Source organism: Hesperophylax consimilis, chromosome 23, assembly GCF_061612785.1.
Source record: "Hesperophylax consimilis isolate HC1 chromosome 23, BYU_Hcon_1.0, whole genome shotgun sequence".
NCBI classification, from domain to species: Eukaryota; Metazoa; Arthropoda; class Insecta; order Trichoptera; family Limnephilidae; genus Hesperophylax; species Hesperophylax consimilis.
The window spans coordinates 14,333,332-14,458,751 of record NC_142858.1 but is presented as its reverse complement, the minus strand read 5'-3'; the positions used below and the strand labels follow the sequence as shown (position 1 = coordinate 14,458,751).

The 125,420-nt window shown below is 33.7% G+C and overlaps 3 protein-coding genes across 3 annotated transcripts; 1 reads left to right on the top strand and 2 right to left on the bottom strand.

Annotated features, from left to right (window-relative positions):
- Positions 1 to 20,805: 20,805 nt before the first annotated feature.
- rno (PHD finger protein rhinoceros) lies at positions 20,806 to 40,615 on the bottom strand. Its single transcript, XM_089646104.1, has 6 exons — positions 40,024 to 40,615; positions 39,467 to 39,704; positions 34,728 to 34,925; positions 32,861 to 33,077; positions 32,085 to 32,274; positions 20,806 to 31,990 (listed from the first exon to the last, which is right to left on the bottom strand). Exons 2-6 carry the CDS (start codon positions 39,637 to 39,639, stop codon positions 24,741 to 24,743), a joined length of 8,028 nt encoding a protein of 2,675 aa, XP_089502230.1. The 5' UTR covers positions 39,640 to 39,704; positions 40,024 to 40,615; the 3' UTR covers positions 20,806 to 24,740.
- Positions 40,616 to 43,655: 3,040 nt separating this feature from the next.
- On the top strand, positions 43,656 to 71,664 carry RhoGAP68F (Rho GTPase activating protein at 68F). The gene is made up of 9 exons (XM_089646177.1): positions 43,656 to 43,955; positions 44,060 to 44,176; positions 51,240 to 51,349; positions 51,926 to 52,134; positions 52,705 to 53,022; positions 53,134 to 53,342; positions 61,851 to 62,051; positions 62,933 to 63,039; positions 63,726 to 71,664. Exons 1-9 carry the CDS (start codon positions 43,934 to 43,936, stop codon positions 63,894 to 63,896), a joined length of 1,464 nt encoding a protein of 487 aa, XP_089502303.1. The 5' UTR covers positions 43,656 to 43,933; the 3' UTR covers positions 63,897 to 71,664.
- A 2,923-nt stretch (positions 71,665 to 74,587) lies between these two features.
- On the bottom strand, positions 74,588 to 114,546 carry TrpA1 (Transient receptor potential cation channel A1). The gene is made up of 19 exons (XM_089645871.1): positions 114,401 to 114,546; positions 110,479 to 110,635; positions 109,459 to 109,549; positions 95,363 to 95,558; positions 94,172 to 94,468; positions 91,931 to 92,170; positions 91,605 to 91,712; positions 91,322 to 91,500; positions 89,711 to 89,990; positions 87,559 to 87,728; positions 86,759 to 86,903; positions 85,415 to 85,501; positions 83,698 to 83,926; positions 82,855 to 83,063; positions 80,135 to 80,323; positions 79,106 to 79,378; positions 76,738 to 76,897; positions 75,791 to 75,918; positions 74,588 to 74,731 (listed from the first exon to the last, which is right to left on the bottom strand). Exons 1-19 carry the CDS (start codon positions 114,542 to 114,544, stop codon positions 74,588 to 74,590), a joined length of 3,426 nt encoding a protein of 1,141 aa, XP_089501997.1. The 5' UTR covers positions 114,545 to 114,546.
- Positions 114,547 to 125,420: the final 10,874 nt, after the last annotated feature.

The window sequence follows — 125,420 nt, the reverse complement described above, 5'->3', positions numbered from 1 at the left end:
AAAAAGTGGGTGTGTCAAGCCTACGCAAGACAGAAGTGAAACTTCTAGTTTCAGCTGATGCTTGGCGTGGCGCAGTTCGCTGGTGTCTGAGAGAGAGGAAAGAAGAGAAGAGAGAGAACGTTCGTGAGCGGCTCCCCCACCTCAACAAGGTTTCACTTCAAAAATGCCACAGCCGAGAATCGAACCTCGCTTAACTGATTGAAAGCCAACCACGCTGAGCACCAACTGTAAGCAAAGCCGCATAAATTGATTATATTATGTAGGTTCTGAAAATATGAGAGCTTGTTATGTTTTATAATGTTACCTACATCACACCCAAAATATAATATATTTTTAAAAATAATGTACAATGTACAGAAATAGAATCCCACACAAGATCGCGTAGTGCGCTCTAGCGAACGGATATTTTATCAGAGGGAGATAGTTTTAATTTTTTTTTCTGTAAATTATTACATATTATCAAAATAAATAAATTAATTAAATAAATGTAATACAATTATCATAATATACGGATTAGATAATAATTTTAATCCAACACAATAACGCAAAGCGCGCTCTAGCGGAGTAATGTTTTATCACAGTGAGATAAGTGTTTTTATTATTTTGCAATATTATTTTCTTTTAAAAAATGTTCTGACCTACTAAAAAATAAGATATTGAATGAAAAAGGCGTTAAAAACAAAAAAATAATGTGCGATGGCCGAGAATCGAACTCGGATCAACTGCTTGGAAGTCAACTATGCTGACCATTACACCACCAACGCCAGTTGTCGAGATGAGCTAAGAAGCATTTATATGTTACTTCAAAACTTTGACTAGATCAAATGAACTTTAATCGGTGGTGGGGGTACCCGCATTTTCGTTTCGGTCATGAGTCGGTTTTACTCCGGTCCTAGAAATTGCATGACGCGCGTAAAGAAGTTTCACTTCAAAAGTTCTTTGTTCTAAACCACTTTATTTGATTTACGCCCGTCGACCTTCTGTTGATCTCACAACTTTCATCAGGACAATAAACATATGTCAAGCCACAAAATGTTTGCTTTCTTCGATAATATAAATAACTGTTTTCCAGTTTGTCGAATTACACAAAATGGTTCTTTTATGCAAAGAGAAACAAGAATTATAATTTATGTACACACTTCTTTGCTGTCAATTACCGCAAAAGATCAGGCTTTCCATAAATACATTGCTTTTCATGTAGGTAATAATAAAACTTAATGGAAAATTTAAAATAAAGAAAATTATTTATATAAACTTATCCGTAAAAAGTTCAAAATCTCAAATACATCATTTCCTTTCTACACACCTTTCGACGGTTTTTTTTAAATTATTGAAACTTAGGACGGGTTGTTTCGAAGAATTTGAACAATTCATCAAATTTCAACGTTAATTTTCAAGTTCTGTGAAAGATTTTTTCAAGTTCTGTTTTTATTTCAGTTTTGTTAAGCAACTAGCCTACAATGATATAATAACAGAACTTGAATAAGTCTTTCACAGAACCCGATGATGAACGTTGAAATTTGATGAATTGTTCAAATTCTCCGAAACAACCCGTCCTTAATCATAATACTAAATCTTAATTTAATTTTTTGTACGATATTTCCTATTTATAATAAAACTTTCAAATAAAATATCAAATTTATCAAGAGTATTCCTATCTTGAAGAAAATAATTGTTTTTGTTCGATATTGTTTATTTGATTTCACCGACGGAGATTAATTATATATCACTTTAATCAGTCAATAAATCAGTAAACGTGATTGCGTATTTATCAGAACATTTAACACAGAGCCGGTTTCGAACTACGCGGCCGCAGAAGTCGCCAACACTGAAGGGGGAACCAAACAGGGAGAAAGGATAGCAAATTTTAAGGTACAATACATTAATAAAGCCCACCATACACAGTTTCAATCACCATGACCAGTAATTATATCTATCCCCCTCATTTTAACTTGTGGACTTTGCCAAAAGTTTTTGTAAGCGAATACTTATCATTCTTCTAGTGTCAGTGGCCATCGGTTATCATAGTTTTTCGAAATTAAAATTAATAGACGTATTTGAGATCAACCATATCTCAAGTAAGTACCTACGATTGAATGGAATAGCTTTGACTTTTAATTTTTATTTATTATCTATTTATTTATAATGTATTACAAAAAACATGGTAAGTAACACATTATTCCCAATGAGTTGAGATAAAACTCATTACGGGAAGTACAGACACATAAAATACATTTTACAAGGATATTACACTTTTAAAAAAATACAACATATTGAAAAGGAAAAGAAAAATAAATAAAAAAGGAAAAATACATTGTTAAGAATAGAGATTTTAGAAATACTGAGAGACATCTATACACATGAAACATAGTAAACCAACATATGAAAGCGAGCGAAAATTCACTGGTTTAAAAACATTTTCAGGAAATAATCTTTAAGCGTTTTAACTAATATTTTTTTGTTAGTTACTGATTGCTTTATTTCATTAGGTAATGCATTGTATTGTCTATATGCAATATATTGTAATGAGTTAATACCAAATTTTGTTGTGTGGGTAGACGATGCTAGGTGTATTAGATTTTGGGACTGTGTTTTGTGCTGGTGTATGTCTGAATTAAATGCTGGTTTGATGTTAGTGTGTGAGGATCTATGTATGATTTGTAATATTGTACAAGTGATATTGTATTTAGGTAGAACCGTAAAAGGAAGTATGTTTGTCTTTAAATATATATCTTTGATATGTGTATCCCACGGTAGACGGTAGATATTCCTTATTGCTCGATTTTGAATCACTTGTATTTCTGATATTTGTTTTTTAGTAATAGTGCCCCAGATACTAACTAAATAACTCAGATGGGAGTGAATCATCGCATAGTATGTGGCCCGTAGTAGAGATGCAGAGAGAAGACCTTGGAGTCGGTACAGTACGCCGGTTATTGGGGATATTTTAGATTTCACATGCTCAACATGGGAATTCCACGAAAGTTTAGAGTTTATTAATAGCCCTAAATATTTCGTGACTTCTATATTTTGGAGCTTCTCAGTTCCAAGTGTGATATTCATGGGCACATAATCCTTATTACCGAAAGTTAGGTAGTGCGTTTTTTTTATATTGAGGCTCAATTTATTAATACGCAGCCAATTAGCTAGAATTGAGACATCTACATTCATTTGAGACTCCAGGTCACTCAGGCTTGTACTGTGATAATAGATTACAGTGTCATCCGCATAAAGTTGGAGGTTTCCAGAGATACCACATTTAGTTATGTCATTGACATATAGCAAGAAAAGCAGAGGCCCAAGAATTGATCCCTGTGGCACTCCACATGTGATTTTACCTAAGCCACTCGAGACACCTTTGACTTCAACAAGACAAAATCTATCATCTAAGTAGCTTCGGAGGAGATTTAGGGGCTTCCCAACAATTCCCAAATATTCCAATTTCTTTAAGAGTATTTCATGATCGACCGTATCAAAGGCTTTTTTGAGATCTATAAATATGGCTGCCACATATTCACCCTGGTCTATATACTGTTGAAGGTTGGAGATAAAATCAAAGGCGGCACATTTAGTACTAGAATTTTTCCGAAAGCCATATTGTTGTGGTGTAAGGATATTATTCGCAGATATGTATTTTAGGAGTCTATTTTTGATTATGGTCTCAAATACTTTTGAAAAAACCGACAGAAGTGATATAGGACGGTAGTTAGAGATACATGTTTTACAGTCTCCTTTGTGTATAGGTATTATCTTCGCTAACTTTAATTCATTTGGAAACTTTCCCGAGGACAGTGACCAATTAAAAAGTTCTGTAAGGTGACCCGCTAATTCTTCTTTACAAGTCTTAAGAACTGATGGTGTTACTCCATCGAGTCCCGGTGCTGCTTTCAGCTTAGTTTTAGAGATGATCCTCAGTACCTCATCTTTGTTTGTCCTAGCCATGTACAAGGATTGGCAAGCCTTCGGTTCCACAAATACGGTATTACAGTCATCCGGGAATGACGGAATGGTAGCTGCTAGCTTTTTTCCTATTGAGAGAAAAAACTCATTAAATGCGGATGCTATTTGGCTCGGATCCTTAATTAAGCAGTCATTTACCACGAGGGATTCTATTTCGTTAGTTGGTTTATGTGTTCGGTTTGATAGAATAGAGTTTATGATTTTCCAGGTTTTAGTGGGGTTATTTTGGTTTTGTTGAAAGCTGTTCGCATAATATTTGTGTTTTAGATTTCGCCTATACATAATTAGTAATGGTATTTCTCAATCTCTTTTTAAGTGTTACAAGAGTAAGATTACCAGGGTCTTGTTTCCACTGCTTGTGAATCTGGTTTCGTTCTTTGATTAATGTATTTAATTTGGAATCAAACCACGGAGTATTCAGTTGTACCCGACTTCTTAATCCTGTTTTTGGTGTAGTTGTACCTGATTCTATTGCCTTTTTAATGTGATAATTGAAACTTTTAAAAGGGTCTTCTGAGTTGCTTAAGTTGATCGTGAAATTGTTATCAAGAAGATAGGATTTTACTGACATACTGTTGATGATAGGTCTCGTAATCCGGGATTTGGTTCTATTATTAAAACATTTTTTTAAGTTGTTCTTATAATCAACAATAAGTATATTATGGTCACTAAGTGGATCATCAATATTCGATATAGTAGTCTGAATGTTTTGCCTATTTGATAAGATGTGATCTATTAAGGTGCAGCTTGTATCAGTGACTCTCGTGGGAAATGTTTTGTTATGTATTGAAAAATTGTAAGATTGTAAGATGTTGCAAAAATTTAATGAAGAGTGTGTGGATATGGATATGTCAATGTTAAAGTATCCGAATATTAATGTATCTTGTCTACTTTCGTTCAGTATTTTTTCTAGATGTATTAGAAAATCCTGCATATTTGTGTTGGGTTTTCGATAGATAGCATAGATGTTAACTGGTTTCCTATCACTGCTACTAAGCGTTATACCTAAAAAGGAATTTTCATTTGAGAAATTTTCAATAATTGCACACTTCATAGTATCAATCACATATATTGCTACGCCGCCTCCTCCTTCGTTGGGGCGAGAAGCAAAAACACTTTTGTAACCATTCAGGGAGTAAAACTTTTCCTCTCCAATCTTAAGCCACGTTTCCGTAATGACGAGCACGTGTACAATGTACCGCGAACTTCTTACTTTTTCTTCGATCTCATCAAACTTATTACGGATGCTTCTCGCGTTCATATACATTATTCGTAGACAGTTCGTCACGGGATTATAATTCTCGATGGTGAGGCACTTATGCTCATGTATGTTACACTCCATAATCTATAGTTGCAAGGTCGTTCTTGAGTGCAGCGATGTAGGCCGGGCAGTTGTCCCTATCTCCAGTTGAGTCATCAGCAGGCTTACCAAATCTGGTGCATGTCGCGCAAACTGGTTTGATGGTGGAATTTGGGCAGGACTCACCAGTATGATTCTGTTGAGCACAATGTCCACATGTGGGTTTGGTATCTCTGCAATACTTGTATGAGTGACCAATCATGTGGCATTTGGTGCAGACAGTAAGGCCAATAAAATCTCGGACGCGGCAAATAGTCCAGCTTATAAATACTTTCTCTTGCTCGACTAGAAATTTACGTACGGTAGCGGGTACTGCGTAGATACGGTGACAAGCGTTACCTGTGCGAGCACCAGCCAGGTGACTTGGTTTACAGCCTGCAATAGTTTCTTCAATGTCTTCAACGTTGGGAATACCAGTGAGAGCCATCCTTAAAAAATCTTCGTCGGTCAGGTCCCGGGGAACATTAAAGAATATCAGTCTCGGTAGACGCTTTGACGGTAGTCGGGCCTTCAGTTTGCTCGAGTTGTCGAAGCAAGGTGCATTTAATAGCTTTTGTTGTTCGCCCGTGGTTGCCGTATTGATCAAGATACCTTATTTCTTATTTTTTTTATTCCCGTGACCCGAACGCCTAGTTCAGATGGCCGAATTGTATCTTCAATCATTTTTTTCGTACCGTCACTGTCCTTTGTGGCGTCCGCATCCGTTGGAAAGATGCAAACGACAGGTCTTGGTGGTCCGACGCGATGTCCTTGTTGAGTGATTGGTGGGGGTTGGTGAGCATCATATGGTTGTTTTCGGGCGATGTCAGCAAAAGAGAGGGTAGCCTCCGTTGCCACTGCCACTCTCCGCATTACAGGCCCGAGATCAGACTCTAATTGTATGATTTTTTGCTCAAGGTGCCTTTTTTCCCTCTTCTCGTGGCGTATTTTTATTTCTGCCATTCTAAGTTGTGCTGTAACTGTAGCTAAATCCGCACGCATCGTCTCGCGCTCCAACAACAGCTGAGATACGGATCTGAAAACTTCCGATACGTTTCTAGCGATCCTCAGCTGCTGGTCTTTTGAGACCTTAGATTGCTTCTCTGCTAACACAAGTTGAAGAGCTGTCAAATGTGCTTGGGTTTCATCGAGCACATCTACTCCTGAAGCGCAAGGATATTCCGCCTCGGTGACGTCCGAGCCTTTGGATGACGTAACCGAGCTGTTTTCATCCGCATCCTCAATCGTGACGCACTTTCCTCCTATATCCTCTGGACTAGGAGACATCATGGTGCTTATGTGTCGTTTTTTAGGACGATTCATTATTAAACACTACTTTATAAGGACACATAAAAAAAAATAAAAAAAAATAAATAAAAAAAAAACAATGTTTGAAACAAAGTATTAGTTCTGTTCAGCTTTGCGCCTGAAAATTCGTAGATGGGCAATCGGTCTAGCTCTATGTAAATCAAAACAAAAGTCGCCGTATCGAGTTTTTATATCACGATTTTTTTTTATATTTGCACTAATTGAGCACAAATAACTTTAAACAGTTTATCACTATGAATGTATCTACGAAATCCACTATCGGTTTTACCGAAAAGTTTCTGTTTTATTCACGAAATTATCGGATATGTTTTTTTGTAGGTTTTGGATAATTTTATTTAAAAGAAAAAATACACAAATGTATACTAAAAAGTATTTTGCGAGATGAGAGTAATCTCTTTCGACGCACAATTTTAATTTTAAATACATAAACGGCTATACTGCCTTTTATAAATAAACTTATAATAGAGTACAAAAGTAATAAAAATAATATCATTACATAATCGTAGTTTTAAACTTAAAAATAACATGCAATTATGTTGTGTATCACAACCAAAAATAACAAAAAAAGAACAATGAGAAATATCATCATTTCATTTCAACATGTCCATATTGCGTATATAAAGTTACATCATGGAAAAATAATTTTTGAGTGCATGTTTATATTGCGCTAATTTTAAGAAATAAATGTCGCCGTTCATTTCCCAAAATGTGTAATCGACTGATTGGTGAGTAATAATGTGATAATGTATGTGTGTTATTATAGTAGAACGGTAGAGTCAGTCATTGTTAGCGCGACCAGGGCAATGAAATCGTATTAGTTCTATTGAATCAGGGGTATCCAGGACCGAGTGAATTATTTTATATAATATTAATAGATCACAGATTTTTCTGCGATCTTTAGTCCAGTTTAATAATAAATTACAATCCACGGATTCTCTTGGAATACCTAATTTAAAATTAATATACATAAGGAATCTATGCTGGACTTTTTCAATCGCTTGAATATGGATATTGTAATGTGGAGCCCAAATCGTAGAGTTATATTCCAAAATGCTTCTCACTAGCTTTATGTATAAAATGCGAATGGTATAAATGTTACAAAATTGTTTGGTTATTCTAATAATAAATCCTAACATCTTCATTGCTCTATTAATAATATTAGTTATATGGCTAATAACTGTAAGTTTTGAGTTAAAAATAATACCTAGATCATTTATTGTTTCTACTGAGTTTAATATAATTTTGTCAAGATTGTATTCATAAATTGTAGGTTTTTTTATTTTATTAAATCTTATTATTTGACATTTACTAATGTTAAGTGCCAGTTTATTGCATATACACCAATTAAACAAGTTGTTTAATTTTTTTTGTAAAATTATGAAATCAGAAATATTTTTAATTTTTTTATATAATTTTAAATCATCAGCAAATAACAGAATATCAACATCGGAAAAAACTTCTACAATGTCATTAATAAATAAAATAAACAGTATTGGTCCTAAATGGGAGCCCTGTGGCACACCACTAGTGGCAGAAAAGGCATCCGATATTACGTCATTTAAATTTACAAACAGTTGCCTATTTGTTAAATAACTCTCTACCCAAGAAAGTTCCCGGTTATACCCATACTCCTTAATTTATTTATCAATATTTTATGACAAACTTTATCGAACGCCTTGCTGAAGTCAGTATATATCGAATCTACTTGACATTTATCTGCAAAGGCATTCGCTATAAAGTTTTCATATATTAGTAGATTTGTCAGACTTGATCTATTCTTCATGAAACCGTGTTGAAACCTTGTTATAATCTTGTTTAATTTAAAAATAATTTTTGACGGCCATTAAAAACAACATTCTCAATTAAATGGTTACGGATGCAATAAAAAGGTATTTTAGCCAACCAAATCCAGAAAATTATCTTCTTTATGATAATAAATATCGTGTAATATGTAATAAGTGGGGAGGTATAATAAAAATTCGATTCATTTCATTATTAAATACATTATAATAGAAAATATGAAAGGAGGTTCGTCTCCCGGTTTTGATTCTATTACGACACGCATGTTAAAAACTATGAAACCTCACTTAATAAAACCTATCACTCATTTAATAAACTTAAGTTTAACAAATGGAATTTTTCCATTGAACTACAAAACCACAATAATCTCACCTATTTACAAATCTGGAGATCCACACCAAGCAACGAATTATCGCCCAATATGTCTAATTTCTAATATAGGAAAGATCTTTGAAAAAATAGAAAAAAACAATTGGTAAATTTTCTAGATAATAATAAAATATTACACAAAAACCAGTTTGTCTTTATAAAATCACTTAGCACACAAGATGCTATTGCTAACGTAACTTCATACATTTACGAATCATTAGATAAAGGTAAAAAATGTGCGGGTATATTTATTGACTTTAGAAAGGCATTCGATAGCATATCCCATGAGATGCTATTAAAAAAATTGAATAATATCGGCATAAAAGGCAACGCGATTAAATGGATCACCGACTACTTAAAAAACCGTCCTCAAGTAGTAAAAATCAATCGTGTTAATAGTGATCAAGAGATGACAAGCTTTGGAATCCCCCAAGGTACAGTGCTTGGACTAATTCTATTTACTATATATGTAAACGATATTTTCTTTCAACCTTAACATGGTCAAATTACGTCATACGCCGATGATACAGTATTAATAATAAGTGATAAGACTTAAGAAAAAGTAGAATTAAAGGCCACAGAAGACATCAACACGCTCAAGAATTTTTTCGACACTAATTTACTGTCACTTAATAATGAAAAGACATTTGTAATTCCATTTGCAATCCATACAAATGATACTCCTAAAAATTTTAACATTGTCATACATAATAATACCAAAATTCACAGCCAAAACTATTGCAAATCAAACTGTACAGTACTAAAAACAACAAATAAAATTAAATATTTAGGAGTAATTATTGATAAAAATCTGAAATGGAAGGAACAAATATGTCAAGTAGTAAACAAAATTAGAAAATTAATATATATATTTTTAAGAATTAGAAACTTTCTGTCGATAAAAAATCTATATTTAATTTACTATGCGTTAGTTCAATCCACTTTACAATACGCTATTATTAGTTGGGGATCCGCATATAAATGTAACCTTCTTCAAATTGAAATTATACAAAGAACAATTATTAAAATTATATTAAAAAAATCCTTTGACTACCCAACAGAACGCCTGTTTGAAGAATTTCAAGTACCTACATTTAAAGACCTATATATTAAAAACTCATTAATCCAAATTATAAAAGAAAAAGATAAATATCAATTTTTAAATGAAAACAGAACGCGACTTAGACATGTTTTTCTATGCCCAAAACTAAATACGTCTTTTGCACAACATCATTATACTTACCAGGGAAGAACTTTTTTCAATCGTCTACCAGAAGAAATCAGAAGCATTAATGATAAAACCCGAATACTGCTCTCTGTCAAGAGACACTTTAAAAATATTCTGAAAAAAAAACTACTGTCACTTAATTAATCTCACAAATATCCTTAGTTTTCCATAACTTCCTTTCTTTTTTAAATTTATTATATTAATATATTATCCTTCACTACTATCAAAAAAATACTACAGCAAACATACATTTATGTACAATGAATTATTTAAGTACTAACTAACAACAACATTTATGTATTTGTTTTTGTGTTTAATTCGTAGAACTCCATTTAATTTTTTTATAAATTTAATTTAGATTAAATTTGATAATATTATTATTAAGTTCTGCAAGTGTTTTAGTTTTTTATTATTGTGATAGCTGTTTCGGCTTACAAGGCCATTTTCAAACTGTTTGAAAATGACAGTTTGAAAATGGCCTTGTAAGCCGAAACAGCTGTCACAATAATAAAAAACTAAAACACTTGCAGAACTTAATAATAATATTATCAAATTTAATCTAAATTAAATTTATAAAAAAAAAAAAAAAAAAAAAAAAAAAAAAAAAAAAAAAAAAAAAAAAAAAAAAAAAAAAAAAAAAAAAAAAAAAAAAACATTTATGTACACTCCCCTTCCATACACAAGCAAATGCTTTCAATGGAAGAGTAGTAAAAAGACCCAAGATGTAAATCATGTACCATGTAAACATATTATTAAAAATAAAAAATAATTACAAAAAAAAAAAATTAATCTGAATTTCGATATTTTTTCTTGAATTAATGAATAAATAAATGAATGAATTAAATGGCATCTTGGAAGTAGAAATTAACCCACTTCCCGACATCTTATCGAGCTGAAACTCGGCAGATTGGCTCGTTATCGATAACTATGCGTTCTATCATCTTGGTGGCACTCACGCACACACCCCCGCACACATGCATTTATCTGAAATTTGAAATATTATAAAAAAATGAAAAATAAATGTCGGCACCATCCAATTACGACTTGGCGTAAGTGATTCATTATTTTAGTCAGTCCGGAGAGGAAGGTTAAACAAACGCTCAAGTAAAATGTTACAAAACAAGAGAAGTCATCACAATAAGACTGTACTTTACATTTATATACGAAGTAAATATGATTAGTATTATAGTAGAGGAAATCAGCCAAGTATCCCAAAGCTAAACATCGATGCTCTTAAAACACCAGAAGGATTGGATAGATACCACGACTCACTGTCAACAAACCTACCAAACCAACTGAGTGATCAGCTCTCCTCAAACGATTTAGAAGAGGATTGGACCAGTCTGAGAGATGCACTGCTGACAGCGGCAGAATCAGGCATTGGAAATAGACCTAGGCAGGTTAGAAATCCCTGGTTCGATGAGGAGTGCATACAGAGCGTCTGCAAAAAAATGAGCTAAGAAAATTATGTATAGAAAGAGGAACAAGATCAAAAAGACAAGCCTACGAACAAGCACGAAGAGATGCTAACCATTTGATTAAAAGAAAGAAGAGACTATATTTTAACAACATATTGTTGAAAATGGAAAATGATTTTGTTAATAACAATCCACGTGAGGTATATAAAGGCGTCAATGTATTTAAAAAGGGCTTCAAACCCAACACATCCCTGTGCAGAGATAGTAATGGAGACATAATAGGAGATAAGGAAAAGATTAAGACTAGGTGGAAAGAATACTTCCAACAGCTCTTGAATCCCAATAACAACCTCACAGTCGAACCAACTCACATTCCGGATGAGCTAAATAATGATGAAACGACTAGAGCACCATCGGTGGCAGAAGTAAGGGCTGCCCTAAATAAATTGAAAAACAATAAAACACCGGGAGGAGACAATATCCCGGCAGAGCTCTATAAATATGGAAACGAACATCTGAAAAACCTGCTACACAATCTTATTGTAAAAATATGGACCGCCGAAAGAGTACCAGAAGAGTGGCAAACTAGTATAATATGCCCCATACATAAAAAGGGAGACAAATTGAAATGTGAAAATCACAGAGGAATATCGCTACTTTGTACAGCGTATAAAATCTTCACAACAATTTTGAAAGAAAGACTAGAACGTCATTCAGAGAACTTGCTGGGAGAGTATCAGGCAGGTTTTAGGAGGGGGAGATCCACCACTGATCAACTCTTTACTACTCGACAAATACTGAAAAAATGCTGGGAATTCGATATAGACATAAATCAACTATTTGTTGACTTCAAACAGGCATATGACAGTATAGATAGGGAGAAAATATATGAAATACTCCTAAATTTTGGTATACCGCCCAAAATAGTCAAGCTTGTAAAAGCAACGATGGTTGGATCACGATGTCGAGTAAGGATAGGAGGTGAAACAACGGAGGATTTTAACGTCTCCCAGGGGCTGAAACAAGGTGATGGCTTAGCTCCCACTCTTTTCAATATTGTTCTGGAGCACGTCGTGAGGAAGACAATGATTGCTACCGACTCAAACATTTGCTACAAAAGTAATCAAATAGTTGGATATGCAGACGACCTTAACATTGTCGGAAGATCCTTACAGGCTGTAAGAGAGGTGTTTTACCCTTTGGAGACTGCAGCAAGAGAGGTGGGCTTGCAAATCAATGAGAACAAAACTAAAATCATGATGCAAACCAGAACCCCACACCGCAGAATAAAAGATAAAGTGAATTTTAAAAACTCCTATAACTTTGAAGTGGTCGAAGAGTTTGCCTACCTGGGCTCCATCATAACGCAGGACAACGAAGACCCAGTAGAAGTAAGAAAGCGCATCACAGCCGCTAACAACACTTACTTCGCGTTGCTGCCAGTGTTCAAATCCCGAAACGTCCATAGGAAAACCAAAATAACCCTGTATAAAACAATTATTAGAACGGTCTTGGCCTGTGGATGTGAGGCGGGAACACTGACAGCAAAGTCTGCGGAACGGCTGGACATCTTCGAAAGAAAGGTACTTCGAAGAATCTTAGGAGCGGTGCGAGAGGGAGAGGCATGGAGAATCCGCCACAATAAGGAGCTATATGACATCTACCAAGCTCCCAGACTCTCTACTCATTTACGGCTCCAAAGACTAAGATGGGCCGGACATGTGCACCGAATGCCAAGCACACGTGTACCAAAGAAGGTTCTAACAGGACACCCGGGAGGCAAACGAAAGGCGGGCAGACCTAGGCTGAGATGGGAGGACGATGTCAGGAAAAATGCCAGAGGACTACTCCATGTTGCAGATTGGAAGACGACGGCCGAGGACAGAGGGCGGTGGAGGCTCATGTTAAAGGAGGCCAAGGCTCGAAATGGGCTGTAGCGCCATTGAAGAAGAAGAAGTATTATAGTGCCAGATACGCACGTACGTAAAGCGTAATCCCGGTCTGTTAAAAAAGGTACTAATTGACATATTTCACATTTTTTCGTTAGCGAAAAATGTTGCTTGTTTAATGATGGAGGACTTAGAATCTGATGCATTTGTCCACTCGGCTACTAGCCTATTAAGCTGATATGTTATAAAATTTTCCTTTATAAACCACACTAAAAGATTTCTATGTACTAAAACTTTGTTGGGATAGGTAGGTACGGTAGGTACCTACTGACATCCGAAAAATAAAAATCATTTATCAAGCATAGGTTTGCCCTCCGACCAAGAAAAATGTTCTTCGTTAGTGTATTAATTAATATTTTTTGTCCCTTCACCCACATCATATGTAAAAAAAATATCGCCTGCGGCGCTTTTCCGTGAATTTGTGAACGTTATACCAAATTTTCTACTCCCTTCGCTATGGTCACTTATCGCAGTTGGGGATACCATAGTCCCGCAGGCTCCGAGATTATTAAGGAACTAGCTGAACCCCGCCACGCGTTGCTGTAGCTCAGTCTGTCTATGCTAATAGAAAAACAATAGCGCGTGTTGCTTTTACGTCCAATAGATGGCGCTATTTAATTTTTTTTAATAATAATAAAAAAATAAAAATAAAATAACATAAATAAATTATTGAATGGCTTACTTTATAATTAATTTGAGTGCAATAGGAAAAAAATATTAATAAAAATGAAAACTTTAGTAAAAATATTAATATTAATTTATTTTAAATGAAATAAAAAGAATTTGGAATTCTCAGACTATAAAAATATTACCATTCGTTATTTCGGCTACTGGCATTATACCTAGCTCTCTCATTAAAAATTTAGGCGTATTAGATCTATCAAAAAATGTATATATGAAAATGCAAAAGTCGGTCATTTTGAATACATGTAGGATAACGAAAGATGTTTTTAAATATTAATGTTGAGGGATTAGTAGGATTTATAGGCCCTGTTAGGAGTTCTACCGAGCCGAACCCTCTGATATGAAAATATCTGGAGTCGGTGAATTATTTTCCCATTTGATCTCTGGTGAGTTGACGTGTTGTTCTTGTATTGTTTTGAATTTATTTTGCTTATATAATGCACTTGCATAATGTTGATTGACTAGATGATCATTTGTGGAAAAGTGTGTGGAAGGGTTTAGTTTTTCCTATGGGGAAGATTTAACCCGGACATAAAATCGGAAGTATAAAAAAAATATATTATTTTATAAACATTAAATTTAAATAATGACATTGACATTACTTGAATTGAACAATTCATTACATTACATTGAACAATTTTATCTCCGTGAAGCGGATTTAAAAATAAATAAAAACATTGATTTAACCCCCCATCTGTTGCCGCATAGTTAAACCCTAGTGATCGATCTTTTTTTCAAATTTGACCTAAAAAATTCCAACTTCGGACTCGATTTATTCAAAAACGAAAACTCAAAATATTATACGTACCACAAATCATCAGTTTATTAAACAGTTTCTTTTGTTACAAATTTTTGATATAATAGTAAACATTTTTTAAACTTTATCTCCGCCGTGAGGAAAATAATTTCCCTCGGGGCCTACGTCTTCTTTGAGGGTGATGTGTGGGGGTCTTTTTGAGGAGAGGAATAAGTGAACATAGATCTTGAAGAGACAAATGTTGTAAGAGGGAGGAAACACAGAGGCCGGCAAAACCTTCCAGCGTTACGAATCTGCATTCCCTTTTTTGTAGAGCTCTTAATAAATTAGCAATACCCATTTTTTTACGTGTGAGCTGGTCATCAGAGTTACAGAGTTACAGTTAGTTAGGTAATATCAAATAATTACTTTCTATGTCTATTTAACGCCTAAATGTTGATGCTGACTTGATGAAACTTGGAAATCACTCCACGTAGACCTCTGTTATAATTTCGCGAACCCCATTTTTTTCTCGCTGTGATGGACCCCAACAAGTCGTAATCGATCCCTGGAGGTCCACACATTCAGGAATCTATATTTATATTTACTAAAATAATCAAGTGTTTATTTTACTTATAGAATTGAAAGTACACAATACGTAATGAACAAAACAAAAAATGTATTGAACCTGAGATTCTGTAAGTACTGATTTTATATTTATCTTATATCAAAATGCCTTTCTACCGACTCGGTACACCATGGAAAATAGCCCTGGACGGAGCAATTTAGCAGCCAGGTGAGGGGGAAGATTATGAAAAATGCATTAAATACCCCAAAAAATCATAAGAATGTATAAATGCGTTAGCAACACCAAAAATAATAGTATATTATGCACCGCTTTGCACACAAATCAGTTCAAAAGTTAGTCATACAAGATGGCTGCCAGATAATTTCCCATCGCTCTAGGCTTCCCCTTTCCCATCAGCTTCAATGCCATTCATACAAAATCATACTAATGCTCCGTCCGAAACTTTTTAGGTCCATGCGGTAACTTTCAAAACCAATCGATTATCTCCTTTACACCAAAATGTTAGTTGGTTCACATTTTTCCCATGCAACACTCCCAAATAAAATTCATTTTGACGAAAATATGTTATTTGTCTTTCTAGTTAAGTATGCTCAATGGTCAAAACGTCATATTTGGCATAAAAAAGTAGGCAACCGGCGTCTTCTAGACAATAACAACCACTAAAAAGTCGCCTCTGAAGTCGATGCAATATTTTCGAGGATTTCATTAACTATTAAAAAAAACTACGCGTTTTAAGGTTTTTTTCTATAGACATACATAGGTAATGTTATGGAAAATGTGCATGTTCTTTGCTGTTCTTTGCCTTTCTACTAAAAATTGCGTATAAAAATATTTTTATATTTTATTTACTGGCAGCACTATTATAAGGCGTTTGATTGGCTGGAAATTGACCTTGATGGTGACGTCTACACAATGTCAAAAAATGAAAATAATTATTATTCAACTTTCCAAGCAAGTATACGACAATGACAAATATTTCGGTTTTTTAATGATAATTTCTAATATTATTTCTTTCACCGCGTTAGCCAAAATCCTTCATCTTACCCACTTACATCTTATAATTCAACATACCTTCCTTTACTTACCAATAATAATTTCAACATTCAACTAATAAATATGTAGTTCTCATTCTTCAATTTTCTTGTTTTTACGAGAAGAAGAAATCGTCACTTGCTCCTCGTTTTGGTAAATATTTACCTCACAGCTACACTTCTAGGAACAGATTATGGAAAAATTTCGTTTCAACTTAATTACTACAAGAATCAACTAATTATGTTTGGAGAGATGGGAAAATCTATATAAAAACCTCATTTTGTATTTATTTAGTATGGATTGACGTTAGCAAAAGTTTCGTTTCAATTTAAATACATATAAATTACTTAATTAACCCAAACTAAGAACTATGAACTTATTTTGTACATGTAATGTAGTTGTTTCTTATAGTAATGGTTTAAACTAAAAGGAGTAATAAAGACTATTATAAAAGTTCCGGTTATAACCCAGACAGAAGAAATATTTTAAAATTTCCAAGTCCACAATGTACAAAATCTTAATTCTAAAAATATTTTATTTAAAATAAAAATTTTAAAAAATATATATATCTGAATACTCCACTGCCCAACATAAGTACTCAACTCTGGGTTATTCCCAGTTTGAATACATCTTTTGGGCATAGAAATATTAAATTCTATGCTACGAAATTATTCAATGCTCTACCAAATCAAAAAAAAAGGAAAAGAATATATTTAAAGCAAAAGTAAAATCATGGCTGAGATAACAAAGATAACAAACTTACAAACATTATGAAAACGATGTAAAGACAACTTGAAACTAAATACAAAAGTTTAAAAACTACAGGCCGCCTCAGAACAGGTGAGGAGGAGTGATGTGAATAAAATTGAATTTATACTTATAGTCTACTTTATACCGACATCATGTACAAACTTTGCAATTGAAACTATTTTTTTAAAAAAGAGTACCTAAATAGGTAAATAATTACCCTTGTTTCCTTCTTGGCTCTCACTCTTTTTTTTTTCCACATTTTCGCAAGATAAAATGTAATAATATTTAATTTATCATACAGACTACAGTAAAATAAGTACCTAAACAGGAAATTATACAAATACACTACTTTTTTTTGTGCCACTGTGCAGCAATCTGTTTCATAAATACAGATTACTTTGTAACAAATTACATAATATAGCAGATCAGTAATAATTCTATAATATTACTATGCTTCAATCTCCGTCCTATTTTAAACCATTTGTAAGTAATGCTTGCTACACGTGACTCCTATTCTATCCAATTTAGTAAGGCAGTAAGCATCAGCATTCAACTCCGTCAAAGTGCTTCGATTTAAATATTGGTAATCCCTCTCCTTCAAGAACCTTCATTACTGCTGGAAAACAATATCTGAATAACTTTGTATCGAACACGGTATCTGGTTTATACATCTACTTTATGTTACCTAAGTAAGAAGACAGATTTAACAGCCATTAACCAATAATAATATGATATATCAATGTTTGCAACCCATGTTTCAAATGGACGGCGGAGATTTCCTTTTTTTCTCCCATTGAATCGATGATAAATTAATATATTAATATCTAATGAAGTCAGATACTGCATGTGGTAAGCCCAGTTTTTTAGGAAGCAATGGACGAAATATCTGGAGAGCTTATGTAATCCTAGTTCATAATTTTTTTGCTCTTTACGCATTCACCTAATCATCACAATGGTGACCCTTTCCTTGTTCCTATGACCGGTTACTGCACAGAAATTTAAAATATCATTGGATTTTATGATTATTGAAATTTGTACAGGATAACTTTATCCTACTGGAATAATCATTTTCCAGATGACAAACATTTTGATGAAAAGATTGCATTGAATTTTTGGATCATTTTTTTATTGCCCGTACTAGTGATTGTGTTTATCCCCTAATGGGGAATTGAATGCCAGTATCTCGATCATAGATAATAGAAATTATCTGAGATCTTGATCAATGGATGAGGACGAAAAGCAAGACTATCAAGTTTTACACCGATCTCCAGACATACATCTTGATCCTTGATCTGCACACAAGAGATATTGTTCCCTTAAAGGTTCTTGTTCGCGTTGATTGAACATGTACACGACTACTTATTATTTACTTACAATTGTTGTCACACCAAATGGAATTTCAATTTGGGAGACGGGTATGGGTAACCAACACCACTGCCACAGGTCACCCCAAGCGGTTCGCTGTTTGGTGACTAAGATTCCTTCCCAGGACTTCCAGAATCTCCTTCCTTTCCATAAAGGGATTCTCCACACAGCATCCCAAAAGACGAAAATGCAGCTACATCCCAACTCAACGACAGCCTTCAAGATTTTCTTGTTTTAATAGAAGTTTGCAGAATAAAACACAAGGAGTTATGGTTCTAAAAAAGTTTATTAGAATGACGGTGACTATGTGCACATTGATGGAGTCATGTTTATACAATACAATACCAACTTTGCCGTCAGTACACTAAGTATAAGTACACCAAACACATTCTATGTAATTTCAGCATAAAAACAATTTATTTAACATTATAATTTATTTATCTATATCTGTACATATTTTTAAGTAGTTTGTACAACCTCTCCAGAAATATGGAGAGTTAAAATATAAATATTTTAGCGTGTTTTATGTGCAATAATAATATTACATGCATCTTCACTATTCATAAGTCATAATTATTACTCTTATGTATGCTATACTTACCGATAGTGAGTATCAATCATGTTTATATGTGTATAAGTCGACAGTGATGGTTTTGGATTAGGTATACAGCTATACAGAAATATTATAGAAACTCGTATTTTTCGAGTTTCCATGTGATATTGTTACATAGTTACAAATTAAGGTTGTATAGCTATTAATGAAATAAATAAGTGTCAGAATATCTGTATGCATAATAAATAATCAGATGTAACAATAAAGAGTGAACTGTAAAATAACATTTATAAAATATTTTTAGGTATTCACTAAGTTATAATGAAAAATGTGATGCGAATTCCTATCGAATAAAATGATGTTGTGTTCCAATTCAAAAATGACTATTTTAATATCTAGATTGTATAATATAATAATTTACAAAAAGGAAGATGAATTGATTCTGTCATTGGTAATTAAAAATATATTACATACTTGACTCTTCACAGATACTGTCACTCTCCCATACCTTGACAATTGCATGAAGTTGATGCTGATATTGTTCATTATAAATAAGGATAGTTCAAAAAATGGTTATTTCCTGGATAGTGATGATTGTGTAAGAAAAGTGATTTCTGATTCTGTGATTAATTAAATGTGATCCTAATATTATAGTATTAAATTAAATATCACAACATAATTAAAATATGCAATGAGGATATATATTATTTTTTGTTCATTGTTTATCCTTTTCATGTTATGCTTTGGAGTAATTCAATTTAAGCACAAAGTTTTTAGACAGTATGGCTGCACTGAATCATTTTGGGAACAAAAATATGATATTTACAAAACATAAATTAGATACTATCATACCAAAAATAAAAATAAAATAGCTCACAACCAACAAAGACATGAACTATGGCTGCAACTTACACACATTAGTAATTTCTTTCTTTCTCTAAAATAAATATATTTTCACCTCTTCTATAATTGCAAAATTACTTTGTGGTATAATTTTAAATTAAATGAAAATAACCAACTATATTACACCACTATTTCTAATAAAAATTATCAACACGTTTCAAAAACATAGATTTCTTCATCAGGACACAAAGTATGTATACTTTGGTACTTTTGCAAAGTGTGTAAAGTTGGTTGTTTTTATTTAATTTAAATATATTTTGCTGGAAGAACAAAACAATTTGAATTAACAAATAGTTATTAAGTTTTTTTATAAAAGTTTGTGAAATTAAAATTAATATTTTTTTATACATACAGTTTCACCAAATCTTAAATGTTAATTTAATTAAAGGTACCTAATGTAAATTACCTACATTATTTCATCTAAAACTACTTATTAACTTAATTATAATTTAGATTTTTAAAATAATGTAACTTTTTGATTATCACACATAGAAAGTAACAATTCGTTACATGTACGAACATCATTAACTATACCTATTATAATAATATTAAATTATTTACAAAAAATATTTTAATTCTATAGAATAATTGACCCATGGATACTTTTCCATTAAAACCTCAATTCAAAAAAGAATGAATAAATAGCGGGGAAATTTTCATTTTTGTTTTTTTAAACAATGATTTTATAAAAAAATTAATGAAATGAAAATATGATCTTCTAATTAATAACATTTTTTTTACCAGTTTAAATAGAATTATTTAAATGTAAATATGTACAAATAAATTTAGTAGACATGTTGATGTATCATTTATATGTGGTAAAAGGTTATTTTTTATATAATTAAAAAATTAAACAAACAATAAAAAATAATCTCTCAGCAATGTGGGTAGAGAAAAATATTATATTTAATAAAATATTTTTTTTAATAACTTAGGAATTTACATATTTTGCTAAAGGAATTGTAATGCTCAGATTGTCCAGTTATTTAATGTGAACAATCTCACAACCAAAAAAAAATGACAGTATTATAAACCGTATTCATTGTATGTTTAACATTTATTTAATACTGTACATGAATGTTACGAAAATTAAATTAAAAAATATATAGGTACACATTATAATATTATATAAATATTTGATTTAAATATACTTTCATAAAAGCACTGGTGGCAACCCACCGTACATGCCATAATAATATTCTCCTCATCCGTTAACAAAGCTCCACACAATATTACGTCATCAACAGTGTAATGAGGGATTGATTGCACATTATTGTAAAAATAACTAACAAATAATGTTTATAATATGTAGGTACAGTCTGACATTTAACCCCTAGAGCAGTTTCGGGAGATATTTCTCCAAGACGTCTTAAGAGTAGTCTTTTTAGGAGATATATCTCCCAGTCTGACACGGACTCATAAAAGTCATTCTATCTCGATTTGTCAAGAATTTATAAATATTTTTTATTTACTAAGCGAGTAAAGTGACTACCTTTATCTTATTAAATGTTTGTTATTTTTGTGTAAAGTTGTAATTACAGTTTACAAGATATAACCATCGATAAGCGAATTAATAAAACTTTATCTATGTTTGTAAATCTTTCATCTGCTTTCAAAGGCAGTATTTTATTTTGAAATACATTAAAATACAGATAATTTTTCTAGAATAAAATATACTGCGAAAATATTTACCGCACAATCTGCATTTTGACAGTTCGCTTAACTTACTGCCGGGCGCGCGGTAGCACTGCATAAGGCAAGCCTGGTTTTTTGCAGTTTGCTGTGAGAAGGATTAGTAATCCTAGTTAATCTAATAATCACCTGTAAGCCGCAATGGAATTATGAAAGTGAGTGTACGAATGCTGCACAGAGAGAGGCGCGTATGTTTATGTTAAAGTTTCATTGGATTTTATGATGGTTGAAAGAAATGTGTACGTAGAATAACTTAATCCTTCTGAAATAATAACTTACCACGTTTAAATTTTATGGTTTTTAATATTTTGATCAAAATATTGGATTTTTGACATGTCACACTCAGTAAGTTGAGAGAAATACGTTGCAGAATATAGAAGCTCTAGGGGTTATTAGAAGATAGAAATTGTTGGGTCTGCGATCGTTTAAAAGGTTATAGATGGCAACACCAAGATGACTCACATGAAAATGAATGTAATTTTAAAAACTTTTTTATTATTTAACAACTTGCAAGGAAGATAATTACATTGAAAGGCGATTTTTTGTATTTCTGAAATATATGTATCGTAAAAGCCATTGATAAACTTGTTGAATTCCACTGCACGCTTAATACGCAAAAAATATATAAATAGCACATGGTTTCAACTTAATTACAACAAGAAATACTAATGTAGTGTGAGATGGTATAAGATGCATTAAAGTTCCATTTTTTCTAATTCAATTTAAGATTGAAGGTTAGAAAATACAAATAAATTATTAAAATAACCAAACTAACACCCTAACAACCTATTTTGTGCATGTTTACTTAAACCCCCGACTTAAATAGTTGTCTCCATTAGATATTTAAGTTAAAATAAAGTGTTTTTTTAAAGAGCCCTTGCACGCAGCGAAATTCGACAAGTTTAGCAAGCTATTTATTAGATGTTAAATCAAAATCTAATTCACAAAACATTTTTTAAAAATATTTTTTTATATAAAAAAAACAAATGTTTAAAACAAAAATGTCATACTCGAATGTGATGAAATTTTAATGCTAAGAACAAATTTCAAAGGTGAGTAGCTTGGTGTTGAAATAGTAATTTAATTTTTTTTCCAATTGAATAAATTCCTAGAATATTACGCCATGTAGTCTACATTCAGTGATTTGTTAAGGTTGGGGGTAATATGTAGTACTTAACCTCCCCGCGAGTGTGGACTAAATGGTTGGTCCGAAAGGAGTATGTACGCTCCGGGACGTGGCCAGCTATCGCGATATGGGAATTATTTTTCTCCAAAAATATACTGATTTGCGTTGGAAAACTGATGGTCAATGATCACTAATATCCATCCACCTTCAAGTTTTTTTACCTCGGAATACGTCTATACAGCCTAGTGAGGTGGTTTAGACAAAAAAAAATGAAGTTGAACCTATGTAACCATGTATTGATGGTTAGTAAAATAAAAAAAATTATTAGGTTTATCAGCGTGGATTGATGTTTTCATTTACCATGTAAGATTATTATTATTGGTTAATCTAGGATATTATATTAAAAAATTGAATGAAAATACTCACTCCCCACTTACAATTTCAAAAGCTCACCCGCAGAAAGGTTAATTCCACATAATCAATTATGATGAGGGTCTAGCCTTTTATTACAAACAAACAAATGTATATATATTTGGTATAACATATATAATATATTATACCAAAAGTTTAATAGTTTATATAGGGTGGGTGGACAAAAATAATATTATACAGGGTGAACCTTACATAAACCAGTGATTCCTGGCATTATTTGGAGTAAAAAATGTTGTAACGAAATTTTGATCTCCGGTGATAATTTTTTTTTTTTCAAAAACCGATTAGTTTTTTATTTAATTTGTCGTCACTAATCACTCAGCCCAGTAGCCGTCTAACCCCCAACCCCAATTTTAACTGTCCAATACCAATATATATATATGATACAATATGTTCTAATTTTTTTATTAATAAGCTCAGGAATCACTGGTAAAAGAAAGTCAGGTACATCTCTTAACACCCAGTATAAAAGTTAAAGTTATGATACAGAATTTTATTACTGTTACGAGTCTCTTGCAAAAATTGGTAATTGCAAATAAATGAAATGGAAATTAGAGTAAAATTCCGTGAATGGTTCAAGTTATGAAATACATGTTATTTAATAAACAAAATTAGTTATCAGTGTCTTGAATATTTTAGAACAAAGCTGATCATCTATTTAATAAGAATTTATTCTGACAAAAGGTATAAATAAAGGGCGAACTTAAATATAAAGGTACTACAAATTCCTTGAATGGTAATAATAAAATAAGCAAAATTTAATTGTAATAGGGTCCTTGCATATTATTAAAAACCTGAAATTATATACAAAGAAAGGTACCATATAGGTGGACCTAAATTAATATACATAAGTACTATAATTTGCTTCAAGTGTGAATACAGATATTTAAAAAAAAATCACATTATTTAATGAACGAATTTCAATTGTGAAGAGGGATTTGCATATTAGAAATTTATAATAGATGGTAATCGAAAAATATAAAAAAAGACCAAAATTTACATTTCATGTAATGTTTGTTGTACTAAGTACAATTACTATACATATATTTAACAATGTGAAATAAAACAAAGTGAAATAAAAATATAATATGGTTTAACTTAATTCTAAATAGATAAAAAGACAATGCTTATCGACTGCACGCCGTAGAAAACATGACATGTAATAATTATTACAGTATTTCGTAAACCTAACATTGGCAAATGTGATTCAGAGAGATTTTTTTACACTGACTCACTAAAGCCACCATCCTAATTTAAGTGTGATGTTACAAGGATCCATCATATAATATTATGAATAATTGGCTTTTAAATTCTAAAATCATCAGTAATGAAGTATCTAAATGTACATTTTTGGCATTTAAATGCACTGTTTTCTAAAGAAACTATGTATAGTGAAGGAAGGATTGTTACCTAATTGGGATTTAAAGTAAAGTAAGAGAGCCAGCCACAAGGCGACACCTATTCTGAGGGGGAGGGGTTGTCGTAATCATCTCACCTCGCAGTGCTTGTTGTTATTGGACAGGGAAGCACTGAGGGGCTCGATCTTGGGACTGTCCACCGGGGTCTGCTGAGAAGGGGAATCCTTCATGACGTAACCCGAGCCCCCCGCGCCACGCGCCAGCTTCAGGCGGATGGGGGACACCTTTGAGGATCCGGCGGGCGAATCTAGTGCCAGGGGGTCGGGGGCCGTGGGGTCGTAGTCAAAGGGATCGGCCGACACTGCTGGTGCTGCCAAACTGTCCCCCCCCGACTGGGAAGAGATGTCTTCCTCTTTTATCTCGGTCCTAATGCCCGTCAGTCCCCCTGATTCCTTCTTCCGCGCAATTCGTATGATTAGCTTTGTATTACTTTCCTCTGACTCTTTTTTGACTTTGACAATGTGCATTTCAGATCTTTTGTCTCGCTTTTTCTTTCTTTTTTCACTTTTTTCACTTTTCAAACGTTTCTTTTTATCTTTTTTACCCTCCTCAAATTCGTTGAACATCTTTCTTCTATATTTCATGCTTTCTCTGCGGAGATCTTCAACACTGGGTTTTGAAATGATTGCTAATCTTTTCTTAGGAGGTTTAATTTGGCTGACATAATGTGGGTCATTCAGATGTATAGATGGATCAACGTTAACATTGCTAAGGAAAGTACCAATTTTAATTTTAAGTTTGGGCGCCGGTGAAATATTATTTGGACTAGTAATAATTGTGGGGGATGGTTTGGATATTCTACCACGACGTTTATAAGATAGAGCCAATTGCGTTGGTATTGACAAACCACCAGCATTACGAATATCCTGGACATCAACTTCATTATCCGAAGAGCGAATATCGCGAATGAGACTTCCAGACACTTTCCGCCGTTTCTTTTCCATATTTGCATCCACCACTGCTTTGTAATCTTCTCTTGTGGGGATGCTCGTCATCGATGCAACGGCTTTCGGTATTGTTATAACAGTTCGGTTAAACATAGAGATGGGAGTAGGAGGTGTTATTTGATTAATTACTGTTCCAATCATTGGATCATCCATATTCATGTCTTGTGTGCAGTACTGTCTCAATAACTCCTTCTTGCGCATTCTTCTCAAATTAGATGTTCCAGAGATCATGGCTGACGTTACTGAGCCAACAGCGCTTGGTGCTCCCAATATCGGAATGCCAGAAGGTGGTTCCAGTATAGGAATAGTAGGCTGTTGAATCACAGGAGCAACCGAACTGGTTGGATAGTTAGCATCTAAGAACGGCCCTTTGATCTTTACTTTCAGTTGATTTCTTGAATCTGATAGTAAAACTTTAGGTGTTGTTAAGTCCTGGCCTTGTTGGGAACTGCTTTCAGAAGACAGTCCTCTTGGATCGTTGTATAATTTTGGAGTTAAAATCAGTGGCTCTTGAGACTTATTACTGCTAGCTATCAGAGCAGAATGGAGTTCTTTCTCCATTTCTTCATCAATATCTGGAAGTTGCTGGTCAGCAGTTCCACTAGCAAAAGCTCCCAAAAGGTTGTTAAATGCATCTGTAATGTTAGCATCAAAGGTAGTACTGTAGGTGCGCATATCCACAGGTCCTGGTAATACAGGTTGCACTATTTTACCAAAGCCTTGCTGTGGCGCACCTGCCGGAGCACTGTTGGTGTTTGTGATGGGCGACTTGGAAGATTCCACAGGGTCAGGTAATTCTGAAATAGGTGCAGGTGGCCTCAGATCTCTGATATCTGCTGAATACGAAGGTCTCTTCAATGCTTGCTGTTGTGATGGACTGGCAAATTTAGGTGATTGTGATGAATCTCTGTATGCATTGTCAGGTTTTCTTTCATGAATATCTGTTGATCGTCGTCTTTCCCTCATCGATTTCAAGTCATTTATACTATCATTTGTGATGTCTTCATCAAAATTATTTAAATCATAAACCGTACCGGCTAATTTGTTATGAATTGTGTGGTAATCAATGTCATAATTATGCATATGTTGACTACCCTTGCCTCTTGGCCTTCCTCGAGTTCTAGAGCCACGAGAACCTTTAGAAGCTCCTCTTCTGTTCCCGCTAACTTTGATTACCACATCAAGTTGGCGTGGAGATTTAGTAGGACTCTTCCCAGGTGACTTGATTTGACTTATAAACCGTGACGACATTCTTGTGGGTTTGATAGGAGATTTCTTTCCTTGCACAGGGGAGTCATTGTCTGTCAAATTTTTATCATTGAGCAATTGACCATGAAGAAGAGTACTATTGGAAAGATCTTCATTAGATCGCAGTGGAGATTCTTGCATAGAAAATGAATTAGGTGGAGTTAATTCAGATTCGCCATCGTGGGTAGAGGAATGTTCGCTAACGGGTTTGGGTGTTGGTGGGGCTATCATGGCCGTTGTTAAAGCCATGTTATGGGACGAAGAGGTAAATGCTGCGGTACAAGGAGTGCTGAATGGTATTGATTCTTCGCTTGATTTTGGAAGAGACAATAGCGATGAGGAATTGGAATATGGTAAACTTGGTGGAAATAGTGCTGCACCAGGGGATGAGAGAGGTAATTGAGACCCAATGGTTGTAGGAGGAAATAATGATACAGGTCCTACAAACTGGGAAGCTTCTGAAGAAAACGGATTGTAGGGATGGGATTCCATGGCGCAAGAATGGTACGAATATCCCATGTTTTGAAGGATTTCTGAATGCTTGTGAATATCTCGCTCCTCCATATTGTCATTGATATTGGAATGTTCATTGCCATGTTTGTTGAGGCTGACTGAGGAATCAGAATTGGAGCTTGACGTAGAGGACCTCCTAACCGGGATTAGTTCGCTCTCCGCCCACTTGGACTGCCGTCGCATGCTGTTGTAGGGTGATGGGATTGGTGTGCATTCTGGTTGCATCATCATACTGCCTATGTCTCGCTCGTAATGAGGGCGCTGAGATTCTTGCTGTAAACTACTAATGTTAGTTTCGCTTGACTGTGATGTGGAAATATGAAGAGGATCCAATGCAACGTTTGAATCAGTTTCCATGTTACTTTCATAACCTTTCTCTTCTTGAATTTGTAAAAATGGCTTCACTTCTTGGGAGCTATCAAGTGATTCAACTTGAGTTACAGAGTTTTCATGTATTGGTGGTGTGTTGTGCGAGGAATCACGATGTTGAACAACGTCAACATGATATTGCATTTGCTTATCAATGTCAATATTGGTATTGCTGGAATCAGTGAAGTGATTGTCATTAGAAGACCATGCCTTTTCACTTTCAGGTAGATCTTTGCTTTTATCCAGATTTTCAACAGAAGTGAGATCAGCTTGTGTGCTGCTTTCATCGTAGTTGGTTTCAGTACTATCAATAGCAGCAATGGGTTGCATTACACTGTCAAGGTCTGGGTCGTGTTTTGACATAGAATTTGTTATGGTGGTTTCAATTGAAGTTTTTGATTCATCCAACGGGTGACTCTTTGGGTATGCTTCATTTTCTATAAAGGACAAAGGTAGTGGAATATCAGCTTCTTTTATATCACTCATATCTTGATCAGAATTTTCATTTTGAACACAAGAATTAGATTTTTTAGAACTCATTTGCAGTCGTAGTTTCTCTACTAGATTAAAGGTTTCGCGTACACCCCTATCTTCTTTTGAATCTTCTTTGAACAAGAAATCTGATCCAAAGAATGTCAAAGGAGTAGCTTTCAATATTTCATTTCCTTGAGAAATGTTGAACCCATCATCATTCAATGTTTCATCAACTGCTAGGATATCATTACTAAAATCGAAAAATTCTGAACACCCGGTGTCTTTACCTGTAGGTTGAGGTGAAAATATTGATCTATTTTGATATGGTGGAGGAAGAATGGGTGTTTTAATATACAATTTGTTTTGTTCTGCTTCCTGTAATTCATTGAATTCTGGTGGAACCATTTCAAATGTTGAGGGTTTCTCAGTTGACTCGAATGGTGAGATTTTCAAATTATTACTTCTCGATTCCGTGGGGGTTTTTCTTTCATACGGTTCAGCAATGTTATGCTCAACATGCAAAGGCGATTTTGGTGACTTTATTATGTGAGTACTACTGACACTTCTCGGTGCCTTGGTGTAAGCTTGAGCCTCAATTACAATCGATGGCTCTTTTTCATCTATCTGTTCACTAATTATTTCTTCTGGGGTCAAATGCTTGACAGCTTCTAGGATTTCATCCTTTACCTTAGTATGTTCAATAACTGAATTGGATTTCTTGTGGGAATTTTCAGGACTGCGCAAAGTCTGTTCGACAGATTCTGGTGTTTTATGCACAGATGGAGATGCCTGATAGGGGCTCTGCGATTTGCGAGATTTCCTACTGTCTTTATCCTTTACTTTGGGAGTTGTTGAGATAGTGTCGTCAGAATATTTAGGTGATTTGGATTTTTTCGTGGTATCTTTGTCTCTTTTGGATTGCGAATCTTTAGTGGGTGAATCTTCAGTGGATTTCAACTTCTTGTCCTTTTCCCACTGCGTAAATGAAAGTTCACGGGACTCGCTATCCTCTTTGGGCTCCTGTGGCTTACTATCCTTGCGGGATTTCCCCACGGCAGGCAGATTTCGCGACCCTGCAGTAACACTTCTTGTCCGAGCACGTACTGAAGGCCTCGGCAGTGGAAGACTGGATCGAGCAGATTTCTCTCTCTCAGCAGTCGGTGAATGTAGCCCGTGTTCAGGCTGCCCGTCGGAAGTTTTGAGCTTCTTGTCTGGGGCCTTACGGGGTACACCACTACTGGCCTTGGGGATATTCTCAACTTGTTTTGGTGATTTTTTGTCAGGGGATTTATCACTTGCACTATTGGGGATTTGGGATGAATCTTTATGTGTTTCGGAATCACTGGATGGACTAGAAGAAGAGATGACTGATTGTCCCTTGTCAAGAAAGGGCAACTCATTCATTCTTCTATGGGGAGAAAACGATTTCACAACACTACTCTTATCTGCAGTTCCTTTGGGTTCTAATTTAACTACTTCATCTTCGTCTTCTGAACTACTGCTTGAGGAGCTACTACTACTACTTGTATTATTAGTGGAACCTGAACTAGACTTGTTTGGAGATCTATGGCGCTTCTCTTCTTCTTTCTTAGGGGATGGTTTCTTAGCTGCTACTTCTGTTTCTTTCTTCTTTCCAACTTCCTCCGGGGGATTTTCAGTTCCTGGTGGTTTAGCCATTCCGCTCTTGATATGTTCAGCTGCTTTCTTGGCAGCTTGCCTTTGCGGTACATACGCTATAATATCAAGTGTATCTCTTTCTTCTTTTTCAAATTCAAAGATGTCATTACCAGACATTGATGATTTGCGGTCTTTTTTGACTTTAACTGATTCTTTGTCTTTTTTGTCCTTCAATTTGGCTTTGGGTTTAGGTTGTTTGACCTCTTCCACTGGTGGTTGGATAGGTTTAGCTTCAGAACTAGTTTCATTTAGATCCCTAGTTTTCACATTGACAGTGTTAGAGCGCATGTTCTCGGAAGCTTTTTTGGCAGCTTGACGTTGTGGAACTATCAAATCTGAGGGGTAATCTTTGTTCTTGGAGGACTTAATATTTTCTTTATCTTTCAAGTCTTCATCGGATTCGGGACCTTTGTCTTTGGCAACAGACTTCTTGCCACTTTTGGAACTCTTACCATCACCTTTCTGCGAAGGGATGAACTCTTTAACTGCTGCCTTGGTTCTGAATGGATGCTGTTGTGAATCACTTGTAGCATTTGAAGATTTATCTTCTTTGTCATCTTCGTGTTTATTGTCACTATTTTCACTGTCAGAATAAATATCTGCAGGAGTCAATTTCAACTTTTTTGTTGAGCGCATTGGCATTAATTCATCACTCTCCGTTCCAGATAAAGGCCGATCACCCATTTCTCGTTCCATTTGACGTAAGGTGCGACTCTTAGGCCATTCCCTCTTTTTGGTCTTAACTTCATCTTCGCTTGAACTTTCAATTTTACTATTTGAGGATGCAGGTTTTGTCTTTTTCTTTTCCAACAATTTTGGGTGTTCATTGTTTTCTTTATCTTTAGAGAACATCTTTTTCTTTGGAGCTTGTAAAGCATTAGTATCTTCATCATCTGTGGTTGAATAAATGGGTCTACTACGATATTTACCGTCTCTGTCTGGAATACTCTCGGCTCCACTAGACAAGCCACTGTAGAGACTGGCACTTCTGCGTGCAGATCCATTTAAATATAGACGCTTGTAAGGGTTCTCTGCTGACTTGGTACTCTTGGTTAACCCATTCAGATCTTTCTTCTTTTCATCTCCAGAGTCAACCCCGGCTATTTGCGCCAGCAAGTTGTCAAAGTCTCCCGAGTGGTCAACGGCATCGGGATGGGAATAAAGCCGATCATAAATAGAAGGCCCATGGTTAGCTTCTATCACAGCAGTCATGGCGGCTGGAGTCATGGCATTATCTTCAGACAAAACTCCTACCTGCTTGTGGAATGTCTGCTCCCTCATGCGGAAGAAGGATCTTGATAATTTCTCCCTCCTACTGACCATATAACACAGATTACGAACCCTTTCTAAATCCTGTCTCAATTGAACAAACATTTTCATCTTGTCCAAATCTGCCTGTTCTTGACGGTGTGTCAACATATCTGATTCATCAGCTTTTGGAGGTAGAAGAGGTCTATTGTGACCGGACCTACGCTTTAGTTTCCAATAGTTGTAAATGTATTGAATCCCATCTTGGTCAACATCTAGAAGGTGGGTGCTTATATCTTTAACACTCACATGTTTATCAAATTCCTCTTCAATTTCACTTAGGCGTTGTGCCCTCGCTTGTGACTTTTCTTCAGAAGTCATATCTTTACGCCGCTTACGTTTAGAGTCATCTTCTTCAGAACCAGAACCTGCTTTCTCTTTCTTACAATTAACACTATGTTTCTGGCAATAAGAACGTAGTTTCACTCCATCGTCTGCGTTTTCATCTTCTATTATGGCACGCATTTCAAGGCCATGTTTGAAAGCACATGTAACATGATATGCAGTTTTACATGTCCTGACTGAGCATTGAATACAAGCGCCGGTGCGTTCACGGCACAACACACAAATCAAAGACCAACGTGAGCTGGGAATAGCCGATATCTTGGTGATGGGCTCCATCTTCTCTGCGCAGCCGATGGAGACCTCGGGGATCCAGAGAACGCAACTTACGTGCGCCCATTTGTGTCCAGAGGGCGTGCACTTCATGGCGCCACCGAGGTTTGGGCACAGCACACAGATAGGCTTCTCTCCATCGCCGCACGGTCGGCACAGCCATTGTCCTGCAAGGGAGCAAACACACATTAGCACTGACTTTATGTTTATATGGCCATTCTGCCGTTAATTAAACCAATAGACTCCAGGAAATATGCTTACCTGAAGGTATTGCTGTTATTCCATAGCAAGCTTGATGAACACATATGTTGCAGGAATCACAGAAAACCATTTCATTTCCCTCCTCTGAATCTGGTGATCTGCAAACATCGCAGATTACATTCTCATCATACTCGATGCCCAGTCCTTCTTCTGATTTCATTATGGCTTGGATCTTGTCCCAACAGCGAACCTACATAGAAATACAACAGTAATTAATAAATATCATGATTTCTTATGGTAGCATAGCAAATCAAATATTGTTTGTAAGGAAACCTTGAGAGAGGTGGTCTGCTAAGGAACTCAAAAGGCTGTTACAATGTGGCAAATGTAAAAAGCCCTGAAATAATATATGCATTCTGATTAATTTGACTGTTTCAAGAAAACCCACAATTTTTCTGAAAATTCAATGTGCTAATCTGAACCTTCCGTGTTGTTTACAAGTGTTAAATCTATAATTTTTGTCAAAAATGGATTTGCTAACGGATAATTAGTTAGGAAAATTAAATGAAATTCAAATCATTTTATGTGTGAAATTGTGTTGCTTCAAAATCAATAGTCATTTCTGTTTTGAGTCTTTTTTATTGTGCTGGGTATTTTATGCTCTGTTAAATTAAATTAAGTGTATGGGTAATTTGGACAGTCAGGTCTAGATGTCATTATTTATTCTTTAATTAAACTGTTACGATTTTTATGAAAATAATTTAATGCACATCTGATTCCTGTAAGTCTTAATAAGCTCACCAGGTTTATTGCCAATAAATGAAAGCAGATTTTACCTCCAATTCTTCAATGACCCTCTCGAACTGGTCCTCCTTGATGGTCTGCGAGCCCGCCCGGGCCCTCTCACCATTGAGTGCGCGCAGCCACGTGGCATCGCACCCGTCCAGGTCGTATGCACACGCGGCCTCCGCACGGGCACTGGCGCTACTGAGGTAGTGCTCCGTGGACGAGAAGTGAGCATCGCGGGACAGGCGCACATACTTCTGCTTGGGCCTGACAAAATTCAAATTACACCCTTTATTAATAAGATATCCAGATAATGATTGTCCTTTGTAATCATTAAACTAAAAAGGACAAGTAAAGAGGATAAAACACTTTAAGGCATCCACATCTATTAATCTGACTCTTGAAATGATCCCTTTTCAAGTATTTTAATTACTGATTCATGCCGTATATTTTTGGGTCATTTTGACTATTATAACTATCTTCACTATAGGTATTTTAAAAGAAAGTCACATTTGAATCCATCTTCGTTGATTTACATTCAAAATGTTGCTTGTGTAATGATCGAGATGAACCTGACACTTTGGGTTACTTGGCAAACTAATTTGGTTTTTTTACCGGCACAGCAACCATTTTCCAGTATATAAAGCAAATGCGTGCATTCCAATGCCTTGCTCGAAATCGTGCAGATTCAACTCCAAATGTGAAAACAAAATATTATATTATTGAAACTAACCTTTCCCTACCGGAAATAGTTTAAAGAAGACTCATTAAATTAATTCTAAAAAAACTGTCATTATTGAACTATTAATTATTCCATGAATTTAAAGTTCTACAATTAAATAGAATCTGTCAAAAAAATGCATTGCTTCAAATCCACAAAAATAAGATAATAATAGTCATTGTGCATCAGACCAAGAACCAAGGGACAAATAATAATCCCTAAACTCAATACAACAATGACACAATGCCATTACACATACTCAGCCATTAAATGTTTTAACAAACTCCCTAAAGATATACAATCCGAAAAAATTATTATTTTTTCAAGAATAAATTTAAAATACACTTTACCTCAAACTAATTTGGCTGTGTCGTATTATATTGTAAGCATTTGAATAAAAATTAGTATACAGAATATATGTACACAGGAATTGTAGGTTTGTTTAAATTTTCCGTGAATTTTTCTGTAAATGTTTTGTTTTGTTTAATTTTGCAATAACTCATGTTATTCATGCATCTGTTATTGTGTATATCTATATTAATTAATTTGAATGCCTGTGTATGGAAGTATTTATTGGTAAATATTTTATAAAAAAATAGACAAATTATTTTAATTATTGTTTTCAAATGGGGCAAAAGCAAATTCACAATGCAATGTGAAAGGACTGCAGTATTAATAGGTTGAATGATGGAGAATGTAATCCTCTCCCGGCTAAGGGTCTTAATACTGCTCGATTGTTACATGAATACAAAATAAGGATAATACATTTATTGCATCAACTAAACTTCACAATGTGTATTGTGTTCACTTGTGTAATCGTAACCAGAGTGCATTCAATAAGTTTGTTGATGCAACTTTGCCAAATTTATTATAAAAATAGCATTATTTTTACTACTATCACCAACTACTTTCAATTGTATGATAATTGTCATCTGTGTTAAATCTTTTTAAAAACTTAATAATACTGCTTTTGTACCGTTGTCATTTTTTTCGAATCTACCTGATATGGGCAGTTAAATAATCAACAAGTTGAACAGTTTGAGTTCATCTAAAAAAATTGTTAAAATAAATATAGCAAAAGTGGAAGGGATAGTTCCGAGACTAACAGTGGTGGGGTGTGAAAAGTATGATTTACCACAACTATCAATAAGATAATAATATTTAGATGAGTGTTAGTTAGTTATACTTATACTTACAATTTGAATTCTGAATTCCTGTTGATGGATGCATTTTGTTTGATTTCGGTGACGGTTGGCTCTGGTAAGGAATCAGGATTAACTGGAACTTGCACTCCCCTTTCCCACTCTTGTTTCCATGGATCCGTAATTACCCAATAATTATCCGGTGCTAGTGGTTCCGAGTCGGGTAATTTCATAGCACTTATCAAGTCTTTCCTGGATAAAACACAACCATTATTCATTTACAGATCTCAATTTTCTATTTTTTTTAATTCTGTGACAAAAGTTATTCATAGATATGAACCAAAACACAATTATGTATTTTACTGTTTTCTATTGATTTTTACGTTACTTTTATTTTATTTAGGTTTTAAAATATTAAGATAAGTCAAAAACTTGGTTTCATTTAAACGTAAGTAAACACGACATACCTGACACTTTATTGTCTGGACATTGAAACAACATATTTTTTAAATTAAAATGAAAATAACCTGTTGATTTACATTAAAACAAAATATTATAAATTCATAACTTATGGTAGCTTTATCAATATTATAATATTAAATATGTTAATTATGGGACAAAATTAATATTTGCTAAATTAGTACTATCATTTAGTACATATATAAAGAAAAATGTTGATGGAAGTGAGGACATACAATTAAATCTGCTATTATTTTGGTATAGAAGTAAAAAAAACAATTGAAGAAATGAACATTGAACAAAAAAGTATTGAACTGAGCAGTTTTTCTATGTCTCGTGAGTTCTCGTCTCTTTCTTTTAATGTTACATTTACCGTAAACAAAAAAATTACAGTTCATCGCAAATCACATTCACAAGAGCAAAAGATTATTCCATGCTGTATTGAAAACTGAACTGCCTAAATCACCATCTACTTTAAACACATACCTACAATATTCACGTTGTTGTCATTATCAATATAGTTTACTGTACGAGATTGAGCTTTTTGACGGGGCAAAGTTTTAATATGTAGAATAGGTAATTAAACTTGAAAATTTTTCACTGTATTCAAATTAGTTAAGAATTTGACCATTTGTTTTGATTTATACAATATTTTACACTAACTATTCCGCTGTCCCAAACACAAACATTGTACACACCATTGGGTAAAATTGCCATTCAATAATCTAGTTTTCGTAGTGTGTTTTAATTGAGAATAATTAAATGTAAGATAAAAATACATTGGCTCTCCCAAATAAAAACGCTGTATATGCCATTGGGTAAAATATTGAGAAACAACAAAATTCGATTTTCATTGCCATTCAATAACTAATCTACATATCACAACTGTTTTAAAATAACTATTTTGTCTTGTATTTTTAAAACTTACACATAATCCATAATTTTAAAATATACACGCTTGAAGTTTAAGCGTGAGTTGTGTACATAATTGAGAATAATAGTGAAAATTACCATTCTAAACCTGGGAAGGTTTAGGTAAGGAAAGTTTTGATCTGGGAAATGTGTTTTTACTTGGTAAAATCTGTCCATCAATAGAAATACAGTGTTTGGTTGCACATTGGTTTATAGCAGAATAGGAGGTCCTTATTTATTTTTAAAGGTGTGTAGATACACTATTTGTCCAAAAATGCAATATAAATATTTTGTTTGTATTTGGGTCAGCTGTATTGTTGTCTTATAATTTTGGGGGTCAGACTATTTGACCCAAGGGGGGTGGGCAGCACCTGATTAGAGACACAACTAATAAGCACTCTCAATTATCAATGAAGATTGCATTCAAAATCAGCATTTCTCTTACAAACTACCTCCTATTGAATAGTATTTGTACACTCAAGGACAAACTTACTACTAAAACAATAACAATGCGCAGCGATAAGGCAACGGCTGACTAGGCAGATTATCTACAACAATGCACTTTTCGGCTTTTTTTGCTAATTTCTTTTATCTTCTCCAGTGGTTCCCAATTAATGCAAACTTTCAAATTGCCGAAATACATTTTGAGTAAATCAATCTGCATACGACAAGCGACAGCATTGAATGACACCAAAGGGGTTGCGCGCTACTGTAGAGAAGAATATTGTAATACTGTGTTTATTATTGTAATACATTTTGGCTAGAAGGGGTAAGCGAGTTTGGGCTCTTTCTCAAAGGGATACTCAGGAAAAACTAATTGAGGACCACTGCCTACTCCATTGAAATGGTTTTACAAATATTACTAGAAGTAGTGCATTTGCTGAGTAATGAAAAAATACTACAACACATGGCGAGGCAAATGAACTGCAATGCCTGAACTTGACCCAATTTGGAATTGGACTACTTGTAAATATAAACAGCGTCAGCATAAATACCAAGTGATATTATGTCAAGGTCGGTTTTTGCTTACTGCATCATCTGAATTAATTGAAAGGTTATCTCATAGATAAATAAATATAGTGGTCAATGACTTATAAAGTATTACTAAATAATGGTCACCTAAGGTTTCGTTGAATTTTAATTAAGGGGTTACACCACCTTGAGATTAAATTATTTTTTGCTATTAATAATTTAAATTAAAATCAAAATTTAAAATTATTAATATTTTAAACATTTAACCATTTCAAAATTCTAATTACTTCCGAAGTTATAGCATTTAAAAGTGAGCGCGGCAGAGTCAGTCTGAAACTCAGGTAGATATCGGAGGAATATCTATAGCCAACATGAGATCCCAACAAGACAAGACAGTTGAAAAAAACTCAAAAAAATGTTGTTAAAATTTAGAACACATATTCTTAATAATATTTTCTAAGATGCTGCGCAATTTTTTGTTTTGTTTTGATTTTAGATTTTTTTGCCACATTCATATGTTATAAATTTTTTTTAAATCAAAATTTTCATTAAATCAGATATTCTAGTCTATCTAATCATTTATACAACAAAAAATTTCCCTCCACAGCATTTTAGCTATTACCTTTTTATTTGTTTTTAATTATTCATAAACCTACTGTGTATAGTAAAAACTATTTGATATAATATATTTAATAGCTGTGTCAAAATTTATTTTTATACGTATTTTTCTAAGCGCCAAGGTGGTGTAACCCCTAAAGCTGTTCTAAGAATGGAGTAATTTCAGATACTGTTAAAAATGTTTTGAATATTAACCCCCTTACTTATAAACACGGTGTCAATATTACGTGATACATAAGTTCAGAACAGTGAAAAAATTGACGTATTACCAAGGCGTTTAATTGGTTAAAACGGTCTTAAACCAGGCGCAAGGCCGGCTTTACCATACCAACGTTGAACCGGCGTGTAAGAATCTAATTAGCAGCCATTATTCTTGTTAGTTTACAATCTGCTTAACTTTGTTGAACATGTATTTAATATGAACGGGGGTTATCAGGAACAAGAATCATACTGGCTTAACAATTATTGCACATTGCACTCTGCTATTACAATGCAATAGATTCTGGTATCTTAACATTATTCCAGTATTAAAACTGACCAAAAGTGTGAAAAGAAACTGAATATTAATAAATAGATAAAATAATATTCTTACGAAATGTAAACAATTTAGTGGCTAAAAGTTGACCCCAAACAACAGCGAACTGTTAAAAAAACAGTGAGAACACATTTGTTAACAATGTGAATGATTATATTTACATTTATTATTTTAGCAACAAAAAGTTGAAAAACAGAAGTACAATATTTGCAAATTAAAATAAGGAATAGATTTGAAATGGTGAAATGCTACGCTTGCATGGAAGGAAATACATCTTAGAATATGGGAGAAGAGATCACAGGATTCAAAGAAGTCAGCTTTATTATGAATTTGGAGGAATCTAATATGGAAACCAAACTTAAATGAAACTCCATCTATCTTGACCAACCCTGTATAAGAACTAAGTCAAATCGGAAGATAATACAAATCTGACTGTCAAATCAAAGACAATTAGGTCAACCTTAACTTATTGATTGTAAGACTTTCATAAAGATAATCACTATTGGTTGGTTTCAATAAAAATAAAAAATAAAATGACTTTTTATGTATATATAAAATATAAATATTGAGCTACAAAAGTTATGAATTTTTAATAAAAATATGTCGCATTTACTTACATTTGATAAAATAAAACCCCTGAAAAATGTAATTATTACATTTTATATTTTAAGAAAATATATCAAGAAAAACCCCACAGTACAGTGCCTTAGTGCTTACATTTTATATTTTAAGAAAATATATCAAGAAAAACCCCACAGTACAGTGCCTTAGTGCTTACATTTTATTGGATAACAATTATTTTAATGAAGAACATATAGTTATATAATATAATTGCAACAATGCTATCTGAATTCAAACAGACATTTGGGTGGGCCAATTAGGAACTATAAGTGAGGTTCTCTTTTGAAGGAAGGTGAATTGTTAAAAAAAAACTTTAAGAATTCAGCTTTCTATGTCATTAATGCAATTTATACGAAAAGTAAAAAACAAAATCATCATTTAGAAGCAATCGCAAATATACTAATATACCAACATAGCATAGAATGTGTATCGCTATTATTCTAATTCTAATAATACAATGTTTATCAAATAGAAGGTTCAAATGACAACCACTATATTATTATCTTACCAATCTGGAAATCGTAAACAAAAATGTTAATAGACGCAACATGTGTAGCTTTAAGCAAAATATTAGCTACAACAACGCAAGCCGGGGCCGGCAATCAGCAAATGACGCTGTGTATATACAAGGTAAATCGCTTTGAAAGACTATGAACAAGTAGCGTATGAAACTAACCTGAAGAGCTCAGCTGGAGCTTCGGGGGCGCTACGGTTGTAGATGGTGGAGATCTTGAGATCGGACAGCGGCCGCGGCTGCCACTCTTCAGGGTCCTGGCGCCGCCGCTTGCAGCCGTCGCGCCCGCCATCCTCGCCGCGACTCAGCGCGCGCTTGCTGCCTCGCATAGACATGCTGCTGCTCTCCTTCCGGCCCTCCTGCCCGCTCTCACTGCCACTGCCACTGTCTACATGTCCCCCTGGAACAATACACATCTTCACTCACCCAACATCAAGACAGCTGAAAAATACCTTTGTCAGCCATTGTACCTATAAATCACTAACACGATTTTAGACAGTCTTATTAAAACAATTGGTCGCAGTTAGTAATCGCCAAATCAGTCAAAACGGCGAAAGATCAAATTGCAAACGTGAATTTGACGTTTACGCGACAGTAACGGAATATGTATGGCTGGCCTCCACCGATGATCACTGTATACATGCCCTGTAAACACCGCCCGCCCCGGATAGTTAACACTTAAATCTATATTTCCACAAATAAATACGGATAATACTTACAGTGGCATCATTCACACAATTGTAATACAATTGTTAACACAGCTCATTTCCAGAAACAATTCTTTCAGGTAAATATTTATGCGAGTCGCAGTGTCCACAGACTCCATTTGGTAAGCTAAGCTAAATTGACAACACAAGAGAGCAGCGCCAAGTTGCAAAGAGACTGACGTGGTTCTAGCCGATCGGATAATTATCTTTTGAGAAGCCCCGGAACGAATTATTTTTTATTCTTAAATTACAAGCACATTGGAATTGCTAAGTTAATACACGTTCCAACCAAATAGTCCCTTGCCCGTAAAATAGAGACACTTTCACTAAAGAGCCCTTTGGCGCCATTGTTGTAAATACATTTAGTATCACGTGACCCGCTACGACTAACTTGCGCATGCGATGGCAGAAAACTGAACAGAAATGCTTTAATCTTATTTTACTTCGTTATTCCGATCTGAGATTAAATAACAATACATCGGTATTCTACAGTTATCCAAACTGCTCTTTATATTTCTAAGATGCTCGAATGTTAGTTGGAAATATCATAACAACAATAACTACTGTGGAGTACTTATTGACACTATTTTTAGGAATGCAATCCTCCGGGACTGTAGAATATAAGATATCAATACGGACCTTAGAGTTTTTTCCGCCAGGGTTCGTCATTTTCATAGTTAAAGCAACGGCCATCAAAATATAATATTAATTATTATTATCATTTCAATATTAATACAATAATGATAAATGAGTAAATGAGCATGCATCTATTTATTAATTTATCATATAATTATGTTGAGAAGCACTTGACTCAAATAACGATTCTTTTAGTCAGCATTTTTATTTATATTTATTAAAATACAAATTCTGCGCCAATGGACTGATTACGTGCGCATTTTTTAAAAGTTTTATTATTTTTTACATTGGTTTATCAAATTATCTAATTACTAAGCCCCATTCTAATTTAGGTTTATGTTTGCAATAAAATAAAATACAAAATCGTCGCCAATAGACTGAATACGTACGCACTATTTTAAAATAGTATTAGTTTTTACGGAAAATCGCTACGCGTCTACTTTATTTTTTTTCAATCTATTAATTTGTTGTTCTTTTTTCTTTGAGTTAATTGAAAACAATAAAATAAGTAATTTCATAAAACTTCCAATACCAATAAAAGAGATATTCATGTTGTCCACTGTACATTAAAAAAATTGATAATGGTACTTAAATGGTTTATTTTATATTAAAATTAAACAACATGTAAAATTGTACGTTTCCTATATGAACTCTCAAACGCCAAATAAAAGATGTCCACGAAAAAAGCACTACGTGGCAAACATTTTACAAACTTATAAATAATTAATATAGTAAATCATTGTAATAAATACTTTTTGAAATTCATAATAAGTTCGATAGTCGCCAATCGATATTGTTGGTCATCCCCATTATAAAACCGTCCATTGATCTCGTAACAAAAACGGCTATTTTAAAAAAAAACAACAACACCGCAATTTATGAATACTGTCGCGTCATAATAATATAATATTTTACTCGTCGGAACTGTTGCCGAGGGTATTAAATAGAATTAACTGACATATTTTATTTTACTTTTTCAACTCCAATGACGGCATATAAAATATGTAAACAAACGTCATTGTTATTACTGGCAAGGTGGAATTTAATACTTTAAAAAAGGTAAATAACGTATGAATAGTAGTGAAGTTTGTAGGTAGGTACCTAAACCATTGATTTTGTATGTAAAAAATGCAAAAACCAAAACGAAAATCCTGATTTATCAAAATTATTTCCATTACTGAACATTTTGACATTTTACGAAAATCATTGCATTTAATTTATTTTAAAACTTTATTTGAAGCTTGTAAACTTACATATTTGTTTGTTTGTTACACAGTGGCGTGTCATGATGAAACTAAATAAAACACTTCGTTTTTTATTTTATTTTACACCACTTTATTTATTTTCACTGTAGATCACTTTCTGAAGAATCTTCCTTAACCAAGATTTAAGTAAAGTAAAACACTTTGTTTTTTATTTTATTTTACACCACTTTATTTATTTTCACTGTAGATCACTTTCTGAAGAACCTTCCTTAACCAAGATTAAAGTTGTACTGAACCTACTGAACTACATAACTGGACCGGGTAGTTTTACGGCACGATAATGGCGCTTAATTAGCTTTCGGTCGGGTGAGGAGAGGGTTTTTCCAAAAGATTTAAAATGGCCGACAACGCACTCATTACGTTGGTTGGGTAATTTATTACTCATTTTATTCTAAATAAACTTTGTTTTAAATTATTTAGGTTTGTTAGATCTTTTATTTATGATATTGTTTTAATGGATTTAAAAAAAAACCTTTGAGAAAATATTAACATAGGATTTATCGACCTCAACAACTATATTGATATTCTTATCAAAAACACCATTTTGTATCCTCAAATGGATGTATAGATCATATAATTTTGAGATAAAACCATGAAAATAACCCCCACGTCACGTTCTGCTTTCAACCGGATTTTTTTTCTGCGGTACACAATTTAAAATTTAAAGCCAAGTAAAGGATCATGCGGTGAAAATTTAATTTCATTACAATAAGAACAGCAAAAAAACCAATTCAACCAACCACAAAAGTTACAATATTTTTTAACATTAGTAAAGTTTACTAAGCACAAATAGATATTTCTTTTCGCATAATAATATTTAGTGGAAATGTAATTATTACTATTTATTTATTATTTTTTTTTAACAAAGACAAACATTCCCGAGATACGGATAACCTGACAGTATTTGAAAATCTCCTACTACCAGCACATTAAGCCGAACATGTTGCTTGTGTTGTCATGGAGGACTTAGCCAGCCAAGGATTTTAACACACTACGCCAGGGTAGGACCCAAACGCGATGCAAACTCAGCCACCGACCGGTCTTATGCCTATTTTTAATAATGACATAGTTTGTACACGATATAGGAGTAAAGTATAATAAAAGCATAAATTCTTTTTTGTTTCACAGTCCTCCTCACTAGGGTATCCTGATCTGAGGCGGCCAGTAGTTTTTAAACTTTTGTACTAAGTTTCAAGTTGTCTTTACGTCGTCTTTATAATGTTCGTAAGTTGATAATCACTTTGTTCCTTCAGCCATGTTTTAACTTTTGTTTTAAATATATAATTTTTTGTCTGATTTGGTAAAGTGTTGTACAATTTCGTAGCATAGAATTTTATATTTCTCTGTCCAAAATATGTTTTCATACTGGTAGTAACCATTATATATAGCCCGTCATCATTCATCATCAATAAACCGATTTCAGGCGCAATTGGAGCGTCTGCTCCTAGCGCTGACTTACCAAGAGGCCAAGTAGCCATGAAGCCTAGGCGCTGATAATTCCTTACACCTTACACAGCGCCAAGCGCCATTTCGCTCAGGGTCGGCCCTGTTCGATTTGATTCCATCAATCGACATTACTGAAGTGTACCTACTTGTGTGTCTCACAATACGGAATTCTAGGAACATCTGCACCGCACTGCTGTGTGCAGTTTTCTTTGTATATTTGTCTACAATGTCTATGCCTTGGCCATGTATACTCTATGTGGCTCAGACTTTTATGCTAATATGAGCGGCAGTGAGTGGTATATCTATGGGCTTAATGTTGTCTATGACTTCTGCAGTGTGTCACTTGGGTGTTGTGTCTTTTTTTCGATTGCAAATACGCCTTGAAAAATACGTCGAAATCAACTTTCGACAGATTCCTCAGTTATTAGATTATCTATCAACCATTAAAGTATTATTTCGCTTTATAGTCATATTTACAATATTTTCAGGTGCTGGACGTAAGTATGTAGTTTGCGCTGTGACATTTGGCAAATCGTGATTTAATAACCGATTGAACAACAAATAACTAGTCTACCATGGACACGGGTCCCAAAGAAGGTTAGTTGTAGCTATAATTGTTTTGGCTTTCCTTTTGAAATAATATCTAGTATTATAATACGGAAATCTGTGTATTGTATTGATATTATGTTTTAAAATTAAAGTTCGAGGGTGGAATCCCGAAGGAGAGGATCCATTTCCAAGTCTTTCCGACAATCACGATCATGAACCGTTTCTGGAGTTTGATGATTCCGAGTTGATGAACCCATCGGGGAACATGGGTAAGTTCTCGTTTATCAACATCTCCTGTGCCAAATCAAATTATCAAATTTAGGTTATATATTATTATTTTAATGTAATATTAAAATGCTATCCCAGGGTATTTGTATTGAACGTCATTATTAATTTGCACTAATAACAAAATAATTGGCTACAAATCAAATAATCGTATTTCGCTATCAGATTGACAAGATCTGTCGTTTTTTAGATTGATAGAGTTTGCAATCAGATTTACAAGATCTGTCATTTTTTAGATTGATAGATTTTGCAATCAGATTTACAAGATCTGTAATTTTTTTATGTTTATTTATTTATTAGTATTTATTATTATTTAAAAGTATTTATTTTGGGTTTCACCCATTAAGGGTGATCTTGGCCATACACAATTTACACATTTTTCTTATAAACAAGTACAGAAAATGGCAGAATATAATACGGATGATTATACAACATAAACATAACACAAATAAGCCTAACATAAACATATTTTTAGATTGAGAGAGTTTGCATACCTACTGTTGAAGTAAGTATGTAGTCAAAATACGAACATGTTTAAAATTATTAAAACACTTATTATTATTATTTCTTTCTATATGGTTGCGGCTGGAAGAACATAAATGCAGATTCGCCGTCTGACATCTTTAACATTTGTGTTGTTTTAATTACTGTCCATAACTGCTAAATAATTTCGTAAACATAAATGTGAACCAGCCAAGAATATTGAAGATGTGAGTGTTGCTAGGTGTGTTTATGGAAAGATTTCGGCTATTTTCAGATTTATAGAATTAATAATTTATTGATTTTGACTTTTTGTGCAAAAATTATAAATGAAATACTTATTTCAAGGTAACTTGAAAGTCCAATTGAATTGCTGATATTTAATAGAATGTTAAGCAAACTTCCAATTAAAGCTCTTGTTGTATTATGGTATCCTTCTGGGAATTTCCACAAATGAGGGGGGTAATCGTCTATCATAATTATTCTCATAACATACTGCAACACACTTCAACATACTGCAACATAGTTGCATCCTGGGTCAAATAACTAGCTGTTAAATTAAATTACGGACATCACAATACTGTTAGTATATTCTACTAAATATATTTTTCAAGTCCTCCATGACAGCTGTTAATTGTTTTCATCAAACATTAACCTGGTCTATAACAGACCAATGCACCACTTTGCTACTGGCACTTTGGCTTTTGAAATTACGACTTTTCTTCTATCTTTAATAAATATTTCTATGTATTGAATTTAGAAATTTCTCCAAAAAAGTTCAGATACTAGCATAAGTGTTGCCATAAACATGTATAGGTCTGTGATTGTTTTAAATGGCAACACCAAGAAGGCTCATAAGAAAATGTAAGTTTAAAAAAGCCCAATGGTCCTAGTCAAAAATTTTTGACTTTGAACAAACGGTTTGCAGAAATTAGTGGTACTTTCTGAAACGAGATGATTCTACATCATGCTCTAAGACAATTTTATATTGATATTTTTGGTAAACTTGTCGGTTCCGCTGCATACAGAGGCTATACATTTTAAAAAAATACCTTTCAACTTTATTTTGATTGAGAAAAAATGGAACTTTAATGCATCTTTTACCATCTCCCACTACATAAATAGTTATTTCTTTTAGCAATTAAGTTGAAACCAAGCGCTATATATAATTTTTTTACGTATTAGGCGCGTAGTGGAATTCAAAAAATTGATCATTTTTTTTTACTGTTTAACATTTTACGCGATAAGGATATTAATTTTTTTTTCTTGTAATAAAGTAGCAATTTATTAGAAGTTATTTCAAAATAAAACAAAACTAATTCACAGATCAGAATAATAAATATCAAATTGAGTTTTGTCGTATATCCTTTAAGAGGGTGACAGATTACACAATAAGTTCAAAGTGTTTTATATAACTCCATATTGCTTGCTATACAATCCTATACAGACACACCTAAAAAGATAATGTGTTATAAGTGTGAGCGTGGTGACGGTATGCGCTGTGATCTGCTGGCTTTTAAAATTATATGACCCCCTGACAGAAATTTTTACAGAGCGCCGTAATTATGCAGCCAAAGTGACAGATCCCATACAGAAAAGTGATATTCTGCAGCAGTCCCCCAATTGATCTGACCCCCTCTCATGAGGAAGATTATAGCGTAATGTGTCTAAGGCCTTAAACGATGACATTTGTTTACAACGAATGGTCAAACTGGAATGTGAACCATAACCTCAAATTTGGATGTATACGTTTACTGGCATAAATCTTCAAAAATATTGTTTATATACATAGAAACAAAATGAATTATGTTTTAATTAACAGACCCAGACCTCAAAGGTGCTAAATAATAAACCATCACACCGTTTCTCAGAAAGGGTAGGCAGAGAGGATGGACCGCCACACAAGTGGAAGATACTACCAGTATCGCCCTGGTGTAAGACCACCATTCAGAATTGAAACGTTGCTCCAAATGGCTTTAGCCGTGTTTAGTGACTAGATCTGAATAGCCAGGTACTTCCCCACCTTCCTCTTTTCCTTCCCCACTTACCTTCAGCCTCACAACATCCACCAATTGGGGATGCCATAGTCTCACTGGCTCCAGACGGGAGCAGTTGGGACTCTTGTGAGGTATTCACTATAAAAAAAAAAAAAAAAAAAAACAACTTTGTCTAGAGTATGTTCTCCGGTTAGATTAACTAACTAACCATCGCCAGTGGCAAACTCAGGAGGGGCCCGGCCCCCCGCCCTTCAATTATAATAATAAAATAATAAATGTTAAAGAAGTGTTTCCAAGTAGAAGAAGTGTAGAATTGTATGCGTGTGTAATGCGTGCAGTGGATTTTGATCACTTCAACTAGGTAGGCAGAACTGTGCGTGATGCGAATTATTGTGTAATGAGTAATCTTTTTCTCATAATTATTACAGACTGCACCTCGCCGCAAGTCAATTACATCAATGGACTGCGCTTTACAAGGATCAACCAGTCTTGTTAGAAGACTGAATTGGTTCACTATTATGAATTAAATTGTCCGAGTCTATTTGGAGTATTATTAGATATGTGCACATAAAGTGGGTTTGGAATCAATTACAAAGTAGTAGTTTATGAGCAGTATAAATATACAACATTACACGGATTTTATCTTTAAATACGCTGGGATTGGAATGTCAAAATTTCGTCTTGTTTTTGTATTATGAACAATGTTTTATATTAGAAATCTTGAAAATGTTATAATTTAATGTTTTTGGCAACCTCAATTCGTTCAACCATCAAATAAATGGAATTATCAATGTTTACAATATTATTAAGATAATAAAATATATTATTCATCAAAAGATTAATTTTCTATTACATATTTGCAGTGGCGGTTCGTGACTTAAGAGGAAAAACTGCGCGGCTTTTTCATACAAAATGTTTAGTGAACATCTTTTACGGGTGTGATACATTTAATTTATTTTTGTTTTAAATTATAAAATATAGGCCATTAACTCTTAGAATTAAAAATACGACGTTATTGATAATGTTGAAGTAGAATTTTTTTTTTTTTCTAAATTTCAACCTTTTTCTTCAGAGAAGAAATCTTGAAAAATCTTCAAACACAAAATTAATATTCTGTTAAAAATAAATAAAACAGTTTCTGCCGCACTTATCGAACCACCACTGCATATTTGGCAATATCATTTCAACATGTTGAAATTCACTTACTCGTGCAGTCTAAAAATGACTTTTCAATGAAACTTGAAGCTAAATCCACTTCTATCTGTATAATTGTTTCATAATACTACCACTAGATATTGTGCACAGCTGCAAATAAACAATACCAGACAACCGACATTGGTTATATTTTCGATAGGCAGTTGAAATACCGCCTATCTCCAATACTCCCATCACAACATAGTTTTGAAGTGCCACGGAAAGTTCATACTCTCCAAGTGTTTTTGCCTCTCCTGCCCAATTACATTTTTAGCATTTTGGCGATGTTGTTTATTATCAACGATATTGTAAGTCGATAGTGACCATTTTATTAACTAACAAATATTTATGTCAGACAGTTTTATAGACAAGTGCTGCAAATTTCGGTTCCTTTTTTTAAACAGTTTTATCTCATAGTTTATTCCCTTGAAGAATTAAATGTAACGTTTTTACTGTATTTTTGTTATCTACTATAATAAATACAATATTATCTATTATGTACATCATTATTAGTTCTAAATGGTAAAAATGTGACACTAAAATCAAAGATTTGGTAAGCACACCGATTGAAAAAGGACATCTGCATAGAGTAAAGAAGAAAACTATAAGTGCCTTACATACATGTGTGAATGGAAACAAATGTCCCATTAGGCCCATTTATCACGCGCTCTGTCTCACTTACACTATTATTATAATTTTTTTTCACGTCCCATTTGGATGTTTACATTTTATAACATTAGACCCGTGATAACATAAAAAACATTGAATTTCTTTGCTCTATAGATTTTTCATGAATATTGTAAAAAGGATTCCAAATGGTTGAGTTAAGCGGTTGTTATATACCAGCGGATTTTCTGAAACTGTCAAAATGTCTTAATTTTTTTGTCGCTAGAGGGCGGTAATTGTACATTAATGAACTTGTAAAAATGCAATGTCAAATGTGCGTTCATCATGTTGCACAGCAATGAACATACGCAATCGGAAATCATAAATATTAAGTAAAACAAACAACTTATAAAAGGTATGACTTCCTACTATTTTGGTAAAGTATTTAAATTGAAATTTTTTATAAATGTTTCATCATACACTTGCTGTTGTCAAATCTAATTAGATTTGAACGGCTTTTGGCTTTACAAACGCATTTGAGGAACATTTCCGATACAAAGAAAGTTTGTTTTACATGGTGTTCGGAATACGTGGTGTAAACGGTATAACTTGTGAATGAATCTACCTTTCATTTAAAGTCAATTTTGAGTTACAACATTTTTATTTGAGCTTTCTGAAAGTCAGGTCAGTTTCTCTATAACATTATCAAAGCAGTTATTCCCCTGTAACGCAAATAAATAAAAGTACATTTTTCCTTACCAACCTGTCGTTTTGTAATGAAAACAATAATTTTATATAATTTTTTTTAAATGGACACCGGTCAGAAAAAAACCCGCTGGAAAATCGAAAATTTCAAAAAAGCTAAGCAAAAAAAAGTTTTTTTCTGTTCATCAAAATGAATATAGAATACATAAATAAAACCATTAAGGGCGTATCGTTTAAAAAAAAGTTGTCCTATAAAGGGATAACTTGTGAATAACCTTTCATTTATTGTCAATTTTGGGTTATGACTTTTTTTATTTGAGCTTTCGTTTTCGAGAAAATCGAAGGTGGATTTATTTGGTGAATTTCTTAATTTTATATTTGATAGAATATCTATACATATTAATAACATCATTAATAAATTGACCTCGAGAAATAAAAGAAATTTTATTTTTTTATTTATATATTTGTTAAATTATTCTGTGTTATTTAGTACAACTAAACAATAATCTTTTTTTCATTCATTTGTTACTTGAAGCATACCTTGTTTAGAGTATTTTTTCCGGCTGCCATGGATAAATCATGTATTGATCTACAAAGAGAAAAATAATATTATTATTTGGAACTTTGCAACACAACACATAGATAGAATATCTTTGATTTGACAATGTGTGAATGATTACGTGTTTATACACAGAAAGGCGATATTATTGTTAATTTCCTTAAAAAAAATTTTTTTCTGTTTAATCTGAAGATAAAAATAAAAAACGGTAATGAATTTGTTTACTCCTTATATTAATACCCCTAACCGTGTAAGGTCGGAACAGTGAAAAACTTGACTTGTTATCACTTGAAACGGCCGATTTTACCAAACCAACCGTCCGGCATGAGACGGTAATTTTTGGTTTTATTACCAAACACGCCATATTAAAAAACGTTCACTCTCACAACTTAGCAGACCGCGTAAAGACAATGAATTCTCACACACACTTGCAAAAAGAGCGCGCCAGTCAACAATCATGACGTTCGTGCCATCTGTTCAGAACAGGAACCCACATTGAATGTTGTATTTTATGCATGATGTTGAAAATATACAATGAGACAAATTTACATGAAAAAAGAGAATTTGAACATTACTGTTTTTGTCGCTTCCTTAAATTATTGCAATGCTTCAAGTGAGTCGGTATTCTACTTTTAGACCCAACATTTTGATGGCATTTTCGTAATATATACGCCGTCAAACACGGAGCGTGTAGTATCACCATTGTCAACGGGGGCTCTTCTCCCGGAATAAGTAAAAAACTGTGAAATGTGTTGAAAATTTGGTGCAAGATGAAGTATTTATTTAATTGTTTATATCCACAGATATCATAACGATAATAAGACTTGCCGTACTTCTACAGATGTGTGTATTAATTAATGCGATAATCATAGATCGAAGTTTTAAAAGTAGGTTGTATGGTGTATCAATGTTTTTATTTTTTATGGTCGAATGCCTACGTCAACTACAAAAAAATAGGCAGACTGAAAAATAATAGTCCATTATTTGGTAACAAAAAATATGAAGTCTGAGAATGACATACGAAAAGTAGTATTAAGCCGTTTTAGAGAGCCGTTCTCCAGCAAATCACCATTCTGCCTTATAACCCACTCTTAAATTATAAATATCTTCTGACAAGGGATGTATAATATAATATTTTTAAAGATTTTAAATTTGTGAGAGTTTTTTTAAGTTCTTTATAAAAACCAACATTTGCATTGTATGTTATGTAAATCATTGGTTAAATTAATAAATAAAATATTAAATTATAAATTAAATAAATTATTGGTTATGTAAATCCAGGTGCTCGCAAGCACTTTTGGTCGCAGGCAACAGTTGTGTCGCCGCATCAAAATCTATCACGGTATACGGAGGTACGCACAAGAGGCTATGCGGCACTAGGGCAACAAATAGTCGCAAACTGTTGTTACAACTAAAGTTGCTCATATGCGCCCGGAATTATTCATGTGAGAAGTTGGCATTTTCATATACTAGGTTCTTTTTATAAATTATTAATATTTTTGTCAGGTGCATTGCTGGAACCACTTGCTGATTACATTGAGAGTCCGGTGAGTGACGGGACAATTGAGGAAAACTTTGAAGAGGAATTAGCTCGGGCTCCTCAAGTGTACCCTCAGGTGAGCTAAACTAAAGTGTTATTAGCAGCTTTGAGAATGTGACGTTTTGTTATAAACCTTTTATAGCAGGGAGAGTTTGTGTTTAATATAAGTAATATGGAAGTGATGTTCTTGAAACCGTTATGGATGCAATGGTAACCGGAAATAACAGAAAATTTTTTGAAAGTGTAATAACATCAATTATTTATGTAGTTATTTTGAATTAACAGTGTGAGTGCTATTTACAAACATGAAAATTGTTGAAAGTTATGGTACACTATATAAAGAAGAAAGAAAAGAAAATTTTTTGAAAGTGTAATAACATCAATTATTTATGTAGTTATTTTGAATTAACAGTGTGAGTGCTATTTACAAACATGAAAATTATTGAAAGTTATGGTACACTATATAAAGAAGAAAGAAAAGAAAATTTTTAAGATTATAAGTAAACAAGACGAAAGAAAAAATAATGTGCGTTAGTATTCTTCCCTTTCCCCCTCCTTTCAGCCTCACAACATACTTCAATCTGGGCAGTTGGGACTCATGTGCTGTATAAATTAAATTGAATGGTGTTGAAGTGATGTTTTGCACATGCAGGTTTGGGATCAAGGAGAATCCAACCTCGAGACTGGGATCTTTGGACTGAATGATGGGGTGGGCATAGCAGATGGGGACACTTTTGCTGATCTGCACGGGAAGGGGCTGATCGAGGTAGTGGGAGACGACGCGGTCGGGCGGCGGATTATCGTTGTATCGGCCTGCCGCCTGCCGAGCAGCCAAGAGGTTCCTCAAGACAAACTGCTCAAGTACGTAACTAGCTCTCTTGGTAACAAACCTGGTGTTACTGCGCTTTACACCATTGAGTGATGGGAAGCATCTTATACTTTCACCTCTTGTGGTTGACCTCATGCTTCATACTCATCTATAAATAAACAACGGCTTAATGTTATCTCCTTATTTTTATATTTTCATTGAATAACAAAAGTATCTTCATAGTCAGATGCTCTCCTAAAATTTAAATAATTAACATAATATATGCACATGGTATTCGGAAACTCATGGTACAAGCAGGAAACTGGTAAATCAATTTGGAGTCAATTTTGCAGCACAACATTTTTGTTTTGAGAAGAGAATAATAATTTTAATCGTTCTCGTATAGAAAATAATAATTGTTCATAGTTGGAATTTTTTGTGCTCAAATTCATAATATTTCGTTGCTACAGTTTGTATTTTAAAATGCGTTGACGAGTAAACCCAGCTCCAATAGTTTTCTTGGTTTTCCGCTTGTACCACTAGTTCCAGACACCTTGTCATACAGTAGTCAAATGTCATAAAATGAGCTACATGAGTTAACATTGTTTGTGTAACAATTTCAGGTATTTTATGTTCACCCTGGATAAATATGTGGAACTTGACTACAGCGTTGTCTACTTCCACCATGGCCTGACTAGCAAGAACAAGCCAACAGTGTCCTGGCTGTGGAAGGCCTACAAAGCATTTGATAGGAAATACAAGAAAAACCTGAAGGCCCTATACCTAGTCCACCCCACAAACTTCATCCGGATAGTGTGGCAAATGCTAAGACCCGCCATAAGTGCTAAGTTTGGGAAGAAAATGATGTATGTTAATTACCTGCATGAGCTCCGCGAACACTTGGACTTGGATAAAATCGGCATTCCCCAACCAGTACTAGAGTAAGGAGTGTTGCAATTGACAATCTAGTGAATATCAATACCAAATCGTGAATTCCATCTGTGCACGATGTTGAGACGCGCATCTAACTTATTATGCTTTTGTTGTGATAGGCATGATGCAGATTTGCTGTCCAAAAATAAAAAGTCAGGACCTTCCACGGGTAAAGGGGTCCGAGAAGAGGCCCCAGCAGACATGTTAAAGCCCCCCACTCAGCAATTCGGAGTATCATTACAGTTCATCCGGGAGAACAATCCTCGCATGGTCGATTCTATTCCACCCATCGTGAGACTTTGCGTGGAGTTTTTATCCAAGCCAGACGGTATGACTTTAAATTAAATCACTCATCTCTTGCATTATTTAAAGACCAAAATGTGTGTGCTATATTTCTTGTGAGTGAAATTGCATTGTGCGACTTTCGTAATTATGTATAGATTTCCTGCTACATTTTTCTCAAACATCTCACTATTAATATCTTTTGCCAGTCAGTTCAGTTTTGTCACAGACTTCTTTGAATACCATAATGCACTCACTCTATCAAAAACGCACTAAGGCAACAAATTAAACAAATAAATATCACAGAAATACATGAAATTATTATATTATAGACAAAAAAGAGTGAATGTCAATCAAATTGATAGACCAGCCAATCGGAGAAAGGGGAACAAAATAAGTTGTGCAGAGCGCGGGAGGCGGCGTGACCATCTCCCTTTCTGTGTTTCTCGTCTCGTCTCCTTTTCTTATTTGTCAATAAATGAATCTGACAGTATACAGATGACTCGCATTGTGATATCACTATTCATTTCTTGAAAATAAAATCTGCTTACGAATTACTACATAGTTCTTTTTACAATGGGGCACAAATTGCTGGCTGTGTAAAACAACTACAAATCCCAAATCGGGTAAACAAAAGTTTGGACTTGTTTCCAAAATTAAATATTTTGTTACACTATTTAGTTAGACACTTTTACAAATGTGTTATAATTTACACACCTCACTCATTTTTAGCGTCGTGAAGCCAGGCGGTTAATTTAAAAACAAAGGTTTAGATCCTACACAGAAAAGTCTTTTTTTCTTTATTTAAGCGAACTTTACTTTTCTGCACAGGGTCTGGTTATTTCAATGAGCGCTGTCGTAGTTTATTCACAGCATTTTTGAACTCTTCTATTGCCAAAAATTTGGTCATGTGGTTTTCCTTCAGCTTGTCGAAATGAAACCCAGATTTCATGTTAAGGCAATTCTATCAATATGGTGAAAGTATTATGTCTGTATAATATGTTTGTCTTTCATAATGTGTTGTGAAATCATGTGCGTCCTGCGATTTTGACTTGTAACCTGTTTTGTATTTTTTATTTTTGGACCAAAAGTAAATATTATTTCACTAACCACACACTTAGGACGGGTTGTTTCGGAGAATTTGAACAATTCTTCAAATTTCAAAGTAATTTTCAAGTTCCTGTGAAAGATTTTTTCAAATTCTGTTATTATTTAAGTTCTGTCAAGCAACTAGCCTATAATGATATAATAACAGAACTTGAATATGACATTTACGGAACCTGAAAATGAATGTTAAAATTTGATGAATAGTTCAAATTCTATGAAACAACCCATCCTTAGTGGTCAGAGAAATATTTTTGTTTTGATTTGAAAACATTTAATGCATTGGTTACATATTTATATTGACTCTTGCGATAAACATAACTGAGCGCTTCTTCCTATGCTATGTTGGACATACTCTTAAATACATGCCGTACTATTGCTATCAATTTATCTATTTTCACTAGCAAACAAATGATATTGGGCCCCATTTCTCTGTTTTTGAAGTTATTTATAGATATAAAAGTACATTGTCTTTCTCCATTCTTATAGTGACATTCTTATTAGTTAGATTGTTATAATATTGCCTAATATATAAACATCCAGTCTATTCTTTATTGGGTCAACAAATGACCTAGGTTTTAAAATTTCTAATATTCGTTCGGATACTCATTGGCGGCTCGAGCACTTCGCCAATGGTGGGGACCATCATTATTGATATGTACTGTACTGAAATCTCGCTACCCGGAGAATATAATTAAATCCTGCACCTAATCAGATGTCTAAACACAAAATAAATTAAAATCTCTGTAGGCACATAGAAATTTCTCGTCCTGAAAGACATTCGTCTGTGACAGACCACGCTATAAGCGCGCTATTTTTTTATTGCTGGGAAAAAAAAAATGATCTCAAATTGCTCGGAAAATGGATCTCAAATTTGTTAATAAAACACTTGTCTTTTTGATATTATGTGAAGTTTGGAAATTTTCTATGTTGGGAAAATTTAATTTTGATGAAAAAAATAATCTCAGAAAATTGGCAAAAAATTTTTTGGAAAAATGTGTAAAAGTTTTTGAAACTGAAAATACTGGGACGAAATCGGAGATGCTGTGTGACATTTCAATGGTTCTTTTAGAAAATAACAGAGGGCGCCACTTCCGTCTACAACAGTCAAAAACTGTACAGGCTTTGAGATACTGATACTATCAGACTAGGGGATTTTTTGTCATTATTATTATAAAGCAGACACGATTTACATATAGTTACCGCGAGCACTTAAGCCTTTATTCATTCCTATAACAGTAAACCTTTGATAAAGTTCACTCAGGTTGTGTTTAGGCTGTATCAATATGGTTCCACAATGCATCTTGGTCTGTCCCCAAGCTATTTGAAATTCACATACATGTGCGAATGCTTAGATTGTCTAACATTCCGAAAGAAACCAAAAATGTACCCAAATTCATAAAGGGACAAGGGATTTTACGCGCTGGTCGGCTGTTCGCTAGTAAGCCTCAAGAGATGGCTCGAAGCGGACGCCTGTCACTTGAAAATATCTGGAATAAATTATATTTCTGCAAATATTACGGTTAATTGCTTTCACTGCGGATAGGTTTTTAGGGATATGTGGAGAGGGTTTTTTAATGTTCTTTAGCCCTGTGATTCGCTGTAACTAATACTTTAAAGACTGAAATCAGGAAGCGACTGGGATCAGTATTGGCCCGGGCCTTATCTGTGTACATCGGTTTATCTTCATAAATATGTTTATGCGTCTTTCAAGTATTTTTAATGCATTTATTTATATTAGTTAGTTGCCAGACTATCAAAAAGACCATGACCAACCCCCTAGTTTACCTCCAATATATTTAAAAATAAAAATTAAACTTGAAAAGAGTTTTAAAGCACTCGGGCAAAAATCACAAAAGGGTATTTTTGCAAACACTCTTTCCTTGAAACCCCAAATGTTTTTTATAGCGTCACCAAAGACAGCACACATTTAAAAATATTTTAATTTGATTTATTTCCTTATACAAATGAAAAAAATAGGGTCAACATCATTGGCCTTTATTTTCTACAACTTACATAATTATAATATTATGTTTTCAGCAGAAATGCCAATTGATGACATTATGTCACTTATCAACAAAAAATCACCCCTTAAATATATTGTCAAAAAAAAAATAGTAATAGTAATAGTATTCTAATAAAAAAAAGGATTTATTTGATTGCGTATCTGGAGCAATAATAATAAGATTTTTAGGATACAAGTTACAACTACATTCACTCATAACAACAAAAATAGCTAACAATGAGACATAAAAGTGCATTATTTGCCGACAAAGGGTGTTTACTTTTTTACCGCTTAATGGCTGCCGTAATGATGTAGAGGGAGGTTAACCGGTGGGTCGATGAATCAAACTGATGATATTTATAGCAAAACAAAGGTGAGCCCACGCAGCGATCCCGGGTAACCGTTTAGTCTTCGTTTAGTTACCGTGTACTTCATTGTTTGATTTTTTTAGTTTACACAATACTGCATAATTGCCTGTCTTAGTTAGTTTAGTTCAATGCCTAGTGTATAAATAAGTTATTGAATTAAGTGACATTAGTGCTTGATTTAAATACTAAACTTGATGAACACAAATTGTATAATCCCATACATAGTATATCAAGATTTCATAGTCACAAATATTATAGAAATCATAAGTTGAATTTTGTTTATTTTGTCTTGAAATGATTATTATTTATTATCTGTCAATATTATATTATACTATAGTCTCTACAATCCGAACAATCAAAAACTGAGCATGTCCGGTTTAACGAATTTTCAGATTACCTAAATAAAAGTCTCTATATTACATGATTTGTTTATGATTTTAGTAAAGGAATGTGTTTCTTTTGTCTTTGTAAAACTAAACAATGTACTCTTATCTCCATGTTTCAAAATATCAACTACCGCAGTTTATTTTTATGCGGGTTTAATTTACTTTAAGTATTTCATTTAAGTAGATTTTTTATAAAGTTCCTCACTTCAATCAGCATGGTGCTATATGCGATGATACTAATTGTACGAGGCGTATCCAGAAAGTAAGTGTACTGAATTTTTGTAGGTTACAAATTTTTTTATTGAATCATAAAAATTACATGGCTACCGTAGTACATATGTAAGCTATTTTTCGACATAGTCGCCATTCCTCTCAATGCAGGTGGTGAAGCGGGGTATCAACTTTTTGATGCCTTCCTCGAAGTAGTTTCCCGCCAACCCCTTCGTCCACTTCTCCACCTCCCCCTTTACCTCCTCATCGGTTGAAAACCCTTTTCCACCCATCTACAGCTTCAGGGAGGTAAAGAGATAAAAATCTGAAGGTGCTAGGTCAAGGGAATGCGCGGGGTAGTTTAGGACATCCCATTTAAACGAAGCAAGCAGTTCCTTCGTTGCGTTGGCCGTGTGTGGTATAACATTTTCGTGCAGCAGGCTGACTCCCTTTGTCAGCATGCCTCTCCTCTTGTTTTGAATCGCCTTCCGCAATTTTTTTAGGGTCTCACAGTATCTTGCAGAGTTGATGGTCTCCCTTTGAGGCAGATATTCAATCAAAATTATGCCTTGACAGTCCCAAAACACGGATGCCATAATTTTCTTGGCTGAAATTGTGGTTTTGAACTTTTTGGCGGAGGGTTAAGAGGTGAGAACCATTTTTAAAACTCGCGATACCACTTGTACATACTCGTACGATTCATAGCTTTATCACCATATGCAGTTTTCCCCAAATTATAAACCTCAAACGGAGGTTTTCCCTTCCAAACGAGATAACGGATTACGCCGCGTATTTCGCACTTGGCGGGAGATTGGATTGACATTTTTCACAAAACGTGTTGTCGCGTCGACACTTCTCAACGTACTGACCTTGAACCGGTCTCGTTGCGGAGGGGAAGGGTCAGGCTACACGTAAGTGTAGCCAACATGTCGAAAATAAAATTCATTCGGTCGTGAGAGCCTCAGTACACTTGCTTTCTGGATACGCCTCGTATATAGTATTTTTTTGCTGGAGTCAGTACACTGGTCTTGAAATGATGACAAACTTACAGCTGAAAACAAACTGTTCTCCCATTGAAACTTTTACAATTACTCTTGAACATTTCCAGACTGTTTCAGATTGAGTATCATCCTTATATTTTACACTTTTTTCTTATATGGTTAATGACTTGTGTGTTTTATGCTTACCAACTCCGCCCCCGTCACCTTGTGGCTCAGATTACTGGAGGTTCCGATTATAGGGGCTCGAATTTCAGAGAGTAATCCTGTAGTTCAATTAGTAGCGTATTTACTACGTATTTTGCCTAGTTACTTCTATCATGCCCAGTGATGTAGTGGAAAAGTTTTGAATATATGTTCTTTGTATATTTGACATGTGGTGCTTTGTATTATTAAACTATTTTACTATACGGTAATTAATTTATGAACTCAAAAATTATTTATGCGGCACTGCGGGCAATGATTATTTACACATAACATGCATTTTTTGCCAATTTGGTTTGTAATGCAGGCAAAAACAAGAAAGAAAAAAAAATAATAATAACTTCCCCATTTCCCGTGCGATAAGTGGAAGGATGTATTATGGGTGTCTACAGGTTTAAATATAGTTTCCTTTTAATAAAATAATCTTCCATGCAAAAGACAAGGATTCGAAGATGGGCAATACTCGGTTCACATTTTAAAATATATATGCATCAAACCCTTAGAAAGAGATTGGTATAAAATATTTATGTAAAATTAATGGACAGCAATACCTTTTCCGTCATTCAAGCAGGACCGGCGTAAAAGGTAGAACTAACCTTTCCACACAAAGTGTGCTAAGCATTCAATGCATTTGACTTCATTCATGGTCTTAATAAACAAAATTAATAAATATTGTACATTTCATTTCTTTGATTGATCTCTATTCCACTTGGCATGCAACCGACATGAATTGATTTTTAAACAATACCTATTTTACACTAAATTATGTGGTTATTATGAAGTAGTGATGTATTGTTATTTTTTTGCAACAACTCACCAGAACATTCTAAACATTTAACATGAAAGGAAATTGCTTTTGTTGTTGGAGATTACTCCTTTAGCCTCCAGACAGATTTTTTTCGTTTCTTTCATCTGCATTCTGATGTCTATATTCGAAGCACCACATTGGCCTTCGTCAAAAATGTCTTGAATTTGCCGATTTTTGGTGGCTATCACCTGCCAGAGCTGACAGTTTTCTTGAAGTGGTCAACCAACTGTGGCGACCTATGTTTTTTTTCATCCAAGGCCTGCGTTAGATGATATTGGAAATTTTGCATTAAAAAAAATAGCCTGTATTTTATTATTTGGCCATAAAGCCTGTGACAGACCACGCTATATTTTCGTGACTTGGCCTATTTCCGCATCTCGAGCATTGGTAGTGTATGGCGAGCGATATACTAAAATAGGCCAAGCCACGATGCGTATAGCGCAATGTGTCGCGTACCTAAGGGTTAAGGTATTTCAAGAAATGGAATTTTTTTAAAGGAGTATGGCCAAATCAACCAATATTTAAATGTCTGTTTTTAACCCTTTAACTGCTCTGTGCTTCATTTATGAAGGTATGACTTTATTTCAATTTGATAAAATAAAATAATTTTAATATGACCAGATATTTTTTAAGTGAAACTGTAAAAAAATAAAAATCCCCTTTTTATATTTAAAAATCTATTTAATGATCTTAATACCTATCAAAAAGGGTTTCAGTGTAATTTTGTTTTTAATTTATTTTTAAGTCTATGTTTATTAAAGTGCTGTTAAGCTTGTTAAATGGTTAATTTTTATTTAGGAACTGATCTCTGGTATTTATTAAGGTGAATACCTATAATATAATAAACCATTAACCTTTTAAGGTCGTTGACACTTCCTTGTAAGACAACACTACTGTGCGGCGTTATTTATATGGTATACAAAAATTAAAAATTAAAAAATCACTGTGGGATCATAATATAGTGCAGCTATGATTTTTTTTTTAATTTACAAAAAAAGTCTTTATTGTAAATTTCATCAATTTAAGAATGGTACCTCTTTTTTCTGATTTATAAATTCTATTTTATAATACATACCTGCATATTATTTACACAAACAAAAAATAACATTATGTTAAATTTGTAATCCAGTGGTTCAGCCACTAAAAAAGCTCATACTCTAAATAAAGGTATAGAGAATATGGGTACAAAAATGTTTAGACGGTTACGCTAACTCTGTAATTAAATAGAATCATTTAACAATACAAATATACATTCCATGTTACAGAGTGCATAAATGACAGATTTTCACTAGTGCAGATTATTATGTATTGATCAACTTTAACAATAAATTTATATTGTGTTAGGAAGATAAAACTGTTATCATGCTGTAAACATTTCTAATAATGGTAATATAGTTGAAACCCATCGGCGAGAAAATCAATAAAAGAAACGCAACAGTGCTAACTTTGACAGTACAAATGAGGGATAGTAAAATGTAGAACGTTTTTAAATATCACAAACATATGGGAGCAAAAACACAATACATATGTAGCTCTTAACATCTAAAAACCCTCATGTTAACTTGTGGGACTACCGTCTCAACATAGTGGATGGGGAAATACATGTCCCGTGTGCTAACATCTCATCACTTGAGATGGCACTGGAATACAAAATTACACCCACGGTAATATAATATAATATTTCAAAAGATAACTTTTTGTATTGTGATTGATATGATACATGATTACTTTGCAAGAACTGATTTGGCAACATAACCATGAACAAATTATGTGTAAAAATAAATTATTTTATTTATTGACTGAAAAGATAGCAAAAATAATGAAATCTTGTATGCAATAATTTTATTGATAATAATCATCAGTCTAAAATGGAGGGGATACATACGTTTATCTGGTAGTTCTACATTTACTGCCATCTGTTGTGGGGGTTCAGTACTTGTTTTGTCAACATTTACTTTTCCATTTCATTTTCAATGCCGGCAATGTTATCAAAAACCTTCATTATAATCTCCCTTCTGTCTCTGTGAACTACTTTATACAAAAACGAAATCCTAAATGCTATACTAGCTGTATTTTGCCAGGGATGTGGAATGCCATGGGAGAATATTATTTATTTTTGTTTGTTATTCATATTCAGACATATTCCTGTGTAACTAAAAACTGCCTTTCGTTCAAGAGACATAATGCACTCTAATTATGTACATTTTATTTGTTCTATTTTGCAATACTCGCAAACTGTCAATAAATTTTTTCCATGTTGTATAAAAACTATTAGTAGAATTATAATAAGTGCAACTGATTACATTGTTTTATGTGGTATTAGATTTTGTAATGTTTATCTGCAATTGTAAAAGTGTATTGCGACAGAAAATTTGGTCAGTATCATTCTTTACATACTATGTACTTGCACACCAATTATTTCGCAATGCCAATTGACTAATGAATAATGTCATATCTAATATTGCCATCAGCTCTGGAAACTGAGGGAATATTCAGAAGGTCCGCCAATGTGGCCTTAATTAAGGAGTACCAGGCTCGCTGCGACGCCGGAGCTGAGCTTGACTTCAACAACAATCCACACATCCCGGCCGTCCTCCTCAAGTCCTTCCTGAGGGATCTGGAGGAACCCATCCTTACCTTTGACCTGTATGATGAAATATGCGCATTCCCGTGTAAGAGCAATTTTTACACACATTATTTAAAAACGCAATGTTTGAACATATGCACAAACTTAATTTTATAAAATACAAAATTTAACAGTTTGCCTTAATTTACATATTTTTGTTTAGAGCTATATAATTCCATAATTTACAGTTTATTATTTTGAGTAAATGAATATCTATAGTTTCACTTTCTCAATTTCAGCATTTGGCCTTTTTCATAGTAATAATTTTAAACCACTTTTCATTTAACTGCAAGAATTAGCTGCTGTGATACTGTGAATTAATAGTAGTGGTACTATGAAATAATTTATTTTTCAATACTCATCAGAAAAAATCCATGTTTTGGGATGCAGTAGATGGACAGTAGGCTCTGCCACACGTACACTTCGGAACGGCGGTATCGTGCGCCGCTCCAAGCCACTGCGCAGAAAACTTTTACAATGGACTGCACTATACACTGTACTGTTACCTTACTTTCGGATTTTACTTTTCTGTGCAGCAGCCTGGAGTGCACGTGTGGCTTAACACAAGGATTCCTAACTGATCGATCGTAAAGTTTGGTCGATCCTAAATACGATTGTGAAATTTAGAAATAATAGTCATTTCCATAATTTTTATTAAGAAATAAAATCCTGGCTGTAGACCAATTTGATAGATTTGTACTAATATGTTATTAAACTGTTTAGTGGTTAAAGTAAAGGACCCTTTTTTGTATTATGTTTGACGTCACTCATTGATTAAAAAAGCAAGTACAAAAAAATCTCATAAGATTCTAATTGGATGTTGATTGTAATGAAAATTTTGATGAAAAGTAGCTCACCACCTCAAAAGTTTGGTCGGTAACAGATTATATTGTTCTGTAAAATGAAGGATTTAATATATTTTTGCAGCCTGGACTAAGGAAGACAAGCCCAGGAAGGTCAAGATACTTATCCTAGAAAAGTTACACATTGATAACTACAAGCTGCTGAAGTATGTAATGCAGTTTCTGTGGAAGGTAACTATTTGTAATTTAGCTCCAAATGTTTTCTATTATTATTATAATTTGATGATCGATTTTTATTTGAAGAGTTGTTAAAGGAGTTCGAAGTATTGGAAAGAGGTTATCCCACAGAGACAAGCAAGTATCCGATATTCATGTTGGATAATCACGTCGCAAACAACTTGTCGTGCACTGTCCATACACGCTGCTACTGATATCACGAGATCCGAATCGCCACCAATCATTGTTGAATTCTCGAAACATTAAAACTGAAATGCTTCACTCACAACCTTACAGTTGCTGTATCCGTCATTTTTATATCATTATTTGTTATCTGTTTTGCTCCCAGCATTGATCTAAAGCACATGCATTGTTACAAAATGTCTGACACAAGTGATGCCATATTTAAATTCTCAATGACGTGAGTGGCGAAAAAATAGCCCGACTGGTTGTGGGAGACTGGCGGTGCTGACGAGTTTACAAAATGTCTGCAAAGGCCTATGTAAGAAATCCCGTGCAGATGTTTGGTTGTAGTTTCGAAAATACTTGAATCGTCGAGTATCAGATACTTGCATATCTCTGTGGAACAAGGGCCCTATAGTTATGAAATAGAAGTATCCCCGAAAGAAGTAGACTCTTATTCTATTTTTCATTTAGTTGAATCACTACTTGAATTAGAACAACACTTGTTATTTTCCCAGGTCATGGATAGGTGCGATCTGAACAAGATGACCAGCAGCAACTTGGCCGTGGTATTTGGCCCGAACCTCATTTGGCCTGTCACCGGACAAATGTACCTTTCCACTATTGCTTCCATCAATAGCTTCACGGACTTCCTTCTTCAAAACCAAGAGAGTATTTTTATAATTTAAACAGGTTGTTTCTTATTACGGTTCAATTTATTTTTATTTAACTGTATTAAAAATATTTTTTATTGGTTTCGATGCTCCCTGTTTTTGTCTCTGTTACCTACTGGTATATTAATTTAAAATTTACCTTCCGGAAGAGGTTGGTATTCTTCAGCTTAGAGCTTCATAAATTATAACTCACTAACAAAAAGCTAAAACAGCCATAAGTAAGGAGTTACCCAGACTTGGAACCTTGTATAATACGTAAACATAGAAATGGCATTAACATGAGACGAGGCGGGGATCGAAGGAGTAAGAAGGGTAAAGTCTGTGTGTCCCGCAATAGACTAATGTACGTCTTCCTGAAAATAGCATTCCATTTGTTTTTACATCACTCCATACTGTTCTTGCATAAACCTTTCGCACATTCCAAAGATAACATAATTTAGTGCAATATTTTTTTTATGATGAAAATTTATTGGTAGAACTTTATTAACAAAGAAGGCACTGTAGCTTAAATCCTCACTAGTACAAAATCTCTGATAGCCAACTCTCTCAGAATTATTATTAGTGACAGCAAATTGCAGGTCTCTTCTTTAAATATTTAAGTTGCACTGAGATTAAAGACTCCGCGAGTGAATTTCTTCTTATGGCACTTATTCATTCTATAACAGTAAAATGCTCTTGAGATCTTTCCCAAAATGTTTTATTATTATTTATTAACATCAATTATCTGAACTAAAACCATGAGAGTCTGTGTAATGTTAAATCCAGATAATTGGTTATATAGACTAATACAAGTTCGTTAGTGTGAATAACTGAAACATTTCAATGTGTGTGTGTAATTTAAGGTGACCGATGAAAAGTATTGAGGGAGGTAAGAGAGGTGAAATACTAGCAAATATGTTCAATTGAACATTTCTCCTTGTAAATCTTCCACAATCTCTTCATCTCATCTCTTCTTTCAACTCCTACCCTGCTCATAGATGAAAAACATAATTTATATAATACATAATTGCACCACCAAATTAACACCAAAATAGTGATACATATGTATCGCTTTCTTTTCCAAAATGAACATTAAATTCGAAAAAATGTTGATGAATGAGGAAGAAATAAGAGAGAGAAGTATTTTGAGGAAGTCTTCGAAAGCAACCCGAGCAAGAGTAATTCCAGTGGCGAATCAGATATGAATGATGATAGGGCAAATGTTACCGGAATCAGCATGGATGAGATGAAAAGATCGATTAAATGTATGAAGAATGGTAAGGCTGTCGGTTTCGACAATATTGCTGCTGAATATTTTAAAGGAGATAGCCGTATAATTCTCACATGGTTGTGCCATCTTTTTAACCAATGTTTAAAGGAGGGTTACATGCCTTTAGATTGGAGAAGGGCTGTGATCATGTCGTTATACAAAGTTAATGGGTCACTTATGGAATGTGGGAATCATAGGGCTATAGCATGCTATGCTCAGTTGGCAAGCTGTATTGTAGAATTTTGATTGAAAGGAATCAAAGGATAAGATATGGGATGTGTAAGGTGCTTTTATCAGTGGAAGGGGGTGCATGGACCAGATCTTCTCATTATGTACGCTCACTGAGAAGTTTCTGGCAAAAAACCAGAAACTTTTCTGTGCCTTTGTAGATCTATAAAAAGCATATGACCGAGTCGACAGGAAAAGCTATGGAAGGTGTTGTCCAAGTATGGAGTGAATACAAATCTCACTCAGGCAATTGCGTCTTTGTATGAGAGAAGCATTGCATGTGTTAGAGTGAACGGTAGTTTTACGGTTTGAGGTTTCATATCACAAAAGGTGTTAAACAATGCTGCGTAATGTCACCATGGTTATTCAATCTATACATGGATAATTTTATGCAAGAATTGAAAGAGGTGGGATTGGGCCCGAATTTGAATAATCTGAAAGTATGTTGCCTGTTGTATGCTGATGATGCGGTAGTGATTACTAACAGTATGGAAGATCTACAGTCTCTCGTGGCTAGGATGAACGAAGTATGTATGAAGAATGAGTTAATGATGAATGTAAGTAAGTCTAAAATCATGGGGAAGTACGAAAACCATGTGCAATATAATTGTGAATGAGGAGTACTTGGTGTAGGTGGATGAGTTTGTGTATTTAGGAAGTATATTTACGAGAGATGGGAAGGCTGACAGAGACCTTGAAAGAAGGGTAAATGCAGGTAACTCCATTAATGGAGGGCTGAACACAGTTGGCGCAAATAAAAAATTGTCCAAAGAAGCGAAGCTAACCACAACGGAGTACTGATACATACCCTCATGTATGGCAGTGAGGCATGGAACTAGCAGAGGTAGGATGAAAGTAGACTGAATTCTGTAGAAATGAGATCCCTGAGGCATATGTGTGGTAAAACCATGTATGATCGTGTGAGAAATGTAGAGATGCGCAAATAATGCAAGGCTGATGTAAGCGTAATGAGTAAGATTAAGAAAGGGATGCTTAGATGGTTTGGGCATGTAGAGCGAATGAGCGAAGAAAGGAGTGTAATGAGAATATATGATGCAAATGTGAATGGTAGCAGAAGTCGGAGACGCCCGAGCATGACATGGCACGATCAAGTGGATCAGATACTTGAGTCGGGCCACATCAAGAGTCAGAATAATAGAAGAGTATGTATGAGACGATGTATGAATGTGTATGAGGCAAGGACTGTGTGTGTCAAGACCGAGTCATTTGGCGGTCCGTCCTCTCTGCCTACCCCTTCAGTGAAATGGCATGATTGTTATTTAGATAGTTAAAATTTTTAATATTTTAAAACTTTTTCTAAAATAGTAATATTGTCGTTATACTGCAAAAGCTGAACCATCATTACATAAGCAAGCAAGAGCGTGTTTATCCCTCGATAGTTTTTATCCCTCCTGAACATTTTCACAAATGATTCTTCCGCGGTATTGATTTCGAGTTATTCATCGATGAGCAGTATAAGAGGGGAAGCCATGCTTTTAAGATCTGAAACCTAGGATCATTTCCTTGTAATAGAGTCAATTTTCATTGGTCAAGTTACCTCGATAGGGAAAATAGGAAAATGCATTTGGTTAACAACTAGTCCTCATATTTCCGTATCTGCATCTAGATATCAGCATTGTACTATTTCCTAGTTTTGTTTTTCCATAAAACCTAAACCTAACTCTAGACTCCTTTTGTGTAATTTTAATTTTATTTTCAATATGAATTATTGTCAACTTTGTTGTATAAGTAGTATATATTAGTTTGTACATAATAATGAAATGTCACCTTGTGAATTAATTTCTTGAATAGATCTAGAAGTAACTAGAGATGGTTAATATATTTTATTAAAAGCTACATAATTAATACTGGTGTCCTCCTGTTTTCTTTTTAAACGCATTCCCGTTGAAAGAATAATGGACTTTCATGGCACCCTTTAAACAGAAAAATTATTTTAAATATAAATCATTAACTGAAATGCAAAATCGTATTCATTTGACCTTTTGAGCTCTCTATTTAATTTTTGATAATTTTTGACATATCAAAATGTACGAAATTTCTTAATCCGGTAATGACATTTGAAATTGTTGTTCCCCCTTTGTGACTGCAAAAGGAACCGCCCGAGAATTTTTCAGGCTGAACGTTATATTGTGCCAGCTAATTGATTCTTGTATCAGTAAATTTAACCATTTTATTATTACGAGTAAAAGTATTTGTAAATTATATTTGCCTTTGACGTAGAGTACCTTCGGTACCTTAGTTCTTGATTTGCAAAGATAGTAGATGATAAAATATTTCTAGATTGTGAATTATTTTACAAATTCACAAGTGCTGTAAAAATATTTGTGAAAGAATGTTTTACATTCATTTAATATAAAAGTGTGAGTTGCAATGTTTTTTATGTTGTTTTTATTATAAGAATTAAGATTCAATCTTTGTTAAACCCTTGGCTTAGCCTATTATTTTATTATTAATTTGTATTGTGTAATATATATTATTATTTTTTTAAATGGTAGGTACTCTTCCCACTTAAAGAAATTATAATTTAATGTCTGATGGCCGTACGCATGATGTCAAACCTTAACATTTATCTTCTTGTCAGATTTAAGTAGAGAGATATCTTTCATGTGCATATTTGTTGTGTTGATGTTTTAAATATTATATCATACATATTAACACTTTATGATGTATGATTGCATAGACTAATCAATCGTTCTGAAGATTCATAATTTCTATGAATTAAGTTATATTATGCACCTATAGAGAAGAAGATGGAAGATTATTTTTTTGTGGTACAACATGTAATATTGGTGTTGATTTTTTTGAGATCCATATTCTGGACGACTTTTTAATTTTGCTTCAATTATATTTGGTATAAACATAATGTAATTTACATCTTATACTAAGTATCACCAGTATTATGAAAAAAACATCTAAAAATATTTTATCCCGTTCTTTGCATGAACGAGAACACATAATAAGGAACTCCAGAAATATCACAAATTAAAATAAAATTCATATAGTTTAACTGATAAGCTGATTCTGAATACATAAGTTTTATTGTACACCGTGTTCAACGCTCATACTGCGAAACCTTGGGGTACATTTGATAAAAAAAATTATTTTATTAGTGCCTAAATAAAAAATTAAAAGGATAAATGATTTATTTTTGTGTGGACTACAAACGTTCGTATAAAAACACCTTTCTAATAAATCATTATTTCTCCTCACTCGGTCAGTTCTATTGAAGATTTGAAATGTGACAGTGTCCATTTTGCTATCCAAAAACGTATGTTAATCACAAAAGTAAAGTTGTGTTTGGACTGGACAATTTTTATTTGATTTTTTTTTTCTGTTTTGGTATTATTGCTTTCTATAAAAAACTTCTTTTTTCAACGATTTTTTTCTTAGATTATCATGAAAAAACATCCTCCAAAGTTTTGCAGTATGAGCGTGGAACACAATGTATATATAATTTACGTAGAATTAATAAATCGTCATTTAAAAACAATTAAAATCTTAAGAGACTTAAACACCCTGTGATTGGTCAGCAGGTTCTGACAGAACTTAGACCACTTCCTCACCAGTCGGTCGGCCGTGTGCTTTAATGCAGGCAAATTAGCACAATGTTGCGCTGCGTGGACTCGCACACGGGTCACCACTGCGGTGTAAAAATTACTTCAAAAGTATTCATGATTTTTTTCAATTCTTGCTAATTATTTATTTTGGGATTTGTTGATTTCATACTAACCTGTTATATAAGTTACCCATTATATTCATATGCCCTTACTGTTTAAAGATAAAGCCAAGGTGCATAACAGATTTTGAACATTTTGGCGGGCTTTGAAAAATTAAAAATATATTAACTATGAAAACGACATTTATAATTTTTTTAAATATGTACTACTATTTAAGTTAGAAGATGAATAGTCATAAAAAAATTGACTGGAGTTCCTTATTTTATGACAATGTTAAAAACAAAGTTATTTGTATTATCATGTTATTTGGATAATGGATAACATACAATTTTTTTTGTAAAATCTTCAACGAGAACCTTTAATAGGTGATTGTTTTTTTCAGTATTACATATAATCAGAACATTTACGATTAGGACTGGCTCCATGTTTAGATTATCACGTGGAGTCACACATGTGGTGTCAAACCTGTGGTGTCCTTCTTTAGAAGATCCTTCTCCATAGATAATGCACACTGGTTCTTTTTGGTGATACCCGTATGTCACATTAAATGCAACCTTCAGGAACTTGTACATAATTCAATATTAAGAAAAAGGATTACCATTTCCTCACCCATCTGTTTTAACTATCATATATATTTTATATTGACAATTTTATATTACCTGTATTAATATGTAGTAGAAATAAATAATATTGAGTGATTTAAAAGGAGTAAAAGAATTCGAGGGATTGGAAGCTCTCGTCTTTTGAAGTCAAACTAACTGTTTACTTTATTTCTTGGAAATATTCATCATTTAAGGCAGTGAAAAATGGAGTGATTGAAGTTACATATTATGTCTTTGTGCGTATGTGCATTATCAACTTTGATTATTTATATGTAGGTTTAACCTCTAATGTAAATTTAAATAACCTCTTCTTACTCCAGATTGAGCCTAATGATAATGGTAGAATTCCGAGCACAGTGACAGAAGCATCAGTGATGCTTTGTCGAGTCGCCGCGATACTGACCCAGTTTGGGCACGCTGCAGTGGTTGATTTATAGGTTTTATTTATTATTTAAAAAATGGAGAGTTTTGAAGTTTTTTCCGGGGAAAATAATGAGCTTCTTATAACTTTGGTTTCGTAACCAGTGGCGGTTCGTGACTTTTGAGTGTAATAGACTGCTTAGTTTTAAAAATTCATCATTATTGATGTTGTTTAGTCCAAAAGGATTTATTATTTTTTAGTTAAAAATAATTCAAAACACAACAACCACAGAAAGAATTTGGAGTGATATTGCAAATCTTTCACAAGATGATCATTATTTATTAGATTTATACAATATATTTATATGTAGACTCCATAAAATTTATATGAAAAAGACAAGAAAAGTAGGTCAGCGATAGTGTAACGAATGGAGTCCGCCGGCGATAGTGATCACTGATGCTACTGTCGCTGTGTTCGGAACTCTACCTTAAATGATTACATTCAGTCAATGTCATTCTTCTCATGAAATTTTATTTTTGGTCAATGTTCTTAAGATTTGAATATGTAGCAAATTATGTGTCAAATCATTTAGCTCTATAAGATGTAAACTAACAGTCACGGATGCCGCCTGTTCTTTGTTTTCTAAAATCTTATTTCATCACTATTCTATTTATATGCCATTCGATTAGCAAGGTAATTACTGTAGTGTCAATAATTAGTTCACAATTACAGGGCGATGTTAATTTATAGAAATATATTTTATATGAATGTTCTGGTTCCTATCATCACACTACTGACACAACATACACTTCTAAGTATGTACTTAACTGATAAAATACCATCCATTTAACATTTAAATTTCAATACCTATTACCTATATGTAACTATAATAATATTCTAAAGAGTTTCGATAATAATAAAACCAACTTTTATAGTGTGTTGAATTAATTGTACTAAAATGTAAAAAATCCGGCCTATTACCTTTCAGCGCACATTTATGTTCTAATCCTTTTAGTCCAAATTAAAGTAATTGGTAGTTTTCACCCTTGGCTCTATGGTAATATTCGAGACAACGAAACATTGATTTTTTTAAAGAGAACTGTTTGACAGCTATATTATTTTACCAACTATTATTAATGAAGGCATTCATTATAATAATTTATTTTAACCTTCTAAGTAAATAAAAGTGTGTGCCAGGCGGACCAATGTATGTTGTGCTGCAATTTTGATAGATTTCACAGTTCCTACCTGCTATTTGAACTGTTTCGAAATGCACGGCTGTAAAGGCATTTTGTAAAGGAACGTTGCATGACTAGAAGCCATTCACATGCTTCTCATTTCTATCAAATTACAGCACGGGATTATGCGTTTATAAGTTAGGTATAATGTATTAAATACCAGTCTCTGTGTAACTAACCCACAGGGCTCCTACCATTATGTATATGTAATTAATCTATCAAGGTTTAACTATTACCAAAGTAAACGGAAATCCAATTATTGTTTATTATTTTCTCTTAAGAATGATGGATGACAACATATTTAATTAATACTAAATTATAAAATTAGAAATGTAAATAATGGTTATTTATTAAACTTAGAATACAACAGGAAGAGTATAATTATTTATTCTACCAATAAATAGAAAATAAACAAATCAATCAATGTTTTTTACTCACATTCCTAAACTTGCGAGTTGTTTGACCAGTACTGTCCAGAATCAGGCAGAATCTTAATTTATTATCTTTGGTCATGCATAGAGAGAAGATTCAGTTCACATGAGTAGGTAGTAACTTTACTGTCCCCTGCTCTGCTACATTGTTCAGATATGAAATAAGTTAATCAATTTATTTTCTTAGCAAATAGATTATGAAGTTGAAAAGATTTAGTTTGTTCTGTTATAATTGTTTCATTATTTCTAATTAGAGGTACACATTTTAGTTTTTACATCCTGCGGTCACTGACAAAAAACACTGTTGCTTGTGCTGACCAAATTACTCATATTGCAAGACTAAGCCCGTCGTCCCACGGGTAAGTAAGTAATCGACATAAACCGAGCACTGCAAGACCCTGCGCAAAAAACTTCCACACTGAACTGTGCTGCAGACCATTACCTTACTTATGGTGAGCTTAATTTTCTATGCAATGTCATGCAGCATTCGGTTTACGTCGATTGCTTACCGAGCTGTTGGACGACGGGGTAAGCTGAATTAATTATTTACTTGTAATGATATAAAATGGACGGCAGGCTTTGTGCGTTTTATTTTATCAACAAATCCAATACTAGTAAAAAAAAAAATGTTTTAGTATAAAAAAAAATCACCGGAGACTAAAAGTGTCATTTACATTTTTTACTCCAAAAAACCTCAGGGATCACTGGTTAAAGTAAGTCAGGTAAATCTCTTTACACCCTGCATATGCAAATATTCGGCTTAATATGTTCTATTTGTGGCTTTTCTTATTGGGAGTTCAATCGGAGATAAAAGAAAGAAAAAAATTCTATCATCTTGGTTTTTTTAGAATTGATTTGATGAATCTTTTGTGGTCAGACACATTGAAAAACAAATGCAATTAATATACATATGTGTAAATATTTAAAAAAAAATCTTTTCAAACTTGCAAATAAATAGTTAAGTCGCCGAACGACCGGAAACTACAAAATCCGGTCGCATCCAAGACTCACTTTTATTGGGTTATCATTCTGACAACTGCAACTCATTAGAATGCTTTTTAATAAAGCTTTTGTACAGGTTTTTTTAGAATTGATGTAATGAATCTTTTCTGGTTACACGCATTGCATGCGTAGGACAAGGGAGTGAATTATTTTCACTCTGTTATATATATATACGTCTTTCCCTAGATTTAAAGGAATTTAGTTGTTTCACCTAAAAGGGAAAAAAAAACAGATTTATCATAAATATTATTATCATGTATTCAGAATATTATTTGTAAGTACAGGTTGGTTGACTTTTTTGTACAAAAAATAATACTATGTTTAAACATTGTGGCATTTTATTAGGTATATAACACAAAACTTCTTTGCTACCAATGAATGAGTTACTAAAGACCAAAAGTTAATAGTTTAATAAACCCAATAAAACCATTAAACACACACTACCGAACTATTCTACTTTACTAAAGAAATTATTTATTTATAGTGAAAACTCGTTCAACAAATAGTCAACAAATAATGTCAAAATGATGTTCCAAGTTTGTTTGAAAAATGTTTTATGAAAATATTGCCTTAGTTTTAGCAATAAAAACAATTTGAACAACATAAAACTTGCTGAAATTTTCCTTCTGCTGACCATGTAATATGGTAAGTACCTGGATAGGTACCTAAAATATTAAACATGATTTGATATAAACAAAAACAAGATTATTAGACACGTGCATCAATTTGGTTGCCAAACTCTGTTTACTAGATTAGTATTTTTTTGGTTTAGGTATGTAGTAAGTAATTCTAAATAATGTTGATAAACTACGTACACTGTTAGAATAAAAGTAGATAATTTCACAAGAATAATAATTTTAATGGCAAAAAAGTATTAGGTGAAAACAATATTTCTGTTTCCAGAAACCAACGAGATAATCACTAAATCAAAATAATTCTACATTTACCAAGATCACTTGGACAAGGAAAATTACTAATGGGATGACAATAATTTAAACTACGTAGACAAATTAAAGTAAGTACCGACCTATCTATTAATATAATCATTTAAATGCTTTCCTTACTAGTGTTACTACACATTTATTTATAAAGCTAGAGACAGTTTATTTAGGCCCGGAATTTCAGTTGGTTTTTAAGCTTGCTATGGCCTGAAATTTCAGTTGCTATTTGCTCGATATGAGAGATATTTACGTTCTTTAAATTGCTCTCCTCCACAAACCCTGACATACAAGATATGCCGACTGATACCATCAGTAAACATTATTGAAATATCGGTGCCTACGCAGTTAATGATTTCTTAAAAAAATAATAATTAGGTACTACCACAAAATACATTTGAAAACGTAATGATTATTTTTATTATGTGTAATTCTGCTTGTTTTAAATATTTTTTCATTTGAATTGTATAAAAACGGCTTTAGGTAAGTATCTATTATCTATCCTTTGTGCCAAATATAAACTAAGCTGTACTATAACCATAAATTAATTTTAACCCTTAACAGAGAACATCGGTCTCAAATATGCTTTTGTGCTGCTACGTCCTTTGCCTCAAGTTAGTCCCTGCTAAGCCACATCTGGGAGAGTCCGTTATTTACTTGTCACTCTATTTACGAAACAATTTTTTTGGATGGTCTCACAGACCAGTGTACCCTATATTGTTGGTTGGTTGTATTTTTAGCATTATGATTTTCCGATTTTTATTCTAACTTTATTTAAATGGAAAGGAAATAAAACATTTTGATTTATATTTTTTTTAAACATTTTTCAAAATAGTGGTCTCCAGGACTGAAGTTCTCTGTTAAGGGTTAAAGATAAAATAATTTTTTCACCCCTTTCTTCATTCGTATTTTGTCGCATGTCTAGATGTTTTATTCCCTAATGCGGATAATAATGTTGTTCACTTTGAGAAGGAGTTAGCGCTCTTGAGAGGTTTGCGCATCCTCGGCACTTTCCACTTGTTGCGGGCGATCATTGTCATGCACATGGAGTTGGGGGACACTCCTTCATCCACATCATCGGCTTCAGCTTTAATCTCCATTTTCTGAAACAGACAATGCTTATTAATTTAATTTTACAATAGTTGCCATTAGCACTCTGGCCGTGGGCCCATTGTCCTATCTTCCTTGAAAAAGTTCACGAGGGTTGTCATTCCCAGATACCTGGGCCTTGTTTCCATCAGGGCAGAAAATTGGCACTACATGTGAAGTGGAGTATCTTCATCTTCTTCACATTTTCTGCATCTATTGGTCTTCTCCACTTCCAACAGCTGCACATGTCTCCCGAGGTGGTGGTGTCAATTTAGTAGAGTTCCTGTTCATATTGAGTAGTTGCCTGGCTCTAAGGTCTGATCCGTGTGTGAATACGTGTGGATTTGCAATGCCATTCCTTGCAGTTCTGGGATTTGACCCACCTTATATAATATGTAGTTTGATGCGGCAAGCTGCCACTCCTACGGCCGGCTCGGATCCCGCAAGTGGTGTTTCCACCCATTTCCTTGTCAGTCAGTCAGTCCATTCATACCTTCAATATCTTTATGTCCTGGTACCCAGTAAAGTATTTTAAGAATAAACTAGTTTTTCAAGAATAGTCCTGCATTATTTGACAAATGCATTACTTACTGTACAAATGTAAGAAAGTATCCGTCCGAAAGCAGACGGTATATAATTCTTTGAAAAATATTTTTTCTAATCATTCGCCGGGAAAACTTGTCTTGGCCTTTTAGTCGTATTTAACAAGGCTTTTGTAATGTATATTCCTCTCATCTATAAGCTTGTACGCACAAACTTTTCATACCCTTTTAAGTTATTTTCTAAAAATATAAGTTGTCAGTACCTTTGAAACAGAGTCAACTTTAATTTTTAATTTATTTTTTTGTTAATTTTGATCAGAACAAATGGAAATTACTCTTTGGTGTAATCTGGAAAACATCTATTTAATTTTTAATATGACCGATTGTACAAGAAGATATAAATACTTCCTGGCAAGCATGGAAACCGAGACATTATGTTATTTAAAATATAAATAAAAATAAGAAGTCTTTCTAAAAAAACTCGGTAAAATTACAGTTACCTGATAAATTAACAGAAAATAATGTAGGTACCTGGATAATCAAACGCAATAGTTGATGTTGTTGATCCAACGAGACAGATATTTCTTTCAGTCGCTGTTTGTGCTTATCTAACTCAGCGCTAATGTAATCATCGCCACTTTCGAGAACCATGTCGAGACCTGGAAAATTAATCATTGGAAGGGATTCAATAATTTTGTTGCCATTTAAAAGTTAAGAACCATTCTGCACATCTTCAATACATACACCAGGGTGCATCAGCATGCACCTGACAGATTTTAACCAGCAATTTAAAATGCAGATGTTATTTTGCTGTCTGATGAGATATTTTTAATTTTCAAACAAACAACAAAAATTGCCATCACAGGATGCCGGTATATGTAAAATATAGAATTTGATATTTATTGAAGGAAGTGAATATGTAAGTAAACAAGTCTGTATATTTTTGATGATAAAATAAAACTCAAATACACCATAACGATTTACAAATTCATCATTTTGAAAAGATCCATTGCCACTGTGAGTAGAAGCAAATATACCGCACAGAGTTTTGGCGGCCGGGCGGAAAGAACTGACGAAAGAGGCAAAAGCGTCGTTCCTTGCAAGAGCGTAATCCCATTTCAGTGCAAGAGCGTCGTCCCTTTTTGCTACGCAGGAATCGGTTTTACCCACCTAGGTGCGTCAGAAGATGTTATCACACGTCATCACCAAGAGCATCGGGTGATACGCATTTCGACTCGTTCCAGCAGCACCATACATTCGAGACGTGTGGCAATGTGACTAGTGGCAAAGTGTGACAGGATTTTTTTATTTTGAAAAATATGTCATTGGACAGCAAAATGACATTTTTACTACAAATCAGTGGATTTGATCGGGAATCACAGGTTAAAGTCTGTCGGGTACGGGCTGATACACCCTATATAATAATGTATGTACGTGTATCTAAAGTAACTAAGTATCTGAGGGAAGTTATTAGTTACCATCTTCAGTAAAAGGACTGCACAGCCAGGTTCGCAAAATAAAGTCCAGAAAGCCAAGTTTGCATTTCTTCTCATTCGGGTATTCTATCAGCTCGTTTCTGTCCACCTTTGCAAGAATCATTGCAGGCAGTTTACGCTCCAGCTCAGTGTGAAGGACAACCTATAAAAAAAACATATAGCAACAACAAAGGGACAATGCAGTATGGTTGATGGCTATAATTTAAATAAACAAGATTATTTTCAATGTACTATTTTTTTTAATTTTAAATATATTATTATGTATTTTTAATTTTAAATGTATAATTTTTCTCGTTAAATGTATTATGTAGTTTATATTTTCATATTATAAAATGAAGGCCTCAGCACGGGCAAGCCACCCAGTGAGGCCTACATTACTGGAAAACTTGAATTGTAAAAAATATTGTACCTAATAAATAATAATAATAATAGTAAATAAATATTTAAAAAAAAAATTTGTGATTGTGATAATATTATATGTTTAAATTTTGAAAAATGATTTTCATTTGTATCTCAATGGATCGGGGTGTTGGATTTGAAATTATCGCCTTGAAAATTTAATTACGTGCATAAATATATTATCTACAGTCTACATATTTGCTTCAACACTATATACATTTTTTAATCAACAATTCAATTTTTTGTACAAAGTTTTTCAGGAAACACTAGCAGCGCGCAACAATAAACTGAAAAATCCAGAATATGTTTGAAAAAAAAATCATTTTTGGCTACAACAACATCTTTTTTATTTTATTTTTTTATTTATTAAGTCAAAAGAAATTTTACATTTCACTTTATTAACTTAAATAAGTACATACAACATTAAATAAGTAGTTTTCTAATTTTGTTCTTGTAACTTAAGATTAAAAAGTTTTTAAAAAAACAAATGTTTTAAAAAAAAAACTTTTTAATCTTAATACTCTCCGTTTTAAGGTTATCTGGAAGGAGATTGTATATTTGTACACCCTCGTGGCCAATGCCTCTTTTGCTACTTTCAGTCCTTACAGTATTTGTGTACAATTTGTTATGTTGCCTACACAGACATAGGAATGTCTATGGTTGCCTAGTATAATGTTCGTGTACTTGTGACGTTTGTTTAAATGTTGTGTTTGTGTGTATAAGTCCATTTTGGATTTTGTAGATTAGGAGGCATATGATGTATTCGTACAATTATCTTATTTTCAAGAGTTTCATTTCTTGTTATAGTTTTTTTGTGGGAGTGTCCGGGTTAAAATTGAAGAGTTTTTTTTTTAAATTTTGTTCTGTTTTGTTTGTAAATCATTTAGGTATGTGATGTATGTGTGTCCGCATATTTCTGTTAAATAATTTAGATGGGACTGGATTAAATTAAAGTATAAGCCCCTCTTTACCTCTGTTGGTGGGATGATTTTTGCTTTTAATTTTTCTACGTGTTATTTAAATGTCAGATGTTTATCAATATGTAAGCCAAGGTATTTTTCATAATACATCGATAACGTCGTACTTTTGAAGCTTAACACAAAAAACAAGGACCGCCACAGAACACACAACCAAAAGTGTTTTCGAAAATCCATAATAATTATTACAGTAATCATAAGAATCATGTAAATTCCTTAGCCTTTCCCTTACAGTATTTTTTTTCATACACCACCTTCCTGAAACGCTTTAAAGGGAAAATGTGTTCATCTATCGGTTCTCACATCAACATTTTACTTTTTTTAACGAAGTTAGATACTATTTATTGATACTAAAAGCCACCGACCGGCACAACATAAATTTATATCATATACCAAAAACATTAACATTTTCTCATCCATGCGTCCAAGACAGATTGTTCTTGCCCTCACTGTGCCAGAAAAATCTGCTCTCTCCGGTGCTGAAAGTGTACATTTAGGACACACGCAACCCTCGTACGCAACGTAGGCAACGTATTAAGAATCTTTACAACTAACAATCCATATGTTTTCTGTGGAAATAAATGCGTTATAAACACACTTGTCATAAGCAATGCAATCCTGTCTGCGTGGGACGTGTGGAAGACATATGGCGGTGGTGATGGGCCTTCCAAGTCTTCCCTTCCAACGAGTTGATTTGATGTTTATGTTTATGATTTTTCTAAGGTTTTTCCTATATTAACATTATTTATTCCCGTGCGAAGTGGGAGATGAACAACTAATAGATTTAATAACACGTTACAAGTGCTTTTTAACTTTAAGTCAATTGGATATCGCGATATGACGATTCAAATTTGCGTTGCGTGCTTAGGACAAGTATACACCTCGGCCTGGAAACGAAGTATTGCATACGTTGCGTACGTGAGCCCAGTGTGTCACGGTTAAAGTTTTCTGAAGAGTTTTGTTGAATCATTTACCTGCATCGCCAGCCGTTTCAGCTGCGCGTTGCGCCTCACGCTCTCGATGTCCCCAACAGCCAGACCAATGAGCAAGTTCATGAGCAGGATGGGCATCAGCACCATGAAGATGCCGAGGATGAGGAAGGCGGGAAAGGGGTAGGGCAGCGAGCGGCTGTCGTCATCCAAGAAGTATGGCTGCACGTAGGTGCCCACAAAGTCGATCTCGCCCAGCATCATGGCAAACGTGCGCATAAGCGAGATCGGGATGGAGCTGAATGACAGGTGGTCGCCCTATGAAAGTTAACAAATTTAGTAAAGACCAGTGTCATATTATATTATTTTTTCGGGTTCGACATAGCAAAAAAGTAGCAAAAACTCTCTAACGGTGAGGTCTGGCATCATGAAATCAGCACTAATTTTTTGTCTGTAGTGAGCGATACTTTCAGCTCGCATTATCATCTGACCTTTCAAATATCAATTTCTCTGGTAAAAAAATTAAAGAAGATGCCATTTTCTTTACCACATTTTTCAAATGTGTTGAATCATACTGAGACAGTCATGAACTTGATTTTTTCCGACTTCTTCACGAACATACCTACATTTTTCAATTATGTTTAAGGAAATATGAAATTACGAAATATTATAAACAAGATCTTCGTGTATCGTGGGCGATGCAGAGTAGTACACCTTGCATTTGACATCGTGATTCTTTCAAATTCATTATCAATCTTTTTAATGAAATTCCTTTTTCAAATCTTTGAAATCTGGAAAGAAAATATTGAAAATATTCTAGAAACAATGGAGATCGGCCATATGCGTGTCGCCAACACATTTCGCTATTTCAACAACAGCTTTCATAGTATCTACTGCAAATCGCATCTAAGCACGGCGGCGACCCGCCTTTGTTGTTGCCTACATCCTACAACTTTCATTGCATAGCTGCATTGACAGTCCATCCAGTTTGGTCGTGTCTCGGTGACAGTCGGCATGCTTCCATGCCGTATCTTCCTTTATTTTAATAATATGTGGTTATACTGGTGTGTTTACCTTAGACATTAGGATATAAAATGCCAGCCCGAAAGCAATGATGAGGACAGAAAACACCATGAGGACTTTGATTAGGGTCTGCAAGATCTCCAGGAACATGACCACATAGATCCCGATTCTATCAAACGGCTGCAGCAGCAGGAGAAGTTGGAACCAGGTCAGGAAAACCGTTATTGATGCAGCGGAGTACTGGAATGTATGTCATACATTATTTTACATGTCATAAATATTTCACCATTAAATGAAGATATAATAAATCTCGACGCCACCTAACAGGAGATTTAGTATTTAACAATGCCTTTCCTACAAAAATAAAGTTGGTTGTTTTCAGGTGAAAAAATCTAATAAGCAATAATAAGATTGAATAAAATTCTAGAAATTATTGAATTCTTTGACGGTTTGAAAATAACCTGACGTAGCATAGTAGCTAGTGCACCTGACCGGCAATCAGAAAGCTGTAGGTTCGATTCCCGTCGGCGGCATTTATTTTTTCTCGGAAAGAATTTTTTTTCAATTATATGTTATTCAGGATAATAATTATTGCTTATAATAATCTGAATGTCATACAATTTATATAATGGGATAAATCTTATTGGCGACATGTTGGCAGGATAATTATATTGTAATAAAATGAAAATGTTTAACGGGGAGTACTTATATTATTATATTCCCAGCACAGAATCAAGCAAAATCACGGGATGTCATAATTGTAGGGTTTGAAAAGATGATAGTAAATATAAATAAAAATAAATGATAAATCCTTAGGACCATATTGCCTTTCGAAGGATAATTTGAAATTCCCTTTCGAATTAGTAGAAAAATGAAGACTGTTTTCCTACAAAGTTCAAAGTAAACAACTTAGACATACTTCGTTTAAATATATATTTTTTAAAATTTCTGTTTAAGGATATCTTATAAGGATATTGCGCATTTCTTTCATATCTCTATTTGTAAAATAATATTCTAATGTATATATGTTTCCCCTATTTATAAGTCAAAATATTTGTATATGTTTTTAACTGCTGTTTGTCAATTCGTGTGAAATAGTTTGGATGCAGGTGAATTCTCTAGTTGATGTTTTGTATATTCTTATCAATTGATATCTGTATCTGTTTTTTTCACAACAAAAAACACCAAACAACAAGAAAAAAAAAGGAATGAACAAAATTCAAAGATCTGACAAAAATTTAAGTAATCGAAATACACATTTTAATATTCTATTATTATTAATAAGCTGTAACCCGAACCCGCCACGCTTTGATTTGGATTAGAGAAACAATAGCGCGTGGTGCTTTTACGTCCAATACATGATGATGTTTTTTTTTAAAAGCATATTTTTATCTCTCACAATTGACATCTATAATTATAATTATATACACTAATAGGTATGTGAAAACACACGCGTATTCGAATGCAACTGTGTATCAAAATTTCAAAGCAATCGGTGTGAACTTTCGGAGATATAAGATTTTGAAAAAAAAGAACATTGGTCCCCACTTTATCGATGTCTTGTCTAAATCGTTTCCACAATCAGTTTCAATTTTGAAAATAAAAAAATCCCAGCTCCAGAGGTCATTGAACTAGAGCTACACAGAAACACACTATAGATTTAAAAAAATGACGATATTAAAAATATATAATTATATGACGAGTGTTCTGAAAATTTTCCTGGAAAACTTCAATTTTTGGTTAGGTCATAACGTAGCAGACTTTTAATGGTTTATAACTAAGCATGTGAGTTTGCCAGAGTTAGTTGATTTAGTTACAAATTTTATTTTTTCAATGTTTTAAAATATTTAACTCAGTTTTGACTCGTAATACTATGATTTAATTAGTATGGAAACAAAGTTAGAAATAGTTTTAACAATGCTATGACACCAGCTCTCTTCTTGGCCCTTGTGCGGTAATCATCAAAAATAGTAATTTCGGTTTTGAATCTCTAACTTTGGTCCAATAAATTCTAGAACTCGGATTTGTTGTGAATTTAAGTGTCAGTTTCAAAATTGGAACTGATTGTAATAAAGTAAATAAAATAATTTAAAAAAACAATACAACGCCAATTCAATATTCTAAGTGTCTGGCAACGTTTGGTCTATAATACCCTAGTATTTATATTTTAGTTAAAAAATAAATTGTTACCAGATTATATTTCAAAAAGTGTTAGTATTAATATCATGGAAATTGTTAGTATTACAGTCCATGGCTATTCTACGAGAAGATGCAACGATTTTAGGCTTCCTAAGACAAATTTATCAGCAACACAAAACAATATTTATTATAAAGGTTTCAAAACATGTTATGGAAGCCAAAAGTCAGTTTTTCGCGGGTTATGTCTCAATGTTGTGAAATACAAATATTAGTACGAAGGTAATAGAATATTTTTATAGTAGTTTTAGAATAGATGTATAATATATATAAAATGTTAAATTTTATAAATAAAATATAATAAAAAAAAACAAACTATTGTTTTAATATAATATTTCTTATATTTATATGAAATCAGTATTTCTGTGTACGTACATCTGTGCTTTTTCCATTTTAAAGAAAGAGTTACCTACTAACTAACTAGATTTATTAACATAATATCCCGTGGTTTTTTACGAGTCTGCAGTAGGTCATAAAACACAATCATAACTTATATACCTATGTACCACGATTTTTTTTATTAACTTTTGGAATATTAGTATTATTGGTTGGTAGTAATATCCTTAGGTACCTACCTGAATATCGTAGAAGTATCCAATTCCAATGGGAGATATCATTATCATGGAGGAAATGTAGAGAAACCAAGCGACCAAGTTCTTAGCTGGGTCCAGAACGTAGTGGAGTTTTTGTTGACAGATATTGTATATTTCCCGAACTGTACACACCACGTTATAAATGATAATTCCCATGGCGCTCACGTACATGATGGCGGTAGTACGCATTCCTGGAAAACACCACATGGAAAAAAATTCATTTATCTTCTATGTAAGATAATAATATCTAAATCTATCCATGTGAATCTATAGCAACGCCCTTGAAGATGATTTCATAAAACCGCGACTATCCGCTTATCCCAACCCTTAAAACAGAATGTTGAAGTGTCTTGTATTACTTAACTTACCATTACAACATGAATTATTGAAATAATATTCAAATAAAAAACGCAAATTGGAAAGACACGTAGAGAAAAAAAAATTGGGTTGATTGCGATATTCGAATTCGGAATCTTCTGCTTGTCGGGCGGTTTGCCTTTACCAATTCGGCTTTCGAACCCCATTCAAAACTGTCCAATTTTTAACCACTTTTTTAATTTTTAATAATTTATTAATTTTTTTCTAAATTCACGTCCGACTTTTACATGTTATTTTTTTACAAAATAAAAAAACTTATTTATTAATATATCTATATATATATTATTCTTGTTTTAATTTGTTTTCGGAACGTCATGGTTTGTGCTGTTTTTCCAGCGTTGGGCTTAGGTTAATAAATAATTCAAGTGGGTTTTTGAAAAAAAAACTTTAAAGTCAATGCATTACCTTCTACACGTTTATCACCATTGGTCTTCTTTATAATATTACTCAAGTCAATGTCTTTGAAGAATATTCTACTTTGAACTTTCGTTGCATTTCCGGAATCTTCCAAATTCATCAGAGAAGACGAGAATATTGTAACAAATGAAAGAAAAACACAGTAAAAGAGAAGTGTTGCCAGATGGAAGTATTTTCCATAAGAATTCCATTTCATCTCTAGGTATTTTTGACTGAGCGGGTGGGCCAGGAGCTCAACCCTTCCGTGGTTAACCATCGCCTGAAACGTAGTTAAAACATTAAAACGTATCCAACTGAGAACTCCATTGTAACCCATTTTTCTGTAACATGCATTATTTATAAGAAATAATCAAAGGTTACAACTGAGTTTTTAGTCTACACGGTGTATGTGAATTTGTGTTACAAGCGAGGAACTGGTGAATCTACATCATAATAAATGTTGACAACTCAAAACTTTCGACGTACAAAAATTATATATTTATTTTTTTCGTCATAACGGGTTAATCAACTCTTTGAGCCGGGTCTACTCAATACCTCCTAGATCCCTGTCTCGGGGGTACCGGTCTACGCTTCGACGCATTTTAAAATAAAATAAACAATTTATTTCTTGAAAATTCCTACATCGAATATATACTGGAAAATGGTTATTTTAGCTTTTTAGCTTATTTTTTATTATTATTAAAATAAAGAAATATAGATATTTCACTTTATAACTGATTATAAGTTACACAATATAACACACAAAGCAATAATAAAATATGTTCAACATATTACAAAAGTACATAACATCTCATCCTTTACATTCTGTTGGCTTATCTTTAGATCTAACAGTTTTTTCTTAAATTTACTTATTCGATTCTTCGTTTTCAGCTAGTTTTACCAAATACCAAAAATCGACTCAAATGTGATGTAAATTCAACGATTTCCCGCTTGTACCGCTAGTTTCTGGACACCATGAATAAAATAATTTTATAGTAAAATTACATTAAGAAAATTAAATTATTAACAAATGGTTAAAATGTGCAGCCTTTTACATTCGCGTGCTATGTTGTCAGTATCTTCCAACTGACAATATTAGTGTCACAATGTCAATTTGACAACGAGAAAAAGTGTGCTTTATGGCACGTTATTGGCACTTTATTTAATCAAAGCAATAGCCAAAACTTTAACGGTTAGGTTAGTTTATTAAAGTATAGGTACAGTTAGATGTAGCTTGAGAAAAATTTACAAAAAATTGTACGTATTCATTAAAGGTAAATTTTTTGACATGTAATGAAAGATGTACAAAGTTTTGTACACCTTTCATTAGAAGTCAATGTTTTTCTGTCGGCGCATTATCGATACACTGTCCCAGTCGCTCAGGATCTCTTGAAAATTTTGCCAAGAACAAGTTGGTATGCTATCTAGTGACAGTATCTCCTGCGACTGTAGAGAGTGTACATTGTACGTGCCACGACTAAAAAATTGGCCTGTAAACAGTGTTTATAATAAACTAAGGAACAATACAATACATTAGATAAGATACACTTTTAATGTGGGTACTTAAGGCAAATATTTTACAGCATTGATTGAATGTTTGACTTAAAAACTTACGTTCGCCACGCACAGTGGATTTGCTTGGAACGTCGGATCGCTGAGCGCCTTCGCAGCTACCTCAACTGACGATCTTTGGTAGAAATCGAAATTGTACTTTATCTAATGTTAAACAAATACACTTAGTAAATTCATGCTTTTTATTATGACTTACATTCAAAGCAGGCAAAGGCATCTGGGGATACCCTTCCGCGTCGTCACAAACGACGGGACACTTCAAACAGCTGAGACAGTATTTGATCTATCAATCAAAAATATCCATTATTCTGCATAATATACTATTTTGACATACGCATTTTGATGTTTACTTTTTTAAAATACTTTAAAATTTAAAAAAATATGTATTTAAAATTAAAAAAATATATAGTAGATACTATTTATAATTTTAAATACAAAACTATTATATGACGAAGTCTATACTTATTATTTCTATAAGCTATTTTTTTTAACAATATAGGTCCCGATAAATATAAAATTTATTTTATACATTTTATTTGGTTTTACGCCCCGTCGGGCTTTTACATGGATTTTAAAAACAGAAGTGAAAGAACCTGGTGAGCTATCGAATATTATACACAAAGTTCTTAAAGCATGAAATAACGTTAAACTAAATAATGAAACAATATTAGTGAAACACGTAACAGTAAAATAAAATAAAATAGAAACAAGAACATCTATGACAAGTGACTAAAACTACATTTGGTAATTATACATTTTGTAGGATTCAACAAAGTGCTGGTATAGATAACGCTTAATTCAATATATGGAGTCAATCAAAATGTCAACAGTACCTCCAAACTTGTTGCCCAGATCATGCATCCTATTGGTTAGAGAGTGTGTCTGAGAGTTGGTTGTGTATGTATTGCAGAAGAATGTTACATTTTGTCTTGTGTTCCTAGTCGTCACATGGATTTTAAGAGTGGAAACGATGGCAGGGTTGTATATATTATATATTGTTTGCATATAAAAGTATTCGTTGTGCTTCTTGGGAGGATACATCTTACGAGACTTATAAGTTTGTGGTATTTTAATATATTGCAGTGTGTACTACACATAATTTAACGTATGTATAAGATGCGGGCACATATTCATAAAGCAATAGTATAGTATTAGGGACTACCTTTGCGCGCAGAGGTACATTTAAAATTAAATTAAGAAATAGTAAAATACTACTTCAAATATTAACTCTAATTTCACGCATGATGTTTAATGCCCGCACATGCCGAAAGAGATGGCTGCTAAGCAAGACCAACTAAATGGAAATAATGACTATTAATCTGGGACTTCTTTAATGTTACAAGAGTTGTTATTGAAAAACAATCATTAATTGACTTTGTAAGTGTAGTGGACATTTTGAGTGGGTATTAAAAAAACAAAGATAACGATAGCGTTTCTTTAAAAGAAACTGCCTTAAAATAACAGTGGTTATCAAAAGACCTGATCATTTTATAAAATCAGATTTCTTTCTCTTAAATAAGTAAAACCTAATTGAACTTACGTAAAACGACTTGGAGTCTTTTTTGCAATTGGCTTTAGTGATGCACTTGTCTTGTACTGCCTCGAATACCCTGGGCATGAAAGCAATGAGAGCCAACGTTACACAAGGATGCTTGTCAGAGCGGAGGGCCATCACTTCAGCAGCTCTGGAATTTATTTTTATTTTTTTACTGGTAATAAACATAATTAATACAATAATTATAAGATTCTAGATATGGGGGAGTAAGGGGTAATAGGAGCGAGCGGGTAATGAAAGCGACCACGAAATGAGTACTTCAAGATGCTCGGATCTCTTTCAAATAAGTCTTCGTTAATATTTGAGCAAGTAAGTCTATCAATCACCAACAGCAGTTCAATAATAAATGTCTCGAGTAGCGTGAGAATGTGAGATTTGCTGTCGGCGACTTGAAAAATTATTAATCATTTTCCGAGACAAAGATTATTATTTTACTTTCTTTTTTACACAAGTTTCAGAAACCGGATATAAAGCTCTCAATTTACTTTTTCATGGTGGATTTACCAGTAAGAGGAGCCTAATGCCTTGATGATACTGATGGAATTAATCGTCAAACGAAATGAATAGAATGAACAGAACTAGTGCAAAATGTGTTCAAACTTTGGAAAAAATAATGATTTTTTCTTCAAAGTTTTTCTTAATAGGCTCCATTTTCCCCAGGCTACCCTATAATCAATGAAAAATTATCAATTTATAATTTCTCATGGTATTGGTGTTAAAATAAGGGATAAATAATAATATGTACCTACGACTCGATACATGCGATATTATATTAATTTACTTACCGCTTTTCATGAGTGACCATCGCCAGAGCCGAATCGGGGAATTTGTAGTAGATGGCGTAATCTATTGCTGTCATGTCCATGAGATTGTATGTTAGCTTGCAGTTCATGTTCATCAATAGAGTTATAGCCTTCGGTCTGTTCTCCATGGTGGCTAGATGGAGGGCTGTATTCTGACAACCAAAACAGAATATTAACTTTCCTATATTTAGAATTAAAAGTGAGTATTGCTGCAATGGTGACCGGATAAATCATGACATCTTTAAAAAGTTATATAAAGTCATGGAAAGTGATGAAACAAAAACTTTATTAACTGGGTTAAGTAGGTTAGGTAAGGTTAATTTTTTTTTCATATTTCTAATGACTTTATATCACTTTTTAAAAGTGTGTTGAATTGTCACTGTGTTGAGTTATCATGGAACCATTGCTAATTTATTGAGAATTTCTTAAAATTATTGGTAATCTGGGTAAAAATGGGATAGAAATGGGGTAGGAACACGTGACATAACATGACACGTGATAATTTATTCGAAATGCACTAAAAGTTTCTCAGAAAACCTGTTAATTCATTCGCTAAAGGCCTGCAATACCGTTTTCATCCGATTACCAATAATTTGAATAGATTCTTAATAAATTAGCAATACTCACTTTTCTCCGTGTAGTAATATAGAAATTCAGTCCCTGTAGATGTTGAGCTTTCCCGGCAGAAGATCGTAAGCGACAATTTGACGATTGTCGTTTTTTTATTGAATCCGCTTAAAACACATACCCGCATGGACATGACAAATTATCGCATGAAATGCAGAAACCAAAGTCAAAATAAATGCATTTTTCATTTTCACGTAGATGTTTTTCTTAACTTTTTTGGCCAAGCAAAGCATCGTAAGCGTCATATTAAAGAGTACAGCCGTAAAATGCGTCGCGAGCAAGTTAAAAATAAAAGCAGCAAGAAGTAAGAATCAACGGAATTGAGAAATATAAAAAAAATATAAACGGTATTCAGAAACTCGTAGTAAAGCGTACACACTGTCGAATCTTTATTTTATTTGAGTTTAAGTTTTCAAGAAATTGAGCGCATATGTAATACTAAGGATTTCTGGAAAAAAATATTAGCTTGTAAAAGGAAAGACTGAAAGTATCTTTAGTTCTTGTGTTTTTCGAAAAAAAAACAAATTATTTTAGTTTTCCAAAAAGTGATATTTTGAAATAAAAATACATATTATACAAGAAAAACGAAATATAAAAATTCAAAGTGAAGTTTATAAGAACCAAGGAAGCATAATGAAAGTTTATAGGCTGGCGAGGTTGAATGTAAAACAATACTTTTAGCTAACCCGAAAAGAAGAAGACGAATCAAACGTTTTATGTGCTAGTTTCGATTTCCGAACACTCCTCATGGAGAGAGTATGAACTCGTTACATATAAGAACATATGTCTCGTATGTTGAGAGCCTTTGGGATAGTGGGTCTAAAACCGTATACTGTTTTATTTGAGAAGGAGCAAATGGAAAAAGAGGGTGCAACGTAATTTGCACAATTACGTAAAGTAAGTTTCTGAAAATTAATGACGACTAAAAAAAGTTTTTTTTCATTTTACTGTGATAGTTGTGCATGACAAAATAGGAATTGTGCCTTGGTTTCCTATTTTTTGATAATGCCTTATTTATTAAGGAAATAACTATTACCTTTCGCCGGGATAAACAATGATGTCGGTGGACGTGGCGCCTGCTACAATCAAGTAATTTAGTAGACAAATATAATTTGGGCACCATCCTAATAAACTGCATCCTTTAATATTTAAAGCATTCAAAATTGGTGTGGTGATTCTAATCAAAGTATGCCCACTATTGTATTCATGTAGTCTGAAGGCCAAGTAATGCACGTTTTTGTTTCAGCTTTTTGATGACCTTGACTGCTCTTCCCTTAATGTAAATAAATAATAAGTCTTAGGACCTGTTGTTTCGTAGAAGTTCACGAGTGACAAAAGCATGAAATGAATATTCAGCGCCATTTTGTTTTTTTGACATTCGAATCATTAGATCACAGTGGGTTTTGGTCAAACACCGATTCCAGATACGCTTCAGCTTTTGATGACAATGTTACATTTGAATTTCTGTTAAAAATCGTCCTGATTCTTCATCATGCAACAAACATACCCCATCCTTGTCTGTCTGGTCCAGTAGATGGGAATGCACTGAGTGCAGAAGTTCCACCGTCTGCGTGTACCCCGACATGGCGGCCAGGTGCAGCGGGTTGCGGCCGTGGTGGTCGCGGTGTAAGAGCGCCCCGCGCGCCAGTAGCAGCTGGATGACCCGGGTGTGGCCCTGCTGCGAGGCGATGTGCAGCGGCGTCAGCCCGCCACCGTCGCTCTCGTTGATGATGAAGGCGCCCTTCAGCGAGTCCAGCAGCTGGCAGACGGTATGGTAGCGGCCGTACCTGCAATCATCACGCGAAATGCTTATATTATTATTAGCTCACGACACAGCATGACACAGCTCACAGCGTTGCCAGATGTATTGTATTAGATTAGAGAAATTGCGCCATTCCATATCAGGATCTTATTCCTTATTCAATTACTTTCCTCTTCAGATGACCAAGTTTATGTCACCAGCGTTACGGTGGAAGTTTTATACACACCTACTGCCACTATTATTGGTATTAAAATAGCACACTACCCTACTCACGACACTGGTGTTCCACGTAGGTTGATGTTGGAAGATTTTCAGATTGGTATAAGGCCTCTTTTGTGATTAACATGATATTGATTGTAAAAAGGTTAAGTTTATACATCAAATCTCAAAAATTAACACCACGATAGCAGTCTTTGTTGTCGTACTAGGTAGGATTAATGCATTAAAAAACCCTTAACGCACATTCAGTTGAATTGGTAGGTCCATAGAAATGGTTAAGTCATGTTGTTTTTTACTTTAATATTTTTAGAAGTAGGTATCGCATAATTTCTCAGCTTTATTATGGTATTTTATAACAGGGTCTAGGACGTTTCTACACCGCCGGTTCTTCGCCGCCAGTTCATCGCCGAAGTTTCTACGCCGGGACGGTTCTAGACTGGCCGTTTCTACGCCAGCCGATTCTACGCCGCATTCAAATTAAATTAACAATTACAATTAAACTTTATTGTTAAAACCTAACCTAACCTAACCATAACATCATTAAGATAACCCGGATTAAAACTTCTGATTACCTGCTTTGTCATGCTTACCTGCTTCGTCAATGGGTCATTAAGATAATCCCGGCGATTGTAACTTGCATGTACAAAATTTCCATTCGGAAATTCTTTAATTCTTTTAAATTAAAATAAATGTTAATGCTACTTTTTAAATGATTCGATAATTTTTGTATAGTCTACTTTATTTTCTATGACTGTATGTAGGTATGTGTTTAAACAATAAAGTTTAATTGTAATTGTTAATTTAATTTGAATGCGGCGTAGAATCGGCTGGCGTAGAAACGACCATTGCAGAACCGTCCCGGCGTAGAAACGGCGGCGATGAACTGGCGGCGAAGAACCGGCGGTGTAGAAACGTCCCATTACTTTATAACATTCCTATGTTCGGACTACGGCGTGGCGTTTCGACTGTAAGCATCACATTTTCCGGGCCGAATATCGATATTTCGGAGTCGGGTATGTTGTTGTTCGATCCAAACTATGTAGGTATACATAGAATAATTTGTTTTAACGTTACTAATCCTCATCTATACCTCCATCTCCAAGAGACTCTTCCCAAGTAGATTAACAAGTCTTTTACCTGGCTGCGAAATGCAGAGGACTCTCATTGTTATTGTTCTTTAAGTTGATGCAAGCCCCGAGCTGTATGAGATTTTCAAGGGAGCGAATGTGTCCTTCTCTACTGGCGTAATGCAGGGGGGAGCATCCCATATTGTCCTTTTCATTGAGTAACTGGTGAATATTTTTATCCTTCTCGTCCTGAAAAAGTTTTGTTCAGGTTAGTACTCTTTTAATAACATATTTTGTATGATACGAGTAGTTAGGGTACAATTGAGTAGAATTTTCTAAAATACTAATTTTACCTTGTATAATTTAGAAAAGTCTTCCAGACGTCCACCATTAAGAACAACCAAATGAAGAACGTTCCTATTGTTCATGTCTTTCAATCCAATATTTGCGTTTAGACGAATCTGCAGAAAAAAACCCACATTAAGTAAAATAAAAATTCTCAGCCAATTAACTTTATTTATATAGAAATACTCCGTAAGCTTGATGGAAGGACTACAGTATCCAGCAAAATCTAACGTCACTGTTGCTATACTGCAGGCGTAGACTTTCCATGCTGTTATTCTTAAAGTTAAAACAGTTCCTTGTTAAAAGAAGTGTTACAAAAGCAGAGTTTATGTACCAGGGTATGTACGGTCTTCCATCCCCCCCTCGAGGCAGCCAGCAGCAGCGGAGACCGCAACTCCTTGTCCAGCGGATTGATGTCCGAGCCCTGCTCGATGAGGAACTCCACGATGGCCGGGTGGTCGAACATCGCCGCACAGTGAAGTGGGGTCATGCGTTGGACGTCGCATGACATCAGGCACGCGACCTTCTCCGACGGTTGCATGTCGAACATGAGTTTGATAATGTCAATCGCTCCCTGGAATAATTTAATCATTCTTGCTGACATTTGATGCGTGATAATTATGATATTAAATATTTCTGTTACATTTATTTTTTCACCCAGTGTTGAGTTTATCCTCTTGGGGCCTTTCTTATAGCTCCTTACGTCAACATTTTTTATTGTTATACAAGCGTAAACTCGTAAAATATCACGCGATATTATAATTGTAGGATTTGTGAAGCTAAAAATATTATTTAAAAAAATAATTTTATCTTTGGAATGATAGAAAATTTGAAAAATGAAGACACTTGTCCCATGACAATATAAAAATACAAGACTCGTTATCGAACAACAATTATAGCACCGTTTGTGAAAAAGATAGCAATTCAAATAAAATGTATGTGTGTACGAATGAAATAGCTGTATGAACGGACCGCTAAAGTACTTCCACTGAACCCAGTTCTGTGAAACCATGCGCGTTGATCAGTAACGTATTCTCTCTACTAAAACTTATACGCGTATTTGAAACATTTAAACAAAACAAAATATAATTAAATTAATGGTATAATATATTTTTCATCCTTGTCCTTTTCAAATTAATCGCATAGTATATAATTATTTTCATTTTGGTCCGTTTTTAAATTGATAATAAAATATGTTAATTCCAATCAAATACCAAATTGTCACCTCACATGTTTATTACATTATTGAATTAGCTTCCATCAACTTAGTAGGTACACATTATTAGTAAGAAACATTAATACAACAATACATTTAAATATATTATTTTGTGTTATTTTTATATTATTTTATAAAATTATAAACCTCAACACAGGCTAGTCGTAGTGAGGTTAAATTGGAAATATAAATAATTTTACCATGTGAAGAAACAATAAAAGAAAAAAGCAATGCACGTTTCGAAGAAAAAAATTCTAATTAACATTATTATTTTGGTACCTGTTTTTTTGCTTTTCTGATATGATTTGTTTAGTTGTTCCAAATTTGTTTGTTTGTTCAAAATCAGTTGAAAATTAAAAGTTAATTGAACTTGAATAATGTTACGCATTACGAAAGCAGGATGTTTAATATTCGATATTAAACTAACAAATTAAATGCTTTTATTAAACTAATTCTTTTGAGAAACGCGTCGAATGTAATATCTAATAAATGGAGGATTTACGGTTTGAATAAAGTTAGTACCTAATTCAGTTTTTGAAATTATTTCACGTTAAATATGCATTATATAATATAATACGAGCTGGCATTAATGAATATACGATTAATTAATAATCTAATTAACATTACTCGTAAGAACTTGTAGTAGCTTCAGGTAGGTACTTGTGTGAGTTGAGTTCATGTTGGGGAGTATGTACGTGTCAAATGGCAATTATTTGAAAATAATAATTGAATTTTGCACAACATGCCAAGGTCCTTGAACCTCATTTTGACGTTGATTGAATTTGGTGTAGAGAATAGATTGATACAACAGGGACAATAAACTAATTTGGGTCAATTTCTTTCGGTCACACATATTATTTGCTTGTTTTTTCATGTTTTTTAACTTGTATTTTTTTGTTCACGTTTTTGTACTTAGATTAATTAAGATTAATCAAACCACATGAATGTGTGTGTTTTCTAGTATCTAAAAAGAATTACCCTATTTAAAATTTTTTGACAATTTTTTTAATGTATTATTTAATCTGCAGTTAAAAAAATATATATCTAAACTCAAATATTGATTCTTAAGTGTTGTTTAATGTGAAAAATGGTCCAGCCACGATGCAAGAATTCATAACAATTATAGGCATTTTAACTTGAATATATTTACGTGCGTAAGTTAATTTGAGTAAATTTTGTTCTTCTTAAAAACAAACTAATTAAATTATATAGGTACTTATTCGAGTAGAATGTCTAATTTATTGTAATGTGGGAAACGTTAGTTACGTTTTCCCTTCATCGTGTTGATGCAGGTTAAAATCTTTTGTCGTGTAAAAAAAAAACAATTTTGAACAGATTGTAAATGAATTTCCTTTGTACCTGAGAGCAGGCCAAATGAACTGGCGTAGACAAGTCATGTTGCTGCGTGGATATTTTGGCTCCAGACTTAAGGCAGAGTTCTACAGCCTTTATGTCCCCACCGTGCACGGCCGAGTGAAGGGGCACGTTGCCCTCGGAGTCGTAGAATGAGATCATCTCCTCGCGGCTGCAGCCGTTGGACTCGCCCCACTGCAGAAACACCTCGATGGTACGAGAGGAGGCGTTCTTGGCCGCCTCGTGGATCGGGTAGTAGCCGTTGTTGCATGGGCGGCGGGGGCATGCGCCGAATTCTGTAATCTGGACACAAAATTTTATAATAAGACATTGTTTAAATTAAACGAAAATAAAAATAAAAAGTTTTAACCACAATTTTGAATAACAAAAGTATCAACATGTTTTTAAAACCCCGTGAGGGCCTTTTTGAGGGATCAACTGTTCGGGAGATCATATGGCTGGGGGTCAACTGTCCGGGGGGTCAACTGTCCCGGGGGTCAACTGTCCGGGGGGTCAATTGTCCGGGGGATCAACTGTCGAGTCACCGAAAATAGTTGACACTTTACCTACGTATGTCGCATCTATTAGTGTAAAAAACAATCAGATTTTTAGAAATGATTAATTGTATATATAATTTTAGATATAATTTCATATAAATATACTTTGAATCTCGAAATGTCGCACATAATAAATTTTAGTACTTCATTTAAGCATAAGGTATAAGTGGTAAACTAATAACCCCATCATCTTCAATAATAGTTTTATAATCTTGGGGAGCTTTAGTAGGGTTACATGACAAAATAAAAAAGTAAAGTTTAAAAAAAATTAACATTAGTGGGTAGCTCCCTTGAGGTGACCTTTTCGCAAAAAAGGCGCTATAAAAATAATCCAATAATAATAATTATTATTGGACTGTGTCGGACTGTGGGAGGACGATGTCAGGAAAGATGCCAGAGGACTACTCCATGTTGCAGATTGGAAGACGACGGCCGAGGACAGAGGGCGGTGGAGGCTCATGTTAAAGGAGGCCAAGGCTCGAAATGGGCTGTAGAGCCATTGAAGAAGAATTGGCCTGTAAGGGTTATGGCGAGGGTATCTTTAAGGGGCGAGTGATAAGTAAAGAAAAAGTTTTTTTTTAAATTTGATAACAATATGAATCTCTTTAAAAATCCTACATATTATTAATAATTTAACTACCAGAATCCGGGCGCATTCCTCGTGGTCGTAGATGGCAGCCAGGTGCAGGGCAGAGCGGCCGTGTTCGCCGCCCTGCTGGATGTCGATGACGTGGCGGTGCTCGCTCATGGCGCGCAGCGTCAGCGGGCGGTTCAGCTCCGTGGCCAGGTGCACGGCTGCCTGCTTCTTCTCATTCAGAATACTGGTGTCCACCGGACTGTATGAGAGCAACTATTTTTTTAATTGTTCGTACATAAGAGTATTTCTCAAAACCCATTTAAATATCTGCGTCGTTTTCAAAAACAAGTTTCTTCAGCCACCCAACCAAACCCACAGTTTTTTGGAGGACTATATTTTGAACGCTTTCTTATTACCTTCACCACCCTCCTGCAGTCCAGAAAAGTCATTCTATTCCCTTGAAACCACCAAAACTGTTCTGTAACATCGCCCATTGTTAAATCACAGAGTATATATTATAGGTACTTTTATTGATTCAAACCTACCTACATATTTCGTCGCCAAACCGAATACGAATTGTATTCTTTAAAAAACATATTTAATGAATGGCTAAAAGCTCACCATTAGAACCTACAATTAACATATGGGTTAGGAAGTTATGGACCTAAGAAGCCCTGGTTGGAGCAATTCTAGAATAATTTGAAGCTGCGGAGTGAGAGGAAAGATGTATGAAAAATGTCAAAACCAACATAAATTTGTATTGACTTATTCCATACCTTGGCTCACTAAATATCCCCAAAATCATAAGCCGTCAAAACTGAATTAACAATACAAAAATAAAATAATAATAGCTCATTGTGCACCACTTTGCATACAAATAAGTTCAAAAGTTAGTCATACAAGATGGTTGCCAGGTAATTTCCCCTCACCCTAGATTTAGCTTCAAAGCCATTCATACAAAATTGCACTAATGCTCTGTCCAGCGCTTTTTAGGTCTATGGCAAAAGTAGATACAGAAATTTTAATAAGTACCTAATCCATTTTATTCCGGTAGAATGTATTGACCAAAAGTGAATACTGGCTATGTAGAATTATTTTGTGGCAAGGCCCTATGTATATAAATATAAACTCAGCCACGTTTAGTTTTTATGAAAGTTTTAACTTTGATAAAGAAAATCAACTTTTTTTCTTAACCAATGTTTTGTGAATAACGAAATTCTGGTTCGTGATGAGGGAACGAAGAGAATGATTGTCACTTCTAATATAATAGTGTGTTTCGTTATGACGTTTGTAATTTTTCTGGTATTATCAGCTTTATCCTGCTCCCACCAACCGTATAGCAGGAATTCCGCGCTTGATTTTGTACATGGAACGGCACACACCTAAGAAAAAGTGGGCAAGTAATAATAATTCAACCGTCATCGACTAAAGACCGGAGAGAAAGACGCCGTTAAATATTCGTAGCACATGCTAGCCGATTATGTGCATTAGTTAATGTTAAAAAGAGTGACTTGTGACTCATCGAACGTTCTTCCCAAGTGTTGGCCTTGCTGGACAACAAAGCAAAGAATCACCAAACCTGGTAAGTGCAGAAATCTGGTAATTACTTTGTGTGTTGGTTGGGGTGGCGCAATTTCCTGTCGTATTACAAGTCTCCTGGAACAGCTTCATCGCACAAAACCCAAAATATTATTTCATAACCAAGGATTGATTCTGAGGAGACCTAATGCTCTTAATTTGGTACCAACTTTGAGGAACCGAAACTCGTACATAGAGCTGCAAGTATTAATTCTGTTATATTTTCTAACGTATCATTTAAAGCCATACAGTGTATTGTTATGAAGGTAGATACACCTAAGGTACAGAGAATTTAGAATTTAGAGGGCTATTATTCAAGAAAAACATTCACAACTTGTTTACCATTGTAAATTTAAAATCTGCTTATAACCTTTCTTACATTTTTTAATTTTATTTTTCTATTTTTTAATTTCTCAACTCTCTTTTAAATTTTAAATATTAATTTCATCTAAATAAAAAGTAAAATTTCAATTTTATAAACTCATAATATATGTCAATAATTTTTTACAATATTGCTATTTTTGTATTATCATATTTAAATATTCTTTTAGTCTATTCTCTACGTTTATATTATTTAAAATACAAGTTAGCAACTTCTTATATCAACCAAGAAAACTTTTCATATTATTTATAAAGTGCAATAACTAAGTAAAAGTCAATACACTAGACTAAACATGAATCGCTTTTAATAAATATGCCTATTTCTGACTGTCCTAAAACAGGTAATCTCCTAGTTGGACAGCCAAAGATCACTGTAATATGTAATATGTCATGTTTAAAAAAAAAAAAAAACTTATGGATAAAGTTAGTTCAAGTCTTATATTTATATATATATAAATATAATATATATATATATATATATATATATATATATATATATATATATATATATATATATATATACAGGGTGTATCGGCACTAACCCGACAAACTTTAACCAGCTATTCCTTAGCACATTTGGAGTAAAAAATGTTATGTGCACTTTGCTGTCCGGTAACGTTTTTTTTTAATAAAAAATTAATTAAACATATTTTCACCACATGTCACCACTGTTTTATCCTTTGTCAAAATTTGAAAGCAACATCGCAACTCTCGCGTGTTGCTGCGAACGAAGCCCGTATTACATAATCCAGTACCAGAAAAGAAATATTTTATTTAACAATAATGATTATTCACATTTTTCGTATGCGAATCACTGATTGTCTTCTTGTATTGTACACATCAGTTTTATTTTTGTATCTAAATTGTTTCACCTCTGGAATGCTTTGGTTTCACCTCTTACGCGTTTCACGTATTAAATAGTCTAATTTTGAAACTAAGAAACTAATTAGTAGATTTCCTGAATTTATAATCGAAGTCCAATAATTCTGAGCACTTTTAAAAACAATTTTCCTCACTTAGGTACTTATCAATAATAATAATTGGATTATTTGAACAGCGCCGTTGTTTTTTAAATCACCGTAAGTGCTCTGTCAAAATGTTACTTGCTAGGCTATCCTACAACGTATATTTTTTAATAAATTTAGTTATTTACAACTTCGCGGAATGTGATTTATGAATATTATTGCTTATGTTAAAAGCCTTCCAGAATTACCGGAATATAACGAGCAGCTTGACACACTTAAGTTTATTTCCACTAATTTGAAGGTACAAAGAATGTATAGTTTTAAAAACAATCCCGATGAATCAAAAAACGGTTCATATAAAACTGCTGCGCAACACACTGAGACAAAGGAAAGCACTCACACAAACGTCATGACTGCATTGGATTGACCACCTGCAAATGAATGCTGCCAGATTGCTAATTTATTTAAACAATAATTATTAAATTTTATTTAAAATATCGCAATTTTTTTAAAAAATTGACAATAAATTACAACTATAATTTAAAAAAAATATTCTTAACCCCACGCTTTTTCGTAATTGATTAATTAATTCAGAATTTAAACGTTGCTTGAAATGACTAGCCGTATTTGGTGACCAGATCTGAATATCCAGGTTCAGAATTTAAACGTTGCTTGAAATGACTAGCCGTATTTGGTGACCAGATCTGAATATCCAGGTTTAGAATTTAAACGTTGCTTGAAATGACTAGCCGTATTTGGTGACCAGATCTGAATATCCAGGTTCAGAATTTAAACGTTGCTTGAAATGACTAGCCGTATTTGGTGACCAGATCTGAATATCCAGGTTTAGAATTTAAACGTTGCTTGAAATGACTAGCCGTATTTGGTGACCAGATCTGAATATCCAGGTTCAGAATTTAAACGTTGCTTGAAATGACTAGCCGTATTTGGTGACCAGATCTGAATATCCAGGTTTAGAATTTAAACGTTACTTGAAATGACTAGCCGTATTTGGTGACCAGATCTGAATATCCAGGTTCAGAATTTAAACGTTGCTTGAAATGACTAGCCGTATTTGGTGACCAGATCTGAATATCCAGGTTTAGAATTTAAACGTTGCTTGAAATGACTAGCCGTATTTGGTGACCAGATCTGAATATCCAGGTACTTCCTCACCTTCCACTCCTTCCCTTAGCCATAAAACTTACCCCAATTCAACATAAAAATTGTTTAAATTATCGGATGTAATGAAATGCATAATAATTAGACCCCAAAATACTTAATTATTCAGGGAAATAAACCCCTGAGTCATCAGTTGGAAATACCAACGACATTAAGTGAAATTAACAATGCAATAATCCTATTATTGCATTGTTTAAAATTTCACTTAATTATTAGCATTAGCAAATAATATTGGGATTAGCAAATAATAATTTACGACAATTTACTCGGAAATCAATAAAGCCAGAATAATAAAAAAAGAAAGTTATCACTTACGTCGTCTGTAAGTGGCTTTACCAAAGTTTGATAATGCCGTCAGAAGGTGAAACAGCTGTCACGCGTAATAATAATTACAACTAGCAGAACTTGTTTATAAACACACTGTTTTTATAAATTTTTTAATAAGACTGTTAAAATAAAAAAAATCTCTAAATTGAAATGGAGTTCTACAAACTAAACTTAAAATCAAATAAATTTATTGCGAAGGTTCAAAGTACTGTACTGTAATATTATATTAAATAATTTTTACGTGTTTAATTATTGTTTAAAGTCAGATTAAAGCGATTAAAAAACCCACCTGGCAATTCTTATTCGAGTTTCGTTGTTTTTACGTATTGGCGCGCTTACAAGCATCAGTCGTCTCATTTTTAACCATTAATATTTAGTGTGTAGGAAAGAGAGAAGACGCTTTTCGACACACTTGTCGAAAAACTTGTTGAATGCCGACGGGCATACTCTTCTACAGATTTTATTAAATATTGATATGTAGGTAATATTGATGTGTAAATGAATGACATTGTGAGAATTTTACCAATAAATAATAAATGAAAATGCGGACATGTAGTTTATGTTAATTTTTTTATTGGAGCATTTGTTCGAAGTGACTACCATTATTTTCGATGCAAGCGTGTAGTCTTGTTATATTTTGATTATTTAAGTTTGCAGGATTTGCTTTAATTTCTGCAGCGGCTTCCATCACTCGTTCGAGCAGTTGCTCTCTTGAGGCTATTGGCTTAGCATACACTTTTTCCTTGAGAGCCCCCCACAGGTAGTAATCCAGGGGGGTCAGGTCGGGTGATCTTGGTGGCCAAGCAATGGCCGGACTTCCACGGCCTATCCAACGACCAGGAAACTCGACATCCAAGTAGTTCCGCACGGCAATCGAATAGTGTGGTGGGGCTCCATCGTGCTGGAACCACATTCTCCGTAGTAATTCGAGGTTCACATCTTCCAGAATCTCGCCCAGTTGCACTTGTAAGAACTCCAAATACATCGGTCCATTTAGTCTGGGAGGCAACTCGATTGGACCGAGTATTTGATTTCCCAGGATTCCTGCCCACATGTTGATGGAAAATCTGTCCTGGCTCGACGACTCCCGAACAAGCTTGGGGTTTTGTTCAGCCCAATGGTGCAAGTTGTGCACATTTAGCACTCCTGTTTTAGTGAACTGTGCTTCGTCGGTAAACAATATGTTTTTCATGAAGTCTGCATCTCTTATGACATTATGCAGCATTCTTCTGCAGTACACGACTCTGGAAAAGTGGTCATTCTCCATGAGGCCTTGGCAGCGCCTATAGTGAAAAGGTTTGAGCCCGTGCTTCTTCAGAACTCTCCATACCGCCATGTGTTCCCTGTGTCCTATCATCAGAGCGACCCGACGCACGGACAGCGTGGGGTCTTCGGTAATTAAGTTCAGGATTCTCTCCTCAACTGCCACAGGAACGATGTTGTGTCCTCCGCCGGCGCCTTCAATCCGTCCGATGCCACAGTCACGCAATTGTTGATACATCTGAAACAAAACAACAAATAACAACTGCTTTTATTATTCAGCTCAGTAATAATGTCAAATAAACAATCGCGGGCTTTTTCACTCATTTTATTTTTAAAGAACACTTATTTTAGGCACATATCAGAAAACTTACGTTTTCTCTTCATTTATTTCATTTTTTTATAGTAAAATGTATAACAAAGTGTTTTAAATTATAATTTTCTTAACTAGGTACGGTTGATATCTTGGATTCACAGGGGTGAAATTGAATTCAAGTAATTTAAATAATCCCATGGTGAGAAAGGGAGTGAATTCAATTGCAGTGAATGATGCATTTATTAGAGATTAAAATTAATTAACTTTTTAAAACGCCGTTTAGTGACCACTGAACACAAATCACCTAAAGTACAATTTACATTTTTAAAGTTGGTGGCCCCTTGTTATGTTTTTAATGTTCCCAGTTTAAATTTCAAAAGCGCTTTTTGGCATTATCAATGAATGTAAATAGTTTCAATAAACAATTGATAGGGTACAAACCTGGACAAAGGTAGCATGGTGTGGGACGCGTCTTCCAGGAAACCTCATGCGATACTCCCTTACGGCTGCTCGTGAATTTCCATTGCAAAATCCATAAACAAAAACAATATCTGCTTGCTCGGCAGGTGGATAATTGAGGGGCATATTTCAACAGTAAAAACTTAGATAACAAAACAAAAACGAAACTAGAAACTTGATGACATGCGAACTCCCAAAACAGCACTGACCACTGATACGAGACGGGGTGGCGGGAACCACACGGGACTTGAGACAGAATATGTGTGAAAGAGATGACAGTAGCGCGGCGTTGCCAATTATTTTACCCCTATACTGTGGGCAGTAGCGGAGTGTGGAAATTTTATTTATTTTTTGTTTTTAAAAGAAAAAAAATGTTACCGGACAGCAAAGTGTACATAACATTTTTTACTCCAAATGTGCTAAGGAATAGCTGGTTAAAGTTTGTCGGGTTAGTGCCGATACACCCTGTATATATTGACCTCTTCCCGTAGTATGTTGATCCAGTAAGAAGTTGTTAGACTAAGTTGATCCACCTTTAACACCATATAACTTGGCAATTATGGAATACATCTGAATGAATTGACAACAGTGGTACAATAATTATCAATGTTGCCAGTTTGCCAGAAAAACCATTTGATGTACTGTTCATAAAATTTTCAAAATTTGTATGGAAATCGGATGCATAATTTATGTTGATCTACCCAAATTGGCATACTTATGTTGATCTCATATATATTGATCTATTCCCGTAGTATGTTGATCCAGGTAAGAAGTTATTAGACAAAGTTGATCTGTGTCCCTATATATGGTTTTACTAAATGAACCAATCAAGGGGGCAATCGGTGGACTGTTCATCACAAGGTTTTATGTGATTCCGTAATCTTTTGTGATATTGAACTCAAAGTATTAGTCTCTAGAGTCGAATATCGCATGAAATGAGTGTGAGATGGTACCGTTTCAAATAAAAATGACGTGTTCATTCGACTGTTTGTTGCTTGAATTGTTTATAAGAAATGTATGCGTATTTAGATTGAAACGAAACTTTCGCAAAAATCAAATCCATAAACAAATACCTACTGCGTGGCGGGCCGGATCGAAAGAGACTGGTTGAGGGATACCTTTTGACCATCAAAATCCAAAATGGCGGCAAAAGGCATAATGTTATATGGGAAATTTTGAACTTGCATCTATTACCATCTCTCCTGATTACGCTTCGTGACTTAGTAGGGGTGGCCGGGTTCTTGGTTATAATGAGTAATTAATGGATGATTGGACGAGGTTGGAGCTAACAAAAAACTGTCCAAAGAAGCGAAGCTAGCAGTCCACAATGGAGTGCTGGTACCTACCCTAATATATGGAAGTGAGGCATGGAACTGGCAGAAGAAGGCTGAAAGTAGACTGAATACTGTAGAAATGAGATCGCTGAGGCATATGTACGTAAAATGAAATGCTCTTAAAAGAAACATCTCATATTTAATATTATACAACAATATGACCGGAAGTCGGCATCTTTCTTTGAAATAAATAAATCATAAACTAAAAAACAGCTACAAGGTGGTTACAAATGCAATTATATTTAATCAATTTGTTCGATTATATTTTATATGAAGTTTTTTTTACAGTGGCCCAAATGAATTCTATATGTGGCCAATTGAACCAATTCAACCAAAGTTGTCCAATTTTAATAACTTCGACGAGGAAAAGAAGTTTTTTAATTAGTTGAATAATAATTTTTCAAAATTTCAATTATGTTTAACGTAATACACTATCTGGCATCAAGAAAATCAGTCTAGTCACGAACCGTAACTATTTAGTGTAATAAAATAAAAAAATAAAATTATGTTTATATCATAGTTTGCTTTAATCTCAATAAAAAAGAAGGAAAAAAGTTTTTTTTTTATGAATGAGATAAAACTTTCCCCCAAACAACGTGTATATTTAACTAACTAACTAATTAACGATCACGCCGTTTCCCCGCAGGGGTAGACAGAGAGGACGGACCGCCAAACAACTCGGTCTTGGCACACACTTCTTGCCTCATTCACATTCATACATCGTCTCATAATACTCTTCTATTATTCTGACTCTTGACATGGCCCGACTTGAGTATCTGATTCACTTGACCGTGCCATGTCTTCCTCGGGCGTCCCCGACTTCTGCTACCATTCACATTTGCATCATATATCCTCTTTACACACTCCTATCTTCGCTCATTCGCTCTACATGCCCAAACCATCTAAGCGTCCTTTTCTTAATCTTACTCATTACGCTTACATCAGCCTTGCACTCTTTGCGGATCTCCACATTCCTCACACGATCAAACATGGTTTTACCACACATACGTCTCAGAGATCTCATGTATGAATTAAAATTAAAATAGCAACTTCACATTAGGAACGAGAGGACAACGAACAAATAAGTACATTGACTAAGTGTTACGGACGGACATGCACTTGAGCAAGACTTGGGAGCTGTATTCACAGAAACTTTAAAAAAAAAACTGACGTTTAGTTATAGTACTGGGTCAATTGTACTGGTATCCCCCGAAAACATAAAAACATAAACAATATAAACTAATTTTTGAAAAGAAAGACAAACATTCCCGGGTTAAGAATAACCTGGCAATATTTGAAAATCTCCTACTACCACCACAGTCAGCTGAAAATGTTGCTTGTGTTGTGATGGGGGACTTAGCCAGCCCAGGAATTGAACACACTATGCCTGGGTGGGACCCAAACGCGATGTCAACTCGGCCACCGACCGGTCTAAAATATGGCAGAAATCGCTCCAGTGGATAAGTAATAAAATGTAGTTTATAGGCACTTTATAAAAAAAAATTGTCTAAAGAAACAGAAAATTTTTTAAAACAGTAATAAATAAAATACATTCTGGAATCGTTAATAAGTCGTTATGAAATATTTAGCCGTGTTAAGTAATAAATAGTATCGCGGTGGCAAAACGTGGAATTCCATAGCCGTTTTTAATTTATTAAAAATATTTATGATATCAAAGACAAAACAATTAAATGTATTCTAATCAGGGTGTCGTTATATCCCGGCCGGCGCGGGCGGCCAGAGACTTAGAGTATTATTACTTTAAGGCCTGAGTCCGCAGGTGCGTAGGTACGTAGGTAGGTACGTATGGTAGGGGTATTAGTTATCTAATAAATGGTTCCCGGGGCGGCGGTACACATAATTGTAATAGTTCTCGAGGGCTCTGATGTACAGACATTATGGCTCCTGTTGATTGACGAACATATACTAAAACATCGTTGGTTGGAATCGGTGCTTGAAATGACTTTAGCCATGTTTAGTAAAAAACAAATTGGAATTAATTTTTCAGCAATTTCAATTTAAAATTTGAAAGATTAAATTCTCACCAATCTAATCGCCGCAATTTTAATAGGCACATATTATGGATATTACGCTTTGTTTCAACTTAATCATTACAAGAAACTTACGTCGGGAGAGATGGTAAAAGATACATTAAAATAAAATTTTATTCAATCAATGTTAGAAATTTCTCTTATAAAATGACTTAGACAAATCTCACCCCATGAAACCGGGCACCCCTGCTAAGTCACGAAACGTAATAAATGATGCATTAAAGTTACATTTTTGTTTAATCAAGTTCAAAAGATTTTGTTGATCTCATATATATTGATCTATTCCCGTAGTATGTTGATCCAGGTAAGAAGTTATTAGACAAAGTTGATCTGTGTCCCTATATATGCTTTTACTAAATGAACCAATCAAGGGGGCAATCGGTGGACTGTTCATCACAAGGTTTTATGTGATTCCTTTATCTTTTGTGATATTGAACTCAAAGTATTAGTCTCTAGAGTCGAATATCGCATGAAATGACTGTGAGATGGTACCCTTTCAAATCAAAATGACGTGTGTTGCTTGAATTGTTTATAAGAAATGTATGCGTATTTAGATTGAAACGAAAATTTCGCAAAAACAAATCAGGGGTACACGGGTTCATAGGGTGAGGTTTGTCTAGGTCCTGGCGGCGGATGCGTTTGCCCATCTACTGCGTGGCGGGCCGGATCGAAATAAACTGGTTGAGGGATACCTTCCGACCATAAAAATCCGAAATGGCGGCAAAAGGAATAATGTTATGTAGGAAATTTTGAACCTGTATCTTTTACCATCTCTCCTGATTACGCTTCGTGACTTAGTAGGGGAGGCCGGGTTCTTGATTATAATGGGTAATTAATGGATGATTGGACGCGGATGGAGCTAACTAAAAACTGTCCAAAGAAGCGAAGCTAGCAGTCCACAATGTAGTGCTGGTACCTACCCTAATATATGGAAATGAGGCATGGAATTGGCAGAAGAAGGCTGAAAGTAGACAGAATACTGTAGAAATGAAATCCCTGAGGCATATGTGCAGTAAAATCATGTATGACGAAATGTGCGTATGCTGTGTCTATTCTACAGATATTTTATTAGAGCCTGTTAAAAGGAGCTAGCAGCATTGATCCCCGTTGCACCGTGCACGTGCTTGATACTCGACGATCCGAGCGGAATACACGTTCACAGTTAAGTTGATGTTATCTATACATATATGAACGGGTCGTTTCTCCGACTCGTTTTACCGTAAGGCGGCTCGCATGTGGAACGAGCTATCAGCATCTGTTTTTCCTCCTCCATATAATTCGCGCCTATTTAAGACCAGCATTAATAAATTCATTCCTACAGCCCGTACCTTAACCCGCCTCATAACGCTGCCCAACCGGTTGGCGACATAGTTTCTCTGTATTTAACGTGTAAAGATAGGGGCGCTCTAGTGAGAGGTGTCACATAAAAAAATCATACCGCCGAATTTGAATATGGAATAATTTCCTTTTGCCGCCATTTTAGATTTTTATGGCCAAAAGGTATCCCTCAACCAGTCTCTTTCGATCCGGCCCGCCACGTAGTAGCTGAGCAAACGCAACAGTGTACCCCTGCTATTTACTGATTTGATTTTTGCGAATGTTTCGAATAGCTCTAAAGATGATTCTTTTAAAATCATCTCATATTTAATATTATAAAACAATATGACCGGAAATCAGCTGAACTAAAAAAACAGCTACAAGGTGGTTACAATTACTATTATATTAAATCAATTTTGTCATGTAATTCCCAAACAATGTGTATATATATATTCCTTTAAATTAAAATAGCAACTTCATATTAGAAAAGAGAGGACAACGAACAAATAAGTACATTGACTAAGTGTTACGGACGGACATGCACTTGAGCTTATAAAACTTGGGAGCTGTACTCACAGAAACTGGAGTTTAGTTGTAATACGGGGTCAATTGTACCGGTATAATCATCCCCCAAAAACATTAACACAGAAACCATATAAACTACTAAATGCGGTTTAAAGCTAACGAATCCACCTAGATTTAATCAATAATCCCATATTTCTAGATTCCATAAGTACCCACTCTATTGTGTACCTAGAGGTAAAACTAAGATATTGCACAATATTGGCAAAATATGGCAGAAATCGCTCCAGTGGATAAGTAATAAAACGAAGTTTATAGGCACTTTATAAAAAAAAATGTCTAAAGAAACAGATAAATTTTTAAAACAATTATGAATAAAGTACATTCTGGAATCGTTAATAACTCATTTTGAAATATTTCGCCGTGTTTAGTAATCAATAGTATCAGGAAACGCGGTGGCAAGACGTAGAATTCCATAGCCGTTGATTATCAAAGACAAAACAATTAAATATATGAAATTCTCTGTATGAAATTAGTTTTCATACAGAGAATATCCAAATAACCCTTTTTTGTGTATAAAAACATATCGGCTTTTTAGTTAAGATGTGGTGTGATATGATTTGTATTTTTTTATGAAACACTAATATGAGGCATGAAGGAATTATCAAAATTTAAATAAAATATATTGAAGTGTTTTATCTTATCTTTTAGTTGGTATTACTATAAACTGCACGTGTTAGTTCATCTTCTGCCATGTTTGTGCTAAAAATACTTTATTCAATTTCTCGAAGCAAGCTGTAGCTTTTTGTAGGAAATATGATATCTGATTATAATATTGTCAATATTTCTTTTTTTCATTTTTTACAAATAAAAACTTGTGTGAATACCGCACCAGAGTCATACAGTCCTAACCGCTCCCGTCTGGAGCCAGTGAGACTATGGCATCCTCAAAGGAGACCTCAAAGGAGATGACGAGGAGGAAGGTGGGAGAGTACCTAGCTATTCAGATATAACCAAACACTAATTGTAAAATAGTGCAAATTAATTTTAGTAAAATTTATTTGAACCCGCGACCTTCGGATTGCTAGTCGAGAGCCACCTCAAGTAGTTTGATATGTTTGGTGACTTAGCAGGAGTGCCCGGGTTTATGGGGTGAGGTTTGTTCGGTTCTTGGCGGCGGATGCGCTTGCCTACCAAATGCGTGGTGGGCCGGATCGATTAATCCTCTTTCAACGCATCGCCTTGCAACGCAGTAGGAGACTTGGATTCTTATGTTTATCACTCGAACACACTGACCCCCAGATTACTACCCACCCATCATACCTATTTCCTTCCCAGAACTCACTCTCATTCCTTTCTTTCAAAATACCCCCAACACAGCATTCACAAAGATGACATAGGCCTTGAGGGTTACGATTTTCCTTAGGGCCTCCTGTGTGGAGACGATGTAAAAAAATACAAAAAATAAACAACTTTCTCGCTAAATCTTTGGCGGTGACTAATGGTAGGGGTATTGGTTATCTAATAAATGGTTCCCGGGGCGGCGGTACACATAATTGTAATAGTTCTCGAGGGCTCTGATGTACAGACATTATGGCTCCTGTTGATTGACGAACATATACTAAAACATCGTTGGTTGGAATCGGTGCTTGAAATGACTTTAGCCATGTTTAGTAAAAAACAAATTGGAATTAATTTTTCAGCAATTTCAATTTAAAATTTGAAAGATTAAATTCTCACCAATCTAATCGCCGCAATTTTAATAGGCACATATTATGGATATTACGCTTTGTTTCAACTTAATCATTACAAGAAACTTACGTCGGGAGAGATGGTAAAAGATACATTAAAATAAAATTTGATTCAATCAATGTTCAAAATTTCTCTTATAAAATGACTTAGACAAATCTCACCCCATGAACCCGGGCACCCCTGCTAAGTCACGAAACGTAGTAAATGATGCATTAAAGTTACATTTTTGTTTAATCAAGTTCAAAAGGTTTTTTAAGCATGGATTTGACGTTTGCGAAAGTTCCATTTCAATATAAATACGCGTGAGGCAGTCTATCCTCTCTAAGTACAGAGTCATTTTCATAGAATATGGATGTTCTAACGGAATCTAAAAAGTACCACAACGCGCGCGAAATTGGCGGTTACAAGTTACAACACATACAAGCGGTCAAGTTTGTCTGAAATATATAGATCAACAAAATAAATCGTGTAAAATGTATATGCGACCGAAAAATGGGCGTGGCTTACAGCTAAATCTCGATGACACAAGTTGATCTGTAGGGATTTACATATGTATGCCAGCTTGGGTAATGGATCAACATATCCGGGGTGGATCAACAAATGCAAACGGATCAACATATACCTGGCGTACCGTCGCGCGAGATCAACATAGTACGAGAGGGGATAAATATATATATATATATATATAACGATATTTTAAATAATTTGTACTTACACTTGCAGTAAGTAATTGATGACTTCTAATGCATCGTGGTCAACGGCGACATGCAGCGGGGTGTTGCCGGCATTATCCTGGATGTTTAGATCTAGAAAATTCAATAACAGAACAAGAAATAATACTCCTAAATTAAAAGCCATCCTGCACTAAAATGTACTCCCTTCGCTCCACATTTGCAGGAAACGCGCAAGTTTAGAAGGATTTAGTCGCTTTATACATTTAAAAACAGCAGAAAATCGCCATAATTATACAATTCACCAGAAATTTAATTTATTGGGTATGTTTAAAGCAACAAAATGATTTTAGTGTCACACCAAGCGACATATGAATCGGCAACGCACTATCGCCCTCACTCAGCAGGTGGGTTCATCCCAACGGTTTAAAAAACTAGGCCGGCGCAGCTTAGAGAGAACAGATTATTACACCAACTTGAATTGCACACTTTAAAAAACCAGTTTTTTTTAATATGGTTTAAATTTCAGTTTTAATTAAATTAAATTGTTATTTTTATTTAAGTGTGATTAACATAAATTCGTCAGTGTGAAATTCACGTCTATGTAATTTAGTAATTTAACATATTATTTCGTACGTACCAGAATTGTAAAAAACATTATATTGCGATAGACTTGTCAACAAAGAAAAAAAAAAAAAAAAATCGCATTCGCGGTTGATATAATTACCCAACACTAGCCGTGAAACTGGACTAGTGGAATTGTGATGGAAGAGTAAGGTTTTTGAAATTGGACTAGTAGAATATAGTTATTGGAATTGGATTAGTGGAGTGGTAAATGTGGAACCAGTGGAACAAGACAAGTTAACTGGATTAATTAAATATTGGAATGGGTCTGGAGAAATTAAACTTTTAAATGTTTGTTCCTAATAATGAAATTGGACCAGGAAAAGTAGATTAGTGCAATGGACACGCAGATTTGAAATTTTGAAAATAGAATTTGTCATAAAAGAAACACAGTTTTAGAGATGTAATTATTTATCTCCCCACAGGAGCCAGTGACTCACCTCCGCCGGCCGAGTGGATGAAGCGCAGGATGCCGGGACGGTCGCGAGCAGCGGCCAGATGCGCAGAGCCGCGTCCGCGCCCATCGCGCACGGCCAACCGCTCTGGCTCCGCGGAGTACAGCGAGCGGAACTCGTCCACGTTGCCGCTCTCTGCTGCCTGAGACACCAAGTCATTGTCACAATTATACCTAACAACTTTATCTTCCAGAAGTATACCCAAGATTAGAAATACACGAACTGCTTGAAGCTGTTGACATCCACTGCTTGCAGCAGTAATTGTTTCCGAGTCTAAGTGATTTGTATATATCTCTACAAATGTTTTAAACAATTTTAGAACGGTAAATTTACATTTGTATTTAAAAAAAAACAATATTATGTGCGATTCTCAGATAGTTCTGATTATGTCTCTCTGCGCCCTTGAGGTGATTTATTACAAAAATGGCGCTATATAAATTATCCAACTATTATTTTTGCTGGAGCATTTGATTAAATTATTAATGTTATGTCTTTTTGAGACGTCCCTGATCTCTTGTTCCATCCCTTAACGTCAATCCGTTCCAACAATTAAACGTCTTATTCATTACGCTAACGCGGCCCTTGCAATCCTTTCTGATTTCCGCATTTGTAATGATTTCTTACATGGTTTTACCCCCTACCCTCTGCAACATTATTTCAGGTTAACAGGTTTGATAAGTTTCAATGGCGACCACAGTTCTCCACTAACTACTTGCAACTTCAAGATAATGATTTTATTGGCAATAAAATAAATGTTACTTTTGCTGAAAACCTAATCAATCTAAAATGGTAATCTGATATTATAATTTAGGGTATGTTCCTACTGTTGCCAAATCGATATTGAAATTATTAATACAACGTTTTTGCCGTGGATATCATATTTTATTTTCGCTTGATGGATTGCTAATTTTTCCTTATTTTGCTAATTTACATTATGTGAAGATACTTATCTTTATAAATTGACCCAAAAATTCAATGTTTGAACAGAAAACAATACTTTGATGGATTAGAAGTGAACGTTGAAATAATCCGATGAAATTTGAAACACTTTTTATTATTCCGAACACTTCGCGTGATGACAAAGAAAATAAATTACAAATATCGTAAAGTTTCTGTTACTTGTTTTTTTTTAATTAAACAAATACCTTGTTAACATTTATCCGGCTTTTCTAATGACATGTAGTCCAAAAAAAACACATTTTCAAACGACACTTGAGGGAAAACTCATTCAGTTTGGCCTTGTAGAAACAAGTTCAATTATTTCAATTTCATTAGATGAATTTTATAATTAAATTTGGCTGTTTTCTTAACTCCTCTGGGACGCTAAAACCAATGTCGAACACGAATTCGTCGTACACTCAAAGCTATCACATAGCGATTTTTCAATGGTTCCGAAAACACCGTATTTAAATAAATCTTATTAATACTTATGTGGGAATAGATAAATACAAAAAAATAGTATAGTTTAAGGCATTAATTTGTAAGATTAGCTAGTCAGTGTTAAGGGTATAGTAAATGTTTGATTAAAGTTGGTAAAGGAGTGAAGTAGATGTTGACAGTTCACTTTTTAATTTGTTTTATTTTAATCGACTTATTTCAGTGTAGCTATAAGAGCCATAGTAACAATTATGAGAAATTGGAATAGTTTATTTGTTTTTCATACGCCAAATCGTAATTTCACATATAAACAGGAGGATATCAGTGTTATATAGAAAATAATGATAATGATTGTAATTGTAATTATAAATTAGAAATTAAACAAGTACATGCATATACTCAAAATAATATACTTGGCTGAAGTGACACAATTCATATTACAAGCACAAGGAAATTGGGTGCAATGAAAAATAATAATATTACATTTAATTAAAAATATGTTGTAAATTACCATATAATAGTAAAGTAATGGCCTAGGTTAGAATATTATTTATTATTATTATTTTTATTATATATTTTTTTAAATAAAAAAAAATAAGAATATACACAGATTTAGGAAATGAAATTAAAAGAATTTGGCATTCTCAGACTATAAAAATATAACCATTTGTTATTTCGGCTACTGGCATTATACATAGCTCTCTCATTCAATATTTAGGCGTATTAGATCTGTCAAAGAATTTATACATAACAATGCAAAAATCAGTCATTTTAAATACATGTAGGATTACGAAAGATTTTTTAAATATTTATATTGAGGGATCAGTAGTATTTATAGGTCCAATTAGAAGTTCTACCGAGCCGAAACCTCTGATATGAAAATATCTGGAGTCGGTGAATTATTTTTCCATTTGATCTCTGGTGATTTGACGTGTTGTTTTTGTATTTATTATGCTTATATAATGCACTTGCACAATGTGGATTGACTAGATGATCATTTGTGGAGAAGTGTGTGGAAGGGTTTAGTTTTACCCTGTGGGGAAGATTTAACCCGGACATAAATTCGGAAAAAATAATAAAAAAGGTTAGTAAGGGGTATGATTTGAGATTTTCACGGCCAAAAGTATTATAATGATTAGTTTTTGGGGTATGATGCCGTGTTGCGCTACCTCCTTCTTTAGCCACTTTTTCGGAAAGCATTGCAGTGTCCATCATCAGGGCAGATGTGTAATCATGAATACACATCTTTCATTCTTTATTTTTCAAATCATACACAGTACGAACACGCGTTAAAATTATCGTCATATATAAAATAATTGGGATAATTTCACATGTATTTTGACATGATTTAATACTGTTATTTTTATTTCTATTTTCATTAAAACACATTTTTTTCATTAAGTTTAATTTATGTGTGTATTGTGTTTTATTTTTTTTCTTTAAACATATATTTTTTTATTACGTTTTATTATTTATCTACAAACTATTATTTTCCTTGTTTTTACGTTATAATTAAAATCATGTAAAACTACCATAATACGGGCACGAGCCTAGTATGGGAGTTTGGAAAAACATAAAAAAAGTAATTTGTAAATTGTATTAATTTAAAAAATATATATAATTTTTTTGTTCATGCTCAATTAATTTAGTGAGAGTAGCCTACCTTTCGCAAAGTCATCATAGTATGTGGTAATGACTTTATTATCTCTAGAGCTGAATTTAGACAAGAACAATGATTCAAAAAGTGAAGGTATTGTAAATTGGATGTAGATATATTTCCAATAAATAGTTACCACCTAGAAACTTACATTCAACGAAAATACGAGTTCTAGATATCATTGCAACAGAGTTACAGACATGCAACCGAAATTAGTTTTTTTAGTTTTATGTAGGTACGTGGGTTTGATTATCATATAGGTTCGTATGTAAGTATTTGAAAACGCATAATGCATTAAAAGGTTTTAAAACATTTTTTGACGTAATATTTTTTTCTTTCGGAAAAACAAATAAAAACTTATGTTTGTATAATTAATGTGATCGACAACTCAAACTTAAGTAAATTTTATTGACTCTTGATGAATGTGTACTAAAAACCAAATGATTGATTTTTTTTGCACTATGTTCGATAATATGTAATTTTTTGCCACACCATTGAATTTTAAATACTCTCACGAAATAATTAAAAAAATAGTTTTTCCTGCATAATTTGGCGCGTTAGAAATGTAGGAAAACTTTATATCGTTTTCTAGACAAGAAATATCTGATGATAAGTACAAATGTATGTTTTTAAAATGCGAGCAAAAATGACAATGGGCCTATTTTCTAAACTCTACCTAGTATTGATTTTATAACAAAGAATTATTATAATGTATGTTTAATATTCAAAACCCAGCAGGTAGTAACACAAAAAAGCACGGTCAGCTTTATTTGTTCTGAGATCATTGTTATTTTTGTGACAATACGAACAATAAAATTCCATTTTGAATAGTATGCCTTCATAGCAGCACGCAAGTAGAACAAACGAACTTACCCTTAGAATTCTGAAGGGACTTTCCGTAAGAAGGCAGACTTCTCCCACTTTCTTGGAGTCCGTCTTTTCACTATTGACCTGCAACATGGTCTGCAACTCCCCTCCTTCTATGTTCTTCTCGCCGCTCGACTTGCTCGGGGGCATCCCTAACACTTTCCTAAACCACGGCTGCAAAAAACTCACTATTAATAATACAGTATTACAACTTTTACAATGCACTGATTGTTTAGTGATCTTACCATTTAAATATGATTTTGTAATGTGTTATTACAGTTTCAGCTAACGCAATTCACTGCAATATGGATTCTAGATTTAGAGTTAAACGTAAGATCCACTATTGAAAATAAACATGATCACACTATGAGCTAATACTAGACAATGAAAAATATGTTTAAGCATCACGAGCCAATCATAACAACACATTGTACAATTTGTCGATGACAAGATAAAGCAAATACAATATTCAGAAACTAGCTCAAAGCTCTAGAACCATAATTTTTCACTGTTTCCGTTACTTATCACAGAATCTCTGCCATAATTATCTGGAAAATGATAAAGTTAATGGTGTAAGCCTTTGCAAACACGGGGCAAATCGCAATTATTGTATGTTTAAGTACTTTGTATCTGTAAATGTACACAACCTTGTTGATACGATCGTTCGACGGGGTGATATTAGCAATGGCTGCGGTGTCAATCCTTCCAGCGGGCGGGGACACTCCCAGATATCTCAGCAGGAACATAATTGGCATTCCAGACAGTTCTTCAATAGTGGTCACCCTGCGGACAGTAACAAAATCCATCAATTGAACTCGTAAGTACTTGCAGAATACAAATAGGTCTCGCTTCATCTAGAATCTAGAAGATCGTAAAAACCGGCAAACATGGACACATAAGATAATTTAATTAAAGCCGTCAACAGAATCTAAACAAAGGGGAGAAATGGAAAGAGGGAAAAACCATTCTTCACTATTTGAAAAACACTTAAATTTTTTTTCTATAACATTCACTTGAAGAGATTAACCACCAGAGTTCTATGGTGGTCTACAAAACCTAAATGCGTTTTTAATGCTCTTGTCTCGTAGCATACGATTTTGTAAAAAACAGTTACATATTATGTAATTGCAAAGATACTGTGAAACTATGTTATAACATAAAAAGTCATTGTGTTTTACTTTATGCAAATAGATTTATAGATTGTTCCTCATATAACACTCAGAAATATGAGTCATAAATATATATTATACGTAGAATGTTGTGAAATGTTGGTTGTAGCCAGATGTCGCGATATCACTTCAGATCAACAATAATTATCTCGATTGCCCATTATCTATTGGCATAATTTGAGACACTTAAAGCACGTTAGCACTATGAAATTTACATTACACGCGTAAACAATGATTAAATTATTCTATGAGCTACTAGAAACACAAACTTTACTTTATCTGAACATTCCCGCGTTGATTGGAGTGAGTGAGCTTTATCATCTCATCTCTAGAACCAAAACAAGAACTTAACGAAAAACATATTGAAGTAGCGATAAAGCTTTTTATTAGTATTATTAATTATTGCGCAATAAAACTAAAAGTTTTATGTTATTTGCTGATTGCTAATGGAATACACCTCCTATATATAGGCAATATTCATAGCATTGATTGCGTCCAAAAATTCGAGTAAATAGTTTAAATACCAGGTTTTTCTCGAGATTTTGACACTGTTTTTACTTATTAAACATTTGAAATATAATAAATGAAAATATGACTTCTTGCAGATATTTTACAACTCTATCATAAGACATGATGTAAATGATTGTGTATATGTTGGAGAATATAGTTGCTAGAAACCAAAAACATAAAAGGATGCGTAGATATTAAGAGTTTCAGTGATTTTACTGCCTTATACAATCAAAATTTGTAAATTATTTTTCTGTGGCTCTTTAAGCAAGGTTGCAATGATTGGTAACGTTTTTACGTGGTACCTACGTAAGTAATTGTAAGAATGTTTTTGTTACATCAATAAACATTGTAAAGATTACGTTTTCTAAGAAAGTTGACTTCAAAAATGTTGTAAAATACATTTCGAAGGAACCCGCGATCCCAAGAGAAATCAACAACTATAATTTAATGCTTCACATTTTAAAGGTTTTGGCATGCATCGTTTCAAATCAATTTAAGTGCTTCAATGCATTTAATCGATGCTAATTTTCCTGTTATTACTTTTCTTATAGCTTCCCTAATTTGATTGACTAATAATAATGAGTCCAATTTAATATTTGACTGTTAAGTTTCTTATAGATTGTTAAGCGCAAAAAATATTTGACTGACTAATAGGAGCTCTAGTAAAATACAAATTTTGACCTTTCTTCAGACATATCAGCAAAAGACGATTCTTAATATATTAAATTCATTGTTTGGTTATTGAACGATAAATATATCTAAGTATTTGAAGTAATGACTTAAAAACCAACACATCATAAATACTCTGACGTCTTTTTTTCCTATCACCGCCATTGTGAAGCGAAATAGAGAGATTAACAACTATTCTAAGGTCATCTGATTCAAAATTGTATAGACACTATTTATGTACTATAGAGCTCTTAACACTTCGAATCTGGAAAAATAGAACAAAAAAATATATCGGCGTATTTATTGATATTTTAAAAATCAATAAAGAAATTATAAATTATTTTTGGGGTATTATGCGCAACACGGCATAATACCCCAAAAATAAAAATATAATACTTTTGGGCGTGAAAATCTAAAATCAGAAATAGCAAAATATAAAAGAGAAAAAAAAACACGATGGTTAATAGAAGATACAAAAAGAGAATTAAAAAATTAATTAAATTACAAACACAAACCAATTAATTAATTCCAAACACAAATTACCAATTTTCAAACTAGTACTAATGAATGAGGCAGGTATTTGGAATTGTGCAATTGGGGCCAACGGGTACATGTAAGTATAGTATGTTATTTAATTAAACATGATATTTCCTTGTAATTGCACCAGTGTCAACATAGATACCCAACGATAAGCAATATGCATGTAATGTTTTTTTTTAATAAATCTGTTGTTTTGTTTTTTGGGATTGCTAAACAGTAGAATAATAATGGGTAATATTACATAAACATATTATTGCCAAAAAGGTATTAATAAGAAATGTTTTCATTATAATACACAACTAATATTCCATATATGACGGTATTCTACTTAAAAGTAGTATGGGAGAAAATAAAACTGTTGGGCAATTTGCTTTATATTTATTGTTTCATTGCCTATAAGAGTTTTATTTATTATCAAATCAGAAATGTTGGAATAAACATATTTTGTAAAAATACATTCTCTTTTTACCAACCTATTAATACAATTACCTAGGAAAGAAGATGAATGGCACCTGCACATGCACAGTCTAACTAAAGAAAAACCACTTTACATTCCTTAAACGGTGTTTTGTTACACATTGTATAAACACTGTAAAAGTTTAGATTTGAGTTGGTACTAATAAAAAATATCTTCAACTGGGCTCTAAAAAAACTGGCAACGTTAGATTTTCCGCAGACTGACACGTGAAATACCGGTCTTATTAGGTTATTTCGGACACATTATTCTTTAATTGACTGTTACCGCGTGAATTTAATAAGAATTCGATGAAAGTGACGTTTTTTAATAACATAAATGTTTTATGTATGTGTAGGTAAATATAAATCTTAGAAATCAACGTTCAGTTCAACGAATGAATTCAAAATCTCATTTTTTGTTGTTGTTATTATCTGGGAATTTTCATAATATTTTTTTTATTGTATTAGCGAGATTAAAAATGAGGACACAGTTTTCTTACAGATTCTCTATCTCAATTTTTATCGCTTTGAGTAAAATTACGGTTGTTTTTTCATGTTTGAAATAAAAATATTAAAATTTGTAAAAGTCGAAGCCTAATTCAAATACAAAAATCTAAAAGGTAATGAAAAAGAAGAAACATATAGCTTAAAATACCTTGCGAAAATTCAGAAATTCGATGAGTAACAAGAGAAAGCTACCCTTTTGGCTGCGTAAACAATGTATATGAAGTCCGTGAAGTATTTTATCTCAGTTTATAAATTAGCAATTTTTTCTCATACATAGTCGTTTTTCAAATGAATATGATTTACACCTCTTTTTTTTAGTAATACCGTTAATGTGCAATGAAGAATAATAAATGAATTTTGAAATTTTTTCACTTCGTGGTGAAATATAATTAAAACTGAAAAGTGATTTCAGTAAAGTGGTGCGTGCAAATACAAAATTAGTATTATATTTTATAAAATCCTTTTCCATACCTTTTTCATTCATCCGAAATCAGATTAACGGGATCACCTCCGTGCAGTTGGTGAACTCTCCGCAGAACTAGGATGGAAACTGAGGGATTAAAAGGGAAACATTAACTGCGGAGGAGCGAGCTTTCGCGCAAAGTTTTGCTGCAGGGGTAGTCAACGCCAGCGCCAACACATTCTATTCGAATACAATCATAAACATTAAATGTATTTTTATAAAATAACTTTAAGAAATTATTATTTTACATACTCGTATATACGGCATTGGTACTAAATAAAAAAGACAACAATGTCACGAAATAATACAATTGTAGTATTAACCGTAATTTATTGTCGTCATTATCTTCCCTTTTAACTGGAATAATTTAGAAACATATATATAAATATTTATTAAATTTATTGCATATTATACGCTATCAGTTTTACTAAAGAAAAACACATTTCAGATTCGTTAAACGTTGTTTTCGTTACACAGTGTATAAAGAATGTGAATGTTATGATTCGGGTTGGTACCAATAAAAAATTTCTTTAACTCTCTTACCTTTAAATTTGGTAATAATGTTTTTTGCGACTTCACATGAACTATTTTATGTCAGTTTATATTTTAGTGAGGTTTTCACAAACACGGTCGTTTATCAATTGAATAAAATTTTCACCACGTTCTTTAGTAAGACCGTGAATGTTTTTTCCCTAAAAACCAAAATAAAATAAGTACCTACATAATATTATTATTTATTATAGTTGTAGAACAAGTTTGAAAAGATGCACCAAAACAATGGTTGATATTTTAGCAATCAATTCAGAAGGAGTTCATGAGATTTACGGGATGTATAAAAATACTAAATTTACTCCAAAACACGTGTTTTTATTATTTCTTACTACATTAGATTTTGAATATCTCATCTTAAAATTTATTTATTTGATGATTTATGCTACAAGTACCTTTAAATATAAAATAAAACTTAATTTACAAATAAAAAAGGAATACCAAATAATAACACAGTATAAACTTACTAATTTGATAGCTAAATTTTAAAACTTAAATCTCTCAATTAAAGTCGCAACCCCGTTTTTCTGTTTGTGCGCTCTTTTCTTCCAACCTACCTAACATATTTGATAGGGTTTTCACTATCATTTAGAGTTTTTTTCCGGAAGTTTTATATATTTATATACGAATGTCGATGTTTTATAATCGAGTCGTAAATAAATATTTTCGGGGGCTTACATTGCTAACGCTGGCTAAACCTTATGATATATATCAAAATAATATACTACGGAAATGTATATATTAAAAAGGTCCACAGAAAAGTCGGTTATCTTAAAATAGTTATCATTTTACCTTTTTTAATATATTTTTTTTATTTTATATTTTTTTATATTACATTTTCAGTGTATTTTTATAATTTATTAATCGATTATTAATGGATTCAGCGGGATTTAAAAATTCTATCCCGCAATTCTATAATTTTGATATAATAGTGAATACCATTCAATGAAATACAAGTATAAGTCAAAAGCTTTTTCAAGTATACAGTAAGCATATTTAGGATGCTAGTGTACTTGATTTGCCACCCCTGGCAATGGCTGTTCGTGTGTTTCCGTGGGACACATTCGGCTACATATTCTAAATCAACAGGTTCTAGTAATCAGGCATCCACCCGCCCCCCCGACAATACATTTACTCTAAATAATTAAACGTGTAGTTGCAATTAAATAAGGACAAGAGAATTTTTCCAAACATACGTGATTACACGACACCATCGATCAATAAAGTATAAATTCTACATATTTATATCAATTAGTATATTAAAAATAGGTAGATTAATAATAGTTAAATTAATAATAGTTTTTTTCACTTATGTGCCTTGCGACTAAATTAAATATATAACAATTTTTGGAAAGATCCTTATAAAAAAAATCATCACAGTACTTAAAAAACGTGAGTATATAATATTAAACATTATAATCATTATTATGAAAAGACAAAGAGATCTTTTTTTTAAGTTAATTGACCTATGTAAATATCTAACAACGTTTTTTTAATGTAACCTATTTTCTAATTACTTTCCCAGGAAATACACAGGTACGTTCAGAGTTTTCAGATAAATATTTGACGACAAAGTTCTAGGAAAGTTAATAATTCAATATAAGGGACATATTTCATCATTTGAAAATTTCAATATTTCGGGCAACTCGTATCGATTTTTATGGCACATGTATATCGAATAATGTAGGATTAAAATTCTTGGAATGGAAAACGGTATTCAGTTTTCATTTCGTATATTTATTTCAATTACACCTAAATGTAGCGTGGGTAGCTATACGAATTTGTTTTTTTTACAACAACTTTTAGATTGTTCTCCAGAGTGTAATATACTTGTAGAACTCAATTTGAATGGTAAAGATTACACGATGATCATGACTTCATAAAATGAATGCTTATTCTATTTTTATATTTTGTATGTTAGTTTTATTCCACGGTTAACAATAGTTGGGAAACACGTAAAACCCGCACTGAAACTTATGTATACTGTTGACATTTGCCACATGATAACGCCTCGTTTCTACGTTCGTTCTAGATTTCATAGCTCGTCTGTGACATTTTGTGATTTGCTGGTCTCTGTGTTTCCTTCCAACTACAACATGGAACCTCTTGAACTTGTTCACTATTTCCTCTTTCTAAAAAGAGCCTCCACACAACATCCTTTAAAATAATTTCCCTGGGTTAAAAAAACGGTTTGAAATTCAATGTAACGCAGCCAAAATTTTAAATAAATGAGTCACAGAAGTATTTGGTTTATCGGCCTGAAAATATATGAGGAGATGCCTGAAAGTGTGGAAAATGAGGCACAGAATTTTTTTACGTATCGGCACAAAAATGTGTGAGGAGATGCCTGAAAATGTGGAAAATGAGTACTAGTATGTACATACATTTAAATCCAATTGCAATGATTAGGTAATGTAAAAATCTCAACATACAACAAAACAAAATTGCAAATAATATTCACTGTAAATACGATTAAACAGTTAATTTATTATTATTTTTGTAAAACAGTCAATACATTAATTGTTTGTATTTTTGTTTTTGCAGTCTTATCTATGGCTCCAACAAATAACGAAAACTTACAAGATGCGTAAAATGTCCCTAATTAATGAAGCCCTAGTAGCAGAATAGGCACCTATCAACGTACTAGGTAGGTACTCACCGAATGAGTAGATAATGTATTGTGTAGATGGGAGATTGAACTGATGGAGATGTATGTCATTGATGAAATGAAAAGTAATCGTCAGAAAAGAATAAATATACATAAATTAGATTTAAAAAAAAAACTTGGTAAATCCACTGTTTAAGGGAAAAAAATAATACTACATGCATGTTATATTTGTGAATCGATATGGCTTCAAAATAAACCTCTAACTATTTTCTGCTTATAAAAGTCACTATTTATAGTAATATAATACGCTCCAGAATGAAGCCCTTTTGTTATTTCTTATAATTTTTTTTATCACAAGTTTTCTCCAAAGCCAGTAAATTTTGTAGGGTTTAGGGAGTATAAATCACCGGGACCGGGGTTCATGAAAGGGCCAGGCCCGGGCCGCTCGGGATCTGAGCAATCGAATTACATACCTTTTTTTACATTTAAAAAAAAAATATATATATATGGGTACAGTGGGTACAGTGATGTTATATAAATTAAATATGGTTACAACATATATTTATAATCTCAATCTCATCAAAGAAATTATAAGGAAAATAGGATATATATATGCTGTTCACATTATATATATATATATTAGATGTTCCTAATTACTCTCTTAATTGCTCATATTAAATATATATATATATATATATATATGAACAATTGAAACTTCTGGATTATTTATATGTGTAGTTGTACATATATAGGATTCTGTTATATACTAAATATTGAGCAATTAAGAGAGTAATTAGGAACATCTAAATACAGTCGAGATGAATATAGACTGATAATAAATATAAACAAAGGGAAAACAGGCAATTATTTAGTTGATTATTTTTTTATTTATTTATACATTTTAGGAAAAGTTGACAGCAAATCTTTAATTATACAATGATACAATAATAATATAGTTAATTATGCCAATTATGAACTTTCCACTGATGAATAGTTAATGGTAAGGTGTACAATGTCATAGAGATGTTCTCTTAAATTAATTTCTTCTTTAGTTAGAAAATATTAAAATAAAGGAGGGTGAGGGGTGAGGAGGAGGAAATATAGGATAAGGATTAAGGACGGGAATATATAGGAATTGAACTTCTAGTTTGAGTTTTGTTGATTATTGAGTTTTTGTTTTATGTCGCATAAAGTAGAGTTAAAAATGTCAATATGGTAATAATTTAAGTTAAATGAATGTGTGGATCTGTAGATAAATGAGTTTTGTTTGGAATTGGTCTTACAATGAGGGAGATTAAAAGTAAGCGACTGTCTGCTGTTGCGATTGGGAACATGGAATAATAGGCGTTGAAGAAGATCAGGACTATCGATTAAATTGTGTGTAATTTTAAATAACATTACCGAATCTGCTATATTTCTTCGGAAAGTTAACGTCTGTATATTGAAGAACTTTGCAGAGTCTTCATTACTAATATGAGATCGAAAAGAGCGGAAATTAAGGTATCTTAGAAATCTATTTTGAACACTTTCAATTCTATTTTTATGTATTGCATAGCCTGGGTTCCACACTTGTGATGCGTATTCAAGGATACTACGAACGTATGAGAAATACAGTGTTTTGAAGGTAGTAATATCTTTGAATTGTTTACCGGAACGGATTATGAAACCCAGCATAGAAGATGCGTTAGTGACTACGTGGTCAATATGTTTATTGAAATTCAGTTTACTATCAAGTATAACCCCAAGGTCCTTAATTTCTGATTTGGTAGATAAAGGTTGATGATTAATTGAGTATTCGTGTATAAATATGTTTTTGTATCTAGTAAAGCGTACGATGAAGCATTTGGATATATTTAATTCCAGACAATGGGCATTAACATACGCGTTTAAACGTTGTAAGTCCTTTTGCAGCTTGTGACAGTCTTCGATTGAGTTTATAGGTGAGAAGATTTTCATGTCATCTGCATATAGGATGAATTTGATGAATTTCTGAAAGTATAACTTCAGTTTATGTTTAAGTTTGTTGATATCCTTTAATTTCTTTATTTCAATCGGAAGGTTGTTGAAATACTTTATTCCTAAATATGAATAGTTACTTTACATTTGTTTTGTGTTACATTTTGGTATGTTGATGTTGTATTGATATCTTTTTGATAAGTGGGTTTTGAAGTTTTTGATGATATTATCTTAATAAATTTGGATAATTGCCTAATGCCTAATTTTACTACAGTGCCATTGAGACGATTTTGTCATTAAGTTTTGTCATTAATACATTATTTTGTAATTATTATTATTAAGGTATCTACATACAATAAATTAAAAGGTTATTTGAAACTTAACACGCCATTACAATATTATCGTTGTCATGCACGACGTAGCTTATGCTTATATATGAAATAAATGTGAAAAACACAGACAGCCAGACACAGCCATAACGCGTTGTCTCGGTCAGAGCCGGACTTCTGCCTAGTTCCGAAGGGGTCACGGCCTGGGACCGATTTTCAGCCCATTTTTAAGGTTAGCTCCACATGTAACGACTAGCTTCGACAGGCAATACGTTGCTTGAGGAATAATATGTCATCTATGTAGATGCAGTGAAAATTGTACACATTGAAAAGACGGTACTCGGAAAATGATGTATCAAATTTTCCTCAGGACCCCAAACTCCAGGATACAAATTGATAAACATTGAGGACACGGGACTCTATTTCACAGTTTTATGTAAGCAGGAAATTGTAATAATAATAATAATATAATATCTTTATTGTGAAAAATTTTCAAACTATAACTATAGAAATACATGAAAGACTGTTTTGTGTACATTGGTTTATAAATTAGATGAGTATATAATTTTATCAACGGAAAGGAATATATAAACAGTAGGTAAAATAAATGTAAATAATAGAAATGTTAATGTAGTTATATGTTAAGGTTTATCATAGCCCGCCTCACTAGGCTTAGCCTGTGTTGAGGCAGCTATCTACCAATATATTTATAGTACTATAACGTACCTACAACTATATAAAAATACGAACACTCAATAGTTAGGTAGCATCAATATCAATACATCATTTAACAAGTTGGTTTATAGTCCTAATAATATACGTACAATCATATGAAAATACATACAATAATTAGGTTGCATCAATAACTGCGAATTTGGATGAGTGCATGATTGTGCTTGTTAAATAATGGAGAACCTTTCTAGCAGGGGATTAAACTCGCGACTCGTCTACTCTGATAAGCTCAGTTAAGCGGATATGTCTTCAAGGTTTCTGATTTAAACAATACTAAAGTATTTCCGTCTAAATATTGTTGGGTTACAGACTTTCCGGAAAGTAAAAGTCGAAAGCATATTTATTGGTTTGCCCTACGACCTAGAAGATTTTCATCTGAGGCGCTTTTTCCATAACCGCATTCATATTCCACTCTCTTCACCCAACCATACCAATTCTTTCACATATTTTCGTGAGTTATAACAAACTTTCCACTCCTTCCGCTCTCGTCACTAACTACAGCTATGTGATGCCATACTTCCACAGGCTCTGAGATTAT

Excerpts from the sequence above, each read along its gene's own strand:
- RhoGAP68F (XM_089646177.1), top strand. The coding sequence starts at position 43,934 with ATGGACACGGGTCCCAAAGAAG. Across the intron at positions 43,956-44,059 it reads GGACACGGGTCCCAAAGAAG|TTCGAGGGTGGAATCCCGAA; the intron begins GTTAGTTGTAGC and ends TTAAAATTAAAG. Across the intron at positions 53,343-61,850 it reads GTTTTTATCCAAGCCAGACG|CTCTGGAAACTGAGGGAATA; the intron begins GTATGACTTTAA and ends TATTGCCATCAG.
- TrpA1 (XM_089645871.1), bottom strand. The coding sequence starts at position 114,544 with ATGCCCCCGAGCAAGTCGAGCGGCGAGAAGAACATAGAAGGAGGGGAG. Across the intron at positions 79,379-80,134 it reads TTTATATCCTAATGTCTAAG|GGCGACCACCTGTCATTCAG; the intron begins GTAAACACACCA and ends TAACTTTCATAG. Across the intron at positions 74,732-75,790 it reads TATTGCGTTTGATTATCCAG|AAAATGGAGATTAAAGCTGA; the intron begins GTACCTACATTA and ends TGTCTGTTTCAG.
- rno (XM_089646104.1), bottom strand. The coding sequence starts at position 39,639 with ATGTCTATGCGAGGCAGCAAGCGCGCGCTGAGTCGCGGCGAGGATGGC. Across the intron at positions 34,926-39,466 it reads GCTCCAGCTGAGCTCTTCAG|GAAAGACTTGATAAGTGCTA; the intron begins GTTAGTTTCATA and ends TGTTTTATCCAG. Across the intron at positions 32,275-32,860 it reads GGGTCATTGAAGAATTGGAG|GTTCGCTGTTGGGACAAGAT; the intron begins GTAAAATCTGCT and ends ATTTCTATGTAG.